This window comes from Bufo gargarizans, chromosome 10 (genome assembly GCF_014858855.1).
Source record: "Bufo gargarizans isolate SCDJY-AF-19 chromosome 10, ASM1485885v1, whole genome shotgun sequence".
Classification (NCBI taxonomy): domain Eukaryota; kingdom Metazoa; phylum Chordata; class Amphibia; order Anura; family Bufonidae; genus Bufo; species Bufo gargarizans.
Genome location: NC_058089.1, coordinates 40,892,787 through 41,036,965, shown reverse-complemented (window position 1 = coordinate 41,036,965; position 144,179 = coordinate 40,892,787). Strand labels below are relative to the sequence as shown.

The 144,179-nt window shown below is 45.6% G+C and overlaps 1 protein-coding gene across 1 annotated transcript; it reads left to right on the top strand.

Moving 5' to 3' along the window:
* The first annotated feature begins 60,700 nt into the window (after positions 1 to 60,700).
* On the top strand, positions 60,701 to 133,363 carry LOC122920659 (solute carrier family 22 member 6-B-like). The gene is made up of 10 exons (XM_044270332.1): positions 60,701 to 61,172; positions 86,613 to 86,716; positions 92,211 to 92,365; positions 93,135 to 93,303; positions 95,849 to 95,972; positions 117,088 to 117,206; positions 117,499 to 117,713; positions 119,741 to 119,849; positions 119,931 to 120,131; positions 133,060 to 133,363. Exons 1-10 carry the CDS (start codon positions 60,798 to 60,800, stop codon positions 133,121 to 133,123), a joined length of 1,635 nt encoding a protein of 544 aa, XP_044126267.1. The 5' UTR covers positions 60,701 to 60,797; the 3' UTR covers positions 133,124 to 133,363.
* The last annotated feature ends 10,816 nt before the right edge of the window (positions 133,364 to 144,179 follow it).

Here is a 144,179-nt window from a genome sequence, read left to right as displayed (position 1 = left end):
GTCAGCCACCACTGCAACAGTCCATTGGCATATATTTAGGCCCAGCACACACACAGGCAGAGGAGAGAGGTCCCGTAACAGACAATCTGGCTTCATGTCAGCAGAGAATCAGTCTGCATGTCATAGCAGAGAATGAGGCTTCACGTCAGCCACCACTGCAACAGTCCATTGGCATATATTTAGGCCTAGCACACAGGCAGAGCAGAGAGGTCCCGTAACAGACAATCTGGCTTCATGTCAGCAGAGAATCAGTCTGCATGTCATAGCAGAGAATCAGGCTTCACGTCAGCCACCACTGCAACAGTCCATTGTCATAAATTTAGGCCCAGCACCCAGGCAGAGGAGAGAGGTCCCGTAACAGACAATCTGGCTTCATGTCAGCAGAGAATTAGTCTGCATGTCATAGCAGAGAATCAGGCTTCATGTCAGCCACCACTGCAACAGTCCATTGGCATATATTTAGGCCCAGCACCCAGGCAGAGGAGGGAGGTCCCGTAACAGAGAATCTGTCTTCATGTCAGCAGAGAATCAGTCTGCATGTCATAGCAGAGAATGAGGCTTCACGTCACCCACCACTGCAACAGTCCATTGGCATATATTTAGGCCTAGCACACAGGCAGAGCAGTGAGGTCCCGTAACAGACAATCTGGCTTCATGTCAGCAGAGAATCAGTCTGCATGTCATAGCAGAGAATCAGGCTTCACGTCAGCCACCACTGCAACAGTCCATTGGCATATATTTAGGCCTAGCACACAGGCAGAGCAGAGAGGTCCCGTAACAGACAATCTGGCTTCATGTCAGCAGAGAATCAGTCTGCATGTCATAGCAGAGAATGAGGCTTCACGTCAGCCACCACTGCAACAGTCCATTGGCATATATTTAGGCCTAGCACACAGGCAGAGCAGAGAGGTCCCGTAACAGACAATCTGGCTTCATGTCAGCAGAGAATCAGTCTGCATGTCATAGCAGAGAATCAGGCTTCACGTCAGCCACCACTGCAACAGTCCATTGTCATAAATTTAGGCCCAGCACCCAGGCAGAGGAGAGAGGTCCCGTAACAGACAATCTGGCTTCATGTCAGCAGAGAATTAGTCTGCATGTCATAGCAGAGAATCAGGCTTCATGTCAGCCACCACTGCAACAGTCCATTGGCATATATTTAGGCCCAGCACCCAGGCAGAGGAGGGAGGTCCCGTAACAGAGAATCTGTCTTCATGTCAGCAGAGAATCAGTCTGCATGTCATAGCAGAGAATGAGGCTTCACGTCAGCCACCACTGCAACAGTCCATTGGCATATATTTAGGCCTAGCACACAGGCAGAGGAGAGGTTCATTCAACTTTGGGTAGCCTCGCAATATAATGGTAAAATGAAAATAAAAATAGGATTGAATGAGGAAGTGCCCTGGAGTCCAATAATATATGGTTATGGGGAGGTAGTTAATGTCTAATCTGGACAAGGGACGGACAGGTCCTGTGGGATCCATGCCTGGTTCATTTTTATGAACGTCAGCTTGTCCACATTGGCTGTAGACAGGCGGCTGCGTTTGTCTGTAATGACGCCCCCTGCCGTGCTGAATACACGTTCAGACAAAACGCTGGCTGCCGGGCAGGCCAGCACCTCCAAGGCATAAAAGGCTAGCTCTGGCCACGTGGACAATTTAGAGACCCAGAAGTTGAATGGGGCCGAACCATCAGTCAGTACGTGGAGGGGTGTGCACACGTACTGTTCCACCATGTTAGTGAAATGTTGCCTCCTGCTAACACGTTGCGTATCAGGTGGTGGTGCAGTTAGCTGTGGCGTGTTGACAAAAGTTTTCCACATCTCTGCCATGCTAACCCTGCCCTCAGAGGAGCTGGCCGTGACACAGCTGCCTTGGCGACCTCTTGCTCCTCCTCTGCCTTGGCCTTGGGCTTCCACTTGTTCCCCTGTGACATTTGGGAATGCTCTCAGTAGCGCGTCTACCAACGTGCGCTTGTACTCGCGCATCTTCCTATCACGCTCCAGTGCAGGAAGTAAGGTGGGCACATTGTCTTTGTAGCGTGGATCCAGCAGGGTGGCAACCCAGTAGTCCGCACAGGTTAAAATGTGGGCAACTCTGCTGTCGTTGCGCAGGCACTGCAGCATGTAGTCGCTCATGTGTGCCAGGCTGCCCAGGGGTAAGGACAAGCTGTCCTCTGTGGGAGGCGTATCGTCATCGTCCTGCCTTTCCCCCCAGCCACGCACCAGTGATGGACCCGAGCTGCGTTGGGTGCCACCCCGCTGTGACCATGCTTCATCCTCATCCTCCTCCACCTCCTCCTCATCCTCGTCCTCCTCGTCCTCCAGTAGTGGGCCCTGGCTGGCCACATTTGTACCTGGCCTCTGCTGTTGCCAAAAACCTCCCTCTGAGTCACTTCGAAGAGACTGGCCTGAAAGTGCTAAAAATGACCCCTCTTCCTCCTCCTCCTCCTCCTCCTCCTGGGCCACCTCCTCTTCCATCATCGCCCTAAGTGTTTTCTCAAGGAGACATAGAAGTGGTATTGTAACGCTGATAACGGTGTCATCGCCACTGGCCATGTTGGTGGAGTACTCGAAACAGCGCAACAGGGCACACAGGTCTCGCATGGAGGCCCAGTCATTGGTGGTGAAGTGGTGCTGTTCTGTAGTGCGACTGACCCGTGCGTGCTGCAGCTGAAACTCCACTATGGCCTGCTGCTGCTCGCACAGTCTGTCCAGCATGTGCAAGGTGGAGTTCCACCTGGTGGGCACGTCGCATATGAGGCGGTGAGCGGGAAGGCCGAAGTTACGCTGTAGCGCAGACAGGCGAGCAGCAGCAGGATGTGAACGCCGGAAGCGCGAACAGACGGCCCGCACTTTATGCAGCAGCTCTGACATGTCGGGGTAGTTGTGAATGAACTTCTGCACCACCAAATTCAGCACATGCGCCAAGCAAGGGATGTGCGTCAAATTGGCTAGTCCCAGAGCTGCAACGAGATTTCGCCCATTATCACACACCACCAGGCCGGGCTTGAGGCTCACCGGCAGCAACCACTCGTCGGTCTGTTGTTCTATACCCCGCCACAACTCCTGTGCGGTGTGGGGCCTGTCCCCCAAACATATGAGTTTCAGAATGGCCTGCTGACGTTTACCCCGGGCTGTGCTGAAGTTGGTGGTGAAGGTGTGTGGCTGACTGGATGAGCAGGTGGAAGAAGAGGAGGAGGAAGCCGAGAAGGAGGAGGTGGCAACAGGAGGCAAAGAATGTTGCCCTGCGATCCTTGGCGGCGGAAGGACGTGCGCCAAACAGCTCTCCGCCTGGGGCCCAGCTGCCACTACATTTACCCAGTGTGCAGTTAGGGAGATATAGCGTCCCTGGCCGTGCTTACTGGTCCACGTATCTGTGGTTAGGTGGACCTTGCTACAGATGGCGTTGCGCAGTGCACACTTGATTTTATCGGATACTTGGTTGTGCAGGGAAGGCACGGCTCTCTTGGAGAAGTAGTGCCGGCTGGGAACAACATACTGTGGGACAGCAAGCGACATGAGCTGTTTGAAGCTGTCTGTGTCCACCAGCCTAAATGACAGCATTTCATAGGCCAGTAGTTTAGAAATGCTGGCATTCAGGGCCAGGGATCGAGGGTGGCTAGGTGGGAATTTACGCTTTCTATCAAATGTTTGTGAGATGGAGAGCTGAACGCTGGCGTGTGACATGGTTGAGACGCTTGGTGACGGAGGTGGTGGTGGTGGTGTTGGTGGTACATCCCCTGTTTGCTGGGCGGCAGGTGCCAACGTTCCTCCAGTGGCGGAGGAAGAGGCCGAGGCGGCAGCAGCAGAATAGGCCGAGGCGGCAGCAGCAGAAGAGGTAGCAGGGGGAGCCTGAGTGACTTCCTTGGTTTTAAGGTGTTTACTCCACTGCAGTTCATGCTTTGCATGCAGGTGCCTGGTCATGCAGGTTGTGCTCAGGTTCAGAACGTTAATGCCTCGCTTCAGGCTCTGATGGCACAGCGTGCAAACCACTCGGGTCTTGTCGTCAGCACATTGTTTGAAGAAGTGCCATGCCAGGGAACTCCTTGAAGCTGCCTTTGGGGTGCTCGGTCCCAGATGGCGGCGGTCAGTAGCAGGCGGAGTCTCTTGGCGGCGGGTGTTCTGCTTTTGCCCACTGCTCCCTCTTTTGCTACGCTGTTGGCTCGGTCTCACCACTGCCTCTTCCTCCGAACTGTGAAAGTCAGTGGCACGACCTTCATTCCATGTGGGGTCTAGGACCTCATCGTCCCCTGCATCGTCTTCCACCCAGTCTTGATCCCTGACCTCCTGTTCAGTCTGCACACTGCAGAAAGACGCAGCAGTTGGCACCTGTGTTTCGTCATCATCAGAGACATGCTGAGGTGGTATTCCCATGTCCTCATCATCAGGAAACATAAGTGGTTGTGCGTCAGTGCATTCTATGTCTTTCACCGCTGGGGAAGGGCTAGGTGGATGCCCTTGGGAAACCCTGCCAGCGGAGTCTTCAAACAGCATAAGAGACTGCTGCATAACTTGAGGCTGAGACAGTTTCCCTGGTATGCATGGGGGTGATGTGACAGACTGATGGGGTTGGTTTTCAGGCGCCATCTGTGCGCTTTCTGCAGAAGACTGGGTGGGAGATAATGTGAACGTGCTGGATCCACTGTCGGCCACCCAATTGACTAATGCCTGTACCTGCTCAGGCCTTACCATCCTTAGAACGGCATTGGGCCCCACCATATATCGCTGTAAATTCTGGCGGCTACTGGGACCTGAGGTAGTTGGTACACTAGGACGTGTGGATGTGGCAGAACGGCCACGTCCTCTCCCAGCACCAGAGGGTCCACTAACACCACCACGACCATGTCCACGTCCGCGTCCCTTACTAGATGTTTTTCTCATTGTTATGGTTCACCACAACAACAAATATATTATTTGGCCCAATGTATTGTATTCAAATTCAGCGGGATATAAATTTGAGGCCTAGTATTTAGGCGCTGGGTGACCGGTATGGATTTAGTGACAGAATTAGACTTGGAAATGCACAGAAGCGTGTGTGTGAAGTTATTCTGAATGACCCTATGTGCACCTTCAATATGATCTACCCTTTTAGGGATAGATTTCAAATAGCTCTGATATAGCAGAAACGACTAAATTATGAAATTGCTTAATTGGGAATTGTATTTCAACCCAGAACAAAAAATGTGCTTTGACGGACACTAAATAACTTTCCCAGCCACAACAGGACAGCGGTAACGAGAGATTTAGCGGGATATAAATTTGAGGCCTAGTATTTAGGCGCTGGGTGACAGGTATGGGTTTAGTGACAGAATTAGATTTGGAAATGCACAGTAGCGGGTGTGTGAAGTTATTCTGAATGACCCTATGTGCACCTTGAATATTATATACCCTTTTAGGGATAGATTTCAAATAGCTCTGATATAGCAGAAACCACTAAATTATGAAATTGCTAAATTGGGAATTGTATTTCAACCCAGAACAAGAAATGTGCTTGAACGGACACTAAATAACTCGCCCAGCTACAGCACTAGGGACAGATTTAGCGGGATATAAATTTGAGGCCTAGTATTTAGGCGCTGGGTGACAGGTATGGGTTTAGTGCCAGAATTAGACTTGGAAATGCACAGTAGCGGGTGTGTGAAGTTATTCTGAATGACCCAATGTGCACCTTGAATATTATATACCCTTTTAGGGATAGATTTCAAATAGCTCTGATATAGCAGAAACCACTAAATTATGAAATTGCTAAATTGGGAATTGTATTTCAACCCAGAACAAGAAATGTGCTTGAACGGACACTAAATAACTCGCCCAGCTACAGCACTAAGGACAGATTTAGCGGGATATAAATTTGAGGCCTAGTATTTAGGCGCTGGGTGACAGGTATGGGTTTAGTGACAGAATTAGATTTGGAAATGCACAGTAGCGGGTGTGTGAAGTTATTCTGAATGACCCTATGTGCACCTTGAATATTATATACCCTTTTAGGGATAGATTTCAAATAGCTCTGATATAGCAGAAACCACTAAATTATGAAATTGCTAAATTGGGAATTGTATTTCAACCCAGAACAAGAAATGTGCTTGAACGGACACTAAATAACTCGCCCAGCTACAGCACTAGGGACAGATTTAGCGGGATATAAATTTGAGGCCTAGTATTTAGGCGCTGGGTGACAGGTATGGGTTTAGTGCCAGAATTAGACTTGGAAATGCACAGTAGCGGGTGTGTGAAGTTATTCTGAATGACCCAATGTGCACCTTGAATATTATATACCCTTTTAGGGATAGATTTCAAATAGCTCTGATATAGCAGAAACCACTAAATTATGAAATTGCTAAATTGGGAATTGTATTTCAACCCAGAACAAGAAATGTGCTTGAACGGACACTAAATAACTCGCCCAGCTACAGCACTAAGGACAGATTTAGCGGGATATAAATTTGAGGCCTAGTATTTAGGCGCTGGGTGACAGGTATGGGTTTAGTGACAGAATTAGATTTGGAAATGCACAGTAGCGGGTGTGTGAAGTTATTCTGAATGACCCTATGTGCACCTTGAATATTATATACCCTTTTAGGGATAGATTTCAAATAGCTCTGATATAGCAGAAACCACTAAATTATGAAATTGCTAAATTGGGAATTGTATTTCAACCCAGAACAAGAAATGTGCTTGAACGGACACTAAATAACTCGCCCAGCTACAGCACTAGGGACAGATTTAGCGGGATATAAATTTGAGGCCTAGTATTTAGGCGCTGGGTGACAGGTATGGGTTTAGTGCCAGAATTAGACTTGGAAATGCACAGTAGCGGGTGTGTGAAGTTATTCTGAATGACCCAATGTGCACCTTGAATATTATATACCCTTTTAGGGATAGATTTCAAATAGCTCTGATATAGCAGAAACCACTAAATTATGAAATTGCTAAATTGGGAATTGTATTTCAACCCAGAACAAGAAATGTGCTTGAACGGACACTAAATAACTCGCCCAGCTACAGCACTAAGGACAGATTTAGCGGGATATAAATTTGAGGCCTAGTATTTAGGCGCTGGGTGACAGGTATGGGTTTAGTGACAGAATTAGATTTGGAAATGCACAGTAGCGGGTGTGTGAAGTTATTCTGAATGACCCTATGTGCACCTTGAATATTATATACCCTTTTAGGGATAGATTTCAAATAGCTCTGATATAGCAGAAACCACTAAATTATGAAATTGCTAAATTGGGAATTGTATTTCAACCCAGAACAAGAAATGTGCTTGAACGGACACTAAATAACTCGCCCAGCTACAGCACTAGGGACAGATTTAGCGGGATATAAATTTGAGGCCTAGTATTTAGGCGCTGGGTGACAGGTATGGGTTTAGTGCCAGAATTAGACTTGGAAATACACAGTAGCGGGTGTGTGTGAAGTTATTCTGAATGACCCAATGTGCACCTTGAATATTATATACCCTTTTAGGGATAGATTTCAAATAGCTCTGATATAGCAGAAACCACTAAATTATGAAATTGCTAAATTGGGAATTGTATTTCAACCCAGAACAAGAAATGTGCTTGAATGGACACTAAATAACTCGCCCAGCTACAGCACTAGGGACAGATTTAGCGGGATATAAATTTGAGGCCTAGTATTTAGGCGCTGGGTGACAGGTATGGGTTTAGTGCCAGAATTAGACTTGGAAATACACAGTAGCGGGTGTGTGTGAAGTTATTCTGAATGACCCAATGTGCACCTTGAATATTATATACCCTTTTAGGGATAGATTTCAAATAGCTCTGATATAGCAGAAACCACTAAATTATGAAATTGCTAAATTGGGAATTGTATTTCAACCCAGAACAAGAAATGTGCTTGAACGGACACTAAATAACTCGCCCAGCTACAGCACTAAGGACAGATTTAGCGGGATATAAATTTGAGGCCTAGTATTTAGGCGCTGGGTGACCGGTATGGATTTAGTGACAGAATTAGACTGGGATATGGCCAAAAAATAAACAGACTATTGCTGGTTAAATGCACTTGGTGTGACAGCTTCACCCTGATGTAGGCTTTAGCCAAAAAACAACCACACCATTGAGGGTTAAATGCACTTGGTGACAGGCGCAGCTTGCCCCTGATTTAGTATATGGCCAAAAAATGAACAGACTATTGCTGGTTAAATGCACTTGGTGTGACAGCTTCACCCTGATGTAGGCTTTAGCCAAAAAACAACCACACCATTGAGGGTTAAATGCACTTGGTGACAGGCGCAGCTTGCCCCTGATTTTGTATATGGCCAAAAAATGAACAGACTATTGCTGGTTAAATGCACTTGGTGTGACAGCTTCACCCTGATGTAGGCTTTAGCCAAAAAACAACCACACCATTGAGGGTTAAATGCACTTGGTCGCAGCTTGTGCTGGCGCACCACAAGACACAAAATGGCCGCCGATCACCCCAGAAAAATGTGACTGACAAACGGTCTGGGCAGCCTAAAAACAGTGAGCAATTGAGGATCAGCAGCTCAATGATCCACAGCTGCAGATCGATCAGTTAATCAAGTCCTTTGGAGGAGTTAATCTGCCTAATCTCGCCCTACTGTCGCAGCCGCAACCTCTCCCTACGCTAATCAGAGCAGAGTGACGGGCGGCGCTATGTGACTCCAGCTTAAATAGAGGCTGGGTCACATGGTGCTCTGGCCAATCACAGCCATGCCAATAGTAGGCATGGCTGTGATGGCCTCTTGGGGCAAGTAGTATGACGCTTGTTGATTGGCTGCTTTGCAGCCTTTCAAAAAGCGCCAAGAAAGCGTCACAAAAGCGTGAAGAAAGCGACGAACACCGAACCCGAACCCGGACTTTTACGAAAATGTCCGGGTTCGGGTCCGTGTCACGGACACCCCAAAATTCGGTACGAACCCGAACTATACAGTTCGAGTTCGCTCATCCCTACCGTACAGTCGATGTAGCTCTTCCATCACTTTTCCTTGAAAGCACGCCCCTTGATCTGAATGGATCCGCTTTGGACACCCATAGACCCGAATGAAGTCTTGACAAATGGCTCGTGCCGCGGACTCGGCCGTCTGGTCCCGAGTTGGGGTGACTACTGCAAACTTGGAGAAGTGGTCGATCATGACCAGGCAATACTGTGGACCTCTTGACGATTGTCCCACAAGAAGATAGTCTATCATCAACACTTCCAGCGGTTCTGTGGTCTGGATGGACTGTAGGGGTGCTCTCTGTTCTGTACTCTTCGTGAGTTCACACACTCGACACTGTCGGCAAACTTCTTCAACTGTGGCCTCCAGTCGCGGACAATACACATAACGCTGCAGCCACTGGTATGTCTTGACTGGCCCGAAGTGAGCTCCAAACTCATGAGCCTCTTTGGCTATCTCCCGTGCCATTCTTCTGGGTATCACTACCTGCCACCTCGCCTCTAGGTCGGCAGGCTGTTGCCACTTGCGGAACAAAACAGCTCCATGCACTTCCAGTCTGTCCCATTGATGTAGAACGGACTTCATCTCGGCATCCAGATCAGTCCTTTCTTCTTTGTTGGGTTTCCTGCACTGGGTTACCCAGCTTTTCATTTGCTGCAGTCCAATGTCTTCATCTTGCAATCTGCCCCATTCTTCATTAGTTCTCCCCAATGCTTTGGGTAGCTTACGGGCCTCCCCACTTGTCTGGGCCGCGACTGTTGGGGGAGCGAACTTGCGGAAGTCAGGAGTTTCATCTTCTTCCTTTTGTTCATCCATATCCCCTACTGGAGTTTCAAAAGTAACCCTCGAGAGACCATCAGCATTAGTGTTCTCTGTAGCGGAGCGGTAGCGAATTGAGAAGTCATACTTTGCGAGGCGAGCCGCCCAGCGTTGCTCCAGGGCTCCCAACTTGGCAGTACCCAGATGGGCCAGGGGATTGTTATCCGTCCGTACGAAGATCTTAGCTCCTGTCAGATATCCTGCAAATTTCTCCGTCATAGCCCACACCAGGGCAAGGAGTTCCAGCCGGAAGGAACTGTAGTTATGGGGGTTTCGCTCCGTATCTCGCAAGGATCTACTGGCATAAGCGATCACTCTCTCATGTCCATCTTGTACCTGCGACAGGACTGCCCCAAGTCCGTAGAGGCTGCCATCAGTAGCTAAGATGAATGGTTTATCAAAATCGGCATAAGCCAAGATGGGGGCCGATGTCAGGGCTTCTTTCAGGGCCTGGAAGGCCTCTTCCTGTTTCTGTCCCCAGGGGATACTTTGGCCCTTGGGTTGTCCAGCCGTTCCTCTCAACAACTCATTCAGAGGGCCCGCTATTTTTGCGTAGTCTTTGATGAACCGCCGGTAGTACCCAGTCAGTCCCAGGAAGGCCTTCAACTCACGTAGTGTTCTCGGCACTATCCATTGTCGTATTGCAGCCACTTTGTCTTGGGACGGTAGCACTCCGTCTTGGGACACCCTATGGCCCAGGTACTCGATCTCCCTCTTGAAGAGATGACACTTCTTTGGCTTTACCTTCAGGCCATGGGATCGCAGTCGCTCGAGTACCTGCCCTAGCCGATTCAAGTGTTCTTGAAAAGTAGCAGAGTATACGATGATATCGTCTAGGTATATCAGAGTGGCTTCAAAATTCAGGTCTCCCAGGCATCTCTCCATCAGCCGCTGGAAGGTTCCAGGGGCATTAGTCAGTCCGAATGGCATCCTGTTGAATTCAAATAACCCCATGGGGAGTATGAATGCTGTCTTTGCCTTGTCCTGCTCAGCCACTGGTACTTGCCAGTACCCACTTGCTAGATCCAGGGTGGAGAAGTATTTGGCTCGTCCTAGAGCCGTCAGAGACTCCTCGATGCGTGGCAGAGGATATGAGTCTCGCGTGGTGCAAGCATTCAACCGCCGGTAATCCACACAAAATCGAATAGTGCCGTCCTTCTTCTTGACAAGCACCACTGGGGCTGCCCAAGGGCTCTGGCTTCCCCGCACCACTCCGGAATCTATCATCTGTTTCAATAGCGTCTTCACTTCCTGGTACAACTTGGGCGGAATCTGTCGATATCTCTCCCGAATTGGTGGAGTGTCCCCCGTCGGTATATCATGTGTGATAGCATTCGTGCAGCCAAAGTCATCGGCGTGGCGGGCAAACGCAGCCTGATTCTCCCACAGCATGGTTTCAACTGCTCGCTGTTGGTCTAAACTGAGAGCCTTAACATCTATCTCCATTTGATCCAAGATGGTTCCCCCATTCCATTCTGGGGTCGGCGCCTCTTCTGCACTGGCAGTAACTGCCAGGGTCCAACCAGCATCCCCTACCGGAGCTAGAGTCACTTCTCTCTGACTCAGGATTTCTCCCTGATGTAGGTACACACGAGCCAGTTCCACCCCTGGCGTCAAGGGAACTTCTAGATATCCCACATTCACAGCTCTTATGGGTACTCGTCCATTCTGGACCACTCCCAGTGTCCGGGCCACCAGGATGTCCTGACCCAGCTCTCCTAGGCCTGTTGGTTCAACGAACACCTCCATGCCTTCAAGATTACGGAAAGTTCCCACGGGTAACGTCAGCACGGTCTCCCGACCAGGGGGAAGGGTGAAGGTAGCCTTTCCTGGCGCTCGGATCGTTCCCACCGCCTGGTGTGCTGGTACACTTTTCTGTGTTCCACAAAAACGGATTAGCCGTTGAAATGCTTTCTGGGTAGGTTTGTGCGGGGTGGCTTGTTTCCAGTAACCCGGCCCCCGTTTGGTGAACATGATCTGATCCAATTCTCGCAGGATATTCATGCCCATTATCACCGGCACATCTTCTTTGAACGTTTCGGGGACCAACAAGATACCTTTCCGCCCCACTTCCTGTCCACATAGCCGTACATTCATCCACACGACCCCTGTGACAGGAATCTGTTGTTGGTTAGCCGCTGTAACCCGGACCAGTGTCTCTCGTTCTGGCTTGGCCAGCGCTTGAAAGTAACGGTAGAAGAATGACTCGGGCATAGTTGTCACTTGAGACCCAGTATCCACTAAGCAGTCGACAGGAACACCTTCGAACTCAGCTCGTATAGTGGGGCACCCTGCGACCAGGTGTTCGGAGCTTTGCTGGGTAATTTGGCTCTCCACCTCCCCTGCAGTACGCCCCACTACTGCAGGGGTCGGTAGTTTAACGGCGGCTCTTGGCGTCCAGCTGGATTATTCCGACACTCTCTGGCGAAATGTCCTAGATCTCCACACCGCCAACACTGTGCCCCTTGACGGCCCACTTTTTGCCTGCGAGTGGGAGGTGCCCTCAGAGCTTGGCTGGATGGCCCCACTGAAGGGTAATGAGGGGCTTGATGGTATGGTAAACTAGCATAAGGGCATTCGGGTGTAGGAACCCACGGAGTCGCCTGATAGGTTTGTTGTCGGGCTGGATAGGCAGCCTCAGTAGTATGGCGCGACTCTATCCGTTTCTCCAGGTGTGTCAACTTTTCGTGCATGGCACTCAGGGAGCTCTGCAAGTCTTGTACCACTCTGACCAGGGCTTCCTCATTTCTTGTAACCCCGGGGGGTGTAACGGTCTGGGTCCGTATTACTCCAGAAGCATAGCCGTCTTCTTTGTTTCGCGTCACGGCCTCTGCCAAAATTTGTCGAAAGGTTAGGGTAGGGTCTACTCTGACTCGTTCCCGCAGAGCCTGTTTCAGGGGATTGCTGTAGAGCCCCAGAATAAATTGTTCCCGCAGTATCCGGTCTATGGGTCCCATGCCAGTAACCCCATCTGCCTCTTTTTTTTGTACCTCGGCCAACACTTCCTGTAGGGCTGTAGCGTACTGAGAGACACCTTCATCTTCCCGTTGAATCCGGTAAAAAAACTTCGCCCGGAGGTGCCCTGCACTGGTTGTTTCCCCATATATTTCTTCCAGGAATCTCACCATCTCTTGCAATGTATTGCGCGTGGCTTCTGGTTGTAGGAGAACATTTCTTCGGGCCTCACCCTCGAGAGCGGCCAAAGCAATTTCTACTTGTAGTTCTGGGCTGACATTGTAAATCCTAACAGCACTCTGTAACCTTGTCACCCAGTCTGACAGTGTCATGTTCTGGCCATCAAATTTGGGTAGCAAGTTGAACAACGTGCCAATAGGAAGGGCCCTTGCAAGGGTTCCACCATTGCCTGAGGTACTCACATTAACATCATGCACATTGCCTTCAGCCGCCTCCATCTCTGTGACTGTACCCTGCTCGCAGCGCCACTTGTAACGGTCAGCAGAGGAAGAGACCGTAGAGCAGAACTCAAGTACAGTGCAGCAGACAAGGAGGCTGAAGTAGAAACCGGCTTTATTAAAGGAGAACTCTAACTGCCGGAGAAGCAGATTTACAATATGAACAGCTTGAGAATTCACAACAAAGATAATGGAAATTTGCATAAAGAACACAAATGAATCACAAACACAAGTACAGACAATAGCAGGCTACTCTCTTCTAGGTAGTCCTATCTGTCCCCGCTACCCGGGGTGCACCTCTACGGTGCACTAAACTAAATCCTATTCCACTATGTCCTAGCTCCGGTTAACATCAGTGCACTCACAGTTCGGTGTCAGGCACATGCAGGCAGATACAGTCTGGGTCCCGATCTGGTTGCTTGCTTGCTTCAGCGTGGCTCAGCTCTGGCCTCTCTTTGTAGTCTCTGTAACTCTGGTTAGAGATAATCAGCAGCTCTGGACGTGTAATCAGGCAGGGCCTGGAATTCACTCACAAGCCCTTCTGGTAAGTGCCTCACACTGCAGCAGTCTCTCTTCTACACCAGGACACATCAGGTCAGTCAGAGAGCAAACACACTCTAATGTTCCAGATACCATGTCACAGCAGGTTGGCAGGGAGAAATCGCTCTAATCTTCCCTGTGGATCTCCCTCTCAGTGCACAGCGTCCTTCTTCCTGTGTACTCAGACACCTGCACACCAGGCTCTCTGCTCAGCCCGGGAAAAAAACTTAACTCCTTGTCCTCTGGAAACAACTCCTCTCACTGTCCTACTCAGCCACAGTGGCCTCTGGTGGCTGGAGGGAAACATGACAGTCTGCTATATATATATGTGTTGGAAATGTTGCTGGATGATCAGGGCTGCCTCTTACACACGCACGGGTGAGTCGCACTGCGGAACAGCACCACTGTGCCCTGTTGCGCTGTTTCAAGTACTGCACCAACATGGCCAGTGTCGATGACGCCGTTCTCAGCGTTACTATCCCATTTCTATGCCTCCTTGAAAAACCGCTGCTGGAGATGATGGAAGAGGTTGTTTCACAGGAGGAGGAAGAGGGATCATTTTGTAGGATTCCCGGCCAGTCATTCACAAGTGGCTCTGAGGGTGGGTTCCTGCACCCACAAATGCCAGGTAAACAATTATCCAGCCAGGGCACAGTTCTGGAAGATGACGAGGTGGAGAATGAGGAGGAGATGGAGGAGGAGGAACCTTGTTCACAGCACTGGGTGGCCACGCTGCTGGATCCCCTTTACAAGAACAGCATTCCGTCCTTAATTCCCTCACTGGAGCGTGATAGTAAGATGCGCAAGTACAAGCGCATGCTGGTCGACGCGCTGCTGGTGGCATTCCCATCTGACAGCGGGGGCACAGTGGAAGCACAAGGCAAAGGCAGAGGAAGAGGTCGCCAACGCAGCTGGGGCACCGCCAGCACCTCAGAAGGCAGGGTTAGCATGTGGAAAAGCTTTGTCAGCACGCCACAACAACCAGCACTACCAGCTGATATGGAACGTTTTAGTAGGAGGCAGCATTTCACCAACATGGTGAAGCAGTATGTGTGCACACGCCTACACGTACTGAATGATGGGTCTTTCCCCTGCAACTTCTGGGTCTCCAAATTGGGCACATGGCCTGAGCTTGCCCTTTACGCCTTGGAGGTGCTGGCCTGCCCTGCAGCCAGTGTATTATCTGAACGTGTGTTTAGCACTGCAGGGGGCGTTATCACAGACAAGCGCAGCCGCCTGTCCACAGCCAATGTGGACAAGCTCACATTCATTAAAATGAACCAGGCATGGATCCCACAGGACTTGTCCGTACCTTGTGCAGAATAGACATGTATACCGGCCTTAACCAGCCAGTCTTTTAGAAGTGGCTCAGAGGGAGGTTTTTTGCAACAGCAGAGGCCAGGTACAAATTTGGCCAGCCAGGGCCCACTACTGGAGGACGAGGATGAGGAGGATGGGGATGAAACGTGTTCAGAGCGGGTTGGCACCAAACACAGCTCGGGCCCATGTGGAAAAGCTTTGTCACCTCACCGCAACCGGCCCCAACTGCTGATAGGGAGCGTGTTAGCAGGAGGCAGCATTTGAACAACAAGGTGAAATAGTACCTGTGCACACGCCTACACGTACTGACTTATGGTTCTGCCCTATTCAACTTCTGGGTCTCCAAATTTTTCACATGGCCAGAGCTTGCCCTGTATGCCTTCGAGGTGCTGGCCTGCCCTGGAGCCAGTGTACTCTTTGAACGTGTATTTAGCACGGCAGGAGGCGTCATTACAGACAGACGCAGCTGCCTGTCCACAGCCAACAAGGACAATCCTTACGTTCATTAAAATGAACCAGGCCTGGATCCCACAAGACCCCTATGTAAAAATGCAAAATAACACACATCTGTGTTGGCTACCTATTCCTCCTTCATCGCCGCTTCCACCTAGACCGCCACGTGAGCCTACACGGCCACATCCACCCATTCACCGCCTCCTCAACCTCTTCCTCCTACATCATTCCTAATTTTTTTAAGGTCTTTTATGTTTTTTTTTATTCATTTCCCTATCCACATTTGTTTGCAGAGCATTTGCCATGCTCTTAAGCACATGTTGCTGCCTTTTTTTTAGCCCTCTAGCTCTTTCCAGGGCTATTTTAGAGCCATTTTTGTGGTCAAAAGTTCGGGTCCCCATTGACTTTTTTTTCAAGTTCGGCCGAACCTTCCGAACCCAAACATCCAGGTGTCCACTCAATAGTGATGAGCGGCAGGGGCAATATTCGAATTTGCGATATTTTGCAAATATTTGTTCGAATATTCGCCATATATTCGCGAATTTGTGATCTCCAGGCATTATTTTTTTGATTGCGAAAATTTGCATATAATTCGCTTAAAAATTTCGCATAAAAAATTTGTACGAACAGGAAAAAAAATTATGTAATCGAATATTCGCGATTACGAATATATTTTGCGATATTCTAAATATTCGCGATTTCTTAAAGTGCTGATATAAGCGATTAAAATTCGCAAATCGAATATTCGTGATCAACACTACCGCTCAACTCTAATATCGATACTTTGGAGAGAGTTCAGAGAAGAGCTACTAAACTGGTACATGGATTGCAGGATAAAATTTACCAGGAAAGATTAAAGGAACTTAACATGTATAGCTTGGAAGAAAGATGAGACAGAGGGGATATGATAGAAACTTTTAAATACATAAAGGGAATCAACAAGGTAAAAGAGGAGAGAATATTTAAAAGAAGAAAAACTGCTACAAGAGGACATAGATTTTATTTAGAGGGGCAAAGGTTTAAAAGTAATATCAGGAAGTATTACTTTACTGAGAGAGTAGTTGATGCATGGAATAGCCTTCCTGCCGAAGTGGTAGCTGCAAATACAGTGAAGGAGTTTAAGCATGCATGGGATAGGCATAAGGCCACCCTTCATATAAGATATGGCCACGGGCTATTCATAGTATTCAGTATATTGGGCAAACTAGATGGGCCAAATGGTTCTTATCTGCCGACACATTCTATGTTTCTATGTTTTCTATGTACCCCAGGAAGAGACAGTGAGTGTAAAGCCATTTCAGAGAACATTGGGAGTGGCTGACACCTGAAGATTTTTACTGACAGAAAGAAAGAAGGCCAGTTCACGGTTGCTGCATGGATTGACCTAGAGACCTCGAGGGTGAAGCCATTCCAGAGTACATTGGGAGTGGTTGTTACCTGAAGATCGCAATGAAAGATGTCAAGAAAGTTCCATTCCAGAGAGAAGACTGTGTATTCTGCGGATGGAGATGTCTGGTTACGGTGAAGGGCAGGTCCGAGGTATCGGTCACGATGGGTGATGTCTAGGTACCTAAGGGATTATACTTCAGTCCTTCCTGAACTGTCACCAAGAGTGGGGTTGAGGAGACAAATATTTCCCAACCCTTCCCTCAAGCTTTATTGTCGTGTTTCTCGACAACAGAGGGATTGTAGAGGGAAGGAGTATTATGCAAATATATGTATATATGTCCTTTAATATATACATATATATGTTGGCCCTGTGTGGCCAGTATATGTGGGGATAGATTTGTATTTCCCCAGGTTGTGGCCATGCATTGCCACAGGTATGTCTGGGTATACATATATAGATGTATACACTCACCTAAAGAAATATTAGGAATACCGTACTAATACGGTGTTGGACCCCCTTTTGCCTTTAGAACTGCCTTAATTCTATGTGGCATTGATTCAACAAGGTGCTGATAGCATTCTTTAGAAATGTTGGCCCATATTGATTACGCTCCCGTTCCACCACATCCCAAAGATGCTCTATTGGGTTGAGATCTGGTGACTGTGGGGGCCATTTTAGTACAGTGAACTAATTGTCATGTTCAAGAAAACAATTTGAAATGATTCAAACTTTGCGACATGGTGCATTATCCTGATGGAAGTAGCCATCAGAGGATGGGTACATGGTGATCATGAAGGGATGGACATGGTCAAAAACAATGCTCAGGTAGCCCGTGGCATTTAAACGATGGCCAATTGGCACTAAGGGGCCTAAAGTGTGCCCAGAAAACATCCCCACACACCATTACACCACCACCACCAGCCTGCACAGTGGTAACAAGGCATGATGGATACATGTTCTCATTCTGTTTACGCCAAATTGAATGTCTCAACAGAAATCGAGACTCATCAGACCAGGCAACATTTTTCCAGTCTTCAACAGTCCAATTTTGGTGAGCTCGTGCAAATTGTAGCCTCTTTTTCCTTTTTGTAGTGGCGATGAGTGGTACCCGGTGGGGTCTTCTGCTGTTGTAGCCCATCCGCCTCAAGGTTGTGCGTGTTGTGGCTTCACAAATGCTTTGCTGCATACCTTGGTTGTAATGAGTGGTTATTTCAGTTAACGTTGCTCTTCTATCAGCTTGAATCAGTCGGCCCATTCTCCTCTGACCTCTAGCATCAACAAGGCATTTTCGCCCACAGGACTGCCGCATACTGGATGTTTTTCCCTTTTCACACCATTCTTTGTAAACCCTAGAAATGGTTGTGCGTGAAAATCCCAGTAACTGAGCAGATTGTGAAATACTCAGACCGGCCCGTCTTGCACCAACAACCATGCCACGCTCAAAATTGCTTAAATCACCTTTCTTTCCCATTCTGACATTTAGTTTGGAGTTCAGGAGATTGTCTTGACCAGGACCACAACCCTACATGCATTGAAACAACTGCCATGTGATTGGTTGACTAGATAATTGCATTCATGAGAAATAGAACAGGTGTTCCTAATAATTCTTGAGGTGAGTGTATGTGCCCCAGTTATTGCATACATCTGTATATGTATTTATATAATATGCCCCAGGTTTATATTGAGTATCTATGTATATGGATGTGGCCCAAACATCTATATAGATATACAGTATATATTTATAATGCAGCCAGCATATTCCCCCTCAGTTCTGGGTGCCCCCCCCCAAGCTCAGAAGAGGCCAACAACTGGACATTTATGTCCATTTTCGGACACTTCAAAGGAAGGAGGATCAATAAAGATAACAGGGACAGGAGAACAGAGAGCTTCCCTGCCCCCGTGTGCCACATACCTGGGGGTATGCGATATCTCCACAGGCGGGAGGATCAAAGGATCCCCGGCCTGGGAGCGCACGCCAGGAAGCACGGGCTGGTGCGGTGACATCATATCGCTGCGCCAGCCAATGTGGACCTGGCTGCAGGCGTGTGTGCGCACTCCTGCAGCGCGGAAAATGGGAGCGAGCACTGCAGGGTTTAAATACCCCAGCGGCACTGCGCTCAAACTCAGATCCCCTACCCCCCCTGAAAAGGAGAGCGCAGGCTGCGTCAGAAAGGAGAGTGCAGGCAGCACTCAGGATGCAGTCCCCAGCAGCCCAGACACACCCCTGGAAGACGAGCATTGGACTGGAATAATTATCGCTATACCACCAATGCTATTAACCCCTGCTATCCTCCCCTGCATTGCCCTGTGATCCCTGTGCCCTGCATTCCCACTGCCACCAGTCCCTGCCTATCCCTGCCCTGCAGAGCATGCCCTGTCATGCAGGCCATTAACCCCTGCATTCCCACTGCCTCCTGCCATTATCCCAGCATTCCCTATCTTACCAACAGCCCCTGCATTAACCCTTGCATTGCTAGTATTGAATTTACCCCTTAACCTCTCCCTGCACCCCTGCAGCAGTAACCCCTTTACTGCGCACGGTTGCCCGTAGGGACAGTGTGTAGATAGATTGGGTGGGATGCTGATATGTGTAAGTGTAATGTTTAGGTAGATTTGTGGGGTGGAATTGTGTATTATATTGTACTGTGTGTAGTGTAGCTAGGTGTTTATTGTAGTGCTATTACTGTACTGTGGTGTGTGTGTGTGTCTATATGTACAGTACAGACCAAAAGTTTGGACACACCTTTTCATTCAAAGAGTTTTCTTTATTTTCATGACTATGAAAATTGTAGATTCACACTGAAGGCATCAAAACTATGAATTAACACATGTGGAATTATATACATAACAAAAAAGTGTGAAACAACTGAAAATATGTCATATTCTAGGTTCTTTAAAGTAGCCACCTTTTGCTTTGATTACTGCTTTGCACACTCTTGGCATTCTCTTGATGAGCTTCAAGAGGTAGTCACCTGAAATGGTTTTCACTTCACAGGTGTGCCCTGTCAGGTTTAATAAGTGGGATTTCTTGCCTTATAAATGGGGTTGGTACCATCAGTTGCGTTGTGGAGAAGTCAGGTGGATACACAGCTGATAGTCCTACTGAATAGACTGTTAGAATTTGTATTATGGCAAGAAAAAAGCAGCTAAGTAAATAAAAACTAGTGGCCATCATTACTTTGAGAAATGAAGGTCAGTCAGTCCGAAAAATTGGGAAAACTTTGAAAGTGACCCCAAGTGCAGTCACAAAAACCATCAAGCGCTACAAAGAAACTGGCTCACATGCGGACCGCTCCATGAAAGGAAGACCAAGAGTCACCTCTGCTGCGGAGGATAAGTTCATCCGAGTCACCAGCCTCAGAAATTGCAGGTTAACAGCAGCTCAGATTAGAGATCAGGTCAATGCCACACAGAGTTCTAGCAGCAGACACATCTCTAGAACAACTGTTAAGAGGAGACTGTGTGAATCAGGCCTTCATGGTAGAATATCTGCTAGGAAACCACTTCTAAGGACAGGAAACAAGCAGAAGAGACTTGTTTGGGCTAAAGAACACAAGGAATGGACATTAGACCAGTGGAAATCTGTGCTTTGGTCTGATGAGTCCAAATTTGAGATCTTTGGTTCCAACCACCGTGTCTTTATGTGCCGCAGAAAAGGTGAACGGATGGACTCTACATGCCTGGTTCCCACCGTGAAGCATGGAGGAGGAGGTGTGATGGTGTGTGGGTGCTTTGCTGGTGACACTGTTGGGGATTTATTCCAAATTGAAGGCATACTGAACCAGCATGGCTACCACAGCATCTTATAATAACACAACCGTAAAGTCGGTCACACTGTGATATTGTCTGAAATGCTAGACCCTTTAGATCCAAAAAATTATACTAACATAACTGGGTAGCTTATTTAAGTTAAGACTTAACATTTAATATGATATTTGAAATAAAATAATAGGCCCTTAAATATTGAACACACAATTATTGTAACCACTGGTCACACTAATCTCCTAATAGATGGCGGAGGTGGGAGAGGACCGTATATAGGGATAGCAATATGACAGGCAGGATAAGGGTATTTAGATAGAGAAATACAATGCTGGGACGAAACCCTAATACGTCCCTTCAATCTGTTAAATTGAACCCGGCTGATGCTCTAACCCTAATGTCGCCCTCCCTAAACGTGGACTGCCCAGCTTTGCCCAAAAGACAGAATAACGGTCATATTAATAAACGGCCAAATTGGGTTACAAAGGGGACATATGGACTGGTTTAATACGTGCAGTGAGTATGGTCCAATATGGATCTCCTAAAAATAAAGGGCAACCTTGACGCGATACTCAATTTAAATCTCGCACGTATTAATCAATATAGGTAAATATACCTGAGCATATTCGTTCTCGTCCTTTTGAACAATGTGGCGTAAGCAGGACGGTGTAATATACACAAATATATGCACCCTAAAAAAAGTGTTTTTGAGGTGTCCCAAAAAGTGTTTTTGAGGTGTCCCTGTTTAATATAGGTAAATATACCTGAGCATATTCGTTCTCGTCCTTTTAAACAATGTGGCGTATGCAGGACGGTGTAAATATACACAAATATATGCACCCTAAAAGAGTTTTTTTGAGGTGTCCCAAAAAATGTTTTTGAGGTGTCCCTGTTTTTGAGGTGTCCCGACGCGTTTCCTCAGTGATGTCTGATTCATCAGGGGACAAAAAAGAAAAAACAAAAAACATCAAATTGCAGGAGTTCCTTTTTGTTTAAGGTCTATAACTCCAGTCACAGGGGTGGAGTCACGAGGCTTATATTGCAGTGTGAAAAGGCACGTCAAAAAGAGCATGGTATTGGCTCTAAATAACATTAAGAGATTCACTTAATCTTCTAATCATACAGTAAGGGATGATGTCAAATTAAACAATTATTTCCGTGCACATGTATCCGTATCTCACAATCCGGACCAATACCCGGAGAAAAGTCCCATGCACTCTATGCCCTCGTGAAACTCCAGTCCAGCGGCAATAGTGTTTCAACCAAGATTTAGGTCACAAGATGTATCACAAAGACTTTGTAGCAGATCTCCCGGTGCTAGTATTACCACCAGAGGTTAACAAGGTCTCCACAATGTATAAATTAAATGGTGCTGGATCCCGTTAGTGTACAGGTATCCCAGCACTAGTAAACTTATCTGTCCAGTCCTGAATGTCGACTGATTCCAGACAACGATGGGCGAGGGTGTTCCCCGGCGTCCCGCGTGTGGCAGTGGCAGTAGCGCCATATTCGCGGGTCATTTAAATAGCCGCATGGTACCGCCCCCATCGCACACCCACTCACCGTCACGCAGCGTCATCATCGCGTCACGTGCCAGCTGTCTCGAGCTTTCATCACGTGACCGATCTTCTTCCTGAGACGCAACATGTAGAGGCTTGTTTATCGTTGCCAGGAGACCCTCAGAGCCTACGGTCCTCACAAAAGAGCCGTAGTCCGAGAGAGTTTGGTCCACCCAGCCGCCGGCCACGTCCACCTGGTATGTGTCAACGGCCAAGCGTTCTCTACTGCGCATATATGAGACGGATGGCTAGTAGTGCAGAGTAAAGTCAATGGGCAAATTTGCAAATCCTCTGCTAGTGCTAGTTCAACACATGAACCAGTGGTCTGCATAGTTCTGCAGTTATCCCACTGGAGAGTTGGAATTTATAAGACGGTTTCCTAAATATAACTGATCTCCATACACAGCGGCTCAAATCGGCCTTCAAAATCATGCTCTTTATCAAGTGGCCTTTTACAGAAATATAGTTTGGGGCAGTAAAGTGTTTTGCTCCATAACACTATAAATATTATGTCCAGGGTGGTGACTGGGATCGGTCCCCAAATGTAGGGGAAAAAGAAGAATTTTTCAGGAGGCACTTTAGGACTCTATATAACAGCTAAATGACAATTGCTCATTTAGACCTGTAGGGGTCACAGTTTGAAGGTGGAAGATCCACCATGTCTCTCTCTGCAAAATTCTCCGATCCCAGTCACCTCCCCTTTTTGGCCTTGCAATGGCCTCAATTCCCATAAATTTCAAATCCGACGCATCTCCCCCATGCACCGAGTTGACATGTTTTGCCAGGGGAGTGTCCCTGTCATTCCTAACGTCACCAAGGTGCTCACCCACCCTTCGTCGTAATTCGCGGGTCGTTTTCCCTATATACTCTAAACCGCATATACAGTGGGCCCTGTATATAACTCCCTTCGTGCGGCAGTTGATGAACTGTTTAATTTGGTAGGTTTTACCCGTGACGTTGGCACAGAAAGACCGTCCCTGTGTAATGTGTCGACATGCCACACAGCCACTACACCGAAAACAACCGATTGGGTGTTGAAGCCATGACCCTTTTTGGTCGCGTGTCTCAACGTAGTGGCTGTGTACCAGGCGGTCTCTTAGGCTCAGACCCCTACGATAAGTGATCTGTACTCTTTCAGGCACCACCCCCTTGATGTCCGGGTCCAGAAGAAGGACATCCCAGTGTTTTTTTAGGATCTGTTTGACTTCTTCCGAAGCGTCATCAAATGTGCCTATAAGGCGTATCTGACTATCCTCAGTTTTTTTAGGTTTAGGATAGAGTAGATCATCCCTCTTGCTTTCACAAGCCCTCCTAAAGGCCGACTTCAAGACTGTATCAGGATAGCCCCTTTCCCGAAAGCGACCTCTCAGGTCATCTGCCTGTTGTTTAAAGGCCTCCCAGGTGGAGCAGTTCCTTCTAATTCGCAAGTACTGCCCCACTGGGATACCCCTTTTTAGGGGAAAAGGATGGTGGCTTGTCCAATGTAGAAGTGCATTCGTGGAAGTGGGCTTCCTAAAAATGTCTGTTTGTATCTCGTCGTTCTTACCCCTTGTGATTAGAATATCAAGGAAGGGCAAGTGGTTGTTTTCAAAAACTGAGGTAAATCTCATATTGACGCTATTGTTATTCAATTCCTTAACGAAGTCCAAAAAATCGTTTTCTTTACCCTTCCACACCACAAAGACATCGTCAATAAATCTAGCCCATGTGACAATGCATGGGACATGTCTACTGGGTACATCGCTGAAGACCAGTGTCCTCTCCCACCAGCCCAGGAACAAGTTGGCATACGACGGGGCACAAGAACTTCCCATCGCTGTGCCCCTGAGCTGGTGGTAGAGGACCCCGTCAAACAGGAAATAGTTCCTTGTGAGGAACCACAGCATCTTGCAGCGGCATGCTATTCCATCCGGTTTGCGTTTAGTTGGACCATCATTTATTTTTCAACAGGACAATGACCCCAAACACCTCCAGGCTGTGTAAGGGCTATTTGACCATGAAGGAGAGTGATGGGGTGCTGCGCCAGATGACCTGGCCTCCACAGTCACCGGACCTGAACCCAATCGAGATGGTTTGGGGTGAGCTGGACCGCAGAGTGAAGGCAAAAGGGCCAACAAGTGCTAAGCATCTCTGGGAACTCCTTTAAGACTGTTGGAAGACCATTTCAGGTGACTACTAGAGTTGAGCGAACACCTGGATGTTCGGGTTCGAGAAGTTCGGCCGAACATCCCGGAAATGTTCGGGTTCGGGATCCGAACCCGATCCGAACTTCGTCCCGAACCCGAACCCCATTGAAGTCAATGGGGACCCGAACTTTTCGGCACTAAAACGGCTGTAAAACAGCCCAGGAAAGGGCTAGAGGGCTGCAAAAGGCAGCAACATGTAGGTAAATCCCCTGCAAACAAATGTGGATAGGGAAATTAATTAAAATAAAAATTAAATAAATAAAAATTAACCAAAATCAATTGGAGAGAGGTTCCATAGCAGAGAATCTGGCTTCCCGTCACCCACCACTGGAACAGTCCATTCTCAGATATTTAGGCCCCGGCACCCAGGCAGAGGAGAGAGGTCCCGTAACAGAGAATCTGTCTTCATGTCAGCAGAGAATTAGTCTGCATGTCATAGCAGAGAATGAGGCTTCACGTCAGCCACCACTGCAACAGTCCATTGGCATATATTTAGGCCTAGCACACAGGCAGAGGAGAGAGGTCCCGTAACAGAGAATCTGGCTTCATGTCAGCAGAGAATCAGTCTGCATGTCATAGCAGAGAATGAGGCTTCACGTCAGCCACCACTGCAACAGTCCATTGGCATATATTTAGGCCCAGCACACACACAGGCAGAGGAGAGAGGTCCCGTAACAGAGAATCTGGCTTCATGTCAGCAGAGAATCAGTCTGCATGTCATAGCAGAGAATGAGGCTTCACATCAGCCACCACTGCAACAGTCCATTGGCATATATTTAGGCCCAGCACACACACAGGCAGAGGAGAGAGGTCCCGTAACAGAGAATCTGGCTTCATGTCAGCAGAGAATCAGTCTGCATGTCATAGCAGAGAATGAGGCTTCACGTCAGCCACCACTGCAACAGTCCATTGGCATATATTTAGGCCCAGCACACACACAGGCAGAGGAGAGAGGTCCCGTAACAGAGAATCTGGCTTCATGTCAGCAGAGAATCAGTCTGCATGTCATAGCAGAGAATGAGGCTTCACGTCAGCCACCACTGCAACAGTCCATTGGCATATATTTAGGCCCAGCACACACACAGGCAGAGGAGAGAGGTCCCGTAACAGAGAATCTGTCTTCATGTCAGCAGAGAATTAGTCTGCATGTCATAGCAGAGAATGAGGCTTCACGTCACCCACCACTGCAACAGTCCATTGGCATATATTTAGGCCTAGCACACAGGCAGAGCAGAGAGGTCCCGTAACAGACAATCTGGCTTCATGACAGCAGAGAATCAGTCTGCATGTCATAGCAGAGAATGAGGCTTCACGTCACCCACCACTGCAACAGTCCATTGGCATATATTTAGGCCTAGCACACAGGCAGAGCAGAGAGGTCCCGTAACAGACAATCTGGCTTCATGTCAGCAGAGAATCAGTCTGCATGTCATAGCAGAGAATGAGGCTTCACGTCACCCACCACTGCAACAGTCCATTGGCATATATTTAGGCCTAGCACACAGGCAGAGCAGAGAGGTCCCGTAACAGACAATCTGGCTTCATGACAGCAGAGAATCAGTCTGCATGTCATAGCAGAGAATGAGGCTTCACGTCACCCACCACTGCAACAGTCCATTGGCATATATTTAGGCCTAGCACACAGGCAGAGCAGAGAGGTCCCGTAACAGACAATCTGGCTTCATGTCAGCAGAGAATCAGTCTGCATGTCATAGCAGAGAATGAGGCTTCACGTCACCCACCACTGCAACAGTCCATTGGCATATATTTAGGCCTAGCACACAGGCAGAGCAGAGAGGTCCCGTAACAGACGATCTGGCTTCATGTCAGCAGAGAATCAGTCTGCATGTCATAGCAGAGAATCAGGCTTCACGTCAGCCACCACTGCAACAGTCCATTGTCATAAATTTAGGCCCAGCACCCAGGCAGAGGAGAGAGGTCCCGTAACAGACAATCTGGCTTCATGTCAGCAGAGAATTAGTCTGCATGTCATAGCAGAGAATCAGGCTTCATGTCAGCCACCACTGCAACAGTCCATTGGCATATATTTAGGCCTAGCACACAGGCAGAGGAGAGGTTCATTCAACTTTGGGTAGCATCGCAATATAATGGTAAAATGAAAATAAAAATAGGATTGAATGAGGAAGTGCCCTGGAGTCCAATAATATATGGTTATGGGGAGGTAGTTAATGTCTAATCTGGACAAGGGACGGACAGGTCCTGTGGGATCCATGCCTGGTTCATTTTTATGAACGTCAGCTTGTCCACATTGGCTGTAGACAGGCGGCTGCGTTTGTCTGTAATGACGCCCCCTGCCGTGCTGAATACACGTTCAGACAAAACGCTGGCTGCCGGGCAGGCCAGCACCTCCAAGGCATAAAAGGCTAGCTCTGGCCACGTGGACAATTTAGAGACCCAGAAGTTGAATGGGGCCGAACCATCAGTCAGTACGTGGAGGGGTGTGCACACGTACTGTTCCACCATGTTAGTGAAATGTTGCCTCCTGCTAACACGTTGCGTATCAGGTGGTGGTGCAGTTAGCTGTGGCGTGTTGACAAAAGTTTTCCACATCTCTGCCATGCTAACCCTGCCCTCAGAGGAGCTGGCCGTGACACAGCTGCCTTGGCGACCTCTTGCTCCTCCTCTGCCTTGGCCTTGGGCTTCCACTTGTTCCCCTGTGACATTTGGGAATGCTCTCAGTAGCGCGTCTACCAACGTGCGCTTGTACTCGCGCATCTTCCTATCACGCTCCAGTGCAGGAAGTAAGGTGGGCACATTGTCTTTGTAGCGTGGATCCAGCAGGGTGGCAACCCAGTAGTCCGCACAGGTTAAAATGTGGGCAACTCTGCTGTCGTTGCGCAGGCACTGCAGCATGTAGTCGCTCATGTGTGCCAGGCTGCCCAGGGGTAAGGACAAGCTGTCCTCTGTGGGAGGCGTATCGTCATCGTCCTGCCTTTCCCCCCAGCCACGCACCAGTGATGGACCCGAGCTGCGTTGGGTGCCACCCCGCTGTGACCATGCTTCATCCTCATCCTCCTCCACCTCCTCCTCATCCTCGTCCTCCTCGTCCTCCAGTAGTGGGCCCTGGCTGGCCACATTTGTACCTGGCCTCTGCTGTTGCAAAAAACCTCCCTCTGAGTCACTTCGAAGAGACTGGCCTGAAAGTGCTAAAAATGACCCCTCTTCCTCATCCTCCTCCTCCTCCTCCTGGGCCACCTCCTGTTCCATCATCGCCCTAAGTGTTTTCTCAAGGAGACATAGAAGTGGTATTGTAACGCTGATAACGGTGTCATCGCCACTGGCCATGTTGGTGGAGTACTCGAAACAGCGCAACAGGGCACACAGGTCTCGCATGGAGGCCCAGTCATTGGTGGTGAAGTGGTGCTGTTCTGTAGTGCGACTGACCCGTGCGTGCTGCAGCTGAAACTCCACTATGGCCTGCTGCTGCTCGCACAGTCTGTCCAGCATGTGCAAGGTGGAGTTCCACCTGGTGGGCACGTCGCATATGAGGCGGTGAGCGGGAAGGCCGAAGTTACGCTGTAGCGCAGACAGGCGAGCAGCGGCAGGATGTGAACGCCGGAAGCGCGAACAGACGGCCCGCACTTTATGCAGCAGCTCTGACATGTCGGGGTAGTTGTGAATGAACTTCTGCACCACCAAATTCAGCACATGCGCCAAGCAAGGGATGTGCGTCAAATTGGCTAGTCCCAGAGCTGCAACGAGATTTCGCCCATTATCACACACCACCAGGCCGGGCTTGAGGCTCACCGGCAGCAACCACTCGTCGGTCTGTTGTTCAATACCCCGCCACAACTCCTGTGCGGTGTGGGGCCTGTCCCCCAAACATATGAGTTTCAGAATGGCCTGCTGACGTTTACCCCGGGCTGTGCTGAAGTTGGTGGTGAAGGTGTGTGGCTGACTGGATGAGCAGGTGGAAGAAGAGGAGGAGGAAGCCGAGAAGGAGGAGGTGGCAACAGGAGGCAAAGAATGTTGCCCTGCGATCCTTGGCGGCGGCAGGACGTGCGCCAAACAGCTCTCCGCCTGGGGCCCAGCTGCCACTACATTTACCCAGTGTGCAGTTAGGGAGATATAGCGTCCCTGGCCGTGCTTACTGGTCCACGTATCTGTGGTTAGGTGGACCTTGCTACAGATGGCGTTGCGCAGTGCACACTTGATTTTATCGGATACTTGGTTGTGCAGGGAAGGCACGGCTCTCTTGGAGAAGTAGTGCCGGCTGGGAACAACATACTGTGGGACAGCAAGCGACATGAGCTGTTTGAAGCTGTCTGTGTCCACCAGCCTAAATGACAGCATTTCATAGGCCAGTAGTTTAGAAATGCTGGCATTCAGGGCCAGGGATCGAGGGTGGCTAGGTGGGAATTTACGCTTTCTATCAAATGTTTGTGAGATGGAGAGCTGAACGCTGGCGTGTGACATGGTTGAGACGCTTGGTGACGGAGGTGGTGGTGGTGGTGTTGGTGGTACATCCCCTGTTTGCTGGGCGGCAGGTGCCAACGTTCCTCCAGAGGCGGAGGAAGAGGCCGAGGCGGCAGCAGCAGAATAGGCCGAGGCGGCAGCAGCAGAAGAGGTAGCAGGGGGAGCCTGAGTGACTTCCTTGGTTTTAAGGTGTTTACTCCACTGCAGTTCATGCTTTGCATGCAGGTGCCTGGTCATGCAGGTTGTGCTCAGGTTCAGAACGTTAATGCCTCGCTTCAGGCTCTGATGGCACAGCGTGCAAACCACTCGGGTCTTGTCGTCAGCACATTGTTTGAAGAAGTGCCATGCCAGGGAACTCCTTGAAGCTGCCTTTGGGGTGCTCGGTCCCAGATGGCGGCGGTCAGTAGCAGGCGGAGTCTCTTGGCGGCGGGTGTTCTGCTTTTGCCCACTGCTCCCTCTTTTGCTACGCTGTTGGCTCGGTCTCACCACTGCCTCTTCCTCCGAACTGTGAAAGTCAGTGGCACGACCTTCATTCCATGTGGGGTCTAGGACCTCATCGTCCCCTGCATCGTCTTCCACCCAGTCTTGATCCCTGACCTCCTGTTCAGTCTGCACACTGCAGAAAGACGCAGCAGTTGGCACCTGTGTTTCGTCATCATCAGAGACATGCTGAGGTGGTATTCCCATGTCCTCATCATCAGGAAACATAAGTGGTTGTGCGTCAGTGCATTCTATGTCTTTCACCGCTGGGGAAGGGCTAGGTGGATGCCCTTGGGAAACCCTGCCAGCGGAGTCTTCAAACAGCATAAGAGACTGCTGCATAACTTGAGGCTGAGACAGTTTCCCTGGTATGCATGGGGGTGATGTGACAGACTGATGGGGTTGGTTTTCAGGCGCCATCTGTGCGCTTTCTGCAGAAGACTGGGTGGGAGATAATGTGAACGTGCTGGATCCACTGTCGGCCACCCAATTGACTAATGCCTGTACCTGCTCAGGCCTTACCATCCTTAGAACGGCATTGGGCCCCACCATATATCGCTGTAAATTCTGGCGGCTACTGGGACCTGAGGTAGTTGGTACACTAGGACGTGTGGATGTGGCAGAACGGCCACGTCCTCTCCCAGCACCAGAGGGTCCACTAACACCACCACGACCATGTCCACGTCCGCGTCCCTTACTAGATGTTTTTCTCATTGTTATGGTTCACCACAACAACAAATATATTATTTGGCCCAATGTATTGTATTCAAATTCAGCGGGATATAAATTTGAGGCCTAGTATTTAGGCGCTGGGTGACCGGTATGGATTTAGTGACAGAATTAGACTTGGAAATGCACAGAAGCGTGTGTGTGAAGTTATTCTGAATGACCCAATGTGCACCTTGAATATTATATACCCTTTTTGGGATAGATTTCAAATAGCTCTGATATAGCAGGAACCACTAAATTATGAAATTGCTAAATTGGGAATTGTACTTCAACCCAGAACAAAAAATGTGCTTTGACGGGCACTAAATAACTTTCCCAGCTACAACAGTACAGCGGTAACGAGAGATTTAGAGGGATTTAAATTTGAGGCCTAGTATTTAGGCGCTGGGTGACAGGTATGGGTTTAGTGACAGAATTAGACTTGGAAATACACAGTAGCGGGTGTGTGTGAAGTTATTCTGAATGACCCAATGTGCACCTTCAATATTATATACCCTTTTTGGGATAGATTTCAAATAGCTCTGATATAGCAGGAACCACTAAATTATGAAATTGCTAAATTGGGAATTGTACTTCAACCCAGAACAAAAAATGTGCTTTGACGGACACTAAATATCTTGCCCAGCAACAACAGTACAGCGGTGGGTAACGAGAGATTTAGAGGGATTTAAATTTGAGGCCTAGTATTTAGGCGCTGGGTCACCGTTATGGATTTAGTGACAGAATTAGACTTGGAAATGCACAGAAGCGTGTGTGTGAAGTTATTCTGAATGACCCTATGTGCACCTTCAATATTATATACCCTTTTAGGGATAGATTTCAAATAGCTCTGATATAGCAGAAACCACTAAATTATGAAATTGCTAAATTGGGAATTGTACTTCAACCCAGAACAAAAAATGTGCTTTGACGGACACTAAATATCTTGCCCAGCAACAACAGTACAGCGGTGGGTAACGAGAGATTTAGAGGGATTTAAATTTGAGGCCTAGTATTTAGGCGCTGGGTGACAGGTATGGGTTTAGTGACAGAATTAGACTTGGAAATACACAGTAGCGGGTGTGTGTGAAGTTATTCTGAATGACCCAATGTGCACCTTCAATATTATATACCCTTTTTGGGATAGATTTCAAATAGCTCTGATATAGCAGGAACCACTAAATTATGAAATTGCTAAATTGGGAATTGTACTTCAACCCAGAACAAAAAATGTGCTTTGACGGACACTAAATATCTTGCCCAGCAACAACAGTACAGTGGTGGGTAACGAGAGATTTAGAGGGATTTAAATTTGAGGCCTAGTATTTAGGCGCTGGGTCACCGGTATGGATTTAGTGACAGAATTAGACTTGGAAATGCACAGAAGCGTGTGTGTGAAGTTATTCTGAATGACCCTATGTGCACCTTCAATATTATATACCCTTTTAGGGATAGATTTCAAATAGCTCTGATATAGCAGAAACCACTAAATTATGAAATTGCTAAATTGGGAATTGTACTTCAACCCAGAACAAAAAATGTGCTTTGACGGACACTAAATATCTTGCCCAGCAACAACAGTACAGCGGTGGGTAACGAGAGATTTAGAGGGATTTAAATTTGAGGCCTAGTATTTAGGCGCTGGGTCACCGGTATGGATTTAGTGACAGAATTAGACTTGGAAATGCACAGAAGCGTGTGTGTGAAGTTATTCTGAATGACCCTATGTGCACCTTCAATATTATATACCCTTTTAGGGATAGATTTCAAATAGCTCTGATATAGCAGAAACCACTAAATTATGAAATTGCTAAATTGGGAATTGTACTTCAACCCAGAACAAAAAATGTGCTTTGACGGACACTAAATATCTTGCCCAGCAACAACAGTACAGCGGTGGGTAACGAGAGATTTAGAGGGATTTAAATTTGAGGCCTAGTATTTAGGCGCTGGGTGACAGGTATGGGTTTAGTGACAGAATTAGACTTGGAAATACACAGTAGCGGGTGTGTGTGAAGTTATTCTGAATGACCCAATGTGCACCTTCAATATTATATACCCTTTTTGGGATAGATTTCAAATAGCTCTGATATAGCAGGAACCACTAAATTATGAAATTGCTAAATTGGGAATTGTACTTCAACCCAGAACAAAAAATGTGCTTTGACGGACACTAAATATCTTGCCCAGCAACAACAGTACAGTGGTGGGTAACGAGAGATTTAGAGGGATTTAAATTTGAGGCCTAGTATTTAGGCGCTGGGTCACCGGTATGGATTTAGTGACAGAATTAGACTTGGAAATGCACAGAAGCGTGTGTGTGAAGTTATTCTGAATGACCCTATGTGCACCTTCAATATTATATACCCTTTTAGGGATAGATTTCAAATAGCTCTGATATAGCAGAAACCACTAAATTATGAAATTGCTAAATTGGGAATTGTACTTCAACCCAGAACAAAAAATGTGCTTTGACGGACACTAAATATCTTGCCCAGCAACAACAGTACAGCGGTGGGTAACGAGAGATTTAGAGGGATTTAAATTTGAGGCCTAGTATTTAGGCGCTGGGTCACCGGTATGGATTTAGTGACAGAATTAGACTTGGAAATGCACAGAAGCGTGTGTGTGAAGTTATTCTGAATGACCCTATGTGCACCTTCAATATTATATACCCTTTTAGGGATAGATTTCAAATAGCTCTGATATAGCAGAAACCACTAAATTATGAAATTGCTAAATTGGGAATTGTACTTCAACCCAGAACAAAAAATGTGCTTTGACGGACACTAAATATCTTGCCCAGCAACAACAGTACAGCGGTGGGTAACGAGAGATTTAGAGGGATTTAAATTTGAGGCCTAGTATTTAGGCGCTGGGTGACAGGTATGGGTTTAGTGACAGAATTAGACTTGGAAATACACAGTAGCGGGTGTGTGTGAAGTTATTCTGAATGACCCAATGTGCACCTTCAATATTATATACCCTTTTTGGGATAGATTTCAAATAGCTCTGATATAGCAGGAACCACTAAATTATGAAATTGCTAAATTGGGAATTGTACTTCAACCCAGAACAAAAAATGTGCTTTGACGGACACTAAATATCTTGCCCAGCAACAACAGTACAGCGGTGGGTAACGAGAGATTTAGAGGGATTTAAATTTGAGGCCTAGTATTTAGGCGCTGGGTCACCGGTATGGATTTAGTGACAGAATTAGACTTGGAAATGCACAGAAGCGTGTGTGTGAAGTTATTCTGAATGACCCTATGTGCACCTTCAATATTATATACCCTTTTAGGGATAGATTTCAAATAGCTCTGATATAGCAGAAACCACTAAATTATGAAATTGCTAAATTGGGAATTGTACTTCAACCCAGAACAAAAAATGTGCTTTGACGGACACTAAATATCTTGCCCAGCAACAACAGTACAGCGGTGGGTAACGAGAGATTTAGAGGGATTTAAATTTGAGGCCTAGTATTTAGGCGCTGGGTCACCGGTATGGATTTAGTGACAGAATTAGACTTGGAAATGCACAGAAGCGTGTGTGTGAAGTTATTCTGAATGACCCTATGTGCACCTTCAATATTATATACCCTTTTAGGGATAGATTTCAAATAGCTCTGATATAGCAGAAACCACTAAATTATGAAATTGCTAAATTGGGAATTGTACTTCAACCCAGAACAAAAAATGTGCTTTGACGGACACTAAATATCTTGCCCAGCAACAACAGTACAGTGGTGGGTAACGAGAGATTTAGAGGGATTTAAATTTGAGGCCTAGTATTTAGGCGCTGGGTCACCGGTATGGATTTAGTGACAGAATTAGACTTGGAAATGCACAGAAGCGTGTGTGTGAAGTTATTCTGAATGACCCTATGTGCACCTTCAATATTATATACCCTTTTAGGGATAGATTTCAAATAGCTCTGATATAGCAGAAACCACTAAATTATGAAATTGCTAAATTGGGAATTGTACTTCAACCCAGAACAAAAAATGTGCTTTGACGGACACTAAATATCTTGCCCAGCAACAACAGTACAGCGGTGGGTAACGAGAGATTTAGAGGGATTTAAATTTGAGGCCTAGTATTTAGGCGCTGGGTGACAGGTATGGGTTTAGTGACAGAATTAGACTTGGAAATACACAGTAGCGGGTGTGTGTGAAGTTATTCTGAATGACCCAATGTGCACCTTCAATATTATATACCCTTTTTGGGATAGATTTCAAATAGCTCTGATATAGCAGGAACCACTAAATTATGAAATTGCTAAATTGGGAATTGTATTTCAACCCAGAACAAGAAATGTGCTTGAACGGACACTAAATAACTCGCCCAGCTACAGCACTAGGGACAGATTTAGCTGGATATAAATTTGAGGCCTAGTATTTAGGCGCTGGGTGACCGGTATGGATTTAGTGACAGAATTAGACTGGGATATGGCCAAAAAATGAACAGACTATTGCTGGTTAAATGCACTTGGTGTGACAGCTTCACCCTGATGTAGGCTTTAGCCAAAAAACAACCACACCATTGAGGGTTAAATGCACTTGGTGACAGGCGCAGCTTGCCCCTGATTTTGTATATGGCCAAAAAATGAACAGACTATTGCTGGTTAAATGCACTTGGTGTGACAGCTTCACCCTGATGTAGGCTTTAGCCAAAAAACAACCACACCATTGAGGGTTAAATGCACTTGGTGACAGGCGCAGCTTGCCCCTGATTTTGTATATGGCCAAAAAATGAACAGACTATTGCTGGTTAAATGCACTTGGTGTGACAGCTTCACCCTGATGTAGGCTTTAGCCAAAAAACAACCACACCATTGAGGGTTAAATGCACTTGGTGACAGGCGCAGCTTGCCCCTGATTTTGTATATGGCCAAAAAATGAACAGACTATTGCTGGTTAAATGCACTTGGTGTGACAGCTTCACCCTGATGTAGGCTTTAGCCAAAAAACAACCACACCATTGAGGGTTAAATGCACTTGGTCGCAGCTTGTGCTGGCGCACCACAAGACACAAAATGGCCGCCGATCACCCCAGAAAAATGAGACTGACAAACGGTCTGTGCAGCCTAAAAACAGTGAGCAATTGAGGATCAGCAGCTCAATGATCCACAGCTGCAGATCGATCAGTTAATCAAGTCCTTTGGAGGAGTTAATCTGCCTAATCTCGCCCTACTGTCGCAGCCGCAACCTCTCCCTACGCTAATCAGAGCAGAGTGACGGGCGGCGCTATGTGACTCCAGCTTAAATAGAGGCTGGGTCACATGGTGCTCTGGCCAATCACAGCCATGCCAATAGTAGGCATGGCTGTGATGGCCTCTTGGGGCAAGTAGTATGACGCTTGTTGATTGGCTGCTTTGCAGCCTTTCAAAAAGCGCCAAGAAAGCGTCACAAAAGCGCGAAGAAAGCGACGAACACCGAACCCGAACCCGGACTTTTACGAAAATGTCCGGGTTCGGGTCCGTGTCACGGACACCCCAAAATTCGGTACGAACCCGAACTATACAGTTCGAGTTCGCTCATCCCTAGTGACTACCTCTTGAAGCTCATCAAGAGAATGCCAAGAGTATGCAAAGCAGTAATCAAAGCAAAAGGTGGCTACTTTGAAGAACCTAGAATATGACATATTTTCAGTTGTTTCACACTTTTTTGTTATGTATATAATTCCACATGTGTTAATTCATAGTTTTGATGCCTTCAGTGTGAATCTACAATTTTCATAGTCATGAAAATAAAGAAAACTCTTGTAAATGAGAAGGTATGTCCAAACTTTTCGTCTGTACTGTATATATATTTATAACCATTGATAAATAAATATATATAGATATAGCATAATAGACTGTTTTTCTATTGTGTAATAAATATTTATTTATTCATAAAATACAGTGTATAGTCTTTTGTTGTAGCCGCCGTAGTAGAAGTAGTAATTTGCACGTAGTTTAGTTCAGTGTAGAGACAACAGACATAGTTTCTTTTAAAGTATAAATAGGTCGGTGCTATCACTAGACGTCTCACGCCTATTTATGAATATTAATCATTGAGATTTACCAAAATATCATTAATTAATATTTCCTTTTACAGCCACAAACTGCACCAGAAATACGCCTAATTTAGTTTATTAAATGACCCCATTAGACTTTGCCTCTGTGTATCTCAGAGATGGAATGTATAAGTATTCTTCCATAATAAGGTATGTAATGGAACATGCAATGTTTCAGATGTATTTTACAATAGACGCACTACTTCTAAGGGGAATGCTAGGTTTAACGGAGGGACCATCAGGAAGCACCGGAAGAATATATATTGGTCCAGAACACTGATCTACAGTGATGAGTGGTAATTTGCAATCAACACTACTCCTAAAGTCAATGATATTGCAGACTTCTCATTGGCACACAAGCAAGAAGCAGTGAGGGATCATGAGTACTGATGAAAAAAAATCTGGAATATTCGCAATTACGAAGATATAACACTATAGTCTAGATATTCGTGAATTCTCTAAGTGCCAATATTCACTATAGAAATTTGAATAATGAACTAGAATAATCGCGATCAACACTAATGACGATGACAAGGGTATTGTACTGCTTGTGAATGTGGCCTCGGTGCTACAAAGAAGACTGAGATAAGGAGGACAGTCTTGTTCTGATTTCTGTCCAGTTTTATTTTCCCACTGGATCTGGTGGTGCCACCTCATGATGCTGCATTAGAGCCATGGTGCCTATGTCTATGTTTGAATGCCAACGACTTATTTTCATCCTGCAAATTTTGCATACGGCAGTGCTTTTATCTGCCAGCACTCTGGAGAAAAACTGCCATATAGGAGATACTTGCACACAGTTAGTAGAATCCGAGCTTGGCCTAGATCTGGCATATTTTGAGCCTGTGCCCATTGTATCAGCAGCATCACCAGTTCTGAGCTGATCACAATGAAAGCAGATCTGGCCCTGGCAATTTTTGGGGAGATTCTGGCCATACATTGCCTCTGCTCCTATTAATGCCATCGGCAGGCAAAAAGAAAGAGGTAGGTGTGCTCAAACCCTGTTGCACCGAGCATGGACCATGCTAGGAACCACAGCGTAACTTGAGTAAAGAAAAAGAGGAAAAGTCCAGCTCGATTAAATGTTACCTTTATTTTTCAGTGCAGATTAAAAGCCAGTTACACTCCAGTCAACATGTTTCGGATCAAAGACAATAGCGATCCTTCCTCATAACAGACATACTAAGGGGGAGGTTGCATATATAGTGTATCCACCTGGAACAGGTGGACACACTAACTGCAAGCCCCTCCTTACAATGAATTGACAGCACATGCTAAAAAGAATGGTGAGTAAAAACAAAGGAACACACATGGCTTATGGATCAAAAAATTCAGTAGTGTAGCATCAAGTCGTGTTTCCGGTTAAGTCCATTTGGTATGGTGGACCCCATTTTGAAGATCCAGAACGACTCACGGTTCAAAAGCTTCTTCTTGTAATTACCACCCCTAGATGGTGGAGTAACCCTCTCCAAACTCTGCACAATTAGACCATCTGTGTCACTGCCATGCACCGCTGAGAAATGCAGGCTGACCGCAGACACATTTCTGGCATGTGAATGAGGAATGTCAGAGATGTGCCTACATAGTCTAACCTTGAGGCCATTAGTGGTGCAGCCAATGTACTGGAGTGAACAGAGGGTGCATGAAATACAATACACCACATGAGTGGTGTTACAGTTTATGTATTGTTTGATGGAAAAACATTGATTCATGGCATAGGAAAGGACTTCCTTGCCAGGTCGCATATAGGAGCAACATCTGCAAATTTTGTGTCCACATTTATAACTACCAAGAAACCGCAACCATACTGGAGAGGCTCGTGCCCCCTCAGTAAATAGAGAGGGGCAGAGTTTATTACCCAGCGTGGGCCCTCTCTGGGCTGAGCACAGGATGCCACCTTTCAAGACATTACACCATTGATCATCTGTTGACAGTATAGGTGCTTTCTTACTATGTTGGAAATCTGCGAATATTGTGTACTATAAGCCGTAACAAAAACAGGCAGACGAGAATATCATGACTGATCTGTATTTTCAGGGCGACGTGTGCGACTGAGGTGGGTAAATAATAACGTCTGTAGGTATAGACAGGGCCTGCTTCTGGGCATGTTCCAGACCATGCTGAGAATATTGTCTGGTGGCGAGGCGAGAGGCCGCATGGAGCATGAGTGCAGTTTCGTCTAATGCGAATAAACTCACCCCTAGGAATGTTTTTAGTAACATGGGGAGGATGGCAAGAGGCCGCATAGAGAATTGTGTTACCCGCAGTTTTCTTGCGAAAAGTGCGGGTATGAATTTAATTAGTGTACGCATCACCCTCAAGAGACAAATCCAGAAAATAAATACAAGTGGCATGGAAATACAAAGTGAATCTCAGGCCGCAATCATTGCAGTTCAGAAAATCTCCAAAGAGTGGTATGGCCGCCACATCACCCAACCATATGAACAGCAGGTCATCGATGTAACGGCCATACCACTCCAGGGAGGATGCCCAAGGATTAGTCAGGGAGAACAAAAATGACTGTTCCCACCAGGCCATGTATACATTGGCCAGGGAAGGGGAGAATTTAGCTCCCATGGAAACTCCCGATAATTGCAGAAAAAAACTGTCATTGAACATAAAAAAATTATGTTTTAATAGAAAATGAACCACGTCGCACGCGTAGCCCTGAAAAGAAATTGAAAAATCTGTATACACAGCAAGAAACCAACTGAGAGCCTTGATGGCCAAATCATGTGGAATAACGGTGTAGAGGGAGGTCACGTCTGCAGAAATCCATGCAAAACGTGACTCCCATTTCAGGCTATGAAAGGCCTGTAGAACACTCTTTGTGTCCTGCAGAAAACAGGGTATCTCCTGCACCAGGGGCTGAAGCAGAGAGTCAACTCAGGCTGAAAGGTGTTCCGAAAATGAGCCAATGCCCGACACAATGGGACGCATTGAAGGAGGAAAGCCTCCCTTGTGTATCTTGGGAAGGGAGTGGAAAATGGGGATCACTGGAAATTGGACAAAAATATAATCACTCTGGTGTTGATTCAAATAGCCACTCTCCAAACCCCTCTCCAAGAGACATTGTATTTGTTGCTGAAAGAGGGGAGCGGGTCACCGGGAAGCTCCTCATAAACCGAGCTTTAACATTAATATATTTTGTGATTTATAGATAGCTTTATCCAAGATAACCACTGCTCCCCCCTTATCAGACGATTTGATAGAAATGTCGGGCATGGACTCAAGTTCGGACAGAGCCTGTCGCTCAGTGTGTGACAGATTATTAAAAGCTGTTGCCCTGGGCGATTGCGTGTCCGTCTGTAAAGCAAATAAATCCTGTATAACCAATTCCTGATAATGATCCATTGCAGGGGTACGTGAATGGATTGGGTAGAACCCAGGATTATAGGTACTAAATTTATGTGCAAAATCACTTCCCGGATCCGAATCAGGAATGGTACGGGATTGCTGTAAGAAAGATAGATTAGACAATTCTGAGAAGGAAAAAGAGGACACAGGTAAATGGAATGACTCATCAAAAACATCAACACCAACAGGCGAGGGGAACACATTGGAGAGGGCTGGGGTGGAATCCTGACAAAGTGTTTTTTCACAGTCGAGCCCCGTACAAATCTATTGAGGTCTATGATAGTGCGGTAAATATCCGCCTGACAAGATGGGGAAAATGAAAGACCCCTAGATACAACATCTAGTTGTGACTGTGAAAAAACCTTGGTGGAGAGGACTTGGATATTCATCTCATTCTCCTGTTGCGTGAGGGGTATCGACCTCCCTTTGGATTTTTTGCGTCCTGCACGCCGTTTTTTTTTTTCTTTAAAGAAGGAATATTGCTGGCAGTGCCGGACGTGTCATCTGATTCAAAGCCTGGAGCTCCAGATGGTAAAAGCTCTGAAACGGAGTCGGAGGATTCCGGGTCAGTGGAGCTGAAAACCACGTTTCTAGATTGGTTTCTTCCTCTTTGGGAGCGATGATGTTTCTTCATAATGGAACGTGGGGTGCAGAATTTTTGGTCAGACCATGAATAGACTGATTGCGTTTTGTAGTCCTGGAGATCCCGGTTGAATTTTGCTTGTTTCACGGAGGTAAGACTGTCCTCAAGTTTGCATAGGTTTTGTTGCAATTTAGCGTCCATGTCCGTAAACAGGGGTGTGGAAGAAAGAGGAATTATAACTTCTTGTGTGGCTTTTGAACCGTGAGTCATTCTGGATCTTCAAAATGGGGTCCACCATATCAAATGGACTTAACCAGAAACACGACTTGATGCTACGCTACTGAATCTTTTGATCCATAAGCCATGTGTGTTCCTTTGTTTTTACTCACCATGCTTTCTAGCATGTGCTGTCAATTTAATTGTAAGGAGGGGCTTGCAGTTAGTGTGTCCATCTGTTCCAGGTGGAGGCACTATATATGCAACCTCCCCCTTAGTATGTGTGTGTCATGAGGAAGGATCGCTATTGTCTTTGATCCGAAACATGTTGACTGGAGTGTAACTGGCTTTTTATCTGCACTGAAAAATAAAGGTAACATTTAATCGAGCTGGACTTTTCCTCTTTTTCTTTACTCAAGTTACGCTGTGGTTCCCAGCATGGTCCGTGCTCGGTGCAACAGGGTTTGAGCACACCTACCTCTTTCTTTTTGCCTACCTGTGCTAGTGAACCCAGGTGTTGCTCCTCTGTACTCAGCCTTTTGTTACCAGTGCACTACGCTATATTTTTAAGCCAACAACATGTTACACTCCTCACTACGTGCAATTGATGACTGCAATGAGAGATTATCAAGAATGGATGCTATATTTAACATGGACGATAAATCTGCTCAAGATTCTCTGGATCCAAAAATCCACATGGCTTCTCTAGAAAAGCTTCTGGTGAAGGAAATGAGAACGTGGTGGAATCTCACTACTCTAAAGAAATATATGGATTGTTCCATGATACCCCGTGGACTCCGCCTGCGAAAGAAACCCACCACGGTATACTCTGATGCCTTTGTTACCAAGTGGCAGGATATTCTATCCGACTGCTCCCTGAAATTGATGAGCCTAATTACCTCACATGAAGAAGACACGCTCGCAGCACTTCGCGAGGAAATCAAAGCCACACAAGAAGTTATCATTCCTCTTTCTTCCACACCCCTGTTTACGGACATGGACGCTAAATTGCAACAAAACCTATGCAAACTTGAGGACAGTCTTACGTTCGTGAAACAAGCAAAATTCAACCGGGATCTCCAGGACTACAAAACGCAGTCAGTCTATTTATGGTCTGACCAAAAATTCCGCACCCCACGTTCCATTATGAAGAAACATCATCGCTCCCAAAGAGGAAGAAACCAATCTAGAAACGTGGTTTTCAGCTCCACTGACCCGGAATCCCTCCGACTCCGTTTCGGAGCTTTTACCATCTGGAGCTCCAGGCTTTGAATCAGATTACACTTTCGGCACTGCCAGCAATATTCCTTCTTTAAAGAAATAAAAAAACGGCGTGCAGGATGCAAACATTCCAAAGGGAGGTTGATACCCCTCATGCAACAGGAGAATGAGATGAATATCAAAGTCCTCAACCTCTCCGCCAAGGTATTTTCACAGTCACAACTAGATGTTCTATCTAGGGGTCTTTAATTTTCCCCATCTTGTCAGGCGGATATTTACCGCACTATCATAGACCTCAATAGATTTGTACGGGGCTTGACTGTGAAAAAACACTTTGCGGAGTGCCAGGATTCCACCCCAGCCCTCTCCAATGTGTTCCCCTCGCCTGTTGGTGTTGATGTTTTTGACGAGTCATTCCATTTACCTGTGTCCTCTTTTTCCTTCTCAGAATTGTCTAATCTATCTTTTTTACAGCAATCCCGTACCATTCCTGATTCGGATCCGGGAAGTGATTTTGCACATAAATTTAGTACCTATAATCCTGGGTTCTACCCAATCCATTCACGTACCCCTGCCATGGATCATTATCAGGAATTGGTTATACAGGATTTATTTGCTTTACAGACGGACACGCAATCGCCCAGGGCAACAGTTTTTAATAATCTGTCACACACTGAGCGACAGGCTCTGTCCGAACTTGAGTCCATGCCCAACATTTCTATCAAATCGGCTGATAAGGGGGGAGCGGTGGTCATCTTGGATAAAGCTATCTATAAATCACAAAATATATTAATGTTAGAGGATAGCTCGGTTTATGGGGAGCTTCCCGGTGACCCCACTCCCCTCTTTCAGCAACAAATACAATGTCTCTTGGAGAGGGGTTTGGAGAGTGGCTATTTGAATCAACACCAGAGGGATTATATTTTTGTCCAATTTCCAGTGATCCCCATTTTCCACTCCCTTCCCAAGATACACAAGGGAGGCTTTCCTCCTTCAATGCGTCCCATTGTGTCGGGCATTGGCTCATTTTCGGAACACCTTTCAGCCTGGGTTGACTCTCTGCTTCAGCCCCTGGTGCAGGAGATACCTGGTTTTCTGCAGGACACAAAGAGTGTTCTACAGGCCTTTCATAGCCTGAAATAGGAGTCACGTTTTGCATGGATTTCTGCAGACGTGACCTCTCTCTACACCGTTATTCCACATGATTTGGCCATCAAGGCTCTCAGTTGGTTTCTTGCTGTGTATTTAGATTTTTCTATTTCTTTTCAGGGCTACGCGTGCGACGTGGTTCATTTTCTATTAAAACATAATTTTTTTTTGTTCAATGACAGTTTTTTTTCTGCAATTATCGAGAGTTTCCATGGGAGCTAAATTCTCCCCTTCCCTGGCCAATGTATACATGGCCTGGTGGGAACAGTCATTTTTGTTCTCCCTGACTAATCCTTGGGCATCCTGCCTGGAGTGGTATGGCCGTTACATCGACGACCTGCTGTTCATATGGTTGGGTTGAAGTGGCGGCCATACCACCCTTTGGGGATTTTCTGAACTGCAATGATTGCGGCCTGAGATTCACTTTGAATTTCCATGCCACTTGTATTTCTTTTCTGGATTTGTCTCTTGAGGGTGATGCGTACACTAATTCAATTCATACCCACGCTTTTCGCAAGGAAACTGCGGGTAACACAATTCTCCATGTGTGGGTAACACAATTCTCCTCTTGCCATCCTCCCCATGTTGCTAAAAACATTCCTAGGGGTGAGTTTATTCGCATTAGACGAAACTGCACTCAGGACGCAACATGCTGCATGGAGATGCTACATGCGGCCTCTCACCTCTCCACCAGACAATATTCTCAGCATGGTCTGGAACATGCCCAGAAGCAGGCCCTGTGTCTACCTAGACAGACATTATTATTTACCCACCACAGTCGCACACGTCGCCCTGAAAATACAGATCAGTCACGACATTCTCGTCTGCCTGTTTTTGCTACGGCTTATAGTACACAATATTCGCAGATTTGCAACATAGTAGGAAAGCACTTACCTATACTGTCAACAGATGAATCAGATTAGTTTATAGGGGGCGGAGATGGATGCAGAGCTAAGCAGAAGCAGAATAGCTGAGCTCCAGCAGCCACATCCGAATACAGCATTATAAAGCGCCTCAAAGGTGCCCAAATTGCATTGGTTTAGAGCCCTCGCCACCCACTCACCCCCAGGAAGACACTGGAGACACCAAGGATGAAGAAAAACTCTGGTTTCCCAACAAAACTTACCTCTTTCTTCACAGCATTACCGATCCAAGATGGCCCCCAGCATATGCAGAAGGCAGCACAGACACCAATGAACTCCAGCAACAAGCACGCCATGAGGCAGCAGGTCCATGAGGAGCTGGTAGGACATAGTTCTCCTGCAAGTGGGGTCTGCCCACAGCTCTCCAGCAGGGGCAGAGTCTGACTTTAACATGAGCCCCAATACAAGCTCTGAACATGATAGGATCACCCTGTCTGCTATGCAAGATTTAATAGCAGACCTGAAAAGTTCTATACACTCAGATTTTCAGTCAGCCTTAAACACTATAAGGGCAGACATCACGGCCATTGGGGATCACAATGTCCACCTTGAGGAAAAGATGGAGGAATTTAAAGAAGCACACAACTCCCTAGTGGATTCCTATAATGAGACCCAGGATGAGGTTGCTGCCTTGAAACTGAAATTAGCAGACCTTGAGGATAGGTCTAGAAGGAATAATATCAGAATCAGAAATATCCTTGAAGATTTTAAAGAGGACTCTCTCCAGGATTATCTGATAGATCTCTTTACATCAATCCTGCCAGACACCCCAGAGGGGGATTTAGATCGGGTGCACAGGGTCCCTAAACCCAAATCTATGCCGGCCAGCACGCCAAGGGATGTACTAGCTCGCCCTTATTTCTTCCATTTTAAAAACAAGCTTCTCAGGGAAGCAGAAAGAAAAAAAGTCATTCCTGAGCGTTTTAAACAAGTTTCTTTCTAAGCTGATCTCTCTCCAGCAACTCTAGACAGGAGGAGGGAGTTTGCTAATTATACCACAATCCTGAGAGATAATGGAATCCCATATCGCTGGGGTTTCCCAGCAAAACATATTGTCAGTAGATATGGCTCTAACTTTATTTTACTTTCTCCATCTCAAGCTGCAAACCTTCTGGAGAGGTGGTTCTTACTCCAGCCACAAGAGGGAGCCAGATCTCCAGGGAAACAGAAGCTACCCACGCTGACCAAAGAATGAACTGTGGTGAAATCCACGAAGTGATAACCTCCATAGGTGCCAACCATGTAAGGTACCCCACCTGCCTACACCATTCTACAGTGGGTCTGCTTTCCTCCACTCTTGACCTATCTATATACAGTCAGGTCCATAAATATTGGGACATTGACACAATTCTAACATTTTTGGCTCTATACACCACCACAATAGATTTGAAATTAAATGAACACGTGTGCTTTAACTGCAGACTGTCAGCTTTAATTTGAGGGCATTTACATCCAAATCAGGTGAACGGTGTAGGAATTACAACAGTTTGCATATGTGCCTCCCACTTGTTAAGGAGCCAAAAGTAATGGGACAGAATAATAATCATAAATCAAACTTTCACTTTTTAGTACTTGGTTGCAAATCCTTTGCAGTCAATTACAGCCTGGAACGCATAGACATCACCAGACGCTCGGTTTCATCCCTGGTGATGCTCTGCCAGGCCTCTACTGCAACCGTCTTCAGTTCCTGCTTGTTCTTGGGGCATTTCCCCTTCAGTTTTGTCTTCAGCAAGTGAAATGCATGCTCAATCGGATTCAGGTCTGGTGATTGACTTGGCCATTGCATAATATTCCACTTCTTTCCCTTAAAAAACTCTTTGGTTGCTTTTGCAGTATGCTTTGGGTCATTGTCCATCTGCAATGTGAAGCGCCGTCCAATGAGTTCGGAAGCATTTGGTTGAATATAAGCAGATAATATTGCCCGAAACACTTCAGAATTCATCCTGCTGCTTTTGTCAGAAGTCACATCATCAATAAATACAAGAGAGACAGTTCCATTGGCAGCCATACATGCCCACGCCATGACACTAGCACCACCATGCTTCACTGATGAGGTGGTATGCTTAGGATCATGAGCAGTTTCTTTCCTTCTCCATACTCTTCTCTTCCCATCACTCTGGTACAAGTTGATCTTGGTCTCATCTGTCCATAAGATGTTATTCCAGAACTGTGAAGGCTTTTTTAGATGTCGTTTGGCAAACTCTAATCTGGCCTTCCTGTTTCTGAGGCTCACTAATGGTTTACATCTTGTGGTGAACCCTCTGTATTCACTCTGGTGAAGTCTTCTCTTGATTGTTGACTTTCACACACACATACACCTACCTCCTGGAGAGTGTTCTTGATCTGGTCAACAGTTCTTTAGGGTGTTTTCTTCACCAGGGAAAGAATTCTTCGGTCTTCCACCACTGTTGTTTTCCATGGTCTCCCGGGACTTTTAATGTTGCTGAGCTCACTGATGCGTGTTGTTTTTGCTAGCTCTCTGATGGGTTTGTTTCGTTTTTTTCAGCCTAATGATGGCTTGCTTTAATGATAGTGACAGCTCTTTGGATCTCATCTTGAGAGCTGACAGCAACAGATTCCAAATGCAAATAGCACACTTGAAATTAACTCTGGACCTTTTATCTGCTCATTGTAATTGGGATAATGAGGGAATAACACACACAGCTGGCCATGGAACAGCTGAGAAGCCAATTGTCCCATTACTTTTGGTCCCTTAACAAGTGGGAGGCACATATGCAAACTGTTGTAATTCCTACACCGTTCACCTGATTTGGATGTAAATACCCTGAAATTAAAGCTGACAGTCTGCAATTAAAGCACATCTTGTTTGTTTCATTTCAAATCCATTGTGGTGGTGTATAGAGCCAAAAATGTTAGAATTGTGTTGATGTCCCAATATTTATGGACCTGACTGTATCTCAAAACACACAAATGTTATAGTCCTTGACATTCTCATCTACTTCAGAGACTCCCCCATATACGAGCTGTTGGTTGCCTGTTTAGACATTCAATAAGTTATGTCTTGGCGGTGGCTGTTGGACGTCCACTGTTAGATAAAATTCAGATTTTTTGCCACATATATTTTTTTTTTCGTTTTTGCTATTTTTGTTCTTCTTTTTCACATCTGATGTAGTTGTTTTTACATCGCGAACTAGATCTCCTCCTCTCTCTCCATTACTACACATGGCAATTGTGACTGTGTTTGGCGATTTACTATAGACTGTATGGTTTCTTAAAAGTTTTACTTTCCTTGTTGTTTATTCAGTTTTTTTTTTTTTTAGGGTGACATGTCATTTCCAGCTTCTGATTTACTGACGCATCTTTGCACTCTATTGTTCTATGTAGCAATGCACATTTTATATGGCATCACAGGGGTTTATAGGCATGTTCTTAGGTACCTGATATGGCATTAAAGATCTAATCGCTAAATGTCAAAGGGTGGAATAGCCCTGGAAAGAAGTATCTAACTTACAATGTGACATTATAGGTGCCCAGGAAACTCATTTATTGCCTAAAGATAGTTTCAGGATTCAAAATAGGCGCTTTCCTCATATTTTTCACTCCCACCCTAAAAAGAAAAAAAACTGGGGTGATGCTAGCCATTAAAGATGTAGTGTCCCACTAGGTAAAGGTGGGCACTGCACAGGTTAATGTGTTTCATTGCATTAAATGTTATGTGTTTGTTTTCCCTGTATTATCTGGGTGTCAGGCCTGTCAGGGTGTAGTTTAGCCTCCCGGACGTTAGAGCGAGCTGGAGAGCCCTAGTTATATATAGGAAGGCCCAGGCAGGGAGGGGTTAGTTCATTCCAGGGGACTAGAGGAGTTACTTCGTCCACCTGAAGCTCCTGAGGCTAGGATTAGCTCAGTAGAGACACCCCAGTTGCAGGACAGAACCTCCTGGGAGAAGCCCACAGTCAATCACCAGCCAAGTGAGGAAACTCCAGGGAAAGATAAGTAACCCTGATGTGCAGATGCAGTAGGAAGATAGAATAACTAAGGATTTAAGCCACCCTTTAGGCAACCGGGCCTTGGGATAGAAAGCCAGACAGGAGTTCTAGAAAGAACAGTGTATACTAATTCTGAGGAAAAGTACAACCTGCTTCTGAGTGCATTGTGGATTTACCCTCTGCGTATCTTGCATAATTAATACCTGCCATTTTGTGGAGAAAGCCTACTTGTGAAACTGTGATTTGAAGGACTGTGTTATCACCTGCTGTACAAAGTTGGACTGTTCAGTAAAGTAACGTTTGGTTCACTATTCTACTTGTGTACCTCCATCATTCCAACTACCAACCGGTGTGCCACCGTCAAAGGCACTGGCGTCACGAATCCAACAGGGACCTTGCCCCAGGCACTCAAAATACCCATAACATCCAGGGCACCTCATCCACCATCAGGCCTGGTCCCTACATACAGAGTGTGCCCCAGAGGAACCGTTTCTACCTCTCCTTCACTGCCACGCGCCTGCCCAGGGTTCTCCAATACAGTGAGTAACCCTCGATTGCCCATAACCGTGACCTCACTTCGCTATACCCTGCAGGTCTGGCGTGTTGCATAAATTGGCGTCACAAACAGGATACGAATATTCCTGCGCCATTGCGGATACAAAAACTGTGTGCTGTTTATTGCCTTAAAGTGACAAGCCCTAATTGTTTTATTGCAAATTGCTGGGCCAAAGTGAACTGTAATAATTGCGGTGTGAAGATTGCATTGTATGGACTGTTTTCTGCTTATTTAAGTCACCGCTTGCTGTCAGTGAATAGACAGCCGTATTGCCCACTTAAACCTGATCGGATTACAAATGCGCCTCGTGGAGCTGTTTGGCGCGAAAAAGAGGACTTTGGCGCGAAAAGAATCAGGCGGAGCCGTCACCCAGCCAACGAGGAAGAAGAACGCCGCCTACCTGAGTCCCGGAGCTACGAGAGGCCGCGCCCACCTGCTGACGCGGCACGCAGGACGTCCGACACCCGTAGTTGCGCATCTCGCAAGACCTGGAGCGAGCACCACCGGAGTAAGTACCGACTTCAAAAACTTTTGCCGGCTTCTCCGCTTACCTTACCGGGAGCTTCCCGACCCCTGCCAGGGCACCGGAGGGACCCCCGCTAGTCACCAACGACTTGTCTGAAAAAAAAAAAAAGTTAAAGTTACTGCCATTGCCGCTCCGGTCCGCTCCGCTACATTTAAAGGGCCATATCCACCTAGCAACGCCATGTCCGCAGCTGAGGAAATCGGACAGGAAGCCCCAGTCGTGCCTGCCGAAGCATCCGCAGCCGACTCTAGGGCCCCTGCCGCCGCGGCACCGCCCAGCCTGATGCCGCTAACCATGCCGTACTATTTCGGGGCCCCCTGGTTCCCACGTTATTCAGGGGAAGCCCACAAGTTAAAAGACTTTAGGGAACAGATACTGGCCCTGTTCCGGCTTTATCCCATAAATGCTGAGCAGCAAATGGAGATCCTCTTAGCTCACTTAGAAGGGGCCGCCCGCAGGGAAGTAATGTCATGGCCCCGTTCTGAGAAAAATAGCCTGGAACAGATCTTTGAACGTTTGGGCACCACATTTGAAGCCAGAACGGTGTCAGAAGTTAAAATGCGTTTCTTCAGCAGAAAGCAGCAGCCTGGAGAGTCGCTCCGTGATTTTGCCCTGTCCTTACAGGAGACGCTGAGAGCTGTAGTCCAAGTGGATCCTAAAGAAGCTGAGGACCAGGACCGGACTCTTAGAGAGCAATTCATTGCAGGCATAAGTACTGAGCATTTAAAGGGCCAGCTACGGATGTTGTCAGCTCAACACCCTCACTGTACATTCTTGGATTTTAAAGAATTGGCCATCAGCATACTAGGCCAGAACCCTGCTCCAGGTCCAGCAACCTTCCCTGAACCCCAGGCTTGTCAGCCAAAGACTGTTAATGTGGGGACTGCAGGAGTCGGTCAAGCCACGCAAGCTCCAGTCACGGATGTAGTGGCAGCACTAATGGAGCAAGTAAACTATCTTACTCTAAGTCTAGAGAAGGTGTGCAAGAAGATGGAGGAGTGGGAGAGGCCATTGTTACTAGAAGATGAAGGTCCTTTTCCTCCAAGGCTCCCACCTGCATATGGAGATGTATATCCAAAAGAGCCTGATGGGCGACCGAAGTACCGGCCCAGAAGTAGAAAACAGCCTGTCTGCCATCACTGCAAGAAATATGGACATACTGAGTCGATGTGCTGGCAGTTAAACGAGTAACCCCTGAGGCAGAGGACCGCCCCTCGGGAGGTAGAACAGTAGGTCCAAAGGATCCAAAATGGATGCCTAAGTATGTAGGATCCCGTCCGAAAATTAATATATGTATCAACGGGATACCCTTTGAAGCCCTGTTGGACACTGGGTCACAGGTCACCACCATTCAACGGCCTGCCTTTGACAAGTTCTGGGATCCAAGTCTCCTCACCCAGCCACCAGAGTCCTGGCTAGATATTATCGCTAGCAACGGTAAGCCAGTGAAAGTGCATGGGTATTGGGAACCTACTCTTCAGGTGGGAGAAGCCACCCTGCCACAGCAAGGCGTGATTGTGGTACAAGCCGGAGGTAAAGGAGGACACCCTGTGATCTTAGGGACTAATGTTCTTAAAAATTGTTACTCCGAAGTGCTTGAAGCATTGAATCAAACCATATTGTCCGCCTCACCTGCTTCCAGAAGAGTTATTCAGAAAACTATTAGTGTGCTGTGCGCTCAACAAAGGTTCGCCAACAAGAAAGGAGAAATTTGCACTGTCCGGATCCGGGATAACTGGCCAGTGATTTTGCCTCCAAATTCCCAGATCATCCTGTGGTGCCGTGCTGTATTAGGGATCCAGGGCCAGGACTATCAAGCCCTAGTGGAACCTATTCCTATTAAGGATCATCCTTTCGTACGGACAGCCAAGAGCCTGGTGACCGTGTCTCAAGGTAAAGTGCCTGTTCGTTTAATCAACTTTGGTGATCATCCCGTTACTCTCTTTAAACACTGCCCCGTTGCTCAGCTTTTCCAGGTGTCTTTCCAGGATGTGATCCGTCTGCCTGCCGCGGAGGCATTCCAGACCGCGCAGAACAGCAGCACCCCGACGGCATCCTGGTGGGAAGAACTACATGTGGGGGACGAATCCATCCCAAAGGAGCAAATAGAGGGAGTCTGGAAGCTGGTGAAGGAGCACCACCAGGCTTTCAGCAAACACTCCACAGACTATGGAGAGGTCAGTGTGATCAAACACACCATACCCACTGGCTCTCATCCTCCTATTAAGGAGAGGCACAGACCCATACCACCTACTACTTATCAGTCTGTGAAAGAGATGATACAAGAGATGAAAGACTCTAATATAATCCGGGACAGCCATAGTCACTGGGCTGCGCCCCTAGTACTTGTTCGAAAAAAAGATGGCAGCATAAGGTTCTGCGTGGATTACAGGAAAATTAATCAAATCACCCACAAAGATGCATATCCATTGCCACGCATTGAGGAGTCCTTGACTGCCCTGGGGTCATCAGCCTATTTCTCCACCTTGGACTTAACCAGTGGGTACTGGCAGGTACCCATGGCCCCAGAAGATCGAGAAAAGACTGCTTTCACTACACCTATGGGCCTGTTTGAATTCAATTATATGCCATTTGGACAATGTAATGCTCCAGGAACGTTCCAGAGGCTGATGGAACGTTGTTTAGGCCATAGGAATTTTGAGACGGTACTATTATACTTGGATGACGTCCTTATATACTCCAAGACGTATGAGGACCATCTAAAGCACCTGGGGTGAGGTGTTTCAAGTTCTTACTAAATATGGCCACAAAATCAAGCCATCCAAGTGCCACCTGCTGAAACCAGCCGTCAAATATCTCGGGCACGTTGTCAGTGCCGAAGGAGTACAGCCTGATCCTGATAAACTTGCTGCTGTCCGTAACTGGCCTACTCCTACGACCGTGAAAGAGGTGAGAAGCTTCCTCAGTTTTGCAGGGTATTATAGGCGATTCATCCCGCATTTCGCACAAATTGCGGATCCCATCCAGTAACTCTTGAGGGGGCATCCAAAAAAGAGCCCAAAGACTCCTATTCCTGTTGAGTGGAATGAAGAGCGGGAAATTGCCTTCCAACTCCAAAAGAAGAAGTTGACTGAACCCCCTGTTCTGGGTTACCCAGATTATCAGAAGCCATTCCACCTCTACACAGATGCCAGTAAAAGAGGCCTGGGGGCTGTGTTGGCTCAAGTGCAAGATAACAAAGAAAGGGTGATTGCCTACGCCAGCAGATCCCTGAAGGGAGCTGAAAAGAACGACCAGAATTACAGTTCTTTCAAGCTGGAGTTTCTTGCCTTAGTGTGGGCTGTGACCGAAAAGTTTAAGGACTATCTCGCTGCCACACCGTTTGTTGCCTTCACAGATAATAATCCCCTGGCGCATCTGAATACAGCCAAATTAGGGGCACTGGAGCAAAGATGGGCCTCCCGCCTGGCCAACTATGATTTCACTGTGAAGTACCGGGCAGGCCGCTCCAATGATAACGCTGATGCTCTGTCGCGACTCCCCACTACAGAAGCCCCAGATGAACCGAAAGATGCCTGGGAAGAGGTGGAGATTAGTGTTGAGCGCGAATATTCGAATATCGAATTTTTTTCGCGAATATCGGCACTTCGCTAATTCGCGAATATTTCGAATATAGTGATATAAATTCGATATTTCGAATATTCGTTTTTTTTTTTTTTTTTTTTTTTATTGTTATATTTTTTTCTTTCCCACTTCCCTAAAGTTGTTCTTACCTGTCCTTTGGATTCCTGGCTTCCTGGCTGCTCCAGTCAGTGCCCGTTGCCGCTTCTGCCGACTTCCATGCTCATGGAGCGTCCCCATCACCATGGGAACATCTCCATATACTAGAATGTACTGTCGGATTTGAGAATTACGTTGAAATCGCAATTCGATTTTTTCAAGTTATAATAATCGAATTTCGATTTTAACTTAGCACTGCTATATGCCATATTAGGCTAACTAATATGGCATATAGCAGTGCTAAGTTAAAATCGAAATTCGATTATTATAACTTGAAAAAATCGAATTGCGATTTCAACGTAATTCTCAAATCCGACAGTACATTCTAGTATATGGAGTCGTTCCCATGGTGATGGGGACGCTCCATAAGCATGGAATATGGCTTCAATGGCTTGGTAGAATTAGCGAATTGACGAATATATTCGTTATATTCCACAAAACGAATATAACGAATGTATTCGTCATATTCCACAAAACGAATATAACGAATGTATTCGTCATATTCCACAAAACGAAGATAACGAAGTATTCTGCATCTTCGTTTTAGCTACCTATTCATCAATTTCGCTAATTCTAGCAATGATATAGGAAAGTTGACTATAGAGACATCTAAGTTTAATTCGCTATGCGATTATATTACTGCTTTTTTTTTAAATAAATAGAATAATTATAATACCTGATAGTTATTATAATTATACTATTTATAAAAAAAAGCAGTCATATAATCGCATAGCGAATTATACTTAGCTGTCTCTATAGTCAACTTTCCTATATCATTGCTAGAATTAGCGAAATTGATGAATAGGTAGCTAAAACGAAGATGCAGAATACTTCGTTATCTTCGTTTTGTGGAATATGACGAATACTTCGTTATCTTCGTTTTGTGGAATATGACGAATACATTCGTTATATTCGTTTTGTGGAATATAACGAATATATTCGTCAATTCGCTAATTCTACCAAGACATTGAAGCCATATTCCATGCTTATGGAGCGTCCCCATCACCATGGGAACGACTCCATATACTAGAATGTACTGTCGGATTTGAGAATTACGTTGAAATCGCAATTCGATTTTTTCAAGTTATAATAATCGAATTTCGATTTTAACTTAGCACTGCTATATGCCATATTAGTTAGCCTAATATGGCATATAGCAGTGCTAAGTTAAAATCGAAATTCGATTATTATAACTTGAAAAAATTGAATTGCGATTTCAATAGGAGAGTAGCCTTTAAGTTAAAATCGAAATTCGATTATTTAAATCGCATATTAATCGCGATAACAAGAATAATGACGAATATTCGATTTCGACGAATATAAAACGAATATTCTATCGAATATTCGCGAATTTCGTCGAAATCGAATATGGCACCTGCCGCTCATCACTAGTGGAGATGCCAGCGTTCTATAATAAATTTACCCAGCAGGATAATATATGTACTGAAGATTCCCCTGCTGCTGATCCTTCCTCATCAGATGGTCCTGAGTCCAGAGGCGATCAAGAAAGATGGATTAAGCTCCAGTCCGAAAGTAGAGTCCGAGGTGAACTGCTTGACTTCCTTACCAGTGGAAAAATCCCTGAGAAGATCCACAGGAAGAGTGCAGACCCAGAGCTAGTGAGACTGTGGAGACATCGCCACCAACTATTCCTTCAAAAGGGCCTGTTGCTCAGAAGGAGTCTGGATCCAGTGTCCTATGATAGAGTGTATCAAATTCTCCTGCCACGTCGGGATGCCAGCCTGGTGCTGGATATGTACCACAACCAATCCGGACACTTCGGTGTGCAAAAGACTGAGGCCACCATTCGCAGAAGATTCTATTGGATCGGGATGAGAGAAGATATTGAGAAATGGTGCCGAGAATGCACTGCCTGTGCAGTGGGGCGGACTGAACGCCATGACCAGAGGGCGCCTCTCCATCCTATTGTAAGTAAGGCTCCTTTAGAACTTGTTGCCATTGATCATGTAAAGTTAGAGCCGAGTCGCTCAGGGTATACATATGCCATGACTATAATTGATCACTTCACTAAGTTTGTCGTAGCAGTGCCTGTGAAATACCTGACAGCCAAGACCACAGCGGAGGTGTTCTGGAAGCATTTCCTGCTGCCCTACGGCTGCCCAGAAAGGATCCTCACCGATCAAGGGTCTGCGTTTGAGTCACAGCTGTTTCATGAGATGTGCCTGCTACACAACTGCCAGAAGGTCCGGACCACCGCTTATCATCCGCAAGGTAGCGGACTCTGTGAGAAAATGAATAAGACTCTCATTGAAATGCTGAGAGCAGTACCCCCTGAGACGAGGGGAGATTGGCCTACTCTGTTGCCGCAGCTTATGTACACTTACAACAACACCATCCATTGTTCCACCGGTTACACCCCGTTCTATTTGATGTTCGGCCGACAAGGGAGGTTGCCTGCGGACCACTCCCTGGGGGTACAGGTGCCGGATGAGATCAACCCACTGCCCAAGACTGATTGGGTAGTGGAACACCAAAGGCGTCTTCTTAATGCTAAGGAGATTGTCCAGGAACGGATGGAGATTGTTCGAGAAAGGCAGCAGAAGGACTATGACCAGACTGCCCATGCGGGACCCCTGGCACTGGGAGACAAGGTATGGTTGAAAAACAACCACCGGACCAGCAAGTTGGACAGCAAATGGGAAAGGATTCCCTACCTTATTACTGCCATACCCAATGCTGCGGCCCACATTTACCAGGTCTCCAGGGAAGGAAAAGGCTCCCAAGTTGTTCACAGGAACCGCCTCAAGCCCTGTATAGAAGGAGAACCAGCGGCAGAGGAGATGGAGCCTGAGCCTACCGAAGAAGAGTTGACGGCTCCACCTATGTACCCTATGCAGGCTGTGGAGAACTTAATCCATGATAAAGAGCCGCTCCACTGGGCCCTCACGCCTTGGTTGAATTTATTGGTTCCGGCTCCTGTTAGCCCTCAGCCTCCTGAAGAAGCTCCAGAGGCGGTGGGCTCCTCTGACATTCCTGAATCTGGGCAGGAAGAATCCCTGCCAGTAAGGAGGTCTACCCGTTCTACCAGGGGGCATCGACCTGTGAGGTTTGGGGACTACATTATGGGCCCAGGTAGCCCCTCACGGGAAACCCCTGTTTAACCGTTGCAAGCCTGGGTACGGACTCATGTTGTTCTTTGAGCCTCCAAGGACTTATGTTTATCTGCCTTTATACGGACTATCCTGGTTTATTGATACGTTGTGCCAGGTCAGCGCCCCTGTTCCCTCACATTATCCTGAGAGAAGAGAACGACGCCCCTTGTCACCACTCCTTTCAGTGATCCTGTTTGCCCACTGTTATATTGTTGAATGTGGTGAATACTGTTATATGCATGTTTCTCGCCTGTCTTTCAGGTTGCCGCTTCCAGATGGGCGGACCCTCCATGTTTCGCCGAGGACGGGCAACGTTATAGCGTGGGGGTATGTAGTGTCCCACTAGGTAAAGGTGGGCACTGCACAGGTTAATGTGTTTCATTGCATTAAATGTCATGTGTTTGTTTTCCCTGTATTATCTGGGTGTCAGGCCTGTCAGGGTGTAGTTTAGCCTCCCGGACGTTAGAGCGAGCTGGGGAGCCCTAGTTATATATAGGAAGGCCCAGACAGGGAAGGGTTAGTTCATTCCAGGGGACTAGAGGAGTTACTTCGTCCACCTGAAGCTCCTGAGGCTAGGATTAGCTCAGTAGAGACACCCCAGTTGCAGGACAGAACCTCCTGGGAGAAGCCCACAGTCAATCACCAGCCAAGTGAGGAAACTCCAGGGAAAGATAAGTAACCCTGATGTGCAGATGCAGTAGGAAGATAGAGTAACCAAGGATTTAAGCCACCCTTTAGGCATCCGGGCCTTGGGATAGAAAGCCAGACAGGAGTTCTAGAAAGAACAGTGTACACTAATTCTGAGGAAAGGTACAACCTGCTTCTGAGTGCATTGTGGATTTACCCTCTGCGTATCTTGCATAATTAATACCTGCCATTTTGTGGAGAAAGCCTACTTGTGAAACTGTGATTTGAAGGACTGTGTTATCACCTGCTGTACAAAGTTGGACTGTTCAGTAAAGTAACGTTTGGTTCACTATTCTACCTGTGTACCTCCATCATTCCAACTACCAACCGGTGTGCCACCGTCAAAGGCACTGGCGTCACGAATCCAACAGGGACCTTGCCCCAGGCACTCAAAATACCCGTAACATCCAGGGCACCTCATCCACCATCAGGCCTGGTCCCTACATACAGAGTGTGCCCCAGAGGAACCGTGTCTACCTCTCCTTCACTGCCACGTGCCTGCCCAGGGTTCTCCAATACAGTGAGTAACCCTCGATTGCCCATAACCGTGACCTCACTTCGCTATACCCTGCAGGTCTGGCGTGTTGCAAATATACAGTCTCTTTTAAACTTATATCTACTTCTACAGACAGCCAAGGCCGCTACATTATCATTGTCTGTCTAATCAATAATCAGCTTTACACTATAGCATCCATATATGCACCTAATAAATCACAGCTTCACTTCCTTCATCGCTTCTTCAACAAACTGACACAAATAAGACAGGGGTTTTTAATACTCTGCGGCGACTATAATAAAGTTATTGACACTACGATTGACAAGACACTCGTGGACAGTAAGGACAGAAACTTCTCATTAACAGAGTTATTGCACAAAGAGGAGATTTTTGACCCATGGCGCATATTCAATGCATTTGAAAAAGACTACTTTTTTCTCAAGCCCCCATAACTCATACTTGCGCATAGATATGGTATTAGTGGATAAAAGATTACTATAAAATATAATTTCATCAGATATCGGTACCATAACTTGGTCCAACCTCTATTGCCCCTACCACTATACTCAATAACCTACAATGCTCTGCCTCACAAGCCCATTGGAGACTTAATAATTCCATTTTGAATAACCCTGAATACTTACCTCTATTCCGCACTGCTCTGCAGGAATATTTTACTCTTAATAACTAATCTGAGGTCTCGTTGTCCACGATCTGGTGCGCTCACAAAGCGGTCATGAGGGGTATCTTTCTAAAATACTCTGCTTTGGAAAATAAACATGAGCACACATGGCCTAGGGAAAGCTGAGAGAATGCAGCGAGCGCCTTCTCACATAGCTGATCAGCACAATGTACAGCGCTGTGCTTGCTAAGCTACTGTCACGGCCATGGTCATGGTCGTGACTCCTGAACCGCAGGCTGTTGCCTGCGGTTTGGTTGTTCAACTACAGGTGAGGGCCGCTAGTGTGTTGCCTCACTTGTGGTTGCCGCGGGCAACAAGTTGTTTTGTATTGTTGCAGTATAGCAGCCTGAGCTGGTGCTAGGCAGCTTGCTGCAATGTGCATGCGGTTGCACCTGGCAACCTGTCTGTTAGGTGTGTCTTTTGTATGTCTGGTGTGCACAGGGTTTTGTTATATGTGCACTTTACCCTTTAACTGGTTTCACTTCCCTGGTTGGTGTTGGAAGGGTTAATTCCCTCTCCTGTGTGTGTCTGTGTTGGGTGTGGCCACTTTGGGCTATAAAGCCTCTTTGGAGATCTGAAGCTGAGGGGTTCTTCAGCCATGCTTTGCTGGAGACATCCTTCTAGTAATTCACCATCTGCCAGTGGGGGCCACTCTTGTGGTCATAAGTTTATGTGATGTTCACTTGATGTTTTCCTTTGTTATTTGGTGCAGCTATGGATCTGGGTTCCTGTGTGTGGATGTGTGTGTGCTGTGCTCAGTTTGTATTGTGTGGACATCAGCTTGCCAGCACAGGGATCCAGTCAGCAAGGCTGTGGCAGGTGGCGGGAACTAGTGCAGTTCACCTGCCATATTCATAGGTCTGTTTGTGTTCCCTTCTTCCTTGCAGCTTGGCCAGTGAGACTCCTGTTCCTCCGTATTCAGAAAGAACAGGTCGTCTTACCCTACTCCTAGTTCAGGTATCGGCGGAGGGTGAGTAGGGATCCGAGGTTCCTGAGCATGGGCCCTCCTACCTTCAAGGTCGGCTCATGTAGCTAGGAGTTAGGGTCAGATTAGGGATGCGTTAGGAGGTGACCTGCTCCCTAATTCTGTCGTCCTGGCCGAGCAGCCATTAAAATCTCCCGTCATGGCACGGCTGAGGGTTTTCCCCATCCTCAGCCATGACAGCTACGAGAAGGCTGTGGCGCTCACAGGAGCGTAGTTACCTTGTCAAACGGCTGATTGGGGGGGTCCCAGTTGTAGGACCCCCCAATCACATACTGATGACCTATTCCGAGGATAGGTCATCAGTATCAAAATCTCAGAAAACTCCTTTAAAACATTGGGTTTGTTTGGGATATAAAAAGGATGCCTAAGGGTACTTTCACACTTGCATTGTAGGATTGCCTGCCGGATCCGGAAATCCATATGCAAACGGATAGCATTTGAAATGCATTAAAACTCAGGATCCGTCGCTCCGGTGTCATCTGGAAAAACAGATCCGGTATTAATATATTCAAATAGAAATGAATGCCGGATCCGGCAAGTGTTCCAGAATTTTGACCTGAGAAAATACTGCAGCATGCTGAGGTATTTTTTCCGGCCAAATACCGTGAGAGTGACTGAACTGAAGATATCCTGTTGCATACTGAACAGAATGCTTTCCATTCAGAATGCATTAGGATAACACTGAAGCGTTTTTTTCCGGTATTGAGACCCTGTGACGGAACTCAATACCGGAAAACTTTAACGCAAGTGTGAAAGTACCCTTAGAGGTGGTCTTATTTATATGTACAAATACATTTCTGGTGAAGATAATGAACTGGTACCTGATTTATTCATTTTAACTCCTTCTACTCCAGGCCAGTTTTCACCTTCCTGTCCAGGCCTATTTTTGCAAATCTGACATGTGTCACTTTATGTGGCAATAACTTTGGAATGGTTTTACCTATCTAACCGATTCTGAGATCGTTTTCTGGTGACACATTGTTATTATTTTTTCATGTTAGCTGTACATTTGGGTCAATATTTTTTTTCCTTTATTTAGTAAAAAAAATTACAATTTACAGCAAATTTGGAAAAATTCTCAATTTTCTAAATTTGAATTTATTAACTTTTAATACAGATAGTAATACCTCATAAAATGGTAATCAGTCAACATTCCCCATATGTCTACTTTATGTCGGCATCATTTTGTTAATGTTTTTTTTTTTTTTTTTTTTTTTTTTTCTTTTAGGATGTTAGAAGGCCTAGAATTTTAGACTTTTGGAAACTACACCTTTCAAGGAATTTAGTAAGGGGTGTACTGAGCACTTTGACCCCACAGGTGTTTTATGGAGCTTAGAAACACTTGGTTGTGAAAATGAAAAAATTCAATTCTTCCAATAAAATGTTACTTTAGACCCAAATTTTTAATTTTCACAAGTGATAACAGGAAAAAAGCACCTCATAATTTGTTACCCATTTTCTTCTAAATATGTTAACAACCCAGATGTGGTCATAGAGATGAGCGAATATTTAAAAATTCGATTTGGCTGATTCACTGAATTTTACAAAAAGATTCGCTGTATCACAAATTACTTTGTCACAAAGTACATTTCTTTGTAAGTAGTGGTTACAATGACAGGGAGTGGCGATTGTGTCATTCTACCCCTCAGATGCCGTGTTCAGAGCTGATCGCAGCATCTAATATCAATAATCGGGTGTAAAAAACAAAACAAAAAAAAACATACTTACCTGATCCACTTGCTCACTCCGGGCCAGTCGCCATCTTGCTGGAAGATCTGGTGTGAAATCTCCCGGCCCGTTGTGAGCAAATGGATCAGGTAAATATAAATTATTATTTTTTCTTTACACTATTTACACTAAATCTATTCGCTACCACGAAGTACAAGGAACTTCTGCTTCATGGCAAATCAAATTTATCCTGAAATGGGGATGAAGACGGTGCAGATACGCTCCGCAAATGTACATGTACGGCGCTGGGGCTTAAGTCTCGCCCCTCTTCGTCGTACAGCGCTGGTCGTCTACAGGTTAAGGACTTTACAAAAGACCAGGAGACATTGTTTACGTGTGGAGGCATATCAATTTAGACATCAATACAGGAAAGGATTCTTCACAGTTAAAGTAGTCAAACAATAGAATGCCCTGCCCCAAGAGGAAATAATGGCAATTTTTAAAAAGGACTTATATTGTGGCAATTGACATTCATTGTCATAATTAATCATTGTCTTATAATTGATCTGAGAAAGGTTGAACTTGATGGACCTGTCTTTTTTCAACCCTAGTAACTATGTAACTATGTATTAAGTTGAATTCCAGCAGTCACCCTACGTATTGCCCTTTATCCCTAATTCAGTAGAAAATACTTTTTTTCTCCAAAGGTTAATTTTATTACCTGGTAAAAGTTTAACCCATTGGTCAGGTGTCTTCACGCCTACAAATGCACTGCGCTCTTATATCTTGTCATTGTGCCATCCACTGACTATGTAAATAGTCATGCTTTTTGCATCAAAGCTTCAATGTTCATGGTATTTTATGTGGAGATTGTGAACTGTGTGATCAGCCATGGCGTTTCAGGAGATCTTGGAGAGAATAGGTGGCATGGGACGATATCAGATCATTCATGTCATTCTTCTGGCCTTGCCAGTTTTCATGTTGGCTAGCCACAATCTCATGCAGAACTTCACTGCTGCTATTCCAAAACATCGATGTAAACTTAATGAATCCTGGGAAGAAGGTAATTTTACTGGACCTTGGTTACATGCTCATATTCCGTTGGAGTCAAATGGGAAACTCTCTAGCTGCTCAAGATATACAAACCTCCAACTCAATCTACTGAATTATAGTCTTACAAGCAATACTAGTGGCTTACAGACTGAGATATGTGCTGATGGCTACATGTATGATGACAGCGAATTTTCTTCAACTATTATAAACCAGGTGAGAACTTTAATTCTTTATTTATTGTCCTGTCAATTCTTCCTTCCAACCTTCCATTTTCTCAAAAAAAAGAACAGGTTGTTTTTATCAGTTTTACTTTAGAAAAATACCTACTTGTGATTTACTTTTTGAGCTGTCTAGTGAAACATAAGTAGAGATGGAATGAGACTAATCTGCCCCCCTCAGATAATAAGTTATAGGCCCCTTACCTAACACTATAGCCATGAAACTGAGGGGCACTTATCACATTGGAGGAGCACATATTACATCATAGCGTGTTGTAACTTCCTGGCTTAGCTGAACATGCATGTTTTTTAATAAGGAGAGAAAAAAGCCGGTGGCTGATAGCTCTTGCAGATTTATACACCTTGTGAACAAAGGATACTGAAATCCAACATGCCAGATCCTTTTTACCATGAATGACTACAATCAGAGAAGATAAAACAAGAGAGAAAAAACAAGAGAGAAAAACAAGAGAGAAAAAAGAGAGAAAAAAAGAGAGAAAAAACAGGAGGCAGCGCCTCGTGTGTAAAACCGTGTGGTATTTTTATAAAAACCACCAAAGCACTGATTGCGCTTACCGTGTTTGGTTGTGAGAAGGCACAACTCCTCTGGATCACTTTAGCTGGTAGTAAGGCCCGTCCAGCTTGCGGGGGTGACTGCTGCTGCCTAAGTTCTTGCCGGTAGCCGTGGAGTACGGTGTCCGGAATTGGATAGTGGTGGATGGTGATAAAAAAAAAAATATATATATATATATATATATATATATAGAACCTTAACGGCGCTGCTGCAGAAGACAGGACTCAGGTGGATAAAATAAAGTTGGTTCTTTATTAATAAAAGTCTACGCGTTTCTGGGGCGGACTGCCCCCTTCATCAGGACAATGGGTCATCCCATTGTCCTGATGAAGGGGGCAGTCCGCCCCAGAAACGCGTAGACTTTTATTAATAAAGAACCAACTTTATTTTATCCACCTGAGTCCTGTCTTCTGCAGCAGCGCCGTTAAGGTTCTATATATATATATATTTTTTTTTTTTTTATCACCATCCACTACAATCAGAGAAGAGGCAGGAGAACTCGTAGACTGAGAATTTAAAGTGGCCCTGGAAAAAAATATATATAAGTGTCCCCACTGTGTAGTCTAGTCCAAACTGATGAAAGTCAGGGCAAAACAAGTAGGCGGGGCCAACAGTAACATTGCGACACATTATACCGCCCCAGCAGAGCAAAATACCAAGTTATACATGATGATCAGTTCACCACTCCTGAGCGTTCCCATGTGCACGGATCTATACTAAGCAGGTCCAGCAGACAACAAAGAAAGGAAATCCAGAATCTGGGGGGAATCCATTTCATAAAAGCTTCTTTTGTTGAACAATCCATAAAATACTCCATAGTCAAATTTCCCCTCATGGAACAACCGACACATTCGGACTAGACTTAGTTCTAACTCATGATTTACAAAACTGAATAACACATACCAGCCTCACTATTAGGGGCATCACATAATCACAGCTAGGAAAGAACAAAAATGTGGAACGGAATCATACCCTCCCTATGTAGCAAACAATACTAGGATAAGAAATATTGTTGTACTTGCAGTTCAATGTCCAGGTGCTTGTCCAGACCCTTTGGGTGCCTTGTCTGTGAAGTTCATAAGTTTCTTAGTATAATTACCACCTCTCAACGGACAAAAGACACATTCTATTCCCTGAAATGTATAACTTGAAAAATCCCCTCATGCACTTCTGTAAAATGTTTAGTGAGGTAAAAAACATTTACCTTGTTATTAGTCGCATCAGAAATATGGCGTCATATGCGCACCTTAAAAGGGTTATCATATGACCAATGTAGAAATTTAGTACATGACAATCTCTTTCTAACAAAACTAGAACCAGCCCTGTACCTCACATGGGTCCACATATTCCCCCATTCAATGCTCTGCAAAGTTAATATCAAGCTAGCAGCTCAAGGGTAGTGTTAAACATACCTGATCTGCAAAGTTCGGTCCGTACTGAATTTTACGAGTTCAGGTACCGTACCCGGACCCGAACCTGAACTTTGCCGCAAAAGTTCAAATTCAGTGTTCTGGCATTTAATAAAACTTGGTGAAAGGCTGCAGAGCAACCAATCAACGAGCTTTTAAACTGTAGGCACTTCACAGCCATGCCTAGTAATGTATACAAAGGAAAAAAAGAGATAATCCCATGTCAGAAACTCAGTTTATTAATTTAGCACATAGTACAACTCGTTTCGGGTGACAAGAACCCCTTCATCAGGTATAGCAGTCTGTACCTGATGAAGAGGTTCTTGTCCCCTGGAACCCGTTTTACTATCTGCTAAAGTAATAAACCGAGTTCCTGTTGACATCAAAAGCTGGTTCTTTGCGTCGTGGGATTATCTATATTTTTTCCTTTGGATCCATTTGCCTTCTTGGGTTCGCAAAAAACTGAAGCCGCCCGTGTTGGCTTCTGCAATTTGAGGAACGGAATGGGCGCCGGCAATAGCGCCGACAAGAATAGGACATGTTATATTTTTTTAGCGAGGCCGTTGAATGGAGCCACGAATGCGGACAGCACACGGAGTGTTGTCCGCATCTTTTCCGGCCCCATTGAAGTGAATGGGTCCACATACGGCCGCCAGAACGGCGGCTCGGATGCGGACCCAAACAACGGTCGTGTGCATGAGGCCTAAAGCTGACCTACAGCAGTCAAGAAAATGGCTGAGTTGTTATGGAAACCTGGAGTAAAACTAAGTGTATGTGGAGACTAAGTGCCTGCGAGCTTCTATTGGCTGATAAGGGACATGTGACCGTGTGTATGGCAGTTAGGATATGAAGAGAAAGACTTGCAGGGTTGTATTGGCTAATGCAGGTCAGTTTTTGGGAATCTCTCAGGAACGGTACGTCCTAGAGAGCTGTGAACCCCACAAGATTTCTTTCCAGGTAGCAAGGGATGTGTATACCAAGTTTTGTTGAAATCGATGGTTGCATTTTTGGGTGACTGCGGAACATACATGCATATACAGTATACGTCCTTCTTTATGTATATATATATATATATATATATATATATATTGAGCTGCAAGTGCAACAATATTTCTTATCCTAGTATTGTTTGCTACATATGGAGGGTATGATTCCGTTCCACATTTTCTTTCCTAGCTGTGATTCTGTGATGCCCCTAATAGTGGGGCTGATACTTAAGGGGAATGTGTTATTCAGTCTTGTATGTCATGAGTAAGGACTAGGTCTAGTCTGAAACACGTCAATCATTCTGTGGGGGGATATTTGACTCCTTGGTCTATGGACTATTGATGGATTTTTCAATAAAAGATACTTTTATAAAATGGCATCCCCCAGTTGCTGGATTTCCTTTCTTTGCCCAATAACACAGTGCACCACAAAATACTGCTCCAGCGGCAAAAAATATCTCCCCAAAACTGCCAGTGCCAGCTGCCAATTTCTGTCCTACTACTCCAGTTTGCCTCAGGATGGCAATACAATTGAATTCAGGGGTCAGGAGGGGAGTGTCAGATCATTACTTACCAGTCTGGCCCTGAAAAGACATAGAAAGCATACACTAGCGAATCAATTCTAAACTAATCAGATGAATCACATACTTCACAAAAATTCTTCTGGCAAACAAATCTGTTTTTTGTTTCAATTTGGATGAATCAGGCAAACCGGAGCCCGCCATTTTAATTTTAAAATTCAGTACATTAGCGAGGGGAATAGGGCAGGAAAGATTAGAACAAAGGATGACATGACCCTGGGTGGGACATCATCCAGCAGGCTTGCCCACAGGGCTTTAGTCAGCCTCACAGACAATTAAAAGGGGGTATATTGGCTGGTCTATCAGGCTCTATGCTAGCTCTGAAGCACAAACACCATTGTGAGCTCAGTAAATGGTGTTACAGGAATCCCCGAGGATGGAACTCAATACCGGAAAACTTTAACGCAAGCGTGAAAGTACCCTAGCTTGGTGAATTGAATTACTAGGTAAATGTCAGATTTTATCATTAAGGACAGCATAGGGGCAGTTAATGTACTTTGTGTCTTACAGTCAGAGCTGCTGGAGCTGTTCAGTAATCACATGTATATAAGGTGCTGATCCATAAAGAGATTTTTGTTTTTATGCACAGGAGTCAGCCTTTTGTCGAAAAATCTATTGCAAAGCTTCTGCAGTTCATAACATGTGCACTAAGAATATTTCCCAGCATTACCAGCAGCATATATAGGCTGCGCAATTGAGCCTGTTTCTTTCCAAAAGCCTGTTGCAATTTTTCTACCATTTCATACTGTGCAAATAAGCATATTTTAGGTCTGAAGTATATAGTTTGGTCACACCCAGGGGACGTCCATGTCCATGTATAGAGGCACTACTTTGGCACAGTATGGTGGTATCACCAAACTTTAAATAGCCCTCCCAGTGGTATCTCTATAGTCTGTAGTTGGTGACACCCCTCTGTAGTACTGTCATCTGATGGATAACCGTCCACATAAGCAGTCTTGATTATCATTTACTGGTCCACAATCCTCTGTACGGCCAGCACCACCTCAATTTAATGTATAGTAACAGTGATCGATGCCTTCCACCAATGCCAGTGCAGCTCTCATCTGGATAGGAGCCAAACAATCAAGAGCGAATAGCTTTTAGTGGCTTCTCACAAACTGTTAAATGACGCCAGTGCTGGGCTGTATCAGCACATCAAGTGCAGGTTTATTCAGTCTCGTTCCAGGATTAATGATACAGCGCTCCATAAGAAAATACATTGATATGATAGTTTTTTTTAAATCACATTGTCATGCTCTAAAAGGGACAATTAATTAATTGAATTAATTTAATTGATCGCCCAACCATATATTGGACTCTGTCCAAGTAAAATTTATTTTCTAAAATATGAATCAAAATTGCCAAAAACTAATTGACTTTTGTTTAAAAAAAAATTTAGAATTGTCTTTCTTGTCCTCTAAAAATTGTCTTCCAATTCCAGTTCCTTAACAGTTGTTTAAATTTTTTTCCTGCCCTCTAAAAATTAATGAAAATTGTCTTCAACTTCCAAGTGTTAACCAGTTGTTCAAAATTGTCTTTCAAATTTCAAATTTGTCCTCCAAAAATGGATGAAAATAATCAGAGTTCTAGGTCTTCACCAAAATTCTAGAAGCAATAACTTTTTTATTTTCTGTTGACTGAGCTCTATGAGAGCACATTTTTTTAAAGGATGGACTTTATTTTGGTGAAATGATAGCAATTCTGTCCTTGTTTTTTTTTTTGTGGTTTACTGTGCAATATAAATGAGATGTTAATTTTCTCCTGCTTGTTGATACGATTACTAGAGATGAGCGAATCAAAGTTGACGAAGTGGAATTCAATCCGAATATCAGGGTAAATTGAATTCGCACAGAAGCCGAATTTCCTCATGCGTCGTGGTAACGATTTTTTTCCTAAAATGGCTGCTGCACATGTTAGAACATGGAGCAAATAACTCTAGGTACAAGGGATCACCCACAATGCCATGCATGCAGCCAATCAGCAGCCAAACAGCCCCTGTGATGTCACAGCCCTATAAATAGCCTCAGTCATCTTGGATTCTGCAATTTACCAGTGTACTTAGTGCAGGGAGAGACGGCTGCAGGCGCTAGGGACAGTGCTGGGAAATACTTTATTGTGCTGAAAAATTGATTTAGATGTTCAGGGATTATTCAAGGTGTAGGGGAAGGATAGGGAGGCATCATCCACATATAAAAGGAGAACAGGGTCCAATAGGAGAGTGTACAGCCCGGGTAATAGGAACGAATCTATTACAGCTTGCTGCACTAATTGGAGATCCAAATTGCAGTTATACTGCTGATTTTAGGTGGTTTGCACTATATGATACATCAGTAATTCCAGCAAACCTTGCTTGTTATTGGGGTGCAAGTTCTGTGTGATACAGCTATTTACAGAGTGTATTAATAGGAAATATATACGTACTTCCTATTAGCCGTTCTGCATTGATTTTAGATTGTTTTGCATTCTTTTGGGGGTGTATTAATAGGAAAAAGAATACATCTTAATTGCCATTTTGAGGTGAAGTTACATTGTACTACAGCCATTTACAGGGGGTAATAATAGAAAATATATCTCCGTCCTAGTAGTCATTCTGCTGTAAATTTTGATTATTATTTTTTTTTGAGGGGGGTATATTAATAGGAAAAAATATATGTCATAATCGCCGTTCAGTGGGGAAGTTACATTGTACTACAGCCATTCACGGGGTGTATTAATGGGAAATATACATGCGTCCTATTAGCTGTTCTGCCTTGATTTTACATTGTTTTAAAAAATTTTAGAGGGTGCATTAAAAAAATGATAAAAAAGTAATAAAAATATATATGTCATGAGTGCATAAAAAAAAAGTAATAAAAAGTATATGTCATGATTGCCGGTGAAGTTACATTGTACTACATCCATTTACGGAGTGCATTAAAAGGAAATACACGTACATCCTATTAGCCATTCTGCAGTGAAGTGTGATTGTAATATTTTTTGTGGGGGCTGATTATTAGGAAGAAATATGTCTTAATTTCCATTCTGCGGTGAAGTTACATTGTGCTACAGCCCAGCCATTTACGGGGTGTATTAAACGGAAATATACGTACGTGCTATTAGATGTTCTGCAGTGAATTTTTATTGTTATATTTTTTTGGGGGGGGGGGTGTATTAATAGGAAAAAGAATATGTCTTAATTGCCGTTCTGCAGTGAAGTTACATTGTACCTTCCTTTTTTGGGGTGTAGTATTCTATTTTTAATTTAATTCTTTTATTATACAGTATGTGAGACAGACAGGTGACAGGCCCTTCAACGGGAATGGGCAGTGGCCAAAATGTTTCTGTTGCAGGCAGAAGTAGCAGCAGAAGAAGATGGGGGGTGGCAGGAGGAGTCGCAGCGAGAGGCCTGCGCTCCCAGTGTCATCTAGCGGATGTGTCTTGACCAGCAACCCAGCAGTGCTTGAATAGTTGACTCAGTCTTTGACTTTGTCGCAAGTGACATCAGACACCCCCAGCCAAGAATCGGTGTGTTACTCTGACAAGGCGCTTAGTGGACATGACCCGGGAGCAAGCCCTGTGCCCCCATCCATCCTGAACCTGCCTCTGTCATTTTCTGTTGCCTCAGCGCGAGAAGTATTATATGCCGTAGGCTTGACTCTACTTTTCAGCAAGGACTAGTGTTGCGCGAGCATGCTCAGCCGAACACTCATTTTACTCGAGCACATGCGATGCTCGGCACATAGCGTTGTTAGGCCGAATACCGCATGTGCTCCAGCACGATGCTCGAGTCTTCTTCCCGCAAGTTTGTTGCCTGCTACGCAACCAATAAACGTGGAGGTAAGTGCTGCCATTCACTGTAATGATGTTGGCTACTGGCATTACAGTGATTGGCTGGCTAGAACGCATCATCCCATGCTATATAGTACCCGAAGACACGTGTTCGGCTCAGTCTTAGTCAGGGAGAGCTGGAGAGCAGAAGGGAGAGATAGTGTAGGGAGTGAAAAAGGAATATTTTAGCTTTTATACTTGTTATAGACCCAAAAGTTCTTTTAACCACTTACCGCTACGCTAACGCCGAAAGGCGTCATCTCTGCGGCGCTCCCAGGCTACGCTAACGCCGATTGGCGTCATCTCGCGTGAGCCGAGATTTCCTGTGAACGCGCGCACACAGGAGCGCGCGTTCACAGGAACGCATAGTGCACAAGTTCATCTGCAGCCTGCCGGCCGCGATCATTGGCTGGCAGGCTGTAGATTTTTGAATCGTCCAATGAAATGGTTATGTCAGACGCTATTTTGAAAATAGCGTCTGATATAACTGCTGCCTGGTCCTCTGGTGGTCCCTTTCGCTTGGATCGACCACCAGAGGACACAGGCAGCTCAGTAAGTAGCACCAAACACCACACTACACATTAGATATTACCCTGTCATTTATTAACCCCTTATTTAGCACCTGATCACCCATATTAGACTCCCTGATCACCCTGATCACCCCCTTGTCCACCCCCCTGTCATTGATCACCCCCCCTGTAAGGGTCCCTCATCCCTGCCAGGTAGTTAGCTACTTGCTAGGTAGTTTAGCGCCCACCGCACCGCACCGCAGTCACCGATTAGTCGCTGATTAGCGTCATCGCTGTCGCTAATCAGCACTAGTACTATATAGTATCTGTAAGTGATCAATACTGATCGCAATCAGATCTATATAAGTACATTAGGGTCACCTTAGGTTCTACAAAAAACGCAGTGTTCGCCCAATCAGGCCTGATCTTGTGCGCACACTTGCGTTCAGTCCGCCCCGCCGCAGTGACAGAATTTTTTTTTTCTGATCACTGCAAAAACACCGTAAAATCGCTGCGGCGCTATAAAGATCACTTTTGAGCTTTTTGGATCTTTATTAGCGATCGCAGCTTTACTTCGCAAGCACTCCCTTTTACTAAGCAGGTTTGTTCTTTTTCCCGGGTAGTCTCAGAGGAATACCCCCTAAATTTAGTGAACCCAAAATGTCAAACAAGGGGTATTCCGCTGAAGAGGCCTACAGGATTCTGGCCGTGATGGATGAAAGCGATGGGGACGCCTCATCCGCTGAATCCAGTGGTTCAGAATATGAACCTGTAGACAGCAGTGGCACTCTAACGGCTAGTGAGGATGACGAGGTAGAGGTCCCTGCTGCGGCCAGACGTACCCGATCCCATGTAAGAGTTCTGCCTACCCTGCATGATGATCCTCATTTGCAGCAGAGTGGTGCTAGCTCTGATCTTGTTTATGGTGCGGCATACACCAGCAGCGCAGCACAGCCTGGACCTTCTACCAGCACTGCCGTATTCCCTGGTGAAGTGGCGAGCACCAGAAGGGCAGTTCCAGCTGGTACGGTGGCACGTGCAATAACTCCCCTGTCGCAGCCACCGCGTTCACAGGCCCGTAGAACCCTTAGTCTCCCAGAGGTGCTGGCAAATCCTAATTGGCAATCCCCTGATTCCGCCGCACCCGTATTGCCCCTTTTCACCGCCCAGTCTGGAGTTCGCGTGGAGACGGCTCATTTAGGATCGGCCCTTCAGTTTTTTGAGCTGTTCTTCACCGCAGATCTCTATGACCTAGTTGTGGCAGAAACCAACCGCTACGCCACACAGTTTATTACCGCCAATCCGGAAAGCTTCTATGCCCAGCCTTTCCGGTGGAAACCAGTCACCGTTTCCGAGTTTAAATTTTTTTTGGGCCTTCTCCTCAGCATGGGTCTAACTAAAAAAAATGTATTGCGGTCATATTGGTCTAAAGACCCAATACATTTCATGCCCATGTTCTCTGCTGCAATGTCTAGGGCACGTTTTGAGGCCATCATGTGCTTTATGCATTTTGCGGACAATAGCACCTGTCATCCAAGAGGCCACCCTGCTTATGACCGGCTCCATAAAATTCGGCCCCTCATAGACCATTTGTCATCCAGATTTGCAGATGCGTATACCCCTAATCAAAACATCTGCATAGACGAGTGCCTAGTACATTTTACCGGGCGCCTTGGCATAAAACAGTACATCCCCAGCAAGCGCGCCCGGTATGGGGTCAAACTGTATAAGCTCTGTGAAAGGGCCACAGGCTATACATATCGTTTTAGGGTCTATGAGGGAAAAGACTCAAAACTGGAGCCGGTCGGATGTCCTGACTACCTGGGGAGCAGTGGCAAGATTGTCTGGGACTTGGTGTCACCCTTACTCCACAAGGGGTACCACTTATACGTGGACAATTTTTACTCAAGCGTGGCCCTCTTTCGGCACTTACATCTAGTTGGAATTCAATGCTGTGGCACCGCGCGACCTAGTCGCCGGGGCTTCCCCCAACGGCTCGTTAGTACCCGACTTGCACGGGGGGAGAGGGCTGCCTTGTGTGACCAAGAACTGCTCGCGGTGAAGTGGAGGGACAAGAGGGACGTTTACCTTCTGTCCACCATTCACGCAGACACGACTGTCCAAATTGAACGGGCAACTGGAGTCATTGTGAAACCCCTCTCTGTCCACGACTATAACCTTCACATGGGAGGGGTGGACTTCAATGACCAGATGTTGGCTCCCTATTTAGTTTCCCGCAGAACCAGACGCTGGTATAAGAAGGTGTCTGTTTATTTGATCCAATTGGCGATGTACAATAGTTTTGTTCTCTACAGTAAGGCTGGGAGAACAGGATCCTTCCTAAAATTCCAGGAAGAGATCATTTCGGAAATCCTGTATCCAGGAGGGTCTGTGCCCCAAGGCCCTGATGTAGTGAGCCGGCTACATGGCAGACACTTCCCGTCTGTCTATCCTGGTACCCCAACTCAACGTTCCACAAAAAAAAGATGTCGTGTCTGTAGCAGGGGTGGAATAAGGCGTGACACCACCTTTTTTTGTCCTGACTGTCCTGACCAGCCTGCCCTATGCATAGGGGAGTGTTTCCGCAAGTTCCACACTCAGGTACACTATTAGCATACGGATTGCGTACACAGGACAGGCACACAGGGGTCTTAGGGCCCTTTCACACAGAGCTGCCACAAACCTCTCCTTTCACCTGGGACAAAGTGCATAATGTACTTCGCCACATCTCTGGGCGATTTGCGCTTTGCACATTGTCCCATGGGGAAGGAGAGGTTTGTTCAATAAAGGTAAAAAAAACAAAACAAAAAAAAAATCACCGGTAAGCAAAAAAGTTATTGTTCTGTTTCAAAAGTTTATAAAAGTTAATGTTAATAAATTTATTGCGTTGCGGCCTGTTTTTTTTTTTTTTTTTTTTACCTTCTAGGTGGACCAAGCGATCAAGCAGCTGCAGCACTGATGTGCATTCTGACAGAAGCATTGCGCTGCTGTCAGATTACACAAAAGTCAGTGTATGCGGCGCTGCAAGACGAGATTTCTCCTCTGCAGTAACAGATACGTTTGCCAAGGCATACGAGCTGAGGAGGAGGCGGCGTTCCTATGCTTTGGCAAACACTTTGTATATATAAAAAAATATAAAAAATCCCGGCAATGATTTATTCATCCACATCGATTGATGTGAATGGAGAAATCGGGTTTGCCAGGGCATACGAGCTAAGTGGGTATGGATGTTGGGCGGAGCTCCTATGTCCTGGCAGACGCCTTTCCCCTCCTTTTTTTTTTGGGCAGAGATTTTTTCATCCACATTGATCGATGCGAATGAAGAAATCTGTGCCGCTCACTTTTTTTCTTTCAGCCCAGAGGCTGAACGGGAAAAAAAATCTCATTACCTGTATGCTCAATATAAGGAGAATAGCAGAAACTCCTAATGCTGGCCATACATGTAATGATTGCGGAGACCCTCAAATGCCAGGGCAGTACAAACACCCCACAACTGACCCCATTTTGGAAAGACACCCCAAGGTATTCGCTGAGGGGCATATTGAGTCCATGAAAGTTTTAAATTTTTCAAGTTAGCGGAAATTGAGACTTTGTGAGAAAAAACTAAAAAAAAATCAATTTCCGCTAACTTATGCCAAAAATGTTTTTTTCTATGAACTCGCCATGCCCCTCATTGAATACCTTGGGGTGTCTTCTTTCCAAAATGGGGTCACATGTGGGGTATTTATACTGCCCTGGCTTTTTAGGGGCCCTAAAGCGTGAGAAGAAGTCTGGGACCGAAATGTCTAAAAATGCCCTCCTAAGGCCTCATGCACACTGCCGTGTTTCACGGCCGTATGCGGGCTGTGGAACCGCGGCCTGGATCCCTCCTGAGAGCAGGCGCGCACGGCGTCACTGGTTGCTATGACGCCGTGCGCTCCCTGCTGCCGCCGCTATGCAGTAATACACTGGTATGATCTATACCAGTGTATTACTGTACTGTGCCGGCAGCAGGGAGCGCACGGCATCATAGCAACCAGTGACGCCGTGCGCTCCTGCTCTCAGGAGGGATCCAGGCCGCGGTTCCACGGCCCGCACACGGCTGTCAAACACGGCAGTGTGCATGAGGCCTTAAAGGAATTTTGGCACCTTTGCGCATCTAGGCTGCAAAAAAGTGTCACACATGTGGTATCGCCGTACTCAGGAGAAGTTGGGGAATGTGTTTTGGGGTGTCATTTTACATATACCCATGCTGGGTGAGATAAATATCTTGGTCAAATGCCAACTTTGTATAAAAAAATGGGAAATGTTGTCTTTTGCCAAGATATTTCTCTCACCCAGCATGGGTATATGTAAAATGACACCCCAAAACACATTCCCCAACTTCTCCTGAGTACGGCGATACCACATGTGTGACACTTTTTTGCAGCCTAGGTGGGCAAAGGGGCACACATTCCAAAGAGCACCTTTAGGATTTCACCAGCCATTTTTTACAGATTTTGATTTCAAACTACTTCTCACGCATATGGTCCCCTAAATTGCCAGGGCAGTATAACTACCCCACAAGTGACCCCATTTTGGAAAGAAGACACCCCAAGGTATTCCGTGAAGGGCATGGCGAGTTCCTAGAATTTTTTATTTTTTGTCACAAGTTAGCGGAAAATGATGATTTTTTTTATTTTGATTTTTTTCCTTACAAAGTCTCATATTCCACTAACTTGCGACAAAAAATAAAAAATTCTAGGAACTCGCCATGCCCCTCATGGAATACCTTGGGGTGTCTTCTTTCCAAAATGGGGTCACTTGTGGGGTAGTTATACTGCCCTGGCAATTTAGGGGCCCATATGCGTGAGAAGTAGTTTGAAATCAAAATCTGTAAAAAATGGCTGGTGAAATCCTAAAGGTGCTCTTTGGAATGTGTGCCCCTTTGCCCACCTAGGCTGCAAAAAAGTGTCACACATCTGGTATCGCCGTACTCGGGAGAAGTTGGGGAATGTGTTTTGGGGTGTCATTTTACATATACCCATGCTGGGTGAGATAAATATCTTGGTCAAATGCCAACTTTGTATAAAAAAATGGGAAATGTTGTCTTTTGCCAAGATATTTTTCTCACCCAGCATGGGTATATGTAAAATGACACCCCAAAACACATTCCTCAACTTCTCCCGAGTACGGCGATACCAGATGTGTGACACTTTTTTGCAGCCTAGGTGGGCAAAGGGGCACACATTCCAAAGAGCACCTTTCGGATTTCGCAGGCCATTTTTTACAGATTTTGATTTCACACTACTTCTCACACATATGGGCCCCTAAATTGCCAGGGCAGTATAGATACCCCACAAGTGACCCCATTTTGGAAAGAAGACACCCCAAGGTATTCCATGAGGGGCATGGCGAGTTCCTAGAATTTTTTATTTTTTGTCACAAGTTAGCGGAAAATGATGATTTTTTATTTTTATTTTTTTCCTTACAAAGTCTCATATTCCACTAACTTGCGACAAAAAATATAAAATTCTAGGAACTCGCCATGCCCCTCATGGAATACCTTGGGGTGTCTTCTTTCCAAAATGGGGTCACTTGTGGGGTAGTTATACTGCCCTGGCAATTTAGGGGCCCAAATGTGTGAGAAGTAGTTTGAAATCAAAATCTGTAAAAAATGGCTGGTGAAATCCTAAAGGTGCTCTTTGGAATGTGTGCCCCTTTGCCCACCTAGGCTGCCAAAAAGTGTCACACATCTGGTATCGCTGTACTCAGGAGAAGTTGGGGAATGTGTTTTGGGGTGTCATTTTACATATACCCATGCTGGGTGAGAGAAATATCTTGGCAAAAGACAACATTTCCCATTTTTTTATACAAAGTTGGCATTTGACCAAGATATTTATCTCACCCAGCATGGGTATATGTAAAATGACACCCCAAAACACATTCCTCAACTTCTCCCGAGTACGGCGATACCAGATGTGTGACACTTTTTTGCAGCCTAGGTGGGCAAAGGGGCACACATTCCAAAGAGCACCTTTCGGATTTCGCAGGCCATTTTTTACAGATTTTGATTTCACACTACTTCTCACGCATATGGTCCCCTAAATTGCCAGGGCAGTATAACTACCCCACAAGTGACCCCATTTTGGAAAGAAGACACCCCAAGGTATTTCGTGAGGGGCATGGCGATTTCCTAGAATTTTTTATTTTTTGTCACAAGTTAGTGGAATATGAGACTTTGTAAGAAAAAAATAAAATAAAAAATAAATCATCATTTTCCGCTAACTTGTGACAAAAAATAAAAACTTCTATGAGCTCACTATGCCCATCAGCGAATACCTTAGGGTGTCTACTTTCCGAAATGGGGTCATTTGTGGGGTTTTTCTATTGTCTGGGCATTGTAGAACCTCAGGAAACATGACAGGTGCTCAGAAAGTCAGAGCTGTTTCAAAAAGCGGAAATTCACATTTTTGTACCATAGTTTGTAAACGCTATAACTTTTACCCAAACCATTTTTTTTTTTTTACCCAAACATTTTTTTTTTATCAAAGACATGTAGAACAATAAATTTAGCGAAAAATTTATATATGGATGTCGTTTTTTTTTGCAAAATTTTACAACTGAAAGTGAAAAATGTCATTTTTTTGCAAAAAAATCGTTAAATTTCAATTAATAACAAAAAAAGTAAAAATGTCAGCAGCAATGAAATACCACCAAATTAAAGCTCTATTAGTGAGAAGAAAAGGAGGTAAAATTCATTTGGGTGGTAAGTTGCATGACTGAGCAATAAACTGCTAAAGTTGTGGAGTGCCGATTTGTAAAAAAGGGCCTGGTCACTAGGGGGGTATAAACCTGTGGTCCTTAAGTGGTTAAGGACTATTGTTGTGTGTGGCAGCAATATATATTTTTAGTGCAACCTGCGCTAAATTGCTAAAACTTTTTAGAGACCCAAAAGTCCTTTTAAGGACTATTAAGTGTGGCAGCAATATATATTTTTTGTGCAACCTGCACTAAATTGCTAAAATTTGTTAGAGACCCAAAAGTTCTTTTAAGGACTATAGTTGTATCTGCCAGCAATATATATTTTTAGCGCAACCTGCACTAAATAGCTTGGCTGCTGCAGACAGCGACATTATCTACGCTACATCTCCTGTGTAACGTGTGCGCAGCCTAAAAAAATCTGTGACATCCAATGTACTTTTTCTGTAGACGGTGTCTGCTGCGGACAGTTACATTACCTGCGCTACATCTCCAGTATAACGTTAGCGCATCCGAAATATCAGTGACATTCAGTGTAATTTTTTTTCGCAGCTGGTGACAGCGACATTATCTGTGCTAAATCTCCTGTGTAACGTGTGCGCAGCCTAAAAATATCTGTGACATCCAGTGTACGTTTTCTGTAGACGGTGTCCACTGTGGACAGTTATATTACCTGCGCTACATGTTCTGTATAACATTTGCATATCCAAAATATCAGTGACATTCAGTCAAATTTTTTTTCTGCTGGTGGCAGCGACATTACATGCACTACATCTCCTGTATAATGTTTTCCCATCCTAAATATTAGTCACAATCATTCAGTGTAATTTTCTATTAGGTGGTGGTGACAACGATATTACTTGCGCTATACCTCCTGTATAACATTTGTGCAACCTAAATATCAGTGACATGAATTCAGTGTAATTTTTTTTCAGGCCGTGGTGACAGCGAAATTACTTGCGCTATACCTCCTGTTTAGCGTGCGCGCATTCTAAATATCAGTGACATTCATTCAGTGTCATTTTTTATTAGGCGGTGGAGACAGCAACTTTACTTGCGCTATACCTCCAGATGCGGCCAGACTAGAGGTGGAGCCTTAGGGGGAAGGCCGACATGACGGGGGGTCGGGTTCAGGAAGACCACTTGTTTCCATGGCCGTCTCTCCTCTCCTCCCCTTTCCTCCTCTTTCCCTTTCGGCTGGGAGTTAGTGGGGGGGGGAGGCTGGAGTTGGGGATCAGGGATTGGTTAGGTTGAATGTGGGGGGTGGGGTTAAATAGGTAGCATTGGGGGGAGAAAGGGGCCATATTGGGGAAAAAAAAAATCTGGAAAGTGTCCCGCCCACCCGTTATTGGTACGAGGCAAATTTCTCTTTATTATGGTCATGGGTGTAGTCGGGTGAGGTTGGTGGTAAAGTACAGGGTTAAGTTGGCTCGATGGTACCATTGTCACGGCGGCTGCTGCGGGGGCAGGTCCTTGAAGTCGGTGTTGTTCTATGATAATGAGGATGGGAGGGCTCCGTGGTGGGCCTGGACTCCCAGTTTGGGCCGAATGGTTGGGGGATCATTCAGTGGTGCTTCCGGGCTGGTGAGAATGCCTGGGAGCAAGGTGGCACTCCAGCGGGGAAATTTTTTGGATTTTGGGGCTTCAAGGACCTCCCCATTACAAGGAATCGGTTATATATATATTGTTATATATACTGTGATATACTGTTATATATATCTTACATGTTGTATTGTTTAATAAATGGCTGCTGTGGCCAATCAATTCCAGTCTGGTGTCTGTATTGTTTTTAAGGTGAAAGTCCGGAAGAGAAGGGTGGGGGTAAGTTACTTGGGTCCAGGTGGGGAGTGAGGTTTAGCGTAGGAAATTTGGGTCGCGGGGATTCGGGGTCGAGCAGGAGGTAACCCGTACCCCCGTCATGTATAACATTTGTGCAACCTAAATATCAGTGACATGAATTGAGTGTAATTTTTATTAGGCGGTGGTGAAAGCGACATTACTTGCGCTATAACTCCTGTTTAACGTGTGCGCATCCTAAATATCAGTGACATTCATTCAGTGTAATTTTTTATTAGGTGGTGGTGACAGCGACATTACTTGCACTATACCGCCTGTTTAACGTGTGCGCATCCTACAAATGTCTGTGACAGTCTGTGTACTTTATTTGCGCATACACTTACAAAACCTGTGCTGCTGTACGTGTGACATACTTGCAAGCATATATACCATTTAATATGCGCAAGGCGAGCAGTAAGGGACAGGAAAGTGGCCATGCTGCTGATGGTGCACGCAGAGGCCATGGGCGCGATGAAACTAAGCCTGCTGTCAGACCACAAGAAACACACTCATCCACGATACCTAGCTTCATGTCCCAGTTTGCAGGGCAGCACAGGACACCACTCGAAGTCACACCAGTGCGACTAGGTGGTTAGTTGGATCGCAGCAGATAATGCTTTCAGTCGGTTAAGCAACACCCTATCTTCAACAAAGTCCAGTCTCAGTAGCCAAGAGTCTGGTCAACAGAATCATCACCCTGATACTCCTTCCACCCACCACGGAGAGTCTTGGCAAACAAGTGATCCCACACTCGGATATTCCGAGGAGCTGTTTTCATCGCCATTCCTTAATTTGCGCCTCTCGCCAAGCCCACTTGAAGAGGGACATGAGGAGATCTTGTGACCTGATTCCCAAACTCTGGAGTGTCCACAGTCAGACGAAGATGACGGTGGGTAATGGCAATTAGTGTTTCACGAGGTAGATGATGATGATGAGACACAGTTGCCAATAAGTCAAGCGCAATTAGTGCCTCAAGAGGTTTATGATGAGGATGAGACACAGTTGTCAATGATTGAGGTTGCTGTTAGGTCAACAAGTCAGGAGGATGACCAGAGTGAGGAAATGGAAGAGTAGGTGCTGGAAGAAGAAGTCACAGACCCAACATGTAAAGGTGGCAAGACGAGCGAGGACAGCAGTACAGAGGGTAGGGATATGCAGCACCGCACCAGGCTGGAAGAGGCAGTGGGGTGGCAAAAGCGAGAAGTTGGGTCACAACAAACAGTCCCGCAATCTACCTTGCCAAGTGGTAGGTGTTCTGCAGTCTGGCGCTTTGAGGAAAGTGCGGACGATAAAAGAATTGTCATTTTTAACCTGTGTCGTACCAAAATGAGCAGGGGTGTGAACACTAGCAACCTCACCACCAGCATGATCCGCCACATGGCATCAAAGCACCCTAATAGGTGGGCTGAACGCCTGGGTTCACAACCAGAGTCTGTCGGTCACACCACTGCCACCTCTTTCCCTGTGTTACGTGCTGGCCAATCCCCTGTCAAAAATGCAGGCCCGGATGCCTCCCGCTATGCACCTGGACCTTCGCAAGCACCATCAGCTTGCACTTTGACTTTTGTGTCCCAGCGCAGCATACAGATGTCTATATCCCAGGCCTTTGAACAAAAGCGCAAATACCCAGCCACCCACACACAGACCATAGCACTAAATGCGCACCTTTCCAAATTGCTGGCCCTGGAAATGTTGCCATTTAGGCTTGTGGACACTGAGGCTTTCCAGAGCCTGATGGCAGCGGCTGTCCCGCAGTACTCTGTCTCCAGTCGGCAATATTTTTCACGGTGTGCAGTCCCAGCCTTTAAACTAGCATGTGTCCCATAACATCACCCATGCCCTGACCAACGCAGTTATTGGGAAGGTCCACTTAACGACTGACACATGGACAAGTGCTTTTGGCCATGGATGATACATTTCCCTGACGGCAAACTGGGTGAACATTTTAGAGGCCGGGAGCAAGTTGGGATGGCAAAGGTGCTACCGACGCTAAGGATTGTGGGCTCTACTTCCATCAGGGTTTCCGCCACCACCTACGTTAGTGGCTGCAACCCCACCTTCTCCTCCTCCGCCTCCTCCTCCCCTTCCACCTCTGAATTATCATCTTGCAGCACCAGTCAGACATCAATCAGTAGCTGGAAGCAATGTAGCACTGCAGTAGGGAAGCGGCAACAGGCCGCGCTTAAACTGATCTGCTTAGGTGACAAACAGCATACCGCCGCAGAGCTATGGCAGGGTAAAAGGGACCAGACTGAGCTGTGGCTCTCGCCACTCAACTTACAACCAGGCATGGTTGTGTCTAATAATGGCTGTAACTTGGTGGCGGCTTTGGAGCACAGCAAGCTCACACACATACCATGCCTAGCCCATGTGTTCAACCTAGTGGTTCAGCGGTTTCTCAAAACCTACCCCACTTTGCCTGAGCTACTGGTGAAGGTGCGCCGCATGTGTGCCCATTTCTGTATATAAAGTGCAAGTGCTGCCAAAAGTGCAAGTGTGCCCAAGTCATCGACGGTTTCCACTGGTCTGGCAACGCTGCAGCAGTGCTTGCAATTAACCAGCTCACTGACTGTTGTGCGACGTGAGCACACGCTGGAACTCCACGTTCCACATGTGGGCCCGGCTTTGTGAGCTGCAGAGGGCAGTAGTGGAATACCAGCTGCAACATGGCTGTTGCCTTTCCAGTCAGCTTTCACTTTTCACAAGCAACGAGTGGGAATGGATGTCTGACCTCTGTGAGGTTTTACGCAACTTTGAGGAATCAACACAGATGATGAGCGGTGATTATCAGCGTAATTCCACTTCTGTGTCTACTCAAACGCTCGCTGCTCACAATTAAGGCAGACGCTTTGCATGTGGAAGAGGTGGAAATGGGGGAAGACAGTGCACAGGGTGATAGCCAGACCACCCTCAGTTCATCTTCTCAGCGCAAATTGGATGATGAGGAGGAGAAGGAGGAGGAGCAGGAGACGGTTGCCTCTGCTACAGAGGGCAGTACCCATGGAAATTTTAGTCCATTTGTTCAGCATGGATGAGTAGAAGAGGAGGAAGGGGATAAGGAGATTGAGAGTCATCCTCCTGATGAGGACAGCGAAGCCTTGTCTGTTGGGACTCTGGCACACATGGCTGACTTTATGTTAGGCTGCCTTTCCCGTGACACTCGCGTTGTACGCATTTTGGCCAACACCGATTACTGGTTGTTCACCCTTCTCGACCCCCGCTACAAAGAGAACTTCTCATCTCTTATTCCTGTGGTGGCGAGGACGAGCAAAATGGTGCAATACCAGAAGGTCCTTGTGGAAAAATTGCTCCAAAAATCTCCAGCTGACAACGCTGGCTGCACAGTACGCAGTTCCTTGGCCAACCGGGGATACAAGAGGAACACACAGCAGTTCCAACAGAGGCAGGACAACACTCTCCAAGGCCTTGGACAGTTTTATGACACCCCGCCAGCACCCTCAACCTGATGCGCGGCCTAATGTCACAAGGAGGGCAGCAGGCCCTCGCCCATAATGTTTTTGAGGGTCACCAGCAGGCCCTCAACCATAATGTTTTTGAGGGTCACCAGCAGGCCCTCGCCCCTAATGTTTTAGATGGTCAGATCACCAGCAGGCACTCACCCCTAATGTTTTAGATGGTCAGATCAGCAGCAGGCACTCGCCCCTAATGCTTTAGAGGGTCAGCTCAGCAGCAGGCCCTCACCCCTAATGTTTTAGAAGGTCAGATCAGCAGCAGGCACTCGCCCCTAATATTTTAGAGGGTCAGCTCAGCAGCAGGTTCTCACCCCTAATGTTTTAGATGATCACATCAGCAGCAGGCCCTCACCCCTAATGTTTTAGGGGTATGTAGAACAGAAGGTGGGCCAGTCCTGGAGCCTGTTGGTGTCTGCCAGTGCATGTCAGCTCCGAGGTGTTGAGCTGTAACTATGGTCAATGGCAATATATGTTCTTTATGGCCCACTGGGTAAATGTGGTTCCTGCCCAGCCACACCACCAACTTGGCCAGGTGATGCCGCTTCTGCCTCCACATTCTCACGCTGTTGGTTTTGCAACAATGTCCGCCTCTGCCTCCTAATTCTCCACCGTGTCCATAGCCTCCACTGGAGGGACAATTCATGGTGCGACCTCCAGCATACATCATATGCAGGGCACGGCAGTGTCAGGCTGTTCTGCACGTAGTTTGCGGGGCAAACAGAGTCACACAGGGGAGGAACTGCTCTGTGTTGTTCATCAAGAAATCAAATCCTGGCTTTCTCCTCGACAACTCAAAATCGGAACCATGGTGACCAACAATGGGAAGAACATGGTGTCGGCACTGTGTCAAGGAGGGCTCTGGTTTTAAAGTGATTTCTGATGTCTTCCACCCATCTGCAAGACACCCTGAAAATGGCCAGGAAACTTTGCATGCACTTCAGCTACTCGTACACTGCTAAGCACACCCTCCTTGAGCTGCAGTGGCAGAATGGCTTCCCCCAACATAGGCTGATATGCGATGTTTCCACCCTTTAGAATTCCCTCCATATGTTGGACTGATTATATGAACAGAGAAAGGCCATAAATGATTTCTTGATGATACAGGTCGACAGAGGTACTCCCCTGTGTAACTTCGATGTTAGCCAGTGGCAGCTCATGCGTGACACCTGCCGCTTGCTCGGGCCCTTTAAGTAGGCCACTTTATTTGTCAGTCGCCAGGACTACGGAATGAATAACATCATTCCTCTGATTCATGTCCTGGAACAGATGCTGCTAAATGTGGCGGGACAGGGGACAGGAGACATGGTGACTACATCTCATGGCCACATGAGCCCTGTGTGGGCTGAACAAGAGGAGGAGGAGGACAATCTAGCTCAAGCAATGTGTAGAGAAATTGTTGGTTTTTCTACACAGGTGACAGGAGAGGAGAAGCAGTAGCAACCAGAGGAGCTACAGGACGATGAGGAAGATGAGGCAGATCACCCAGACACGCCATGGCAGTATGCCGTGGAGATGGAGGCAGGGAATCCCTCCGAGTCACTTACCCAAATTGCCCGATGCTTGCTCAATTGCTTGCGTAGTGACAGCCGAATTGTCACCATTTGGAAGAGGGATGACTACTGGCTCTCCACCATGTTAGACCCTCGCTACCGGTCAAAAATGGGGGCCTTTTTTACACCCGCTGAGAGGGAGGACAAAGTGAACTACTATCGAGACATCCTTTGTAGTCAGTTGGCCGCTGTCTATGAGCGCCATCTCCCATCCTCACGCAGGTGTCACGGATGATGTTGCAGATAGCTGGAAGTTATGAATAAACGTCCGACTGGCTTGATGAGCATATAGGTGACCCGTATAAAACCCTAAGATCTCACCCTGACTGCTAAGCACATACAAGGGTCTCAAAGGTAGACTATTGTATGCCCCCGTACCTAAGACTGTTTGACACCTGAAAACCCTATAATAGTGAGGGGACACGACCACCGGCTCCCTGCACTACATACGGAGGGAGTCAGGTTCAAATAGAATCAAGCCAGCAAGGAAACACAATACATGAAAGGACTTATCTGAACAAGCAGCAGCAGAAGTCTCCAGCAGTGAACACTTCAATCAAGGAAGTAGTATAAACCGCAAAGTGAGGCAGTATGGGAGGGAATAAAAAGGAAAGAGGATTAGTCTAAATAGGTGACACCTGGGAGAAGGAAATGAGATGAGAAAGTGAAACCAAAACAAAGAAGATCATGCAATAGGTAGAGAAGGATGTCTGTCAGACCTTCTCACAGAAGTGGTGGTGACAGCAGGTCTGACTGGTGGGGGCCTTTGTGCTCACGTTCCACTGCCATGGCTGCTGGGGGGTTGGGGTGCAGGAGCAGTACCATCAGCAGCAACTTCAGTCTAGAGTCGCTGATGAGCAGTTTTCTTCACCTGTCTACTGAAGAAACTACTCACCAGAAGCAGCTAGATATAGAGCAGAACCTGAACCAGCAGGTTGTGGCATACTTGGAGTGAACCCTGTCACCCCACATCAAAGATCCGCTGGACTGCTAGACAGCCAAACTCGATTTGAGGCCACAACTAGCTGGGTATGCACTGGACAAGCTTTTCTGCCTGGCCAGCAGTGTGGCATCAGAGCAGGTGTTTAGTGAGGCGGGGGCCATAGTTGCCCCAAGGAAAACTCGCCTGTCCAAAATGTGGAGAAACTGAAGTTTGTGAAGATGAATCAGGCGAGGATCAGCCAGGATTTTCGAACACAGTGGTCAGTATTCTGATGCTGCCACCCGCCTGATGCCACACCTGCTGCCAGGTACTCTTACTGCCACCCACAATCTTCAGCCACTACTGGTATTGCCCCCCCCAGCTCCCCACTATGTCACTGAGCCACTCTGGAGTCTCCTCATGCTGCTGCCACTTCCCCACTCTGTCACTCAGCCTATCTATGGTCTCCTCATTCTGCTGCCACCTTACCACTCTGTGGTCTCCTCATGCTGCTGCCACTTCACCACTCTGTGGTCTCCTCATGTTGCTTCCACTTCACCAATCTGTCACTGAGCCACTCTGTGGTCTCATCATGCTGCTGCCACCTCACCACTCTGTCACTGGGATACTCTGTGGTCTCCTCATGCTGCTGCCACCTCACCACTCTGTCATTGGGCCACTCTGTGGTCTCCTCATGCAGCTGCCACCTCAACACTCTGTCACTGGGCCACCCTGTGGTATCCTCATGATGCTGCCAGCTCACCACTATGTCACTGGGCCACTCTGTGGTCTCCTCATGCTGCTGCCACCCCCCACTATGTCAATGAGCCACTCTGTGGTCTCCTCATGCTGCTGCCCCCTCAACACTCTGTCATTGTGCCACTCTGTGGACGTCTCATGTTGTTCCCACTTTTCCCACTCCATGACTGGGCTACTATTTTGCCTTTTTGGCCTGGTTGACACAATCTGGCACAATAGAAAATGGATCCGTTCTCCATTTACTTTCAATGGTGTTCAAGATGGATTCGTCTTGGCTATGTTAAAGATAATACAAATGGATCTGTTCTGAACGTATGCAGACGGTTGTATTATATGAACGGATCCTTCTGTGCAGATCCATGACGGATCAACAGCAAATGCGAGTGTGAAAGTAGCCTTAGACTGAGCTCCCTCTTGCCCTGGGCCCCATAGCAGTCGCATGGTCTGCCGCTGCTATGGTAGTTACGCCTCTGGGTCTGAAGAAATGCATTGTAAAACTTTTAATAAATTTTATTAATAACTTTGAGGTCGCAACTAGAAGATATAAAAGTAACTCATTAGTATCAGAGTAGTACTTTCTGGATTAGGTCCTCTGTATAAACCGGATCACTGGGGGTCTATTTCAAGCCCTATAATATTCTTACTAGGTGTCAAACTTCTGTGTACTATGCCTCAAAACTGGCAAAGGCAGAGCACCTGCCCTCAGAAGGGCAACCCCAACCAGTACTGGAACCTAATCCCTAACCTGAACATAGTACCCTACACATTGTAAACACTGGGAGATGCGCAATATAGGTGTGTGTGTGTGTATATATATACACTCACCTAAAGAATTATTAGGAACACCTGTTCTATTTCTCATTAATGCGATTATCTAGTCAACCAATCACAGGGCAGTTGCTTCAATGCATGTAGGGTTGTGGTCCTGGTCAAGACAATATCCTGAACTCCAAACTGAATGTCAGAATGGGAAAGAAAGGTGATGTAAGCAATTTTGAGAGTGGCATGGTTGTTGGTGCCGGTCTGAGTATTTCACAATCTGCTCAGTTACTGGGATTTTCACGCACAACCATTTCTAGGGTTTACAAAGAATAGTGTGAAAAGGGAAAAACATCCAGTATGTGGCAGTCCTGTGGGCGAAAATGTCTTGTTGATGCTAGAGGTCAGAGGAGAATGGGCCGACTGATTCAAGCTGATAGAAGAGCAACGTTGATTGAAATAACCACTCGTTACAACCGAGGTATGCAGCCAAGCATTTGTGAAGCCACAACACGCACAACCTTGAGGCGGATGGGCTACAACAGCAGAAGACCCCACCGGGTACCACTCATCTCCACTACAAATAGGAAAATGAGGCTACAATTTGCACGAGCTCACCAAAATTGGACTGTTGAAGACTGGAAAAATGTTGCCTGGTCTGATGAGTCTCGATTTCTGTTGAGACATTCAAATGGTAGAGTCCAAATTTGGCGTAAACAGAACCAGATCTCAACCCAATAGAGCATCTTTGGGATGTGGTGGAACGGGAGATTCGTGCCCTGGATGTGCATCCCTCAAATCTCCATCAACTGCAAGATGCTATCCTATCAATATGGGCCAACATTTCTAAAGAATGCTATCAGCACCTTGTTGAATCAATGCCACGTAGAATTAAGGCAGTTCTGAAGGCAAAAGAGGGTTCAACACCGTATTAGTATGGTATTCCTAATAATTCTTTAGGTGAGTGTATATATATAAATATATATAAAACCACTGCATACTACCCATGCTACCCACTACTTCTTGAGGAACCAGATGATTACACTGGCAAAATGTGTATGAGGATAGGGTATTGTAGGTTCAGGTTAGGGATTGAGTTGTTTTTTTTTTTTTTTTAGTTCTAGTACCAGTTGGGGATTCTCTTTTCAGGGTGAGTGCTCCATTTTTAGGGCACAGTACATAGCGGTTTGGTACCCAAACTTTACAAGCCCAGAAGCGTATCACATTCTATAACCTCTATATGCACTAAGAGAATTGATGCATAGAGGTTTTTATGTCTTTGTAATACATGGTTTGGCCACTAATAGGATACACTTGGTAAATGCATGTGTTTGGGATGTCTAATCAACCCAATAGGACCTTCAAATTTTTAGCTTTAGTGATATTGCATCTTATTAATTGTTCTGTAAAATATAGTGTTTGAGGTCTACCAGTCAACCAGAGAATAAAAAGACACTGGAAGTGATGAGGGTGACTGAAAGTAACTGAGTGTGATTCCTGAGGAAAAATGGCAACATGTTATTTTATTTACATTCTTCTATTTTTTACAGTGGGATTTGGTCTGTAATCAGAAGAAAATGAGGCAGCTCGCTCAATCCATTTACATGGCAGGAGTGCTGGTTGGATCCATAATATTTGGTGGGCTATCAGACAAGTAAGATTTACTGCGCAGAAAATAAATCTTTTGATTATCAATGTATTTTCAAATGGAGATTACTTTCTGTAAGGCTACTTTCGTATCTATTTCTATTCTTCTCCACTATTATAGGAGCATAAGAATGAAAATAACGGAGGTGCCGGATCTGGCACATAATTGACAGAAATGGAGCCTAACAGATCCCATTGAGTATCTGTTAGATTTCTGTTTGAGAGAACATTTTTTAGTGGAAAAAAGTTCTGCATGCTGGATGTCACAGTGCAGTTCACTGTGACACTGTGTTGGCATGTAGGCTGGCTGGCTGCTCTCCTGCGTACTGGCTGCGGGCTGTTACCCATGTATACTGGTTGCTTGGGTGGTGTGTGCTGGCTGTGGCCTTTCTCTAGTGTGTGAACTCATTCCTGTGAATATTGTACTCCTTGTGTATGTAATGATGTGCAGTTTACTGTGACACTCTGTTGCTGTGTAGACTGCCTGTCTGTGCACTTGCTTACTGGCGGCTGTTGCGATTCCTATGTATGCTTGTTGCTTGTGTGTTGCATACAGGCTGTGGTTTAGCTTCCAGTGTATGCTGCTTGCTTGTGTGATGCGTGCTGGCTACTGTCTTCTATAGTGTGAATTGTATGTACCCTGTGAATTGTGTGTTCCCTGTGTCTATCTAAGGTTAATGTTTCCCTGTGTTTGTATCAGGTAGTCAGGTGCCTTCATTGAACTGGCTATTTAAACCCGTGTGATGTATGCCCCTGACTTGTTTGGTCAGCCTGGTTATTCTTCAATGGCTTCATGTCCTAATGTCCCTGTCTGGGAATGCCATGTTCCCCATTCTGCATGGGTTCCAGGCTATGTACAATGTTTCTAAATTGCTATGTCTTTGTTTTTCCAGATCTGCCTGTGTGTTCCATGCATTGTTTCCACATGGGTTCTAGGCAATGTATCATTGTTGTATGATTATGTTCTTATCTGTCTATATTCCTTGTATCCTGATGTACATGGGTTCCTGACTATGTGGCTCTGTCCGTGATCCTGTATCCTGGTTGTGTGTCTGAACAGTGTTCTATATTGTTTGCAAAGATTGCTGGTGCCTTGCACCAGAGTCTGTTTCCTTGCAGGTCAGCTGCCAAGTGTACCGGGACCATCCCGGGAAGTATCAGTCCAGCCCCCCCCCCCCCCCCCCTGCGGCTAAGACCAGACCAAACCAGGGGGCATTGGAATAAAGCCCTTAGGGTTTGGCCCAAAGTCAAACCGGTCACTTGGCACAGAGGTTACTTCTGCCATTGATCCGCCTGATTCGTACAGCTTGCTCTGTTATTAAATCAGCTGTTGATCTTAATTGCAGTTCCTTCCGGGCCTTGTGTAAATGGAGCTGTGCTACACATTTGTAATCACCACTCCATTCCTTTCTATGAGAGTGACAGAGAAAGCAATAGACAGCAGTTGGCTGTCTCAGAGAAATGAATAGAGATGTGGTCTCACATATGGACCACCTCTCTATTCACATAGGGTAGGAGACCCCCGTTCTTGTGAATGGTGGGCTTTCAGTAGCTTGACCCCCAGTTATCATACATTTATCAGCTATCCTGTGGGTTTTAGATAGATGTTGCTTGTGGTTCAACCCTTCAAGTAGAGAACGGCTATGTTTGGACCTAATTAGTCCATAAAGGGGCACTTTTAGGCCACATACACATGACTGAATTCTGGCTTTGTAGTTCAGAGCTGTATGGAGCTGTAAATAACATTCATTCAAATTGGTTCATGTCTCCGGTTTCATTTGGAGAGAGGAACTTATGTTCTATGTCTCTATTAAAGGTTCACTGAGTTTCAGCAAACTTTTGATATGTCATAGAGATATATAAAAAGTTTTGATGGGTGGGGTCCTGACTGCTAAGACCCACCAATCTACAGAATGAGGAGAAGCAAATGCTCGCATATCGTGCTCTTTTTTCCTCTCTGCAGGAGACAAATCGAGACAGACTGAATAGAAAGTCTATGGTCCTGTCTTGATTCCATCCCCTCCAGTGAAGAAAGAAAGCACAATCTGCAAAAGTGCTTCTCTCTTCTCGTTCTAGGGATCAGTGGGGGTCTTTTCACACTTTTCTCAGCAGTCAAAACTTTTCATATGTCTCTATAAAAAACTTAGTGAACCTTTAAGAAATAGTAAAGTTGCATATAATCAATTAAACCGCAATTGCATTCAGTCAAGCGGTGTAGTGTAATAGAAAAATAAAATATTAGTGTGGTAGAATAACAACTATTGTAAGCAATGTACAGTATTAAAGGTGTTGTCAATGATTTAAAAAAATGGTTCCGCTGTAGAATGTGTTGGATATGTCAGCACAGCCCTATTGACTTGAATACTACTGAGCTATGATACCTCACACAACCTATGGACAGGTGTACTACTGTTTTCTGAAGTAAGCAGACATGTTTTCTAATTATATACAACCACTTTAACCTGTTGGGGAGACATGATGTACCGGTACGTCATGATGTCCCATTACTTAAGGGCGTTGATCAGAACTGGGTGCCTGCTGAAATAAATCAGCAGGCACCCTGGGACAATGCGGGGAGGGGGGGGGGTCCTGTGACGCCCCTGTATCGGTGATCGCGGCAAACCGCAGGTGACCCGATAACCCAGAACAGGATGGTGATCGGTGGCGTGATAATACACCACCAATCACCATCCTGAGATCTTGAGAGGTGATGGTGACTAGAGGTGATGATCACCTCTCAGGATCACTTCTGATTGATTGGCTGCAGGGCAGGCAGGATGTTCAAGTTATTGCAGCTCTCCTCTCCTCCTCCTTTCTGTTTCCGGGAGCCTGCAATCGGATCTCCTGAACCAGCACCCCCATCTGTGCCCGGCACCTCCACAGTGCCATCTGGCACTAAAACGTACTTAGGGAAAGGTTAGGTTAGGCAGGGATATTCAGGCAAAGTTTAGTAAAAAAAAAAAAAGTTTGATTGTTGCATCACCCTGATCGGGTGCCTGGGGTCCACAGCACAGCTGTGTGACCCTAAACTCCCCCATGGGTGCTGTAGCTTGCCCCCCTGCCCACCCCCACACACAATTTTTTTTTGGGTGCAAGCATATATATATTTTTTTTTCTGTGTATACTGACTGTGGCCAGCACTCTTAGCGTTCGGCCATTGTTAGAGTATCACACACCCCACCACTGATCAGCTTCGGACGGCTGATCAGCGAGTTTGAATCTTTTATTTATTTATTTTTCAAATTTTTGGGGCTTTTTGTTTATTTAGTTAAAAAAAAAAAATTATGTTAGGTTTATGGATAAGTACGGGAACACCCGTCCCCCACACACACGTACACTAAATAAAGATTTCCACACACACTCCCCTATGGCCCACCGGATGTTCTCGGATGAGGAGGCATACGCCCAGCTTGCCTCCGACTCCGAGAGCCCCAGTGAGGACGAGGATGACCCCACTTTTCTTTTGTCATCCGCATCCTTCTCATCATCTAGCGATGATGATGAGCCCCCAAGGCGGCGGAGCAAGGGGACAGCCATGCCAGGGACCCTGTGGCCCACACTAGTGCGAGCAGCTCTGGGGCTCATACTAGTTTTCCGGACCACCAGAGGGGTGTAGTTTCTTAGATGGGATCACTTTTATGGAGTTTCTACTCTAGTCGTGCATCAGGGGGGCTTCAAATGGGACATGGTGTATATAAACCAGTCCGGCAAAATCTGCCTTCCAAAAACCACACAGAGCTCCTTCTCCTCTACGCCATACCGTGTGCCCGTACAGTAGTTTACAACCAAATATGGGGTGTTTCTGCAAACTACAGAATCAGGGCAGTAAATATTGAGTTTTGTTTGGCTGTTAACCCTTGTTTTGTTACTGGAAAAAATGGATTAATATGGAAAATTTGCCCAAAAATTTAAATTCTGAAATTTCATCTCCATTTGCCAATAACTCTTGTGCAACACCTAAAGGGTTAACAAAGTTTGTAAAATCAGTTTTGAATACCTTGAGGGGTGTAGTTTCTTAGATGGGGTCACTTTTATGGAGTTTCTACTCTAGGGGTGCATCAGGGGGGCTTCAAATGGGACATGGTGTAAATAAACCAGTCCAGCAAAATCTGCCTTCCAAAAACCAAATGGCGCTCCTTTCCCTCTACGCTCTACCGTGTGCCCGTACAGTAGTTTACGACCACATATAGGGTGTTTTTGCAAACTACAGAATCAGGGCAAATATTGAGTTTTGTTTGGCTGTTAACCCTTGCATTGTTACTGGAAAAAATTGATGAAAATTGAAATTCTGAAATTTTATCTCTATTTGCCATTAGCTCTTGTGGAACACCTAAAGGGTTAACGAAGTGGCTTCAGACCTGAACTGGTCCTTAAAAAGGGGGTTTTTGCTTCTAAACTTTTTGCTTCTAAACTTCTAAGCTTTTTAACGTCCCAAAAAAATAAAATGTCATTCCCAAAATGATCCAAACATAAAGTAGACATATGGGGAATGTAAAGTAATAACAATTTTTGGATGTATTACTATGTATTATAGAAGTAGAGAAATTGAAACATGGAAATTTGTAAATGTTTCTAAATTTTTGGCAAATTTGGTATTTTTTATAAAATGAAGTACAATATGCAACGAAAAAACATTCTCAGAATGGTCTGCATAAGTAAAAGCGTTTTGAAGTTATTCACACATAAAGTGACACTGGTCAGATTTGCAAAAAATAGCCTGATCCATAAGGGGACATACGGCCATCTCCTTAAGTGGTTAAAGTTTTTTTATGGTCAATTGCAAATGTTACCAGGACAGTTTTGTACCTAAATGAAAAAAACACTCCCCTTCTCCCTGGTGCTCTGTTCATGTGCCAAGGGCTCATTCAGCACTCCTTCCATTTCCAGCACTTCTACTCACTGGCCTCACTTTTGATGTTCTGCCAAACGGCACATGACCCAGCAATGTCATGCCACATCATCACTGAAGCCAGTGAACAGTTGCAATGGTACCCATGACCACATCCAGAAATTTAAACCGCCCCGGGGTCTGGAAGGAACTCTCCGGGGAGCAGGTGTATGTGTTTTTTCTTTAGACAACACTGTCCTGGCCATATTTTACATGGATCTTAAAGCTGGAGAAGTCCTTTGAAGACTTCTTCATATCATTATTAGGAGCTCAGTTTGGAGCCTCAGTAGCAGATGCTATCAAAAACTGTAGACAGAATTGCACAGAATGCAATTAGTCAATGGGGGACATCAGGTGTCATCGGTGTCTGTGATATGACAGATCTGGCATTGCTTTATATTCGTTGTTCTGCTTCAACGGCAGAGCAAAATAACGTAAATAAGCAATGCCAATGTGAATAAAGCCTTGCACTAATCAATAGCTATTTGTGAAACACTGTCTATATTATATATCTAGATAATAAAATATTCTGCAGCCTCATACAGAGCAAAATTTGATCATTTTGAAATGTACGTATTCTAAAATATTATCTCCATATCTTTATTATTCAAAGGTTTGGGCGCAGACCGCTGTACATTTGGTCAAACCTTCAGATGTTTGTGACTGGAATATGCGCAGCTTTTGCTCCTAACTACATTGTGTACTGTGTCTTTCGTTTCCTGACTGGAACTGCTCTCTCTGGGGTTGTTCTCAATTCCTACTCTCTAAGCAAGTATAAAATCCAACACTCCAAGATTTATTGTATTAAATAATGAAGGAATTATTATTTGGCAGGTGAATGAATGAATGAAATGTGCAGTGTATTTGCTTCCAATTCCTCACATATAATATTTGTTATTGCACTTGAAGAAGTTATAAGTAATCACCTTAATTAAGAGAGACTTAAAGGGACAATAGTCTTGGACATGATGTACTGTAGATGCTGTGACAAATTGCTGCCCTGAAGCTTTATAATTGGAGTATTCCTGCATCTAGAGGCTGTGGGTGGAATTTATCATTCCCCCTCCAATGTTTGGTGTAAAAAAGTTGCAAACCTTGTGTTTGCAACTTTTAAAATTCCATTGCGCCTAAATTTAGATGCAAGTGGTACTTTTACGCCACCCTCGCCACTGTTTCGTTAAGGGGGTGCATGGAGGTGGGGACAGCAAGGCCAGTGAGCCTGACAAACTCATCATCTTTATGCACTTTTCTGAAATCTACAGCAGTTCTGAGCTGCCATAGATCTCTGAGGATGCGCCATAATTTATGACAAGGCGTGTGCCTCATCATAAATTAGTCGCATCCTTAGGCAGCACAGAGGATGTCATAGAGCGGCGTAAAAAATCTGTCTATGATAAATTCCCCTAAATGATTCCAATAATGACATAATATTAAACTTTTTAATGGTGATGAAAATTATAAGAATTTCCAAATATTAATTGGGTTTTATACATTTTATCTTAAATTAACTTTGATTAACTGTGCTCTCTCTGTATAGTTGTGGAATGGATTCCCACAGAGTATCGGGCTTTGACCAGTACAGCCACTGGGTACTGTTACACAATTGGCCAGCTGGTGCTGGTGGGCCTGGCATTTCTAATTCAAAACTGGCGTATGCTGCAGCTGGCTGCATCCCTTCCCTTCTTCATCTACTTTTTATATGCATGGTAGGTAATGTATACATTTTAGTTAGGCCATGAATTAAGTAAAACATTAAAAACAGACATTATATAGTACTTGAAAGCCTCCCTAATAAAGCTAGAACAAGCCCTGTATCTCACATACATTCCGAGTTTTTATTTTATTTTATTTTTTTAAAATATTCTTTATGCTTTAATTACTCATCATTTTGAAGATATCAGTTTGCTGTAGCAGTGACCCAGATGATTACTGCTAAAAAATGAAATGTGATTTGTTGCCTAAGCATTTTAATGGCAATGTGTTCTTGCTATACTTGTGCCCTATGTGGTTAGTTAAAACTGGCAGGTTTAGCCCAGTGGCCTGGGTGATAAACTGGTTCCAACCCCTGGTTAATGAGTCTTTGCTAAGCAGGCCTAGAGGAAAGACATGTAACTGTGAGCTCCTGAAAAGTATGCCTAAACAGAAGCTTAGTCCAGGGAATCTTCACCCCTGAGACTGGAAGTTGCAAAAGATCAGGAAAAGATAGGAAGAGAACAGCCTTCAATGAAGGTAGAGAACCTCCAAGACCTTGTTGTAAAGATTGTATGGTATTTGTTTGTTTATGTCAAAATACTTTACTGCTTGTGGAAAGGATATATTGCTTCGGTGCCCACCACAATTTGGAAATAGACTGGCCATCCAGATTTAGGATCTGCACCTCACAGACTGGGAACTGCAGAAAGAGTAAATGTGAACGGTATTGCAGTTATTTGGAAATATTGCAATGTGCACTTACAGTAAATGTCCGGGAAGATTACTACCAGCATTGCTGCTACCTATAAACCCTTTTTGGAATAAGCCTACTCTGTAATATACTTCATAACTGTGCTGAAATATGTACTGCAACTCCCATCATCTATTTATTAAAAAGAGAACCTGTCTATTATAACCAAAATGGGCCAGGCCGTTGCCTACACCATCTTCCTCTAGCCTAGCTCAGTGTGTGCCCGAGGGGAAGAAGGGTTGTGCCCCTCCAACAACTGCACATTTGACTTGGGGGGCAACCTCGAGAAGGACACGTCAATGTGAGTAACTACAACCACCCTTATTTCCGCCATCACCACTCTCCCCCTCTCTACTGCCTCCATCATGCCTCCCCCTGTGGTCCAAGTCACTGCATTGTGTCAGTGAATAATAATACTCTTGTTTGCTACCAGACCCTGCAAACACATACCTACATGACTCCCCCCTTGGAAGAAGACTTTAGATGAGATTCTGAGTATTGGAGGTGTGAGGTATGAATATCCCCATCTGTATGGGACTGTGTGATGTACCTGTGCATCCCATTGTGCACACTAATAGCACACAGATGAAAATTACATTAGTGTGAATAGAACCCAATGTGTTGGGCCACCTTTAGAAGGTCTCCATGGTATGACAGTTATTTGTCCCACTCTCTTAGGTATTGTCTGTCTTCATAATATAAAGAGTAAATTATTGATGACCTGCCCTAAGTCTAGGTTTTCAATATTAGATCAGTAGGCATCCAATACCTTACACCCATGCTGATCAGCTGTTTGAAGAGGCAATCATCCAAGGTTTCTTCTTAGGCCTGTGATGTCACATCTTCTCGCGCTTTGTGCAGCTCAGTCCAATTTAACTGAATGGGATTGAGTTGTAATCCCCCCAAAAAGAGCTGCTATATAATGTACCAGTGCTTGATATAGTATGAAGAGTATGAAGAGGCCAAGTGCTGTGGTGCCTTTAAAACAGCTGATCGGTGGGGTGCCAGCAGTAGGACCCCCACCAATCAGATATTGATGACTTATCCTGAGAATAGTCTCTCAATATTTAAATTCGCCAAAACCTCTTCAAAAGGGTTGTGCAGTGCTAAGATATTGGATAGGTCATCAATATCAGGTCAATGGGGGGTCCGATTTGTGGAACCCTGCCGATCAGCTGTTCGAATGGGTAGTGGCGCTCATGCTCAGAATCTTCTTTTCAGCAGTAATAATAACTGCTCGTTCCATTCACTTGAATAGGATAAGCAGTTATAATTACACTGCACCAAAGCACAGGTGAAGCCGCACTTTAGCAAGCCCCGTTACCATTTTAAACAGCTGATCGTCGGAGACACCAGAAGTTGGAACCCCACCAATTCGATATTGATGACCTGTCCAGAATATAGATCATAAATATCTTAGCACTGTACCTTTAATGGTTAAGGAGACACAAACCAGCATGCTCAAAGACATTCGCATCAAAATCCTGAGGGTCTGGAGACCATAGACTGGGTATGTCCTGATTTATAAAGTTTGAGCATTTATGATCTTGATATGACATACCTAACTGAACTCCTGAATACTTCTTGTTTGTTCCTACTGTAGCTGATGTAGCATTCCTAGAGAATAACTATAAATCTGAAGGTGATCCATGTTCTTGACTCTAATTCAATCACGTTGATCTCATTTGCAATTTGTTTAATGTTCTCTCTATACATTCATGTGGATTGTTTACCAGGCTAGCATTTAGTAACTTTTCATGGTGGTGTTAGAGATTATAATTGATGTTATAACTGTTTGTGAACCACAGGTGGCTCCCTGAGTCCAGCCGATGGCTTGTTCTAGGTGGGAAATATGAACACGCTATCAAAGACTTAAAGAAGGTGGCCAGAATTAATGGGAGGATGGAAGAAGGGGAAAAACTTACAGTGGAGGTAAATGATACACAATGATTTCACATCAGTAGAAACGATCAGCTTTCACAATTTATAAGAGGTGTCCAAGGAAATAATCTAATAATCTAATTTAAAAAAGTAACAAAATGTGTATAAATATAGAAGATCATTATTCACCTCACCAATACCCCACCACTGCTATTCTGATGCTGCTCCATTGCCCGCTGTTCACCAGTTTCTGCTGCCAGTCACAACAATAACTTGGACTGCACACTCAGCTAATCATTGGTGACCGGCCTTAGCTAGTGGTCAGTCCAAGCAATTTTCCTGTGTTTAGAGCTTGTGGACAAGATGTGGTACCTTATACCTCCATAGATTTTTGTCTATACAAATTGACAGTACCAATCTAAGTGCTACTGCACCTGTGGAATGTATTTACCCAATATCTAATATGCTGGATATCTGTGATTAATATAGCATTGAGCAAAAATCATAGACATCACCAGTCAAAATGGCCATTAAGTCATTAATTTTTAAGTTCAGTAAAAAATTATGAAGTAAATATTTATAACAAAATATTCTTGCAGAATGGCTTTCTGGCAAATAGATGCGTCCCAAGCATAAGACCCCATTTACGATGTTCAGATCTCCTAATAGGATATACAGTATAGACAGGGTTTGTTCTATTGGAATAAGCCTTTTATGATTTTATCTTTGAGATATAACAGCAAATAGAGCTCATTTTATCTTTTGGACCTGAAATAATCCAACATGGTGAAAAGGCAGCTCAATGCTATGAGTCTCAGGCTGGGTTCACACCTGAGCGTTTTACAGCGCGTTCCTACGCGCTGTAAAACGCTCAACAAGGAGAAACCAATGATTCCCTATGGGAATGGTTCACACTTGGGCGTTTTACAGCGCGTACGATCGCGCTGTAAAACGCCCGACGCTCCAAAAAGTACATGAGCGACTTTTGGGGCGTTTGTGGCCATAGGACACTGTAGTGAATCACACAAACGCGCGTCAAACGCGCTTTTACTATTACAAAAACGCGCATAAAAATGCGCATCAAAAACGCGCGTAAAACGCGCGTTTGCGCAACGCTCAAGTGTGAACCCAGCCTGAAGGTATGAGAACCTGTCAAAATGCTGTTAAAGGGGTTGTCTCATGTAGAGAAAGTTAATACAAGACACTTATTTATGTATTGTTATTGACCATATTCCTTCCTTTGCTGGCTTGATTCATTTTTCTATTACATTATAAACTGTTTGTTTCCAGGGATTATGGCCACCTCTGCAATCCAGCCACCTGTGCTCGCCCACTATAAGAAAAAGAGCTGGCCTCTCTGGTGTCCAGGACTATGGAAGTGTGCATAGGCATGCCTGCACAGCAGCTCCCGTTCCCTAGTATCAGCACTGCAGAAGTGGCCATAACCCCTGGAAACGAGCAGTGTATAATGCAAAGGAAAACTGAATCAAGTTTTCCAAACACCAGTTGCAATTTTGCCACCAAATGTTCATAGCAGGCAAAATAAGTGCGCCTCTGTTAATTTCCAATAAAAGAGTTGGAATTTTTCCACAGTTTATAATGCGCAATTCAGCACATTTTAGGCTACTTTCACACTAGCGTTCGATCGGATCCGTTCTGAACGGATCCGCTCATATTAATGCAAACGGTGGCTGAGTTCAGAACGGATCCGTCTGCATTAGAACTTAGAAAAATTTTCTAAGTGTGAAAGTAGCCTGAGCGGATCCGTTCAGACTTTACATTGAAAGTCAATGGGGGACGGATCTGCTTGAAGATTGAGCCATATGGTGTCATCTTCAAGCGGATCCATCCCCATTGACTTACATTGTAAGTCGGAACGGATCCGCTCGCCTCCGCACAGCCTGGCGGACACCCGAACGCTGCTTGCAGCGTTCAGGTGTCCGCTCACTGAGCGGAGGCTAAGCGCTGGCAGGCAGATGCATTCTCAGTGGATCCGCCTCCACTGAGAATGCATTAGGGCCAGACGGCTGCGTTCAGGGCCGCTCGTGAGCCCCTTCAAACAGAGCTCACGAGCGGACACCTGAACGCAGGTGTGAAAGGAGCCTTAGTTTATAGCGAGGGCACTTTTAATTGTATCTTTGTTAATTCCCCCCCCCCCCTTGCTTTCTATATTTGCACAGTTCAGAGCAAATTGGTGTCAATACCAGTGTTTTCATAGCATGGCATGTTTACATTGCACCTCTGTTAATTACAAAAACACAACATTGGCAATTTTGCTACCATTTAATAATCTGTCATCATTTAAATAAGCATCATAATAAATTGTTTTGTAAACGATACAAGGAAAACAAAAGACCCATGCCTCGTCATCTATGGCTGTAGTAGTGCACAGCCAGCACCACACATATGGCCAGTAGTAGTAGCAGCAGGCCCCAGTTCTTCCTCGCTTCTGGTAGGCACCAGAGTATTAATGAGTACAAAGAAGATGACATTGTGGACTGGATAGTTCACTCATCCTCTCAGTCACAGCACAATAATGTTGATGTCACCTTTGAGTCTGACACTGTGTTTTGCAGCCGGGGGTCTGCGGATTCCTCCTGCTCCTCCTCTCCTAGTGGGGAGCCTTCTTTTTTCCTAAGAAGAAGCAACAATCCATGTACTATGAAAATACTCAAGATAGTTTTCATGTGTTTCATGAGTTGTGTGAGAACAGTCAGCATTTGGACTGCTGTGAGGAGGAGGCTCAGCCGGAGGCTGTGTTGGTGGTGGTAGTACAAGTAGTAGTGGCACTTGTAGCCGGAGTGGTGGCAGTAGGGGCAGCAGTGAGTGCGGCTCTTGGAGGGAAATCACAAGGGAGGTCAAGGACCCCATGAAGACATATCACGGTCTGATAAAAATGGAAAATTGCAGGGACTGTGAGTATTATAATGCTGCTTGTGTGTTGGACAGGACATGGGAGCCAGATCGGGGTGCTCAGAAGGAGGTGACATGAGAGAAGAGAGGTGGCTGTAGCGATATTAAAGAGCAGAGGCAACATATGGCCAAAAACCTCCAAACCTGTCAGATATGCTTCTACTGTGGTCATCTTGGGAACTGATAATGACACTGCTTACTGTGGACATAGGCTCAAAATGTTCTAAACTTAAAGGGGTTGTCTCACTTGGCACAATGATTATTATGGGCTAATATTGATCTTTGAAAGCTGGCTCCTCTCCTAGATAATCCTCATCTTGTAGTCCTTTAGAGCATGCCCAATGTTAGGGGTTACGGCCACCGCTGCTTTGTAGCAGCCGTGGCCGCGTCTGCTCATTAGAAAGTACAGCGCTGGCTTGTATGGTGGCCAGGTTTAGGGGAGCGAGCTCTCATACCTGCACTTGCACACTAGCTCCCTCCTGCCCTGGCCACCTCCTATGTACTGTGTTGAACAGCTCCCGGCAATGTCAGAAGCCTCGGAGCTGTTCAAATTTTCGCGAACCGCCCATTCGTGGCAGACCCTATTGAATTTAATGGCAGGCGAACCTGAAAAACCTTCAGGTCATATTTGCAACCACCAAATACTCCGACTAGATGGACAATGACATACCAGAGGGGATCAATGGCAAAAAATCCCACAAAAATATGCATTTTAATCAGGGGCCATTTTTATGCATCTTAAAGGGAAATTCTCAAAAATGTGCCCTACTGGAGCCTAGAATTTTTTTTATTTTAGGCCACGGGAGTACAGGTCCTGAAGATTTGCCATTCACCTGACAGAAAAGAACAAGTGATTATGTGGCTGGAGGTACATTAGGCGGTCACTGGATAACAATTTTACTGTAGGCCAGTGGAGTACATGCCCCAAAAATTTGGCATTCACCTGACAGAAAAGAACAAGTGATTATGTGGCTGGAGGAACATTAGGCGTTCACTGGATAATAGAGTTTAGCAGACACCTGGATGTTCGGGTTCTACGGGTTCGGCCGAACGTCACAAAAAAGTTCGAGTTCGGGACCCGAACTTGACCCGAACTTGAACCTGAACCTTAACCCCTTTGAAGTCAATGGGGACCCAAACTTTTGAGCACTAAAATGGCTCTAAAAATGTCATGGAAAGGGCTAGAGGGCTGCAAATGGCATCAAAATGTGCTTAAGAGCATGGCAACTGTTCTGCAAACAAATGTGGATAGGGAAATGACTTAAATTACATAAAATACAGAAACATTTTAAATGACAATCTGGATCTAGGAGTAGGAGGTTGAGGAGGCGGTGGATGGGTGAACGTGGCAGTGTAGGTTGACGAGGCGGTGTAGGTGGAAGCGGCGGTGAAGGAGGAATAGGTAGCCAACACTGATTTATGTTATTTTTTATTTTTAAATTGGGGTATCCCCCAAAATATTGGGACATATAACAAAATAAAACTAAGAATATGTGCACTTGAGTACAAGAATGGATGGTTGAGGCTGGTATAAATGTCTATTCTGCTCAAGGTACGGACAAGTCCTGTGGGATCCATGCCTGGTTCATTTTAATAAACGTAAGCTTGTCCACATTGGCTGTGGCCTGTGATAATGCTCTCTGCCGTGCTAAACACACGTTCACACTATACACTGGCTGCAGGGCAGGTCAGCACCTCCAAGGCTGACAAAGCTTTTCCACATTTGGGCCATGCTAACCCTGCCTTTTCAGGTGCTGACGGTGCCCCAGCTGCGTTGGCGACCTCTTCCTCCTCCTCTGCCTTCGCCTTGTGCTCCCACTGTGCCCCCGCTGTCAGGTAGGAATGCTATCATCAGCGTGCGCTTGTAGTTGCGCATCTTCCGATCAGTAACAGATGTTTTTACTAAATTTAGTTCCCCGTCAGCAATGCAGAGCAGGGGTTCATTCACGGCAAAAGGGGGTTCATGTCACCCAGCAATACAACAGAGGATTTTGAGAGATTTAGGCCCCTGTCACTGAGGCACGGCAAGGGTTTGTATACGCCAAAAATGGTAAAATGGCACCCGACAATTGAAAATAAGATTTTTTTCAATTTAGGGCACTAAAATAGTCCTTGAAAAGGCTAGAGTGATGTAAAGTCAGTAAAATGTGCTTAAGAGCATGGCACCTGCTCTGCAAACAAATGTGGATAGGGAAATAACTTAAAATGAAATAAAATAACTAAAAATTACAAATTATGAACCTGCAACTCAGAGAAGGAGGTGGATATGGAGTCGGAGGTTGAGGAGGCGGTGAATGTGGTGTTGTAGGTGGAGGCAGCAAAGGACGAGGAATAGGTAGCCAACAATGTTTTTTATTATTCTTTATTGGGTAGGTAGCCCCCATTATCGCACACCACCAGGCCGGGCTTGAGGTCCACTGGCAGCAACCACTCGTCGGTCTGTTGTTCTATACCCCGCCACAACTCCTGCGCGGTGTGGGGCCTGTCCCCCAAACACATCAGTTTCAGAACGGCCTGCTGATGTTTACCCCTGGCTGTGCTGAAGTTGGTGGTAAAGGTCTGTCGCTGACCGGATGAGGAGGTGGAAGAAGAGGGAGAGGAAGCCGAGTAGGAAGAGGAGGCAACAGGAGGCAAAGAATTATGCCCTGCGATCCTTGGCGGCAGAAGGACGTGCGCCAAACAGCTCTCCGCCTCGGGCCCAGCCGCCACTACATTTACCCAGTGTGCAGTTAGGGAGATATAGCGTCCCTGGCCGTGCTTACTGGTCCACGTATCTGTGGTTAGGTGGACCTTGCCACAGATGGCATTGCGCAGTGCACACTTGATTTTATCCGATACTTGGTTGTGCAGGGAGGGCACGGCTCTCCTGGAGCAGTAATGACAGCTGGGAACTCCGTACTGTGGGACAGCAAGCGACATGAGCTGTTTGAAGCTGTCCGTCTCCACCAGCCTGAATGACAGCATTTCAAAGGCCAGCAGTTTAGAAATGCTGGTATTCAGGGCCAGGGATTGAGGGTGGCTAGGTGGGAATTTACGCTTTCTCTCAAAGGTTTGTGAGATGGAGAGCTGAACGCTTCCGTGTGACATGGTGGAGATGTTTGGTGACGGAGGTGGTGTTGTTGGTGGCACATCTTCTGTTTGCTGGGCGGCAGGTGCCAACGTTCCTCCAGAGGCGTGCTAACTCCACTGCAGCCTGTGTCTCACATGTAGATGCCTGGTCATGCAGGTTGTGCTAAGGTTCAGAACGTTAATGCCTCACTTAAGGCTCTGATGGCACAGCGTGCAAACCACTCGGGTTTTGTTGTCAGCACATTGTGTGAAGAAGTTCCATGCCAGGGAACTCCTTGAAGCTGCCTTTGGTGTGCTCGGTCCCTGGTGACGGTGGCCAGTAGCAGACGAACTGTTTTGGAGACGGCTGCTCTGCTTTTGCACCCTGCTCCCGCTTTTGCTACGCTGTTGGCTCGGTCTCACCACTGCCTCTTCCTCCGAACTCTGAAAGTCAGTGGCACAACCTTAATTCCATGTGGGGTCTAGGACCTCATCGTCCCCTGCATCGTCTTCCACCCAGTCTTGATCCCTGACCTCCTGTTCAGTCTGCACACTGCAGAAAGACGCAGCAGTTGGCACCTGTGTTTCGTCATCATCAGAGACTTGCTGAGGTGGTATTCACATGTCCTCATCAGGAAACATAAGTGGTTGTGCGTCAGTGCATTCTATGTCTTCCACCCCTGGGGAAGGGCTAGGTGGATGCCCTCGGGAAACCCTGCCACCGGAGTCTTCAAACAGCATAAGAGACTGCTGCATGACTTGAGGCTCAGACAGGTTCCTCGATATGCACGGTGGTGATGTGACAGACTGATGGGCATGGGTTTCAGGCGCCACCTGTGCGCTTTCTGCAGAAGACTGGGTGGGAGATAATGTGAACGTGCTGGATCCACTGTCGGCCACCCAATTGACTAATGCCTGTACCTGCTCAGGCCTTACCATCCTTAGAACGGCATTGGGCCCCACCAAATATCGCTGTAAATTTTGGCGGCTACTGGGACCTGAGGTAGTAGGTTCAGTAGGACGTTTAGCTGTGGAAGAACGGCAACGTCCTTTTCCTGCACCAGAGGCTCCACCAACAACAACACCACGACCATGACCATGTCGCTTACTAGATGTTTGCCTCATAGTTAGCGTTTACAAAAGCAAAGTAAAAAGTGGTCTTTTCACCCCAGTATGCCAAAGAAGGATTTCTGTCCTAAATGTGACAGTGACTTATGCACGTGTAATCACAGATGTGCAGTATATCAGAGGTTTTTTTCACCCTAACTAAAAAGCTATATTTCTGTCCCAAATGTGACAGTGACTTATGGACGTGTAATCACAGATGTGTAGTATATCAGAGGGTATCTTCACCCCAGTAAGAAAAAAGCTGTATTTCTGTCCTTAATGTGACAATCACTTATGCACGTGTAATCACAGATATGCAGTATATCAGAGGGTTTTTTCGCCCCAGTATGCCAAAGCAGGATTTCTGGCCTTAATGTGACAATCACTTATGCATGTGTAATCACAGATGTGCAGTATATCAAAGGGTTTTTTCATCCCAGTAAGGCTACTTTCACACTTGCGTTCGGAGCGGATCCGTCTGGTATTTGTACAGACGGATCCGCTCCTATAATGCAAACGATGGGATCCGTTCAGACGGAACCGTCTGCATTATATTTTACTTAAAAAGTCTAAGTACAATTTGTATTCAGACGGATCCGTCCAGACTTTACATTGAAAGTCAATGGGGGGCAGAGCCGTTTGAAAAATGCACCATATTGTGTCACCTTTGACCGGATCCGCCCCCATTGACTTCCATTGTAACTCTGGACAGATCCGTTTGCCTCCGCACGGCCAGACGGACACCCGAACACTGCAAGCAGTTTTCGGGTGTCCGCCTGCTGAGCGGAGCGGAGGACAAACGGTTCCAGACTGATGCATTCTGAGCGGATCCACATCCACTCAAAATGCATTAGGGCTGGACGGGGCCACTTGTGAGGGCCTACAAAAGGAACTCACAAGCGGAGCCCCGAACGCTAGTGTGAAAGTAGCCTAAGAAAAAAAAGCAGTATTTCTGTCCTAAATGTGACAGTGACTTATGCACGTGTAATTACAGATGTGCAGTATATCAGAGGGTTTTTCACCCCAGTAAGAAATAAGCTGTATTTCTGGCCTTAATGTGAAAATCACTTATGCATGTGTAATCACAGATGTGCAGTATATCAGAGGGTTTTTTCACCCCAGTAAGAAAAAAGCTGTATTTCGGTCCTAAATGTGACAGTGACTTATGCACGTGTAATCACAGATGAGCAGTATATTAGAGGGTTCTTTCACCCTAACCAAAAAGCTGTATTTTTGTCCTAAATGTGACAGTCACTTATGCTTGTCTAATCCCAGATGTGCAGTATATTAGAGGGTTGCCAAAGCTGTATTTCTGGACTTGCAGATAGCCTATACTAGTGCACTATCGTTGCATAAAATGGCTGCCGATCAGGCATTGATATTGCTGAAATGAAGAAAAAAAAGTTTGTTTTCAGCAGTAGTTGGCTCAGGGCAGGCTTAAAAAAATGGTGCACTGCACCCACAAAACACTTTTTCTGTAGATCGCTGAGTACATAAACCAGTTCTTAATCACCAAAAAATGAAACTGACTTACGTATATATGAAAATCCAAAAGACTTTATTATAAATATATATGAACAATACAAACCGGATTCCCAAAAAGTTGGGACACTAAACAAATTGTGAATAAAAACTAAATGCAATGATGTGGAGATGGCAAATGTCAATATTTTATTTGTAATAGAACGTAGATGACAGATTAAACGTTTAATCCGAGTAAATGTATCATTTTAAAGGAAAAATACGTTGTCAACAAATCCCCAAAAAGTTGGTACAAGTAGCTGCAAAGAGGCTGGAAAAAGTAAATTTGAGCATAATGAAGAGCTGGAAGACCAATTAACACTAATTAGGTCAATTGGCAACATGATTGGGTATAAAAAGAGCTTCTCAGAGTGGCAGTGTCTCTCAGAAGCCAAGATGGGTAGAGGATCACCAATTCCCACAATGTTGCGCAGAAAGATAGTGGAGCAATATCAGAAAGGTGTTACCCAGCGAAAAATTGCAAAGACTTTGCATCTATCATCATCAACTGTGCATAACATCATCCGAAGATTCAGAGAATCTGGAACAATCTCTGTGCGTAAGGGTCAAGGCCGTAAAACCATACTGGATGCCCGTGATCTCCGGGCCCTTAAACGACACTGCACCACAAACAGGAATGCTACTGTAAAGGAAATCACAGAATGGGCTCAGGAATACTTCCAGAAACCATTGTCAGTGAACACAATCCACAGTGCCATCCGCCGTTGCCAGCTGAAACTCTACAGTGCAAAGAAGTATACATTTCTAAGCAAGATCCACAAGCTCTGGCGTTTTCACTGGGCCAGGGATCATTTAAAATGGAGTGTGGTAAAATGGAAGACTGTTCTGTGGTCAGACAAGTCACGATTCGAAGTTCTTTTTGGAAATCTGGGAAGCCATGTCATCCGGACCAAAGAGGACAAGGAGTCGGGACAACCCAAGTTGTTATCAACGCTTAGTTCAGAAGCCTGCATCTCTGATGGTATGGGGTTGCATGAGTGCGTGTGGCATGGGCAGCTTGCATGTCTGGAAAGGCACCATCAATGCAGAAAAATATATTCAGGTTCTAGAACAACATATGCTCCCATCCAGACGTCATCTCTTTCAGGGAAGACCCTGCATTTTTCAACAAGATAATGCCAGACCACATTCTGCATCAATCACAACATCATGGCTGCGTAGGAGAAGGATCCGGGTACTGAAATGGCCAGTCTGCAGTCCAGATCTTTCACCTATAGAGAACATTTGGCGCATCATAAAGAGGAAGGGGCAACAAAAAAGGCCCAAGACGATTGAACAGTTAGAGGCCTGTATTAGACAAGAATGGGAGAGCATTCCTATTTCTAAACTTGAGAAACTGGTCTCCTCGGTCCCCAGACGTCTGTTGAGTGTTGTAAGAAGAAGGGGAGATGCCACACAGTGGTGAAAATGGCCTTGTCCCAACTTTTTGGGGATTTGTTGACACCATGAAATTCTGATTCAACATATTTTTCCCTTAAAATGGTACATTTTCTCAGTTTAAACTTTTGTTTCGTGATTTATGTTCTATTCTGAATAAAATATTAGAAGTTGGCACCTCCACATCATTGCATTCAGTTTTTATTCACAATTTGTATAGTGTCCCAACTTTTTTGGAATCCGGTTTTGTACATACATGCATAATAAAAGAAGGCAGCACAAGGCAGGACACACAGATGAGGAGCAGGACCCAAGGAGAGGCCGGGAGATCAGTGCACGAAAATAACAACAGGGAAAAAGAATGCTAGCTAAAAAAGCGTACCTCAAAACCTCATGACAGCAACGCCCCAAACAAAGTGCAAATGAGGCAATTGTAGAGATTGAGGTTTGGGTACATGGACAAGATTAAACATACCCTGAGTGGTGCAAAGATCTCTCGTCCGACTCCTGAGCCAACGCCGTTTCGCCAGTAAACCCGGCTATCCCCGGAAGATCCCTGGCTATCCCTCTTGCAACTTTTTTGGGTCCATCCCTTCTTTCCAGTATGGGGGACCACACCTGGAAAGTGTTGGCCAGGGACGATCTGGGCGCCTCCAGTTCCCGAGGTACTCCGGCCTGCTCTTTCCCGGTCAGAAAAGATCAGGGCCTTGAGGACTGCCTCATAGAACTGGAGGAATTTCCCTGTGTGGCCAGCTCTCCGGGACAGCACAAAAGAGTTGTACAAGGCAACCTGCGCCAAGTAGACCGCAACTTTTTTGTACCATGCCCAGGTTTTGCGCATGGCGTTATATGGCTTGAGGACTTGATCAGAGAGATCAACTCCTCCTATATACCGATTGTAGTCGATGATACAATCGGGCTTGAGGACCATTGTCGTGGCACCTCGCACAGGGACAGGGGTGATGCCGTTACCGTGAATTGTGGACAGTACAAGGACATCCCTCTTGTCCTTATATCTGACCAGCAACAGGTTTCCACTTGTAAGGGCACGCGTCTCACCCCTGGGGTTAGGTACTTGGAGGGGTTGGGTAGGGAGGCCATGTTGGTTTTTCTGCACGGTCCCACAAGTGGACGTGGATCTGGCGGCGAGGGACTGGAACAAGGGGATACTAGTATAAAAGTTATCCACGTACAGGTGGTAACCCTTATCTAGCAGTGGGTACAAAAATTTCATGGAAGGTGTAAAGGAAACAAGACAACACAAAATGAATATACGACTCACTGGATCCAAAACTAAGGAACAAAAAGGGAGACCCCTGCATCAGACCTGGCACTCTCCCTGACTGCTCAGCCTATGCGAAAATCCCAATGGTAGATGATCGCATATCCTCGTACCTCGACTGTATAACACCTGAACACCCTATAATAGTGAGGGGACATGACCACCGGCTCCCTACACTAGATACGGAGGGAGTCAGGGTCACCTGGGATCCAGCAAACAGAAAAACACAAATTAATGCACAACACTTATCTTGTAGAAGACTGGGAAGTAGGATCAGCATGCACACACACTCCAGGAAGTATTATAAACCGCAAACTGATGCACTATGGGGGGGAATTTAAAGGGATGCAATCAGTACAACTACATGACAGCTGAGAGAGGCTAACGAGATGAGGAACTGAAAGCAAAACAAAGGAATCTCAAGGAGGAGGTTCTGAAAGGCATCTGTCAGAGCTTCTCAGATGCCTGGTGGTGACAATAAGGTCCCACACAAGTTTCCCGCTAACACCCATAGTGGGGGGACATTCTGGGGGTTAAATACAGGAATCTCGCCCATCGTACACACAAAACTTGTATGTGTACCCTGAGGTACTCTCACAAAGTTTGTACAGCTTCATTCCATACCTCGCCCTCTTAAAGGGAACATACTGGCGGAAAATGAGTCTCCCCTTGAAAGCAATGAGAGACTCATCAACCGTGACCTCCCTTCCAGGTATATAGGCCTCCAAAAATTTGGCCTCAAAGTGATCGATGACCGGCCTGATTTTGCACAGGCAGTCATAGACAGGACCACCTTGGGGGGGACATGCTGCATTATCTGCATAATGCAGGCATTTCCGAATGGCCTCAAAACAAGTCCCTATCAGATTGGAACTGTTTCATTGGAGTCCAGGAGAAATGGGACTACTTAAAAGTGGCACTATTGAAGGCAACAGAAAATTGCATTAGGCTTGTCAGTAAAAGCAAAAAAAGGAAGAGACCACTGTGGTACTCAGCAGAAGTGGCCAAAATCATTAAAAACTAAAAAGATAGTATTTAGGAATTAGAAAAAAAAAAAAAAACGAGGATGACAGGCAAATTTATAAGATTAGGCAGAGAGAGGCCAAACAAGTTATAAGAGCTTCTAAAGCACAGGCAGGAGAGAAATTAGCTCAGTCAGGGGAAAAAAGGTGATAAGGCATTCTTTAGATACATAAATGAAAAAAGGAAACTAAAACAAGGAATTACAAAATTAAAAACAAAAGAAGGAAGGTATATGGAAGAAGATAAAGAACTAGCTGACTGCCTCAATGATTACTTCTGTTCAGTTTTTACAAAGGAAAATGAAGGAAAAGGACCTCAGTGAGGAAAGAAGACTAATTAATCTTTTGATGCATGTGTCTTTACAGAGGAAGAGGTTCTAAGTCAGCTGTCTAAAATTAATACAAATAAGTCACAGGGGCCTGATGGGATACACCCAAAGCTATTAAAAGAGCTCAGCGGTGAACTAGCAAAACCATTAACAGATTTATTTACCTGACTATAGGCCAGTAAGCCTGACATCAATAGTGGGGAAATTAATCGAAACCATACTTAAGGAGAGGATTGTGGAACATCTAAAATCTCATGGACTGAAAGATGAAAAACAGCATGGGTGTAACGGTCACATCCACACACACACAGGGGGAAGGATAGTGACCGCTGCGCTCCACCCTCACCCCTGGCCCTGCCTACTTGCCTCACGAGTCCTGATGACAGGGGACAACCTTACTTAGGATATGTGCAGGGAAGACAGACAAAACAAAATACGGAACTTGAACGGACCAGGTCAGAACCAAGAGAGCTACGCAGTACAAAGGGTTAAGCAAAGAATGGTCAGGAGAAACCAGGGTCAAATACCAGGAGAGTAGAGAAGTACCAGAGGAGTCTGCAAAGAGTAGTCAGGTGGGACCGAAGTCACAATACCAGGAGGGATGCGCAGTACAGGAGGAGCAGGCAAAGGATCGTCAGGGAACAGGATCAGGTGAGTATTCAGTAGTCCAAAAAATAGCCAGGAACCTAGAATTAACAGGCAACCTGTGGCCAGCAGGCTGCCTGTATTTATAGTGGGGTCTGAGGGTCATGTGACGTGGCCAGCGTCACATGACCGACAGACAGACAAGTCAAGCAGCGAGTGATCAGCTCGGCGCTCAAGGCAGACCCTGGCAGCAGGGAGCCTCCCAGCTAGGAAAGCCACCCTGGGAATGAGGCCAAACACAGATCCTCGCTCCCGAAGCTAAGCAGCAGGTCTGCGGCTGATGGGAGACCAAGTGCGCCTTTGGCGCCCCGTGACAGTGCCCCCCCTTTTACGAGGGGCCACCTGGACCCAAAACTTCAGGCGATGGCCTTTTAGGGTGCTCTAAATGAAATTTTCGAACAAGTCTAGGAGCATGAACCTGGCGGGTACCCAAGATCTCTCTTCGGGTCCATACCCCTTCCAGTGAATCAGGTACTGTAAGGAATTACGCACTCTCCTGACATCCACTATCTTAGACACCATATACTCGACAGCATCACTAACAAGAACCGGCAGAGGCGAGGCTTTCAATGGTACAACAGGTTCAAAATACTTTTTAAGTAGAGATTTATGAAATACATTATGAATGTGGAACGACTCGGGCAGGAGAAGCCAGGGTCCAACTTAAACGATACCGGATTAATCACCTCAGTAATCTTATACGGTCCAATAAACCGAGGAGCAAATTTTCTAGAAGCTACCTTGAGAGATAGATTCTTGGAGGACAACCATACTTTATCCCCAACCTGAAAGTTCACCCCCCTTGAACGTCCTCTATCGGCCTTGAGTTTTTGAGAACTTTGAGCCTTTTCTAGGTTCGATTGAACCCAGGCCCAAACTATGCACAGTTCGGAGGAGAGTTTATCCGCTTCAGGGTTAGAGGAGAAGACGGACGACCCAGAATGAAAACGGGGATGAAAACCATGGTTACAAATGAAAGGGGAGACCCCAGCAGAAGAATTGACACGGTTATTCAAAGTAAATTCAGCCAACGGAAGGAATTTGACCCACAATTGCTGGTCATCAGCAACATACAACCTCAAGAATTGTTCCACAGACTGATTTAGGCATTCAGTCTGCCCATTACTCTCAGGATGGTAGGCGGAAGAAAAAGACAATGAAATTTTACATCTTTGACAGAAGGCCTTCCAGAATTTGGACACAAACTGCACACCCCTGTCAGAAACAACATTTTCCGGGACGCCATGTAAGCAAACAATCTCTCTCACAAAAATAGACGCCAGGGTTTTTGCATTCGGAAGTTTAGACAGGGGAATGAAATGAACCATCTTGCTAAACCTATCGACCACTACCCAAACCGCAGTCTTACCCTCCGCCAGCGGTAGGTCAGTTACAAAGTCCATCGAGATTTGGGACCAGGGTCTACTGGGAATGGCTAGGGGTCGTAAGTTACCAGCAGGGAAAGTCCTAGGTGTCTTAGACCTGGCACAAACCTCACAGGCTGACACGTAGGACTTGACATCCCTGCTCAGAGTGGGCCACCAGCAAGATCTAGAAACCAGATCCATAGTGCCCTCAAAACCCGGATGTCAACAAAATGCAGAATCGTGACACTCAACAGCTGGAGACAAAATTGTACGGGAACAAACAACTTATCTGTTGGGGTGGATGCCGCTGCCAGATGTTGTTCAGCCTTAATGCGAGCCGAGATATCCTAGGTTAGAGCCGCTAAGAAGATGTTTGCTAGTAGGATGGATTCAGGCGGTGCCTCAGTATGTTGAAAAGCATGGAAGCTCCGAGATAATGCGTAAAACATTACTTCCCGGCCTGGACGCAATGGAGAAATCAAAATGGGTAAAAAACAGAGCCCATCGGGCTTACCGGGGATTCAACCTCTTAACAGACTCGAGAAACATTAGGTTTTTATGGTCAGTGACAACAGTTACCCGATACCTTGTCCCCTCCAAAAAATGCCTCCACTCCTCAAAAGTGTGGTGAAAATGTGCCTACTGCCAAATCCCAAGAAACACACTCATCCACGATACCTAGCTTCATGTCCCAGAGCAGGACACCACTCTCGACGTCACAGCAGTGTGACCAGGTGGTCGGTTGGATTGCAGCAGATAATGCTTCCAGTCTGTTAAGCACCCCCCTTTCCACAAAGTCCAGTCTCAGTAGCCAAGAGTCTCATCAACAGAATCCTCACCCTGATTCTCCTTCCTCCCACCATGGAGAGTCTTGGCAAACAAGTGATCCCACACTCTGATATTCCGAGGAGCTGTTTTCAGCGCCATTCCTTGATTTGGCTCTCTCGCCAAGGCAGATTTAAGAGGGACATAAGGAGATCTTGTGCCCTGATTCCCAAACTCTTGAGCATCCACAGTCAGAAAAAGATGACGGTGGGGAACAGCAATAAGTGTTTCACGAGGTGGATGATGATGATGATGAGACACCGTTGCCAATAAGTCTCCAGCAATTAATGTCTCAAGAGGTTCATGATGAGGATGAGACACAGTTTTTGATAAGTAAGGTTCTTGTTAGGTCAACAAGTCAGGGAGATGACGAAAGTGAGGAAGTCGAAGAGGAGGTGGTGGACGATGAAATCACTGACCCAACCTGGGAAGGTGGAGAGCCAAGTGAGGACAGCGGTGCAGAGGGGGAGGGATCCGCAGCACCGCAACAGGCTGGAAGAGGCAGTGGGGTGGCAAAAGGAAGAAAGCGGGCCATACCAAACAGGCCCGCAACTGTTCCCCGGAGCTCCCCCTTGTGGCAATCTCCATTGCCAAGGGATAGGTGTTCCGCAGTTTGGCGCTTTTTTGAGGAAAGTGCGGAAGATAAAAGAATTGTCATTTGCAACCTGTGCCATACCAAAATGAGCAGGGGTGTGAACACTAGAAACCTCACCACCACCAGCATGATCTGCCACATGGCATCAAAGCACCCTAATAGGTGGCCCGAACGCCTGGGTCCACAATCAGTGTCTGCGGGTCACACCACTGCCTCCTCTTCCCCTGTGTTACGTGCTAGCCAATGCCCTGTCCAAGACGCAGGCCCGGATGCCTCCTGCCTTTGAGGAATCAACACAGATGGTGAGCAGCAATGCCGCTATTATCAGCGTAACCATCTCACTTCTGTGTCTACTGAAAAGCTCGCTGCTCACAATGAAGACAGACGCTTTGCATGTGGAAGGGGTGGAAATGGGGGAAGACAGTACATAGGGTGATAGCCAGACCACCCTCAGTTCGTCTTTTCAGTACGAATTGAATGATGATGATGAGGAGGAGCTGGAGAGGGTTGCCTCCGCTACAGAGGGTAGTACTCATAGCAGGTTTATTCCATCTGTTCAGTGTGGATGGACCAAAGAGGAGGAAGAGGAACCGCATTCATCAAGGACCTTCTAACGTCACAGGGTTATGTGACTGTGCCCCTCACCCTGTACTGTGCCCCTTTATACCCTGCATTGTGCCCTCTTACCACATCCTGTACAGTGCCCCTAGTCATTCCCTGTACTGTGCCCTCTTATACCCTTTTATCCCGTCACTGTATGGTGGTGTTATCAATGTATGGCGGTGGTATCCAATAACTGTATGGCCATAAATGTATCCCCTTCCCTGCCCACGCCACTTTTTTTAGACCTGGCATGAGCGGGAAAAGATACAGATTGCGGTGCTAAGGACCTTTGTGCCACATCTATGTCAGAAATACGCCTAATATAAACGTATTTCTATATAATAAATTACCCCCTAATTGTATTATTATTCGGGGGTAGGGCTAATATCATTATAGTATATAGATTCTAGTGTATTATACTGTGTCCTGTATTTCCCAATAGATAAATGATCCTTGGGAAACACAGTCCTCATCCCTGACCAATAGGACCTTTTAGCGCTCTGTCAGTACATGGCGGGCTCTCTCTCTGCTGCTCCGCTGTGTACTGGTGCTCATTCTGACACTAGAGCTAGTTTCACATCCTAATTTTGCCATCCATTTAATGTATACCAAAAATGTATGCGTTAACAGATGCCTTAGACTGATGCCGTACACTGGCATCCGTTCACCATATAGTTCCATTGTAAAAAAAACATATACGTTAACGTATGCATTTTTTACTGGACTCTGCCGGATACAAAAACGTGGAGTGCTGCCCATTTGTATACATCAAACCGATAGGAAAAACATGATGTGAACCCACTGGGGGGGGGGGGGTCGTACAAAAATTTGCTGTGAGGCCCAGTCAGTTCTAGCTACATCACTGCACATCTCCTTCTCTCCTCCAGGCCCAGCCCAGGGGTGACGTCATGACGCGTGTCTCACTGCTGCAGCGGGTCGGAGGAGAGAAGAAGCACAGGGAGCTGCGGTTAGTTAATGACAGGACCGCCGGCTCCCCTGCACTCCAGCAATAATAGGTATGTGAGGGGGCCACTGGGGGGGTCATTACACTGTGAGGGCCCCTTACACAATGTAATGACCCCCAGAGCCCCCCATTTAGTATAATGATCCCCATTGAACCTCCATTTAGTATAATGACCACCAGAGCCCCCATTCAATATAATGACCCCCTGTGCCCCCTCCATACAGTATAACCCCCATTATAACCTCCATTATTCTAAATGGAGGGCCACTGTGGAGTCATTATACTGTGAGGGCCCTTTACATAGTATAATGACCCCCAGTGTCCCCCATTTAGTATAATGACCCACAGTGTCCCCTATTTAATATAATGATCCCCAATGACCCTCCATTCAGTATAATGACCCCCAGTGCCCCCTCTATACAGTATTCCCCCAATGTGGGTGCTACTGGGGGTAATTATTCTGAATGAGGGGCGACTGGGGGTTATTATTCTGAATGGAGGGCCGCTGTGGGGTCATTATACTGTGTGTGGGGCCACTGGGGGTCATTATACTGTGTGAAGGGCCACTAGTGGTCATTATACTGTATAGGGGCCACTGGGGGTCATTATACCATGTGGGAGCCACAGGGGGACACGTAAATGTAAAAAAATGCCTCAAGGGCGCCAACTGGGATTTATCGCTCAAGGGCCCACATGAACCTGGAGCCAGCCCTGACCTGAACAATTGTACCACAACGTTAATGAGGCCCTCCTTTATGTGATATACAGGTTGTATCGGAGTGCCTCTTCCTTGTAATTTTTGGCAGCACTTGCACTTTATATACAAGTAAATATACAGGAAAGAATGTTTCCTAACAATTTTTCCTCTAATATCTATTTTATCTTCGGTTTTGTGCGTATTATTGTCAGTCTGTAAAATTGGCGTACTACTCGGACAACATCATTCCCAGCAGCAACCTGGGAGTCCAAGATGCATCCAGACATCCTCCCCATGCTGTTCCCAAACCATTTCAGTGGTGTTTCCATCCATTTCTGACCTTTTCATGTGAACCAGACACCCTCCCCTCTCCAGAGCAGGGGGGACCTGGTTTAATGCTCGGGTTCTCCCATTGACTTCCATTGTGCTCGGGTGCTCAGTAGAGCTCCCGAGGTGTTCTACGAGAGCACCCAAGCACTTTGGTGCTCGATCAACACTACTGATGAGTCTGCGCAAGAGAAACAACTCAGCAGATTAGTTGCTAATCTGCTTCAAGCAGAAAATATTCTACTGGCTGTTTCACTAACTAAAGCTGGGCAAGGTGGTTAGCGACAACGGCAGGAACTTTGTAGCTGTTCTACATTTGGGGAAAATAACACATGCTAACTGCATGACGCATGTGATAAATTTAATGGTGCAAACTTTTTGAAAAAGTATTGTGGCTTGCAGAAGATGCTTGTGGATAAGAACGCCTTTCTGGCATTAACAGAATGGTCTACAATTGCACCTCTTGATTTGCGATGATCCAACAAATTGGAATTCCACCTTGAGTATGCTGGAGCATCTGTATAAGCAGCATTAGGCTTCATTCACACGTCCGTGGAACAAGGTCCGTGAGATACCGGACTGGCATCCTGCTTAGTGCAGGAGCGCACGGCGTCATTGGTTGCTATGACACCATGCGCTTTGTGCCTCCGCAGTACAGTAATATACTCGTATAGATCATACGAGTGTATTACTGTACTCCGGCGATGGCACAAAGTGCATGGAGTCATAGCAACCAATGAAGCCGTGCGCTCCTGCACTAAGCAGGATACCAGTTTCACGGACGTGTGAATGAAGCCTAAAGCAGTGAATTATTACATAATGCACCAGACCATAGCACCATAGCAAGGAGCATGTGTTATTTTGATCTCAGACATTGGCAACTCATCAGTGACACATGTGACATACTCAGGCCCTTCGAAGAGACCACCAGATTTGTCAGTAGGAATAACTGTAAAATAAACAATGTCATCCACCTGACAATCTCTGCATCTTGTTGACCACCCTGCAGCTGTTGAAGACACATGTGGACAAAGTTCCATGGAGAAGGAAGTGGAGGAGGAGGAGGAGGAGAAGCGGGGGAGGAGGAGTTGGTGGTGGGAAAGAATGAAGCTGATGATGATGATGATGATGACACTGGTTATGATGACCAATTATTGCCGTGGGAGGCAAAGCCGGAATAAACTTGACCTTCAGGCATGCTAGTGACAGGCGTATTGTTAGAATCAATCAAACTGCTGATTACTGGATAGCTATGCTTTCTACAGCATGTATCTTTTTTCCTGACCCCATGGACTTCTGGGCAGGCAGATTGGAACAGTGGCCAGAACTAGCCTAGTTTGCTCTCACTGTACTGTCTTGCCCAGCCTCCAATGTCATCTCAGAGAGGGTTTTCAGAGTGGCAGGTAACATTGTGAGACCTAAACAGTAAAACGTTTCCTCCTCAAGTGTACGAAACATCATAATTATCAAAATGAATGAGGCATGGATCCATAAGGATTTTAACACACCTCTGGCTCAGACCAATAAATGGATCTGCCATTGCTGATGGTGGCTATTTATAACAAGCCCGATCATACCAGTGCTCCTGACTGCCTCACATAGTGTTCCATACCATCACCACCACAGCTGCTACTCCCCCTTCTGCCACTACCATTACCTTTACACAGCTAAACATCTACTGCTATGCCACTGCTACTACTCTTTTACACAGCAACATCACTAATGTCTTATCTATTAGGATCCATGATGTGCTTCTACTGCTTCCACTGTTATTGCTACCACTACACAGCGAACCCTTTCCACATCCACACTGTAATGTTGCTGCTCCCCAAAAAAGTATAATTTTTGAATGCTTATTCAAAACAAGCCACTGTATTTTTCTGATAACCTGGTGTATGATGAAACTTGTGTATACTCATAGCTGTATATGTTAGTATCACTCTGTCATTATTTGCTATTGCTGTCATTACATCAAAGAGCTTAAAATGAGTGGAAGCGGGATTAAAAAAATATTGAAAGAATAAAATAAATAGAATTGCAAAAGAGAAAAAAGGCCAGACACCAATATTTAAGCCACTTGGATCACTTTTGATGTGGGTAGAATGGATTCTGACCCAAATCAAATTTTTGATTCGTTAGAATCAAATCAGAAAAATCTAATTTTAAATGAATTTGCTCATCTCTAACTGTATAACAAAAATTAACTCTATTTTGACACAGCTTTAATCCAATTCTTGAGAGCTGTATGAGAGAAATACATTCATGCATTTTCTTTACTTTTCTTATATGCTGCTGTGTTATATAACCCAATTTTTAGTGGAACGGAACCACGTTCCCTTTCAGCGCTAAGCACTGAATATTTTTTCAATGCTCACTTTATCATTGTACTTGTAGTGGTTTATTGAAAATAATGTGAAACTATGAATTGTCCTTCTAGTTTTTGCTCAGACCGCTCATGCCTTCCATGCTTAAAGGACAGTTGTAAAGTAATATTTGATCAGTTACTCCATTTCTTCCTTTTAGACAATTAAATATGACATGCAAAGGGAAATAAATGCTTCTCGAGGAAGTAGTTATTCTGTGTTGGATCTGATAAGAACGCCTGTGGTGCGTCGGATATCTTTTTGTATATGTTGTACTTGGTAAGTATGAAGATCAATTGTATACTTTTAAATACATATTGTGTGATTCTTAATTTGGTTGTGCAAAGTTTCAAAACTTATCCCATATCTACTGTATATGAATGGAGTAGTGGTCAAATATGAGCTTCTTTCTTTTCAATGACCACCACTCCATTCACACAGGGAAACATATGACTCATGGGTGGATGCCCACCATTTAGACACATCCTTTATCCTTTTGAATGGAACTTGGCACAACTTCTTTATGATCCACCAGTCTTTCACATGTAATGGTCTTGTTCTCTGCTCTTAGGTTCTCCACCAGCTTTGCTTATTATGGTCTAGCAATGGACCTTCAGAAATTTGGACTGAGCATCTATATTGTTCAGATTATCTTTGGGACAGTTGATATCCCAGCCAAGTTTTTTTCCTATTTTGTGATGACACACATGGGACGTCGTGTTCTACAAGCTGCTAGTTTAATATTAGCGGGGATTGCAATTTTAGTGAATGTCTTTGTTCCTGAAGGTAATCAATTTTTTATTATTGCGATTTTTTGTTTTATTATAGAGAATCAGTCTTCAGCGACCTACCTATCAAACTGTTTGCATATATACATAGCTGTGGTTCACTTGTTTTTCTTTTATTGATCTGAGGCTCTGTTCCTGAGTTATGATATTTTGACTTAATATGCAAATTATCCCTTTGGTGCAATAAGGCCATCATCTTTCTCATTTTGCACTCAATCTTTGCTCCTTTCTGTGGCCAGCCTCTTTGTCACTACTGGCCATGTCAATCAAAGCAGCAAGGAAGGAGCTGACCATAGAAATGAACAGAGCTTGGGTGCAACAACAGCAGTTAGTAATGTAAATGCTTTCTTTTTGTCATTTATTGCTTTCTTTACATTTCTTTTTATCCACATTGTTTTTTTTTATTGTTCCTTAACATTTTATTTCCATAAGGTATGTACCTCTCACAAATTGACTTTAGGATGCTTTTAAAAATTTCCCATTTCATTTTGCGGCTGTATTTTTATTTTTGAGGACGTTGTCCTAGTTAATTAGGCCTATGGAATCTCTTAGTTGGCTAAATTTAGCTTTTTTAAAGTTTGGTATTTTTGTTCCACCCTGAAGAAACACTCTTTTGAATGACAATTGGAATTTTATTACTTTATGGTCACTATTTCCCAGGTGTCCCCCAACCTGCACATCTGTTGTTCAGTTAGGTCTATAGGTTAATACTAAGCCCAGTGTGGCCTTCGCTCTAGTCGGGTCCTGAACCAGTTGGGAAAGGTAATTGTCTTTGGTTATTGCCAAGAACCTGTTTCCTTTATGAAAAGTACAGCTTTCAGTTTCCCAGTCTATATCTGGGTAGTTGAAGTCCCCCATAATAACGACCTCATTATAATTTGCCACCTCGTCTATTTCGTTTAGAAGTAGATTTTCTGTGGACTCTGGTATATTTGGTGGCTTATAGGCTTATGATAAACTCCTATTAGTATTTTATTATTATTTATTATTATTATTTAGATTAATAAAATAAAAAGAATGAAAATGTCAGTACTCAACAGTAAAATTAAGTTTATTTTAGCATAGCATGAGCAGCAGTCATAATGGCACTAAGGAGAACAACCAACAACTCACCATCCAACATTCGTTTTATGTCTTCTGACTACACAGTCAACAGACTTTGAGAAAGCGTCTAGGGACAGGAAAGAACCATTGGCCAATTTAGGGATACAAATATATATATTTGCTAATATGTAACAATCTGATCCATGTGATTACAAGGGAACAAATCAACTGGATGGCATAATTTCCCTCTTCCCACTACTTTGGATAGGTTGAGATACTGGGCTGGTCCCTAAGTTGGTTTATTGATTGATTCCCTGGAGAGTAACCCACAAACAATATAAGTAAATTCAGTACAGTTTCTACGAGCAAAGACAACAGGGAAAGTAACTAGAAATGTCCAGGAAATGCACGAAAGAGACAGGGGTTCCAGTTGTCAGTAGCAGTGGTCAAGAAAGATCAGGTCTGTGGTGCCGTAGAGGAGACATTAATGTACTGCAGGTGAACCAAGGATTACATGACGGTAGTCAAGCAAAATCAGGTTTTGGTACAGTGAAAATCCCAAAGAATAGTCAAGATACACAGGTTATAGATCAGGTTTCTAGTTTAGGTACTGTAGCACAAGCCAAACTAGGCTACGAAACACTCATAACTGGCACCACTTTATCATCATCTTAAATACACCACACCTAAATATGATGTCCCATGTGTACCTGCCTCCCTAAATCCCTGCCAGACCCACAACGGCAGCAGGAGCATGGACAGGGGGGTATGTTACAAGATAACATTTTGTATATTTCATAAAACCTGTGCTTAAACTATTGTCGTTGAGCATGATTGCTTTGAATCAAAACTAAATATCCTCTGCAAGTGGTTCTCATTGCTTTCATATTTTTGTCTGCACAAAGGATTTATTTGGATAACTACTTGTACCTTATGTGGCATTCTGTTCCGAGTATCTTCAAAGGTATTGTCTTTTTTCAGAGTTTCAGACAGTGAGAACCTCAATGGCTGTTTTTGGGAAAGGATGTCTAGCAGCAGCTTTTAACTGTGTGTATCTATACACTGGTGAATTATACCCAACTGTCATCAGGTGAGCATCCATGTGAGGTGGAGATAGTGTGAAATCTATAGATCCCATCTGAATGTTCATTACCTATAATATTTTTTGCAGGCAGTCTGGTATGGGGCTAGGCACCATGATGGCTCGGCTTGGAGGAATAGTTGCTCCACTGGTTCAGATGACGGCTGATTTTTATATTCATCTACCACTCATCATTTATAGCCTTTGTCCTATTCTTTCTGGAATTACTTCATGCTTTCTTCCTGAGACACTAGGTGTGCCTCTGCCAGAGACCATACAAGAAGTAGAAAGGTTTGTACACTATTACTGTTTTATCTTACAAAGCATTTTCTTTTATTTTCATACCGATCTTTATTATATAGCTTTATATATTTAGTTGCTTTAAATGAAGATGGGTCCTTATTGTATAACATACCATATATAACATTTATCTTTTTAAAATTCTTTAAAATTCCTTAATTCCAAGTTATGCCAGTGTGTAGAAAAATGGCATGTATTTCACAACCACATGCTATGCATTGATCTATTGCTTCTCAGCATAATTCATAAACATGTACACAAAGCACATAGTATATGTTTTATACAAAATCCATAGGCCTGCTCACCTCTTCAAGGTGGACTCTTTTGAATGGATCCATACTCTAATTTGGTGTAGCATCACATGGTGACTACCATGACCTCAACACAGCACCTGCAGGGAGCTATACCCAGCAGCCTAACAACACCCCTGCTTATCAGGTTAAGGACCCTTGGACACGACTGTATGCCCTCCAAGACATACGGTCTGTTAGTGAACCATATGTCCCGGCCTGACGTGCACAGTATCACAGCAACTTATGATGATAAAAAAGAGATAATTTTGAACCTTTTTCTTACGGCGCTGAAAGCAGGAGCCAAATTGCCATGTGGTATTATTTAAAAAGGAAAATAGCTGTTTTATTCTTTTTGTCAACGCGTTTCAAGGGCTCACAGCCCTCTTCATCAGGACAATAAAAGCATATATTGAGTCACATTAAACCATTGTCTTTTAAAAGTATTTTGGCGCGCAGGCCAGTGGTTTGCTGGGCGGGGGGTGTGTATGACGTTAGACGTGACGTCAGGTAGGAAACGCCCACAGTTATCTGTCACTGTGGATTTGGTGATTCCTATTGTGTGGTGACCGATTGTTATCTATATGGTATATGCGGTTTTTGATTGCTGTTTGTAGGAGCTGGCCGTCTATTGCTGTTAAAGTGATGTGCGGCATTTTGGAATTAGCGATCTAATGTTGTTTGTATGTTGAGCTGCTGGCAGCACTGTAAAGCATGGGGGTCCGTCCTGGGTAGCGCTCTGAGAACCTATGGATGGCAAGCTGTGGTGGCGCTATGTTTTTTGCAAACGGCGGCATAGTAAGATGGAGGGGGGGGGGGAAGAGGGTTTCTTCTGGGTTGCGCTCTGAATTGCTGCAGGTAGCGGACTGTGTTATACTGTAACTGTCGGACTGTGGTTAGATGCTAGGTTCCAGGGGGATTGGAGTTCTTAGGTGAGAGGATCTGGCACTGAAGGACAGCGGGGGAGGCGTGTCATACATCGCAGCATTTTTTTTTTTTTCTTCTTTTACTGATTATTTCTGGTTAGTGTTTGTGGCCATGGATTTCTCAGATGCATGTGGTAGAATGTGGTCTGTAGTTGGGTAGGAGATAGGTAATGGTCGCCTCGATGCTCCGGTCTGGTACTTACAGAGACGGGGGGACGCAAATATTGGTCAGTTATGATGTTTTTTCTCTCTCTCCTTATTTTCCCCCCCTTTGTTATTTTTTATGAATTATATTTTTATTTTTTATTTATTATTTTATTATTATTTACTGGCGTAGCCATGTGGTCGGTTGTTGGTATCACTAGATTAGCATTTATTATGTAGCAACAGGTGTAGAGGGAAAGGAAAGTTATCTTTTATCGATATGTTTCGATGTGGCAACATTTTGCTCTTCTCTGTTCATATCTTCTTGCTAGCCTGATCGGGTATACTAGTAATTTTATTTGGTAGTGAAATAAAGGCATAAAGGGTAGGGAAGGGGAAGGGGAACGGCGAGGGGGGGGGGGAACAATATATATTATATTTGAATTGAATTTGAATGGACGATCACTGGAAGTAAAATAGAGATTACTTGATATAAGTAGATAGATGGATGATAGGATAAATATAATGGTAGATATAACAATAATTATAATTATAAAACCAAATGTAAATGAAAAAATGTAGAGAATATAAAAAAATATATAATGTAAAAGGAAAATAAAAATAAAAAATAATAAATAAAAATGTGAAGTATAAAACACATATATATATATATATATATATACACATACAAACACATATACACATACACATATATACACATACACACACACACACACACACACACACACATAGATAGACATAAAAATTGTAATAAAGAATATATAAAAAATATATGTATGTGTATATATACACACATACAAGAATTGGATGGATAACAGTAGGATTGTTATGGTGTATATACGCACCTAAACGATGGGCCCGCTGGGGGTATGGATATGTATGTGTGATTTTTATATTTTTATTTAGTCTTTTTTAGAGAACGGAATTTGTTAATTCATATTTTAGTCTATAGTATGGTTTCAGAAATTTCATTCAGTCCATATGGTGCAAGGGTATCCAGCTGATATATCCAGTATACTTCTCTCTTTTGTAAGGTGTTGAATCTGTTGAAGGGATTTTCTGGTATGAATTCAATTGGGGTGATTGTTAGAGGATGTTTTTCTTTTTCCATTGTTGATGCGCAGTGTCTGGAGAGGCTGTGTTTGAGGTATTGTCTGCGTATGTTGTATCTATGTTGGTTTAGACGGTTGTGTAGGGCCTGGGTTGTGCGTCCCACGTACTGGAGGCCACATTTACATTCAATGAGGTATACCACATAGCAGGTTTGGCATGTCATATGGTGTTTTATCATGAAGTTGGATCCATTTTTGTTTGAAGAAAAATGTGTACGGTTGTGTGTGATAGCCTTACAGCATAGGCAGGTTTTTGTTCCACATTTGAAGCTGCCTTTTTGGTCTGGCCTGTCCCTTTCTGAGGTTCTCTCATGTTGTTTTGGTTTACTGGGAGCTAGCATGTTTTTCATGGTGGGGGCTCTTCTGTAGATGATTCTTGGTTGTGATGCCAAATATTTTTCGAGGTAGGGGTCTTGTTGTAAAATATGCCAGTGTTTGGCTAGTATTGAACGGATGGTTTTGTTAGATGTGTTATATTGTGTGATTAGGCTTAGATGCATGTCGGATTTTTGTTCGTTTTTGATTCCCTTCTCTAAACAGGTTTTTTGTGAGATTTGTGTGGTTTTTTCGTATGCGTCTTTTATTAGTTTCTTGGGGTACCCCTTTTCCCTGAATCTCTTTTCTATTATTTTAGCTTGTAGAATGAAATCTTCCCTTTGTGTGCAGTTACGTCTGATTCGTTTGTATTGGCTGTAGGGGATATTTTTGAGCCATTTTTTGTGATGGAAGCTTGTGAAATGTATATAACTGTTTGTGTCTACTGTTTTGAAATATGTTTTAGTTATGAGATGGTTGTTTACGCTGGTGATTGTGATATCGAGAAAATCGATCTGTGTCTTGTCGAAAATTGGGGTGAAGGAGATTCCCCAATCTGTGGAGTTTAGCTCAGTGCAGAAATCTTGTGCTTGTTTTTTGTTTCCATCCCAGATGATGAACAGGTCATCTATATAACGTCTGTAGTAGACAATGTGTTTGTTTGGTTTGGAAAGGTTCAAGATGTGTTCCTTTTCGAATTCCCCCATGAACAGATTAGCAAAGGACGGTGCCACTTTCGTCCCCATCGCGGTCCCCCTGCACTGATGGTATGTGGTATGGTTATATATGAAGAAGTTGTTTTCCAGAATGAATTTTAGGCTGTCCAGGAGGAAGTTTATTTGTGGTGGTTTTAGTTTTTTATCCTTTGATAGTATTCTATTTATGCATTTTATCCCTAGGTCATGTTGTATGTTGGAATACAATGCAGTAACATCCATAGTGAATAGAGAGTATGTGTCTTTATATGGAATTGTGCTCAATTCTCGGATCAGTTGGCAAGAGTCGTGTAGATAACTGGGGAGACTGCGAACATATGGTTGTAGAAATAGATCTATATAATGGGACAGGTAGCAACTTATGATGCTATGTGCTCCTGTGCACACGATCAATGCCGCTTCAGGACATATGGCCCACTCACGGACCGTATGTCTAAGAGGGCATACGGTCATGTGCAAGGGCCCTAAGACCTCTTGGCACTGGATCCCACCAACCCACAGGCACATCACCCCAGCAGCAACAGCCACATTCAGCACCGCCTCATATGAACAATTCTTAAAAGCTAACCTGTCCATATGGTCTCAGAAACAAGCACTATTCTAAAGAGACCTTTAAAGGGAACCTGTCACCGGGATTTGGGGTATAGAGCTGAGGACATAGGCTGCTAGATTGCCGCTAGCACATCTGCAATACCCAGTCCCCATAGCTCTGTGTGCTTTTATTGTGTGATAAAAGCGATTTTATATATATGTAAATGAACCTTAGATGAGTTCTGTCTCCTCCGTGCTTCAGAGATGAATCCAGCGTTCTCTGACTCGGAGCCCAGCCACGCCCACTGTGAAGGAGCCCAGCACCGCCCCACATCCTCCGAATCTCCTCCTTGCTCCCCGACGTCACAAAGCTAGAGCGCCGTATGCTCGCGATGTGCGAGCTAGCACATGCGCAGTTCGTTCCCTGAGGCTGATGCCAGCACAGGGAAGGAACACTATGCCGACACTCCGCATGCGCTTGCTCACGCATCGCGAGATTACGGCGCTCTAGCTTTGTGACGTCAGGGAGCAAGGAGGATGCAGGCGGTGCTGGGCTCCTTCACAGTTCAGCAGTTCATGTACAAACATTCATAAATAACATACTGTGGGGTTTCGCTCTGGTAGATAGGGTAAGCGGACGCAGTACAGAGGCAAAATACAAGTTCTTAACTCAAAAAGTCTTTGTTTATTCACACTTGAGGCAACTGGACAAAACAGCACGTAACTTTGCAGTCTTGGTGTTAGTCCACACACAATGGAAAGTTCATATAACACAAGTCACCTGGCTGGCAGTTCTGCCTCCAGTAGTGTCACGATCAGTGATCAGTGTGGGGGGGGAAACTCCACACTAAACACAGGAGGGAAGGGGAACAGTAACTGGGTCTGGAAACTAGGGAAGAAACAGGTCTCCTCCTAGACAACCCTAATCCGGGCCTTAACTATCAATATGAATAGACCCTGAAGGTAGGAATATTCATATGCAGGATACCTAGGCCTTTATATCCCTATTAGGCCCTGGAAAAGGTTAGGACCAGAGACAACCAATTCCTCCCCAGATGGATGAATGGAAGTATCTGTCTCAGGCCCAGATACAAATGACAGGGAATATAACAAACACAAACAAACGTGACACTTAACTTCTGTAGAGACGGACGAGCAGAAACACCAGAGACAAACTCACACCAGCTCAGCCGAACCCAAATGAAGCTATCTACTGCATAGTCAGAAGGGTGGGGTCAGACTATAAAGGTTAGAAGTGATGACCACTGAGCAACAGCTGAGAAAAGGGAAGTGGTCATTAACCCTATCAACACTGAATCAAGAGAAATCAAGAAGGCTGTTAGATTCCTCCACGTTCAGATAATATCCTTGATCTCCTGATATCAGTCACCTGAGGGACTGTAAAAAGTAGTTCACAGCAGGCTTTAGGGGGCCTGTTTCCCCAGCATGCAGCTCTCAGCCCTCCAGCACAGCTCAATGCCTCAGATCCCAAAAACAGAGACATCTCTGCTGAGCCCAGCTGCCTATTTTAGGACAGCCAGGTGCTGCCAAAACCCGGACCAGCACTTAAACTCTGGTCTGGTATTTGACCTCACCTAGCTGGAAACCAGCCCAGTCGCACATGCTGGGAGGAAAAATACCTGCCTTGCCAGACACTACTCCTCACTGTGTTACAATAGCAATAGACAAATCAATAATTGCAACAAGAGGAATGAGGACCCTGCTTGCAAGAGCTTACAATCTATGAGGAGATATAAAGCTGTATGAGCCAGTCAGGAGCCGAAATATGAAGTGCCCCTGGGTGTAGTGGAGAGTTTGGTGGAGGATCAGGTTCAAGAAATGATAAATGGGCTATATGGAAAGGAGTTAGATCAGGGAATGTGATAGGCCACCCTAAAAAGAGGAGTTATTAGGGAGCTCTTAAAACTGTGTATGTTGTGTTTTAACCTGATTTCTTGGAGTAGGGCATTCCCGTTGCAGCTCGGGAGAAGTCTTGGAGCCGAGAGTGAGCGGTTCGAATTACGGTGGAAGTCAGCCGTAAGTCATTGGCTGAACGAAGAGCACGGGTAGGGTAATAAACAGAGATGAGGGAAGAGATGTAGGGGAGTGCAGCACTTTTGAGAGCTATGTGGATGAGGACAAGCAGTTTATATTAGATTCTAGTGTACGGGCAACCAGTGCAATGACTGACACAGAGTGGAGGCGTCGGAGTAGCGGTTGGACAGATAGGTGACCCTGGCTGCTGCATTAAAAAAAGATTGGATAGGGGAAAGTCTGGAGAAGGGGGCCAATTAATAGTGAGGTACCCGTACAGTAATCGAGGCGGGAATGGATCATGGCAACAATGAGAGTTTTTGTTGTTTCCATAATGAGAAAAGGGCAGATTCTACAGATGTTTTTGAGGTGCAAGCAACATGAGTGGGAGAGAGATTAGATGTAGGGGGTGAAGGAAAGATCAGTGTCAAGGAGAATGAGCAGAGAGTAGTTACCATTGCATCTTGGGTCATCTGTCACTTTGGTGAAGGCAGATTCTGTCGAAGGTAGGGTGCGGAAACCAGATTGTAATGGATCAAGGAGAGAGTGAACAGAGAGATAGTGGACGAGTCTAGAGTAGACCAGACGCTCCAGGAGTTTAGAGATGAACGGAAGATTGGAGACTGGTCTGTTTGAAAGAGGAGGGGAAGATACCAGAAGAGAGAGAGAGGTTGAAGATTTTTGTTAGGTAAGTGGTGATGACCAGAGAGGGAGACTGGAGTAGGTGTGAGGGAATGGGGTCAGAGGTGCATGTGGTGCATGTGGTAGGACTAGAGGAGCCTGGAGACTTCTTCTTCCGCGACTAGGTCAAACGTGCACAGTGAGCTAGAGGAGATGCGGGGGGGGGGGGGATCAGTAGCACTTAGTAACTGGGAGATGATTTCATGCAGTGTGTGTTTTGCTAAGCCCTTTCTGTTAAACAACTGATCACTTGGGGTTCAGGAATTTTTTCTCTCTTATTTTTCTGGGGGGTGGAAAGGGGGGATATATATAAATATATATATATCAATCGGGGAAAAACCTATATTTACTTAGATTTTTGGCCTTGCTGTCACATGGTAAGTTGAGATTAACGAAGAACCACAAAAAGGGATAGAATCTTTCCTAGAACATAAAATATTAATAAATAATTAATGGAACAGAATGTTAGTTGTGGTCGGGGCACTCACGAAAGAAGGACTCCTACCTGCTGGCTAGCTAAAGCGGTTAGAGTTATGCCGAAACCGCGACGTCGAAGGGATAGCTGAAGGAGGCCATCCCCTTGTTGTGAAGCTGAGATTGAGGGTGGGTAGGGTGGGAGAGTTTGACACGTCGTTCATTGAAGGAGGGGCAGAGGTGCCATGATATAGGCAACCGTGCCCCTCCCACAAATACAGGCCAATTAATCGGCCTTAACACTTGTGGTCGGGGCACTCACGAAAGAAGGACTCCTACCTGCTGGCTAGCTAAAGCGGTTAGAGTTATGCCGAAACCGCGACGTCGAAGGGATAGCTGAAGGAGGCCAAAAAGAACAACAATTCCTATCATATCGCAAAGCTACAAACATTTATTCATAACACCAAATTCTGACAAGCAAGATTCAGGAATGTAGCGGCTGAAACAGGACGAACGCCAACGACCTAGTCTTTTAATTACATGTGCTGGAACCCAATTCCTTGAAGCGGCGGATGCCACCCCTATGCAAAACGAATGCCCGGATATTGAGGACGGGTCCACTGCAAGATTAGTCAGTAAACACGAATATGAGTTATGAATTGAGGACCGGTAAGGTGAGTATTGTTGAATGGTAGCAAGGACTGTCGGGCGGCTTGTTTGGCAGAGAGGACAGAAGCTGTTGCAGCACGGGACACCAATGATGAGGTCGGGAAGAAAAACACCTGGGTCGGAGGGCCTACCTGAGAGGTCTTGGTGGTGAGTAGCGAGAGTATGAAAGCATCTCTAGAAGCCGAGAGCTGACTGAGAGTGACGTATCTGCTACTGTTAGCCAGGGAAGTAAACTCGGCCGGTCTCAAAACCCGTAAAGGCCGGGTACATGGCAGCTTTTATTACCAAACTAAGCAGGGCACCGAATGGTTTTGTCTAACAAGTCGGAAAGGTCGCGGAAAAGCTGGCCAGTGATGGGTAGCCGGCGAGTGCGTGACTCGCAGTCGCTTTTCTCGAGACCCCTCAGAGTACTTTACAGGCATGAATTGAAAATAATGAACCTGACTGAGGGAAACTCATGGCTCTAAAATGTTGCACCCCTGCGAGGTAGGACTTGACCATGGTGTGGGATAGTTTCAGATTGGTGTGACAGTAACCTATGAACGCCAGGATGTACGGAACGAACTCGGTGTCACCTTGCGGACAAGAGTCCTGAAATCTCTGGAAGGCTCTCCAACCTGTCTGGTAGGCTCTGGCTGTATTGGGTGAGAGGGACTTGAGTAACAGTGACCGAGCGGTGGCGAGATGAGCGTCTATGGAAGGATTAGAGCAGCGTATGGAGGGACTGGGCTCCCGATGGCGTCTGCTTCTGGACAGATCTGTGAAAAAGGGGTAAAATTAAACCGAGATAACGCGTCGGCTGCTACGTTGTGGTTACCGGCTACATGTGAAGCTACGTAACAAAATTGGTGTTGTAATGACAGAAGGACCAGGCGCCGAAGAAATAACATGACACATGGAGACTTAGAAGAACCACTATTGAGAATCTCGATGACGGCTGTATTATCGGACATGAAGGACACAGTCTGACCTGACCAACTTTGACCCTAGGTATAGGACACTGCCACTAAGGGGTAGAGTTCAAAAACTGCTGAGGTACGGAAAACCCAGGAATGGAGCTAACTTCGATTGGCCATCTGTCTGCTAACCAATGGTTGCCAAAAATAGCCGTGAAACCTGTATTGGCAGTGGCGTCGGACAAAATTACGGGAGAGTTGTCGGATATTGTGGGAACAAAGGGTGATGGTCAGCGGACTGTAAGTTCCTGCTCTCGTGTGTAGACTCTGGAAGGGCCACCACCCCGGTGTGGAAACCAAACCTAAACCCTGTGCTAAGGAACTCCACGAAGCCTGGGTCAGAATATCTGCGTAAGAACTGCTGCAACCGAACTATATTAACAACACACATGTAATTATTATCTGATTTTAATGAACAGACTACTTTAGGGTGGGCTCTGAAGCAGTTTAGTACATATGTGTAGCAAGCGACACTGACTGAAGTTACAGGATGCGTAGTTGAAATTATTACAAATCTGTGACCTGCCGAGTAGTTTGATGGGTCTACCCAGCTTGTCAACTAAACCAGAGGATCTGTGTGAATCGGACGGGCCGGAACAGGACCTGTAGAACTGGACCCCTCACTTAAAACAGCCTTATGACACCACACAGTAGAATGGTCAACTGAATGGCACAGGGAGCACGAAGGTGCCCTAAGCCCGGCGAAATGCCTACAAAAATCTCTGTATCAATGTTAGCCCAATTTGTGAGAAACTGGAACTGACTTAAAGTGGCAGCTGCCTTGGCCGAGAAAGAACAATGGTAGTCGTAGAAGGAACTACCACCATACATGTATCCCAACTCCGTTATCCTAAATAAATACAAATCAAGTTCTTCCCTTCTCTCATTCAACATCAGATGGATTTGTGTCAGAGAATTCTGAACTGTGACCATGGGGACCTCTTCCTGCTGCTGAGGGCCTAAGTTAACGACCAGTAACCGGTATAACTCGGCCTTCCTAGCAGAAGCGGGATACGAAATACCCCTTCTGGACAACTCCGTCATCAGCCTAGGGACGGTCCAACTGCGAAGAGACGACACACTGCCCCCTTCTGACATCCTGGCGGGGTTCTCGTCGACCGAAGTCTCCACTATGTCTGAAGCACGTGACATATCCTGTGGATACAGTATGCACAAATCAAACCCTGACTGTCAACCGACACCGGGATCATGTGACGTAAGCTGTGAGTAGGTCGAGACCCATGCAACTGTGAAGAATACGAGTGAAAAAGGGACGAGAGGACCTGAGCCAAGGAGAAGCGATAGCTGAACCTAGAACACCCCAGTGATTGATGAGTCTGACGGTGGCACAACTGACCCACCACCAGAAGGAGAGAAGAGGAATAGTAACACGACACAGCCACTGCCATACTGTACCCTGATGGTTGAACAACGTGCAGAATATATTTGAAGAAGGACGACACAGATCCTGGAATAAATCACATGTAAGATCCCTGCATACGACATACCGCCAGGCGTAGAGGCGTGCGCCCAACAATACGGAGATCCTCTAACTAGCACTGAACAAGTGTGACGCCCCTTCCCTAAAACACAACTCTATCAATCAAAAAGCATGTATTCTCTTTTTTCTTTTCTTTTTTTTCCTCTTTATTTATTCCCCTTTTTTTTTTTTTTTTAACAACCCTAACTAAATCTCCCCAAGGTGGTCATAGCTCTGGTGGCCACTAGATGGAGCAAACACAGAGCACAGAGCCACGGACTGCACTGCCGGCAGTCACCACAAGAGGGAGCCTGCACCATCCAACGCTGCTCATGGACTGTATCGGCTCCAGCGGCCACCAGGGGGAGCCCACACAGTTACCAGCCACCTGTAGCTCGTGCAGACAGCAGAGGAGACCACAAGCAGGAACGCACGGGTAAGTGTGCTGCAAGATGACATGGGGCCAGTGCGGGCATAAAGGGGGGGGGGAACAATGCTGCTGCCAAGGACCCTGCCTAACTAGTGGCACAGCGGCCTGTGCCAGACATTGAAGGGGGGGAGAAATTCGAATCGGGATCGGGCTGACCCCTGCACCCTACGATTCATGCCGCGTGGGAGCTGAAGCTGCCTGGCAGACGCTCCGGTGCAGTGTGGCTCCCCCTTTACCTAGGGAGCCGGCACTGCCGGCCGGACTTGTGAGATCGAGACTGCAAAGCGTGGCAGTCACTTACCTGATCCAGTAGCTTGCGCACAAAACGAACCTCTGAGAAACGAACTTCTGGGAGCTTGACCAGAGGCAATCCTCACGCACCGAACGAGGCCAGAGTTTGACACGTCGTTCATTGAAGGAGGGGCAGAGGTGCCATGATATACCGTATTTTTCGCCCCATAAGACGCACTTTTCCCCCCAAAAAAATCGGGGGGAAATGCCCCTGCGTCTTATGGGGCGAATGCTGACAATTTAACATCGCTGGATGCGATGTAGCGTGAGCTAGGGCCGGGGGAGGGACTGGGAGGAGGAGCTGGGGGCCGGGAATAGCGGCGGGGCGGTGCAATCAGTGTAGTATAGCACCGCCCCGCCGCTCCGGTATACTAATATTAAATGTCTTATTCGATTAAAATGTATTATATATGCCCCCTCACTCCTATATTGCTAATCGTACCTTAAATCCTATTCCTAGGTGCTGTAATGCAGGCTGGGCTGGCGGCAGCGTAACTCCTTGATGTCACGTGCCTGCGCCGCCTACTTTATGAATGAAGCAGGCGGCGCAGGCAAGTGACGTCAGCTAGTGACGCGCCGGCCGCCCGGCCTGCATTACAGCACCTAGGAAAAGGATTTAAGGTTCGATTAGCAATATAGGAGTGAGGGGGCATATTTAATACAATTTAATTGAATAAGACATTTAATATTAGTATACAGGCGGCGGCGGCGGTGGCGGTGGCGGCGGGGGGGGGGAGCTATTGGATGATCGGTGGATGCCACTGTTATGGGCTGGGGGGCTGTGGATGGCACTGTTATGGGCTGGGGGGCTGTGGATGGCACTGTTATGGGGTGGGGGGGCTGTGGATGGCACATATGTAACAGTGCCACCCACAGATCCCCCCTGTAACAGTGCCATCCACAGATCCCCCCTGTAACAGTGCTATCCACAGATCCCCCCCCCTGTAACAGTGCTATCCACAGATCCCCCCCCCCTGTAACAGTGCCATCCACAGATCCCCCCCCTGTAACAGTGTGTCAGTCATCCACAGATCCCCCCCATAACAGTGTCCGTCATCCACAGATCCCCCCATAACAGTGTCCGTCATCCACAGATCCCCCCATAACAGTGTCCGTCATCCACAGATCCCCCCATAACAGTGTCCGTCATCCACAGATCCCCCCATAACAGTGTCCGTCATCCACAGATCCCCCCATAACAGTGTCCGTCATCCACAGATCCCCCCATAACAGTGTCCGTCATCCACAGATCCCCCCCATAACAGTGTCCGTCATCCACAGATCCCCCCCATAACAGTGTCCGTCATCCACAGATCCCCCCCATAACAGTGTCCGTCATCCACAGATCCCCCCATAACAGTGTCCGTCATCCACAGATCCCCCCCATAACAGTGTCCGTCATCCACAGATCCCCCCCATAACAGTGTCCGTCATCCACAGATCCCCCCCATAACAGTGTCCGTCATCCACAGATCCCCCCCATAACAGTGTCTGTCATCCACAGATCCCCCCCATAACAGTGTCTGTCATCCACAGATCCCCCCATAACAGTGTCCTTCACAGATCCCCAGTAATAGTGCCACCCACAGACCACCATTAGTTCCAAACCCACCAAAAGCACACCTTTTGGTTAAAAATAATTTTTTTCTTATTTTCCTCCCCAAAAACCTAGGTGCCTCTTATGGGCCGGTGCGTCCTATAGGGCGAAAAATACGGTAGGCAACCGTGCCCCTCCCACAAATACAGGCCAATTAATCGGCCTTAACACTTATTATTAATATAACTGAAGATATTGCACCCTTTGTATTACACAATGTTCGTGTCATATTGCGTAACAGTATGTGACAGTTTTCTGTGCCTTGCTCTGGTGACTGCTGATATTTGATGCTGATATTTGATTTCTTTACAGCCCTACATATAGGAAGAAGGTTTCAAAGTACAAGGAAGAGATATCTTTAAAAGATGGAATTTAATCTCAAGAAAACAAAAGTCTTCATATTATTGGATTTTCCATCAATTCCCCAACTTCGAAAAAGAATATAGAAGAAACTGGGAACTTAACTCAGAGGCCTGATCTCATTACTTATGTGTAGAGATGAGCGAATTTCATATTTTGAATTTGTTCACGCTTCGTTTGTTGGTAAAAGCAGAATTAAGATATGGATTCCGTTACCATGGACATAACGCAATTCTATGACAGAATGCATAACGGAATGCCTTTAGAGGCATTCCGTTATTTACTCCATCATAATAGAAGTCTATGGCCTGCATAACGGATCTGTCCTGTTTCCGTTATGCAGGAGAGGACTCCCATGGTGATGGAATCCATAACGCAATTCTGCTTTTACCACCAAATTAAGCGTGAACGAATTTCATGACATGAAATTCGCTCATCTCTACTTATGTGCTACAGTTAAAGGGGTTGTGTCACTTCAGCAAATAGCATTTATTATGAAGAGAAAGTTAATACAAGGCACTTACTAATGTATTGTGATTGTCCATATTGGCTCCTTTGCTGGCTGGATTCATTTTTCCATCACATTCTACACTTTAAATTTCAATGGTTACGACCACCCTGCAGTTCATCAGCGGTGGGCGTGCTTGCACACTTCAGGAAAAAGCGCCAGCGTATGTGAGCTCCCTTGGTCTTGGCCACCAGAGACGCCAGTGCATTTTCCTATAATGTGCAAACACGGCCACTGCTGATGTTTAATGTGATGGGAAAATAAATCCAGCCAGCAAAGTTTCGGGATCATACCTATACATTAGTAAGTGCCTTGTGTTAACTTTCTCTACATAATAAATAATACATAATAAATGTCACTGAAGTGACACAAACCCTTCTTGCGAGTATGAAGCAGTGAATTGTGTCATTAATTTACAATGGAAGCAAGTTATGCTCCACCACATTACATAGGATCTGGTTATCAGCACCAAGAGTTTTTTTCTCTGTAAAATAATCAAAAATAAAATGTTGTCTTTTTAACCTGTTGTTTACTTCACTTAGTTAGCTGCACTCATCACGCTATCTATAACAGTTGCAGTTTGTGCACGTATAGCCAGCAGTGGAACTCGAAAAATATGGCACAACAGACGCTTTATATTACACACTGGCTGAAGGACCCGGCTTCGCTCGGGTATATTTCATCTATTTCATTTAATGTTTGTGTGTGTCGTTAAAATATATTAACACTATTCACTATAACAGTGACATCTACAGCACCCTGCCCCCTTAACAGTGACCTCCACAGCCCCCCACCACCTGTCACCTCCAAAAACCATTTGAAGCCGCCAGCATTACCTGAGAGTAGCGAGCAGTGTGTTTCTGGCAATTGTTTTGTTCCTGAATGAAGATGCGGCAAAAGCTTGGAAAACGTTCCTTTATTCCCTGCCAGCGCGCCTTCTCTAGACTTGCTTCAAGTCACGGTAACCACGCCCCCTTCCCTGCCTCTTTGCTGTGACTGACAGCGCTTATGCAGAGAGTTCTGCAAAGCCAGCCAAACTGCCTGCTGTCAGTCACAGCGAAGGGGCAGGGAAGGGGGCGTGGTTACCTTGATTGGAAGCAAGGAGGCCGCTGCCCCCGTGACTTCAAGCCTGACTAGAGAAGTGCGCCGGCAGGGGATAAAGGAATGTTTTCAGAGCATCTGCATTCAGAAACAAAAAAATCGTCAGTAACACCCTGGATAAAAACTTCTATTGCTGGAACAAAGGCAAATCTGGAAATAAGGTTCTAAGTGCTATTAGGCCATGGCTTTACTTCAATAGCGATTATCCTGGTGACAGATTTCCTTTAAAGCTCACCTACAGCAGTGAAGAAAAATGTCTGGGTTGTTATGGAAACCTGGTGTAAAGCTGTGCGTGTGTGGAGACTGGCCTGCGAGCTTCAATTGGCTGATAAGGGTTATGTAACCAAGCTTCTATTGGCTAATGCATTTTTAGGGAATATCTCAGGAACGGTACGTCCTAGAGAGCGGAGACCGGGTCTAAAACCTTTCCGGACACCTGATGTATCTGTGTGCCAGATTTTCATGATTGTAAATGCGACTTCCTTTGTAAGTGCGGATTCCTTTAGCGGATATACACACACAGACACATACACATACACTCAGCTTTATATATTAGATTAAGGGGCACATTTATTAAGATTAAAACAAAGGCCCACAGCTGGTGGTGAATCTGCCGGAGTTATGAAGAAGCGCAGGCCTCTCCATAACTTCGGCGCATCCAGTTCTAAATGTAAGATAGCTTCCTTGCTGTCTTATATTTAGACTATTTTCTACTACTAAAACAGGTGTAGAAAGTGATGAATGAGACCGGCCCATCCCCGCCTACGCCCCGCCAACAATTTTACACCTGGCGTGAGCAGGACAGATAGAGAGGCATCTAACCGTTGTACCGCCATCTGTGCCTGAAATATGCCTATTTCAACTCAGTAAATGACCCCCAGTTTAACTGGACAATAGAATATGGGTTATAGTGAAATGGGCAATGATTTGGAACATTCATTTCCTATCACTGCTGGCTTGTTAGTTGCATTTACATAATGCAGTCATAGCATCACCCAACAAATGAACAGTTGCTCATTTGTACTTTGATCAATCACATTTTACTGTCCAGTTAATTAGCCCAATCATCTTAACCAGTAGATGGTCCATAAGGTGGGCATACACATTAGGGTACTTTCACACTTATGGCAGAGGATTCCAGCAGGCAGTTCCGTCATCGGACGCAAACAGATGCATTTGTGAGACGGATCCGGATGCGGATCCGTCTATGAAATGTATTGCAATACCGGAACCGTCTTTCCGATGGTCATCTGGAAAAACGGATCCAGTATTTTTTTTCTCTCATTTTTAAAGGTCTGCGCAGATCGGGAAACCGGATCCGGTACATTTCAATGGAAATTAATGCCGGATATGGCATTCCGTCAAGTGTTCAGTATTTTTGGCCAAAGAGAAAACTGCAGCCAAAAAACGTAAGAGGGACTGAACTGATGCATCCTGATGCATACTGAACGGAATTCTCTCCATTCAGAATGCATTAGGATAAAACTGATCTGTTTTTTTTTTCCGGTATTGAGCCCCTGTGACGGAACTCAATACCGGAAAAGAAAAACGCTAGTGTGAAAGTACCCTTAGTCTACAGTTGATCAAAACAAACTACTTCAATCAAAATGAAAGTTCTTCTTGAAATTTAACAATAAACAATCGTTTTAGCCAACAGATAACAGGCCATTATTGTCTGATAAGAAGTCTGCCATGTTTAATACTTTGTCCGATAGTTAGACGAAAGATCTTGAAATCAAAGAAAGATCTTTTTGAAGAAAGGATTTTAATTTGAACCCAGAAGATCTTTTGTCCTTCACTCAGTTTCATGAATGTGTATGGGCAGATTGAACAACTGTAACCGTTATGTTCTAAAATGTGTATGCCCGTGTGTGTGAAACAAATGTTAACCAGATGTTTGCTTGTTCAACTGCCACCATCAACCAACTTCTATCTAATGTTTATGGCCACCCTATACCTGAAAACTGGTAATTGGGTTAATAAACAAATCTCTTCCAAAAGATCTTTTATGCTACATTAACACAACGGTGAAAAAATGTACATTAAAACCAGGCCTTCAAATGGCCCTTTTTTTTACAGTGTACCCATTTTTAATGGTATTTTTTGATGGCCACTATTTACTGTTGTGAGGTTGTTGGTCACTGGTGTATGAATGTAGGCATACATCAAAACTTTCTCAAAGAAAAAATGTGGTTTCTTGGAGTATTTGATCCTGGAACACTGTTCCTCGCTCCAAAAGTATACAGCAGTGGTGGCCAGATAGTATTCTGTGATCTACTGGTGGGTTTCAAAGGGAAGAGCAGTAGATCCTCAGTCTCTCATGCTAGAGGACCTGTTATTTCCTATGTTACAAAGGCAGCCCATTGCTTTGAATGTGTACTGATTAATTCTAGTATCTTCTGTGGTGACAATGTAGAGAAAATTGAACATTTACTAGCAGTTTTCTGGACAGATGATTGCTGGGGGCTGACCAGGAGGAAACTTTGTGACTAGTTTATTGCCAAGAAACTCTTTTAATAAGGATTGTGCAAAGCAAACAACCACTTTACCACCCAATTCTGTAACCAGTCTTCTTTTGGAAATTGTATGCCTTGACACTTGGAACACAAATAGCTGAACAATTTCAGATTTTCATTAACTAGGAGAATTTGTTGTGCCTCATGACATAATCTAGCTAAAACGTTTTGTACCCACCTACTGGCACCATTAGTGAAGAGCAGGAGGAGAACAGGACCTATACAGAGTGACAGACCCAGAGCACAGCTAACCCACATACCCAGATTGGCAGTCTGTATTTCTTTCAAGGAGACGCAGAGCATGCATTCAATTTCCTCATATACCACAGATACACTTTACTTCAAAGACAACTGTAGAAAAATTGTAGGCATGCTGACAACTTTTACATTTTCTACCAAATGTCTAGTTTCTGTCACACCGCTGTATATGAAGGGAGTATGTGCATCCCCTGTCTGCCACCCACACCTCTGTCCCTACCTACTTGCACTTGCCCATCCTAGGTAACGGAATGCAACTGAGCAGCGGTCCCTGACCTCAATAAGTGCGGTAGAGACAGAGAGGACAGAGACAGAATAGCGAGTGAAGCGATGACACTGTAATAGACTAAGCTAGGCCAATAGGGTACGGGTGGCTGGCAGGCCGGGGTTCCAACACTGAGGTCGAGTCAACACGGAGGAGCAACAAGACGAGTCCGAATACAAGCCAGAGGGTCAAAAACAGGGAGGTCACATCAGTACACAGGAATGAACAAGAGCAGGTCAGGTCACAAGCCGAAGGTCAAGCCAAGAGGTAACATCAGGAACTAGGAGCAAGCAGTAGCGGGCACAAACAGGCACGGGTAAAAATCCAGCGCAGGAAACACAATAGCAAATAGCCTAGGACAATTAATTACAGGCAACCTGTGGCCAGCAGGTTGCCTGTTTATATACTGAAGGGCAGGGGTCATGTGACGTGGCCGGCACCACATGACCTCCCACCTTGTCTGTAGCCAAGCGCCGAGTGGCCAGCTCAGCACTCACCCCCTTGACCATTACCATGGGAACGGGGAACGCCGGGCGCACAGAGAGAAAGCATGTGGCCGGGCGCACTCCGCCTCCCGTTACCCCAGCAACCAAGACGCCAAGCGGCTTCCCACTCGGTGCTACAGTAGGATGCGGCATGCGTGCCTGCCGCCGCGTCACACCAGGGCGCCGGCGGCACAGGAGAGGACGTCGCCAGCGCCCTGTGACAGTATCCCCTTTTCCACGAGGGGGCCTCTGGACCCAAGGACCGCAGGAGCGACTTCTCCGTTGTGTTTGCGGTGGAATTTTTTAATCAAATTGGTCTGCATTGGCATGCATCCTTTGCACTGGTACTCAAGACCTCTCCTCAGGTCCGAAACCCTTCCAATGGACCGAGTACTGTAAAGAATTCCGAACCCTCCTGACATCAATAATCTTAGAGATGACAAATTCGTCTTGGCCCTCTACCTCCACAGGAGAAGGAGGTCCTTGTGAAGGAACCACGAGCGAAATGTATTTCTTTAGCAGCGATTTGTGAAATACATTGTGGATGTGAAGGGAGTCAGGTAATTTCAATCTAAAAGACACGGGATTAATAATGTAAATAATCTCGTAGGGTCCAACAAAATGCTGTGCAAACTTTCTGGAAACACTTTTCAAAGAAAGATACTTGCTGGACAGCCACACCTTGTCACCGACCTCAAAATAACCCCCTTGGAGTGTCTCTTATCAGCTTGCTCCTGTTGAACCTCCTGGGCCTTTTCCAGGTTCGTTTGAACCTGGGCCCAGACTGTGCACAGTTCTGAATAAAATTATCTGCCTCCGGGTTGAATGAGGACACTGAAGGACTCGTACTAAAACGAGGATGGAAGCCCAGGTTACAGAAAAATGGAGACACCCCCGTGGATGAGTTCACCCGATTGTTGATGGCGAACTCTGCCAACGGAGGGTATCTCACCCACCGATGCTGATTGTCGGACACATAACATCTCATAAATTGTTCAACCGCCTGATTCAACCGTTCCGTCTGCCCATTGGTCTCAGGATGGAAAGCTGACGAAAAGGACAATGAAATTTCGCACCTTTGACAGAAGGCTTTCCAAAACTTAGAGACGAAGTGAACACCCCTGTCAGAGACAATATTTTCAGGAACTCCATGCAAGCGTACAATGTGGTCAATAAATAAAGATGCTAGAGTCTTGGCATTAGGGAGCTTAATCAGAGGGACGAAGTGCACCATTTTACTAAATCGGTCGACCACTACCCAAACCACTGACTTCCCCTCGGAGGTTGGCAAGTCAGTACTAAAATCCATAGAAATATGTGACCATGGCCTGCACGGAATGGGTAGAGGTCGTAATTCACCAGCAGGACGAGATCTCAGAGTTTTAGATCTGGCACATACCTCACAAGCAGACACATAAGAACGGATATTTCTAGATAATGTGGGCCACCAGAAAGACCTAGACACAAGTTCCTTTGTGTCATTGTTACCAGGATGATCGCATAAAACAGAGTCATGGCACTCACCCAAAAGCCAGAGATGGAAGTGCCTAGGAACAAATAACTTATCTAAGGGTGTCCGTGCCAGGGGCGAGATGTTGTGCTGAAGCGATTTCAGAAGAGAGGTCTGCAGATACTAATGCCAAAATGATGTGAGTCGGCATGATGGGTTCGGGAGGGGTGTCAGAAGGCTGGAAAGCGCAAAAGCTTCAGGACAAGGCGTCCGCCTTGACATTCTTACTTCCTGGCCTGAAAGTAATAGAGAAGTTAAAACGTGTGAAACACAGGGCCCACCTGGCTTGCCTAGGATTAAGGCATTTAGCGGCTTCAAGGAACACTAAATTCTTATGGTCCGTAAGAACCGTGACACAGTGTTTGACCCCTTCTAAAAAATGTCTCTACTCCTCAAACGCCCATTTGATTGCCAGAAGTTCGCATGAAAAGAAAGTGCAGGGTCTTATTAGTGAGGTTGGGAGATCCCTGAGAAAGAATAGCCCCCACCCATCCTCAGATGCGTCAACATCTACTACAAAGGGTTCCTCTGGATCTGGCTGAATCAAGACTGGGACGTTCTGAAAACACATCTTAAGATCCATAAAACTAAAAGGCAGAACCTGAGTCAACGAACACTCTACCTGACCCCTTGAGAGTCCCAAAGGCCACAGAAATGGGTAGCAACAACTTCTTTCTTACCACCTCCGAAAGTACCTTTTCTTTAGATCCCTCAAACTTGGACGATCTTCCGGGATGAGGAATCTTGGGACATTGACGAACCCAATGTTTGGAGTCGCTGCAGTAGAAACAGGTGCCCTATTGGCGACATTGCTCTCTTCGAGTCATACCAAGCTGCATAGGTTCGTCCATCTGTGCCTCCAACTTGAGTCCCACAGAAATGGATTCAGGTTTGGAAATACCCTGTGGAGAAAACAGATGTTCCCGCTGTCTCTCCCTGACACGTCTGTCCAATCTAATGGCCAAAGTCCTGGTCTCCTCTAAGGTTTTAGGACAGGGGTAGCATACCAGCATATCCTTAAGATTCTCAGCCAGGCCTGACCTGAACTGGCTCTTGAGCGCTGGTTCATTCCAGCCGGAGGGTACGCACCATTTACGGAACTAGGTGCAGTAGTCCTCAACTGGCGGATCACCCTGAATGAGGGCCTTCAAGTGCGACTCGGCTACGGACGCTCTGTCGGGTTCATCATACATATCCCCCAGTGCCTGAAAAAATGCGTTAATGGATCTAAGGCAACTCCTGAGGGTCACCCTGGAAGAGAGAGATAATTATTCCAATTCTCTGTTGGTTAGAACCAGACGAATGAGGCCGAAAGCGAAAATATAGCTCACAACTTTCCTTGAAAGCAAGGAAGCACCTGCGGTCTCCTGAAAACAGATCCGGCAGCTTGACATGAGGTTCTGCCTGCAGAGCGGCCGGAGAAGGTATTGGGAGGCGGATTTTGGGGCCTGTAACCTCTCCCCCGTTTCCTGAACAATTTGTGCCAGGTTTTGTACATGATCGGTGAGACACTGTAAAGGGTCCATGATGAGGTATGGCCTGTGATTCTGTCACACCGCCGGATAGGAAGGGAGTATGTCTATCCCCTGTCTGCCACCCACGCCTCTGTCCCTATCTACTTGCACTTGCCCGTCCTAGGTAACGGAACGCAACTGGGTGGCGGTCCCTGACCTAAATAAGTGCGATATAAATAGAGAGGGCAGAGACAGAATAGCGGGCGGAGCGGTGACACCGTAATAGAACAAGCTAGGCCAAGAGGGTACGGGTGGCTGGCAGGCCGGGGTTCCAACACTGAGGTCGAGTCAACACGGAAGAGCAACAAGACGAGTCCTAATACAAGCCAAAGGGTCAAAAACCGGGAGGTCGCGTCAGTATACAGGAATAAACAATAACAGATCAGGTCACAAGCTGAAGGTAAAGCCAAGAGGTCACATCAGAAACTAGGAGCAAGCAGTAGCGGGTCAAAAACAGGCATGGGTCAAAATCCAGATAGCCAAAATCCACAATAGCAAATAGCCTAGGACAATTAATCACAGGCAACCTGTGGCCAGCAACCTGTGGCATACACTGAAGGGCAGGGGTCATGTGACGTGGCCAGCGCCACATGACCTCCCACCTTGTCTGTAGCCGAGCGCCAAGTGGCCAGCTCGGCGCTCAGCCCCTTGACCATTACCATGGGAACGGGGACCGCCGGCCGCACAGAGAGGAAGCGTGCGGACGGGCGAGCTCCGCCCCACATTACCCCAGCAACCAAGACACCGAGCGGCTCCCCGTTCGGCATTACAGCAGGATACGGCGTGCCTGCCTGCCGCCGTGCCACACCAGGGCGCCGGCGGCGCAGGAGAGGAGAAGCACATCGCCGGCGCCCTGTGACAGTTTCACAATATTTAGATGTATATGCAGCACATCCACATTTTTGACAACTTAACCCCTTAAGGACCGGGCCATTTTTCACCTTAGGGGCCAGACTGATTTTTGCAAATCTGACATGTGTCAATTTATGTGGTGATAACTCACAATAGAGTAGAGTAGAAACTACAAAAAAGTTACCTCATTTTGGAAACTACGGAATAAGCTGGCTGTTTTGTTTGTACTATTTTAGGGTACAGATGATTTTTGGTTGCTCTAAATTACACTTTTTGTGAGGCAAGGTAACAAAAAATAGTTGTTTTGGCACCATTTTTATTTTTTGTTATTTACAACGTTCATCTGAAAGGTTAGATCATGAGCTATTTTTATAGAGCAGATTGTCATGGATGCGACAATACCAAAATTTGACTATGATGATTTTTGGTTGTTTGTTTCACTTTTACATAATAAGTAGAGTTGAGCGAACACCTGGATGTTCGGGTTCGAGAAGTTCGGCCGAACATCCCGGAAATGTTCGGGTTCGGGATCCGAACCCGATCCGAACTTCGTCCCGAACCCGAACCCCATTGAAGTCAATGGGGACCCGAACTTTTCGGCACTAAAAAGGCTGTAAAACAGCCCAGGAAAGAGCTAGAGGGCTGCAAAAGGCAGCAACATGTAGGTAAATCCCCTGCAAACAAATGTGGATAGGGAAATGAATTAAAATAAAAATTAAATAAATAAAAATTAACCAAAATCAATTGGAGAGAGGTTCCATAGCAGAGAATCTGGCTTCCCGTCACCCACCACTGGAACAGTCCATTCTCAGATATTTAGGCCCCGGCACCCAGGCATAGGAGAGAGGTCCCGTAACAGAGAATCTGTCTTCATGTCAGCAGAGAATTAGTCTGCATGTCATAGCAGAGAATGAGGCTTCACGTCAGCCACCACTGCAACAGTCCATTGGCATATATTTAGGCCCAGCACACACACAGGCAGAGGAGAGAGGTCCCGTAACAGACAATCTGGCTTCATGTCAGCAGAGAATCAGTCTGCATGTCATAGCAGAGAATCAGGCTTCACGTCAGCCACCACTGCAACAGTCCATTGGCATATATTTAGGCCCAGCACACACACAGGCAGAGGAGAGAGGTCCCGTAACAGAGAATCTGGCTTCATGTCAGCAGAGAATCAGTCTGCATGTCATAGCAGAGAATCAGGCTTCACGTCAGCCACCACTGCAACAGTCCATTGGCATATATTTAGGCCTAGCACACAGGCAGAGCAGAGAGGTCCCGTAACAGACAATCTGGCTTCATGTCAGCAGAGAATCAGTCTGCATGTCATAGCAGAGAATGAGGCTTCACGTCAGCCACCACTGCAACAGTCCATTGGCATATATTTAGGCCTAGCACACAGGCAGAGCAGAGAGGTCCCGTAACAGAGAATCTGTCTTCATGTCAGCAGAGAATCAGTCTGCATGTCATAGCAGAGAATGAGGCTTCACGTCAGCCACCACTGCAACAGTCCATTGGCATATATTTAGGCCTAGCACACAGGCAGAGGAGAGGTTCATTCAACTTTGGGTAGCCTCGCAATATAATGGTAAAATGAAAATAAAAATAGGATTGAATGAGGAAGTGCCCTGGAGTCCAATAATATATGGTTATGGGGAGGTAGTTAATGTCTAATCTGGACAAGGGACGGACAGGTCCTGTGGGATCCATGCCTGGTTCATTTTTATGAACGTCAGCTTGTCCACATTGGCTGTAGACAGGCGGCTGCGTTTGTCTGTAATGACACCCCCTGCCGTGCTGAATACACGTTCAGACAAAACGCTGGCTGCCGGGCAGGCCAGCACCTCCAAGGCATAAAAGGCTAGCTCTGGCCACGTGGACAATTTAGAGACCCAGAAGTTGAATGGGGCCGAACCATCAGTCAGTACGTGGAGGGGTGTGCACACGTACTGTTCCACCATGTTAGTGAAATGTTGCCTCCTGCTAACACGTTGCGTATCAGGTGGTGGTGCAGTTAGCTGTGGCGTGTTGACAAAAGTTTTCCACATCTCTGCCATGCTAAC

Bases quoted from the DNA above. Each gene is read 5' to 3' on its own strand.
- LOC122920659 (XM_044270332.1), top strand. From the start codon at position 60,798: ATGGCGTTTCAGGAGATCTTGGAGAGAATAGGTGGCATGGGACGATAT. The intron at 86,717-92,210 runs GTAAGATTTACT...TATTATTCAAAG, and splicing joins TTTGGTGGGCTATCAGACAA to GTTTGGGCGCAGACCGCTGT. The intron at 119,850-119,930 runs GTGAGCATCCAT...TATTTTTTGCAG, and splicing joins TTATACCCAACTGTCATCAG to GCAGTCTGGTATGGGGCTAG.